At 35.9% G+C, this 144,179-nt stretch overlaps 3 protein-coding genes across 3 annotated transcripts in view; 2 read left to right on the top strand and 1 right to left on the bottom strand.

Annotated features, from left to right (window-relative positions):
- The window catches only part of rtn4rl2b (reticulon 4 receptor-like 2b), a 4,009-nt gene extending 3,288 nt beyond the window's left edge, over positions 1 to 721 (top strand). The window contains exon 3 of the mRNA XM_056472137.1: positions 1 to 721. This exon is cut by the window's left edge and continues 1,607 nt beyond it. The gene's annotated coding sequence lies outside the window, so the exon portion shown is untranslated.
- Positions 722 to 25,274: 24,553 nt separating this feature from the next.
- On the bottom strand, positions 25,275 to 99,413 carry jakmip1 (janus kinase and microtubule interacting protein 1). Its single transcript, XM_056472286.1, has 21 exons — positions 99,211 to 99,413; positions 77,691 to 77,941; positions 68,969 to 69,463; positions 64,230 to 64,409; positions 63,971 to 64,084; positions 63,068 to 63,214; positions 59,704 to 59,853; positions 56,842 to 56,901; positions 54,604 to 54,732; positions 48,787 to 48,912; positions 45,615 to 45,698; positions 37,166 to 37,228; positions 36,963 to 37,061; positions 32,842 to 32,937; positions 31,701 to 31,754; positions 31,554 to 31,619; positions 31,401 to 31,469; positions 31,166 to 31,243; positions 28,562 to 28,765; positions 26,909 to 26,974; positions 25,275 to 25,418 (listed from the first exon to the last, which is right to left on the bottom strand). The coding sequence occupies exons 2-21, from the start codon at positions 77,832 to 77,834 to the stop codon at positions 25,368 to 25,370; spliced, it is 2,475 nt and encodes an 824-aa protein (XP_056328261.1). The 5' UTR covers positions 77,835 to 77,941; positions 99,211 to 99,413; the 3' UTR covers positions 25,275 to 25,367.
- A 13,324-nt stretch (positions 99,414 to 112,737) lies between these two features.
- wfs1b (Wolfram syndrome 1b (wolframin)) lies at positions 112,738 to 128,440 on the top strand. The gene is made up of 8 exons (XM_056472406.1): positions 112,738 to 112,878; positions 114,914 to 115,156; positions 118,378 to 118,454; positions 118,534 to 118,678; positions 119,793 to 119,960; positions 121,441 to 121,518; positions 121,631 to 121,782; positions 125,037 to 128,440. Exons 2-8 carry the CDS (start codon positions 114,922 to 114,924, stop codon positions 126,867 to 126,869), a joined length of 2,688 nt encoding a protein of 895 aa, XP_056328381.1. The 5' UTR covers positions 112,738 to 112,878; positions 114,914 to 114,921; the 3' UTR covers positions 126,870 to 128,440.
- The last annotated feature ends 15,739 nt before the right edge of the window (positions 128,441 to 144,179 follow it).

Here is a 144,179-nt window from a genome sequence, read left to right as displayed (position 1 = left end):
TATACAGTGGCTCTAAAATATATTTAGACACTTAAGCTTCAACAAAATGTCTGAATTTCAAGAAGAAGGGGAACAAAGTTTATATGATAAAACAATAGAGACACTGCATTTTGACCTTCTGGTTGTTTTAGAGCAGGGGTGACCAACCCTGTTCCTGGAGATCGACCTTCCTGCAGATTTCAGTTGCAACCCATATCCAACACACCTGCCTGTAATTATCAAATGCTGTTCAGGTCTTAATTAATTGGTTCAGATGTATTTGAACAGGGTTGGAGCTGAACTTTGCAGGAAGGTCAATCTCCAGGAACAGGGTTGAGCACCACTGTTTTAGAGTAATGTGTATAATTATTTGCTGGAACTAATGGCAGATGCTTCTAGCTTTGATTTTGGCCTAGTGTCTAAAGACTTTTGGTGCCACTGATAAAGACGGTAGCTAATGTTTTCATTTGTTAAGTCTGTGTTAAGAGCTTTGGTTTGTGTTAGCTAATCTAAGTTGCGCCGGGTATCAGGTGACGAAAGTCAATGTTTAATTCAACCTGAAGAATTTAGGAAGTGCTTGAGGCGAGAAATCTGTGTTTTCTCTGTTTAAGATAACACCTAGTCTTTCTCTCAGAGCAGGTGTTCAGCTGTTAACAAAATGTCAAACACAGGCATGCCTTCTGTCTGAAAACATGTAAATAAAACCACAGTAAATAAAAAATAAACTATCTTTGACATATTATTGAATGATCTCTTATTGCGTATGCAATCTGCTGGTTTGTGTGTGTGTGTGTGGTCTTGTTTTTATATTACAGTGTGGACTTAAACCTGAATGGACAGGTATATAGGTACTATAGGGGACTTGTATCCTAAATTAAGGTCCCCATGGGTAAACATGCTAATAAATCATACAGTGTATTTTGAAAATGCAGAATCTTCCTTATGATGACTGGGATTAGGGATAGGGTTGGCAAACCAGACGTACTGTATCTGCTTGTTAAGTCGTGATGTACAGAATATTGTTTCTGGGTTTAAGCCGCTACTCATTTGAATTAAAAAAAATATTCATTTATGACCACTTTTTAGTCACATTAAATGAAGTTAATATAAAATCATGGTTTACACAACAGTATCTAGACTTGCTGCATCACAAACAGCAATATTTTAACAATATATTAAAAGATTATCAGATATTAGGCATGGATATATTATACAGTTGAAGTCAGAATTATTAGCCCCCTTGAATTATTAGCCTCCCATGTTTATTTTTTCCCCCAGTTTCTGTTTAACGGAGAGAAGATTTTTTTCAACACATTTCTAAACATAATAGTTTTAATAACTCATTTCTAATAATTTTTTAAAAATTATTTATTTTATATTTGCCATGATGACAGTAAATAATATTTTACTAGATATTTTTCAAGACACTTCTATACAGCTTAAAGTGACATTTAAAGGCTTAACAAGGTTAATTAGGTTAACTAGGCAGGATAGGGTAATTAGGCAAATTATTGTATAACGATGGTTTGTTCTGTGGACTATCGAAAAAAATATATAGCTTAAAGAGCTAATAATTTTGACCTTATAATGGATCTTAAAAATTAAAAACTGCTTTAATTCTAGTCAAAATAAAACAAATAAGACTTTCTCCAGAAGAAAAAATATTATCAGGCATACTGTGAAAATTACATTTTAACTCTTACCCCAGTCCTAAAATAATAGTTATTACTATTATTATATTATTATAGAATTATACAAATACAGTTTTTATATTCAGCCGATCTCTACATCATGACAGGAGCACTTTTAGCCTAGTTTAGCATAGATCATTGAATCAGATTAGACCAGGCATGTCCAAGCTCGGTCCTGGAGGGCTGGTGTCCTGCAAAGTTTAGTTCCAACCCCAATCAGACACACCTGGGCTAGCTAATCAAGCACTTACTAGGCTTTCTAGAAACATCCGTGCAGGTGTGTTGAGGCAAGTTGGAGCTAAAATCTGCAGGACACCGGCCCTCCAGGACCGAGTTTGGACACCCCTGGATTAGACCATTAGCATTTTGCTCAAAAATTACAAAAGAGTTTCCTGTTTCAATATTGAGTCTTTATCACATGAGACCAACATAAAATGAAAAGTTGCTTTCTAATAGGCTGACATGTCTAGGAATTATACTTTTATTCAACATAAGCTCATTCTAAAAACGTAGCCCTATATTTGTTTCCGGTGTTCGCGAATTATGTAGCCAGAAGTACATATGGCTTCATTTCGTATTTAAAACACACGCTATGTGGCGCTATGATGTCGTTCCTTTTCATGCCAACCAGCTGACTACTTAATGAATACAATATTTTTAAACACCTTTTAAACATAATAGTTTTAATAACTAATTTCTCATAACTTATCTCTTTTGTCTTTACCATGATGACAATACATAATATTTTTCTAGTTTTGTAAGATATTCTGCTTGAATTGCAATTTTAAGGCTTAACTAAGTTAATTAAGCTAACTAGGCAAGTTAGGTTAATTCATTTATAATTTTAAAATAAACATAATCACGTTAAATCCCTCACACAATGAGAGAATGCAGGAAATGAATTCAGCAGAGCCTCACATTTCTATCATAGAAATAATCTCTTTATTCTGAACAAAGGAAAGAAAAGGATATATCTAAATGGACAGTGATTATACATTTTAATAAGACAAAAAATACAATAGTACCAAACGCGTTGCGTTAAACTTCCATTAATCTGTAAATACAGCATGTATAGATATAGCTCTGGAGTCAGGAAGTTCTCAGAAGATAACATTATCCTACATTAATTTTTTTATGTATTTTTAAAAGGTAAATTTTACAGTGTGTCGTTAATTGCAGAGCTCCTCTATTAAAAAGAAAAAATTAAAAAAGAAAAAACTCCCCTGCAAGTTCTGAAAGAGATCAAGCCTCAGCCAGGTCAGAAAAAGTAACGCAAAAGTAAAGTAACGCATTACTTACCATAAAAAGTAACTAAGTAACACAAAAGTAACTTTTTTGGGGAGTAACTCAATACTGTAATGCATTGCTTTCTAAAGTAACTTTCCCCAACACTGCTTTTGAGTTGCATTATGGGAACCTGATCTTGGCTCCCACAACTTTTGATGTAGAAAAATTTGACATTTATTGACATTTTTAAAATAGTTTGAAGTGATATATTGTCTGTATCTGTGTAGTAAATTACAGTACAAAAAAACTGGTAATAAGCTGCTTTTTACTTTTTCTGTTAACTCTCCACTCATTCATTGTTTAGTAATATACCTGTACATACACTTGTCAATTTGTATATTTGTATTCACTACTTCTATTTCTTAAAAATATTTATTATTTGTTTTTGACTCTGTAATTCTGTTGCACTGTAGAAGCTCTGTCATGAAAACAATTACCTTGTATGTGTAAACATACGTGGCAATAAAGCTCTTTCTGACTCTGATTCTATTACAACCGAGATATGCAGAAGAGCATCTCTGAATGCACAACACATCAAACCTTGAGGCAGATGGGTTTCAGCAGCAGAAGACCACACCGGGTGCCACTCCTGTCAGTTAAGAACACGAAACAGTTTGCACAGGCTCAACAAAATTGGACAATAGATGATTGTAAAAACATTGCCTGATCTGATGAGTCTTAATTTCTGCTACGACATTCAGATGGTAGGGTCAGAATTTGGCATCAACAACATGAAAGCATGGATCCATCCCGCCTTGTATCAACAGTTCAGGTTGGTGGTGGTGTAATGGTGTGGGGGATATTTTCTTGGCACACTTTGAGCCCGTTAGTACCAATTAAGCATTGTGTCAATTAAGCATGACCACAGTGTCCCCATCTTCTGATCGCTACTTTCAGCAGGATGACTTGCCATGTCATAAATCGCGAAATATCACAGACTGGTTTGTTGAACATGACAATGAGTTCACTGTACTCAAATGGCCTCTACAGTCACCATATCTCAATCAAATTGAGCACCTTTTGGATGTGGTGGAATGGGAGATTCACATCATGGAGGTGTAGCCGACAAATCTGCAGCAACTGTGTAATGCTATCATGTCAATATGGACCAAAATCTCTGAGGAATATTTCCAGTACTTCGTTGAATCTATGCTATGAAGGATTAAGGCAGTTCTGAAGGCAAAAGTGGGTCCAACCTGGTACTAGTTATGTGTACCTAAAGTGGCGTGTGTGCACGTATGTATATATATATATATATATATATATATATATATATATATATATATATATATATATAGAGAGAGAGAGAGAGAGAGAGAGAGAGAGAGAGAGAGAGAGAGAGAAATAAGTCTCAAAGTTAAGTAAAAAAATACTACTAAAATGTTAAACTGCAGTGTTGAGCAGAGATCAGCATCCCATATTGCTATTCATAACCATAAATCAACAGAAATCACCCCTAATCTTACCATTTAATCTCACCACTGTGTTTGAATAACAACGGAGATACAAAACAAATCTTTTCTGTGACCATATCTGTGCATGCAAAACTTTCCAAATAACCCGACCGGAAGATTCTCCAGCAAAGACGCACTCGCTTCATTATCCCACACAGTGATGGGTGTTCTAGGCTTTCTGCTGGACATTGTTCTGCTGTCTTGTGTGTCAATCACTTGCATTCAGGCATTCATGAGCCATCTATTCATTCATCTCTCGTTTCCTAAATCTCATCATCTCCTCATACGCTCGCTCCAGATGGTTCTGTTTGCATGGACGTGTGTTGGCGTGGCTGTGACGTGCATCATCAGTCGTGTGTCATGCCTGAGAGAGTACAAGTGTGTGTGCCTGTGTGTCTCAGACAGCATGAGTGTAAATGTTCCATCTGCAAGATCATTAGCACTATTAATTTAGGGGTGAACAGAATGGGGAGAGGCTAAAAAAAGAATTGAGCCACAAATAACAGCCTGTTGCTATGGACAAATAAGGCCATGTTAAAGTAGCAAAGTACACTACAGTATCTGCACTATAGCTAATGAGTGCATTAGATGGAATGTGTAATAGTGCGTTCCAGGAGAGCTCAGTTCCAGCAACACCTGTAACGGGAACACCTGTTTGTAATTAATTACGAGCTCCTGGAGTTCTCAATTAGCTTTTTCAGGTGTTTAATTAGGGTAATTTAGAGTTTTACAGGAAGGTAGATCTCCAGGAAACTGGTCAGCCCTATCAGATGGGCTGCATCCGAAACCGCCTGCTACTCAGTAGGTACTGCATTTGAATTTAAACGTACTACTCGGCAGTTAGAAAAGTACGTTCTATACAGTATAAGGCCCAATCACAATTCTATTTTGTACCCCCTTCAAAATTTACCCCTGAGAGTTGGGACAGCACTACAGCACCTGCATACGTCATCATATGTCATCGCGATCTCATGCTTTATGTGAAATCAGACGATTGCAACTGCTGTAGTTGTTCCAGTTGTGTTATTTTTTTGATATTTATCTTCAGCAAATCACTGAAGGCATATATCACGTTATCATAACGATCTACTGTGGCAATAAGATCGTAAATGTACTGTGTATTTACACAGTGGCCATATTCATTAATGTAAACTCAACATTATAACATTAACATTATAGCAGACACTGTAAAAAGCCCATTCTCAGCCACTAGACATTATCTGCAGGGCATGCCAGTGTCATCAAGTGTCAGAATTTTGTGGGACTGCTGTACAGGAGTTATTATTAGGGATTATAGATTCCAAAATTTAGCTGTTTTTATTTAGCTTTTTTTTTTAAAACCCTACTGAAAAAAATAGCTTAAACCAGCCTTAGCTGGTTGGCTTGTTTTATCTGGTTCACCAGCCTGGTTTTAGAGGGGTTTTGGCCACTTCCAGGCTGGTTTCCAGACATTTTCAGCCTGGTCTTAGCTAGTCAGGGTGGAAAATGACCAGCTAAAACCAGATTGACCAGCCTGGTTTAAGCTGGACATAGCTGGTTTATGCTGGGCTCCCAGCCTGGTTAGGCTGGTCAAGCTGGTTTTAGCTGGTCATCTCCCAGCCTGACCAGCTAAGACCAGGCTGGTTTTGGCTGGGCTCCCAGCCTGGTTAGGCTGGTCAAGCTGGTTTTAGCTGGTCATCTCCCAGCCTGACCAGCTAAGACCAGGCTGGAAATGGCTGGAAACCAGCCTGGAAGTGGCCAAAATCCCTCTAAAACCAGCCTGGTTGACCAGCTAAAACCAGCCAACCAGCCTAGGCTGGTTTAAGATGTTTTTTTTCAGTAGGGAAGCATGACGGTAAACCATGAACGCGGTTATAAATATATTAAAACATATTTTATATTGTCATAAAAATTCGGAATAATGACAAAAATACTAATTTGTGGATTTCCTTTCTTTCAGGTTCAGCAATACTGCCGCTGTGGCTGGTGTATTCAGGTAAATTTTCTTACCCCTTGGTTTCAAGTGTGGTCCTGAAAAAACTTTGTTCGAAGGGGTATTCACCCCTTCCCCTTAGCCCTACGCCTTCAAGCTAAAGAGAATTCAGACATCCCTACCACTTGGCGTGCACTCACAAAACAAGGGGTAGGGGTAAGGGGAAGGGCTAAGGTGTAGAATTGGGATTGGGCCTAAATGTGAGAAGTATGAATGGAATTTGGACGTACTACATCTGCCATTTTGTCATGGTCACATGACCTACCTGCGTCAGTTGCATCGCTTGACTCCCATTCATGAATTCTCTTGCAGGGCATCATGGGATAGCGCAGAGTGCATGGCATGCGCACTTCAGAATCTCGCTGGAAGTAGTAAGTCATCCGGGTACTTCTCGCACACTGATTTTCAAATTCTATGAAATCGGACATACTGTACTACTCGGCTCGCATACTGACTTTAGCATTCTATATAGCGTGGAAGTATGCAGTTTCGGATGCAGCCATGGAGTGAAGAGGTCAAAATTATTAGCCCTGTTTTGAAATATTACCGTTTAAGTACTGTTTAATGAAGACAATTTTTTTGTCTTGTCATGATGACAGTATATGATATTTTTCTAGTTCTTTTGGAAGGTAGCCTACAAGTATTCAGCTTATAGTGCAATTTAATGCCTTAACTAGGTTAATTAATTTTTTGGGTGCGTTAGCTCAGCATATTAAGCCTACAGTCACAAATTTAAGCTGCGGTCACACTGCACTCTTCTCCCTATAGACTTTCATTCATACGCAAGCTCGTGCGACAAGTTTCACAGTTCACTGTTTTGCATAGTTAAAGCTTAGTAAACTCTGACCTTCGAAATTGCATCACTTGACTGTGTGAGACCAATCGAGGATCAAAACATGACCTCTTTGAACAGAAAAACATGACCTCTCTGAACAGAAGCTCGCTTTTTAAAATGTCTAGTAATCTTGTTAAATCCCGCCCCTTTTCGCAGCACCTTACTACAGAATTTCGCAAGCTCAAACTCTAGTGTGACCGCAGCTTAAGGGGTGATATTTGACTCAGATTTTAAATTTGACAATCAGATTAGAGTGGTAGTTAAATCTAGCTTTTTTCAATTAAGACAATTAGCAAAAATAAAGCAATATATACCAAAACAACAGCTTGAGACAGTTATCCATGCTCTTGTGACCACTCGGTTAGATTACTGTAAATCTATGTGGGGAGTAGCAGGTCTGCTATAGCTCGGTAAAATTGGTTATAGGTTTGATTTTCACTGAACATTCGCGTTTTAGGGATCGCGATTACAAATTACATTGACAGAACCAAACCAAAAAAAGTATTTCTAGAAGATTCCAGTAAATAGTTAGAAGCCAGACTTATTTACTACATGCAACAAGTCTACTACAGTGCATTTGGTAGGTATTCATAGCGCTTCACTTTTTCCAATTTTTTTATGTGACAGCCTTTTTCCAGATTGGATTAAACTAATTTATTTCCTCAAAATTCTACACACAATACCCTATAATGACAATGTGAAAAAAGATTTTTTGAAATTTTAGCAAATTTATAAAAAAAAATTAAAAACCTGAAAAATCACATGTAGATAAGTATTCACAGCCTTTGCCGTGTCACTCTGTCTAACTCCAGTGTTCTTCTGTGGAGAGAGGAGAACCTTACAGAAGGACAACCATCTGCGCAGCAATCCACCAATCAGGCCCGTATGATAGAGTGGCTAAATGGAAGCCACTCCCCACCTGGAATTTGCCAACAGGCATCTGAAGGGCTCTCAGACCATAAGAAACAAAATTCTCTAGTCTGATGAGACTAAAATTGAACTCTTTGGAGTGAATGCCAGGCATTACGTTTGGAGAAAACCAGGCACTGCTCATCACCAGGCTAATACCATCACTATAGTGAAGCATGGTGGTGGCAGCATCATGGGATATTGTGTGTAGAATTGTGAAGAAATAATTTTTTTAATCCATTTTGCAATGAGGCTGTAACACAAAAAATGTGGAAAAAGTGAAGCCCTATGAATACTTTCCGGATGCACTTATACGTCTAACAATATGGTACATACTAAGCAGAAATCAGAAATCAACAATATCTCTTGTCATAAGCATACAGTACACATCAGCTAAAACACTTAAATGTTATTTTCTCACATTTTCAACTTCATTCATGTATACATCATACAAATATATAGGAAAAGATATTTACAGTGTTTTACCTAGATGTAAACCTCTCATTCTAATGTGTGCTCACAAATCTAGGGACTAAACAGACTTACTACAGGGGAGATTTTCCCAATATTTCCATTAATATATGTACAGTTCACAAAATATTGAAGAAACAAACCTACAGTAATTCACCCTACTGTAATTTTACAATTTTAAAGGGTGTAGTACAATCTACAATCACAGAGACCAGACTGACTTACTACAGGTGAAATGCCTATATTTTCATTTAGAATTTTACTGTACACAAATTTTGAGAAAAAATATTTACAGTAAATCACTATACTGTAATTTTAGGATTTTAAAGGGTGTAGTACATTTACAGAGGTCAGGCTGAAATACTACAGGTGAGATTTTACCTATATTTTCATTCATAATTTTACAGGACACAAACTTTGAGAAAAAATATTTACAGTAAATCAACCTACTGCAATGTTATGATTTTAAAGTGTGTAGTACATTTACAGAGGGCAGAGGTGAGATTTTACCCATATTTTCATTTATTTGTTTACAATACAGTTTTTGAAAAATATTTGTTTTCTGTACCAAACCTAAAATTTACTTTACTGAGATGACAGAGCTATTGCCTGTTTGCAAATGGTGCAACATTCTAAAAAAAAAAGAGTTTAAGACTCTTTTATTTGTTTTAAATGTCTAATTAGTCTTGCCCCACCTTATATCTCTGAGCTAATATACTCCTATAAGCCCACTCGTTCTCTCAGGTCAGCTGTCAGCTTCTTCTGATTGTGCCAAAGCTTAAGCTTAGGGGGGATCGTGGCTTCGTTGTGGCGGGTCCTAGACTTCAGAATGAGTTGCCGCTGCCCATTAGACATGCCTCTGTGTTCTCATTTAAATCAGCCCTTAAAACTCTTTTTTTCTTGGCATTTGACACCTGATCTTAATAACTGGTTATTTTAATTCTAATGCCTTTTTAGGTAGCTTAGCTCTATTTTATCTTGTATTTTGTGTATTTTATAGACTATTACGCTTATTTTGTTGTATATTTTCTGTACAGCACTTTGGCTTACTTTTGTGTTTGTAAAGTGCTCTATAAATAAAGTTTGACTTAAATTAACCAGGCAAGTTCGGTTAATTAGCCAATCATTGTCCCAATTCACATACTTATACTACACCCTAAAATTATGTACTTTTTTAATAATGGAAAAGTATATACTTCTGAGTGTGTAACAGAAGAGTATGCAAGGGACATAATACTTCCTTATTAACAGATTGTTATGCTGCTTTGTTACTTTCCGTCAATCATCCCCACAAATCATCCACAGTCATTCAAACAACTTTACTGAAGCCTCTCTACTTGATGGTTGGTCTCGCGTGTCTGCCATATTTGTAGTTTGTTTATACTTTTTAATCAAGCTTGTAGTTCTAAACAAATTCACGTCCAATGTGCAATTGTATTGTGGGCAATATTAGCGGTTAGAGTATAGACGCTTCTACACTTCGCGTTTTTACCAGAAATAGTAAACCATCCGGGAAACTTTTGCTTACTCTTTTCAACATACTATGGTTTGGGACATACTATTTCAATGTTCGAATACTGTTTAGGATTGATAGTATTCAAATTGAGACGCAGCAATAGTGTTTTTGAAAACTGTAAGACAGGGGTGTCAAACTAGGTTTCTGAAGAGCCGTAGCCCTGCACAGTTTAGTTCCAGCCCTGCTTCAACACACTTACCTGTAGGTTTCAAACAAGCCCGAAGGACTTTATTGGTTTGATCTTAATTAGTTTGATCAGGTATGTTTAATTAGGGTTGGAATTAAACTGTGCAGAGTTGTAGCCCTCCAGGAACTGAGTTTGACACCTGGGGTCTGTTCTTCATACGTGGATTTGGTTATAGACAATTTGGCATGATCCAGGATTGTTTCATTCTTCAAAACTTATCTCAGAGTTGTTGTCATAGCAACAGTTCTGGTAGCTCAAACCTGCTCGGGAGCAGGCTCATTTCATATAAACAGGATTAGATCAGGTCTTTTCAAGAAAAAGTAATACTGAAAGTATGTACCGAATTCTGATATTTTCTTACAGTAGTAACCTATAGGTTATTTACTGTACACTTGGGAAAATAGTAAAATAGTAAAAAAAAAAAAATTGTTTGTACATTTAGAATTCATAATAATTAGTATGATTTATTATTAAATAATTAATATTTATGTTTATATACATATAAGTTTTACAATATATATAGATTAAACTTATGCAATCTGCACTCTGAAATAAAATGAGCTGGTTCTCCCCAGGGGGATCAAAGAGAACATTTATTAATATGGACTTTTTAGATACAAACGCGTACTGTTTTAAGATACCTACCCAGCTTTACAATTTGTGTATGATAATAGACATGCACAATATTCAACAGTTTGTTTGTTTGTTATATAGAGGAATAATAATTTATGCAGTCATGCACATGTTTAGACAGCTAATATGACGGTGATTTGATGCTTTGCAGAAGTTGCAGACACCTTTACGATATCAAAATGTTTTTTTGGTGCAAATGAATTTAAAGTTGCAGATTAAGAAACTTAAATAGGACTAAGCTACTATAATAAAGAATATCCACTCTAAAATGTAAAACTAAATAAAATCGCTAAATATTCTTGACACATGAAAGTGTAAAGCCTGCAGCTCAAAACAAGCGTGTAAAGTTATTGCATATCATATTTAACAAACCGTTTACTGTGAATTTTATGCAATTTTGCTCACATGGATAATTGAATATTAATCAGATGATGTCATTACGCTGCTGTGCGTCAGCCAATCGTTGCATTGCTGATCATGATTTCAAGAATCGATAGATCTGTCTTTCACAACACACGCAGCGATCTCAGATCAGTCCATCCTGTCATTTTAATCTGATTCGCGAACTTGTTTGAAGAACCAAATTAGCCAGATCAGTTATCAAGATTAAAAGATCCAGCATCTGCCGAAACATCTTACATCATTTAAGCGAGGTACGAAGAACGGACCCCTGGGCTGTAACGTCTGTCACATTTGTAACAAAGCTCTTTCTTCATAAATGCAAAAATATAAAATAAAAGAAATATTTGTTCTATAGAGAGCCAGCTATTGTCCTTTTAATTAGTATTTTATTTATTTATTTATTTATTATTTTTATTATTTTTTGGTAGTGGAGTTTAATTCACAGAATTTGTACAACGTATGTTACACTGTAAACTTGCATACTATTTTGGTAACATATATATACATTTACTTCACTCATTTAAAATATATAACTTGTTTACAGATATGCTGATAATGTCACATTTATAATACTGGAATTGCTAGTGAATATGTTTCAGGTCAACCCAATGTGTCGTCCCTTGGCACCAGGCATAATTTGAACTCTTTTTGGGCGACTGTTTTGAAGTTTTCTGAAATAATGTGTTAAGTACTTTCAGGGAACTTTTAGCACCTCCCAGATTCTGCTTTAGATTTAGGTTGTCAATTTTTTTCTTTATTGTGCTTGTGACCCCATACTGCCCTAATAATATTCAGGTATGGACTTTGTGGAGGCCATTTTATGACTGTCAGTGTTTTATCAGCATTTTTTCTTTCCAAATGATTTCACTGCGTTAACATTGTGTACTTGTCTAACATCTCAGGATGTGTCTGTTCTTGGGTGTACCCATTTATTAATGTCAAGTTGGTTTTATATTCGCACATTCGTTCAGTAACAGCTTGTGACATGCTCCATATATTGTTAACCATGGTGCTTTGAATATTCGGCCTGAAAGCACATGTAAGTATGACATCAAAACAGCTTTAGCACTATTTATTTGATTATGAACCATGTTGTACTTTGATAGCCACTGGCTGCGAATATGATTTCCCAATTTAGAATTCGCAAATAATACTTTTCTGAAATTATTTTATTAAGGAGAAAGTCTGAATGTGGGAGTATAAAACCAATGTTACCTCAGTAAGGGAGTGTGGCTTGATATCTTACACCTGTTTGAACACAGAGATAATTGTGTCTGGTGTGGTGGTGCATAGTGGAAGGCTCAGGTGATCTTCTTTGGCATGGAGCTCGACAGACAGGCTGTGTTATGTTGAGCGTCTCACCTGGCCCTGACACGTCACTTTTATTTACTTTCTATTTATGTAATTTTGGTTGTGTTAAAATAAATAGTTTGACAAGTACTGGTTAGTTTGAACGAGTGTTGAAATAAGTTACTTCCAAAAATTAATTAATATCTGATTACTAATTACATTATTCAAATTTTGTTTAAATGACCAATAATATGCCTGAAAGTAATTTATTTACTTAATAAGGATTTTAATTAATATTTAATTTAAGATAACTCTTCTAATTCTTTAAATTTGAGTCAAACATGGCCTTTTGCCTTTATTTACCAAATTTAATACTTAAGCAGTTTAATGACAAAACTCTACTTTAGATTTAGATTGTCAAATCTTTCTTTTATCGTGCTTGTGACCCCATACTCCCCTAATAGTATTCAGGTCTGGACTCGGTGGAGGCCATTTCATGACTCTCTGTGTTTTATCAGCAGTTTTCCCCACCAAATGATTTCACTGCATTAACATTGTGTGCTTGTGTAACTTCTCAGGCTGTGTGTGTGCTTGTGTGTATCAATTTTAGGTGCTGTTTGAACACGGAGATTAAAAAACTGCCAAAACAAGTATTTATTTATATTTTATAGCATATAAAAATATGGTGATGACTAATTTCAGATTCAGTACATTTTTTCTCAGCATGTGCAATCATCTTGATAAATGTATCATTCTATCAAGAATAGAATTATTAATAATAAGTTATAAATATAATATATAATAATACATAATATTAAATATAGGGTGACGCAGTACGTAGTGCTATCGCCTCACATCAAGAAGGTCACTGGTTCGAGCCTCGGCTGGGTCAGTTGGCGTTTCTGTCTGGAATTTGCAAGTTCTCCCTGTGCTCGTGTAAGTTTCCTCCGGGTACTCCGGTTTCCCCCACAGTCCAAAGACATGTGGTACAGGTGAATTGGGAAGGCTAAATTGTCCATAGTGTATGTGTGTGAATGAGTGTGTATGGATGTTTCCCAGAGATGGGTTGCAGCTGGAAGGGCATCCGCTGCATAAAACATGTGCTGAATAAGTTGGCGGTTCATTCCGCTGTGGCGACCCCGGATTAATAATGGGACTAAGCCGACAAAAAAATGAATGAATGAATATTAAATATATTATTTTAATATAAAATATATAAGACTATATTTGTAGAACAAAATACAATTACTCTGCTACTTTTAATTGATTTGAAGAAAGTATAGTAATTTAGATATAGCACTGTAACTGTAATTACATTAGCCCTGGCAGAACTGCAGCCCCAAACCAGCATAGAGCCTCCAGTATTCTTCACTGAACATTTCAAGCACTCATTTCGACCATGCCAACTCCAAATTACATCTCTAATCAGTATTATCTGGGTGTATTGTACACTACTTCTGTAAGCTGTGTACACTACTAAATGCAATGACGCATACAATATTGCATATTTAAAGAGAGTGTGTACTTTTGAACTCAGCAGATGGAGTGTACACTAATGAGTACATCAAGGAAACAGAGACTATTCTGTGCATCAAGTAGTGTATGCTACTGAGATCATCGAATAGACTGTACACTATACTGAGTGCATCACGAATCTGTGCATTAAACAGAGTGTATAGAGCTCGTCAGATCAAGTGTACACTACTAAGTTTATCAGATGAAACATACTGTAGACTTTTGTGTGCATCAAGCACAATGTATACTAGTGAGCTCCTCAGATAAAGTTTGCTCTAGTGAGTGCATCAAATGAAACAGACTGCTGTGTGCATCAAGCAGAGTGTATAGTAGTGAGCTCATTAAATGGAGTGTACACACTACTAAGTGCATCAGATGAAACAAACAATTTTGTGCACCATTCACTGTATGCTAGTGAGATCATCAGATGGAGTGTACACTACTGAGTGCATCAGATGAAAGATGTGTGCATCGCATCAAGGACAGTGTATACTATGAGCTCGTCAGACCAAGTGTACGCTACCAAGTTTATCAGATGAAACATACCGTAGACTATAGTGTGCATCAAGCAGAATGTATACTAGTGAGCTCCTCAGATGAAGTGTGCACTAGTGGGTGCATCAACTGAAACAGACTACTGTGTGCATCAAGCAGAGTGTATTAGTGAGCGCTTTAGATCAAGTGTACATTACTATTTGGATCACATGAAACTAAATATTGTGTGCATCAAGTCGAGTGTATACTAGTGAGTTCACAGATGAAGTGTACACAAGTGTGTAAATCAAATGAAAATACTACTGTGTTTCAAGCAGTGTATACTAGTAAGCTTATCAGATGGAGTGTACACTAGTTAGTACATCAGATAAAACACTATTGTGCATCAAACAAAGTGTATACTACTGAGCTCATCAAATGGAGAGTGCACTACATACAGAGTGCAGCATATAAAACAGACTACTGTGTGCATCAAGCAAAGTGTATTCTAGTGGACTTATCAGATCAAGTCTACACCACAAAGTGCATCACATGAAACAGAATATTGCATGCTACAAGCTGAATGTATACTAATGAGCTCAGCAGGTAAAGTGCACACTAGTGAGTGCATCAGATGAAACACTATTGTGCATCAAACAGAATGTATACTACTGAGCTCATCAGATGGAGTGTGCACTACTGAGTGCATCATATAAAACAGACAATTATGTGCATGAAGCAGTGTATACTAGTGAGCGCATCAGATAGAGTGTGCACTTGTTAGTGCATCAGATGAAACACTATTGTGTGCATCAAACAGAATGTATACTACTGAGATCGTCATATGGCATGTGCACTACTGAGTGCATCATATGAAACAGACTACTGTGTGTTTCAAGGAGAGCGTATACTAGTGAGCTTATCAGATGGAGTGTACACTAGTTAGTACATCAGATGAAACACTATTGTGCATTAAACAGAGTGTAATCTACTAAGTTCATCAAATGGCAAGTGCACTACTGAGTGCATCATAAAAAACAGGCTACTGTGTGCATCAAGCAGAGTGTATACTAGTGAGCTTATCAGATGGAGTGTACGCTAGTTAGTACATCAGATGAAACACTATTGTGCATCAAACAGAGTGTATAATACTGAGCTCATCAGATGTAGTGTGCACTACTAAGTGCATCATGTAAAACACTACTGTGTGCATCAAGCAGTGTATACGAGTGAGCGCATCAGATAGAGTGTACACTAGTTAGTGCATCAGATGAAACACTATTGTGCATCAAACAGAATGTATACTACTGAACTCATCAGATGGAGTGTACACTACTGAGTGCATCAAATAAAACCGACATTTATGTGCATGAAGCAGTGTATACTAGTGAGCGCATCAGATAGAGTGTGCACTGGTTAGTGCATCAGATGAAACACTATTGTGTGCATCAAACAGAATGTATACTACTGAGATCGTCATATGGCATGTGCACTACTGAGTGCATCATATGAAACAGACTACTGTGTGTTTCAAGGAGAGTGTATACTAGTGAGCTTATCAGATAGAGTGTACACTAGTTAGTACATCAGATGAAACACTATTGTGCATCAAACAGAGTGTATAATACTGAGCTCATCAGATGTAGTGTGCACTACTCAGTGCATCATGTAAAACGCTACTGTGTGCATCAAGCAGTGTATACGAGTGAGCGCATCAGATAGAGTGTACACTAGTTAGTGCTTCAGATTAGACACTATTGTGAGCATCAAATAGTGTATGATACTGAGCTCATCAGATGGAGTGTGCACTACTGAGTGCATTAAATAAAACAACTTACTGTGTGCATCAAGCAGTGTATACTAGTGAGCAGATCAGATAGAGTGCACACTGCTGAGTGCATCTGATGAAACACACTATTTTGTGCATCGAGTCGAGTTTATGCTAGTGAGCTCAGCAGATGAAGTGTACACTAGTTAGTGCATCAGATGAAACACTATTGTGTGCATCAAACAGAATGTAAACTACTAAGCTCATCAGATGAAGTGTGCACAACTGAGTGCATCATGTAAAACAGACTACTGTGTGCATTAAACAGTGTATACTAGTGAGCGCATCAGATGGAGTGTACACTACTGAGTGCATCAGATGAAACACTATACACAATAGTGCATCAAACAGAGTGTACACTACTGTGCATTACATGAAATAGAATAGTGTGTGAATCAAACTGAATGTATACTAGTGAGGTTATCAGGTGGAGTTTACACTAGTTAGTGCATGAAGCAGTGTATGCTAGTGAGCGCATCAGATAAAGTGTACGCTGCTGAGTGCATTAGATGAAACACATTATAGTGTGCATCAAAACAGTGTATATACTAGTGATCTCATTGGATGGATTGTGTGCATCAAAACAGTGTATACAAGTGATCTCAGATGGATTGTACACTACTGAGTGCATTAGATGAAACAGACTATGGTGTGGATCAAACAGAGTGTATACTAGCAATCTTATTGGATGGCGTGTGAACTACTTGGGGAGTGTGCACTACTTGAATGCATTGGATGAAACAGATTACTGTGTGCATCAAGCAGTGTACAATAGTGCGCTTATTAAATAGAGTGTACATCAGATGAAACAAAGTGTTGTGTGCATCCAGCAAAGTCTCTCCTAGTGAGCTCACTATACTGAGTGTACACTAATGATTGCATGATATGAAACACAGACTATTGTGTGCATCAAATAGAGTGTATAGCAGTATAGAGTTTATCCGGTGGGGTGTACACTAGTGAATGAATGAGATGGAGTGTATAGGAATATATGCATCAGATGGACATCGGTGTTCTACAGAATGAATGGAAGGATCATATATAGTGTGTGAAGTGAGGAGGGGGTTGGCGTGAACGACTGGAGCTGATTAAGAGTGTGCGTCAGAAGCGTGGGGGTCTGCACCCTTTCCCTCTCATCGTCCCCACTAAACTTCTGTTCCAAACTAAAAATACGACCTGCCAGAAGGCTCCCAGAGAGAACACAGAATGTGTGTGTGTTAGGGATAGTTTTAATGAAGGTATCTAAAAAAAAACAACAGATTAACAGTAACTATCAATCGAACATATGTGAATTTAATAGCTATTTTTGTTGTGTTAGCGTCAGGTGTCCATCATGCATCCTCACTTATTTATCAAACTCTCCGGATGAGAGCTAATCTGTGCTGGGTTTAATCATGAAGCTCACACTGATTAAGTCAAATCTCTTATTCTCTGGCCACTTCTATTTTTGACAAGCAAGTTTGTTCAGGCTTTGACTGAGATCATCTCTCCGGCTTTTGAATCTGTACACACACGCACTTGTTTGTATGTAATTTTTGATGCGTGTATGTATTTATGCTGCGAAAATGCTTATTACTAGGGCTGCACGACATTGGAAAAATCTAACACTGTGATATATTTTTTTTTTGGGATATACCTTACAATAGGAATATAATTTCACCAGATGAGTTAATATCTCTATTTGGAAAGAATTTATAATGTTAGGTCAATTGGGATGATCCTGCAGCGGGAGTGCATCTCCATAAAATCTAATAAACAATCTATACATTTCCCAGACACATTTTCGTTGTGCTCTGTGCTATTTGCAGTGCATTTCTGTATTTGCACATGAGTATTTTCATGTATAACAAACTATAAATACAATCAAGAAAATGAAACAACAAAAATAAAGGGTTTTATCATTTCCCGAGTCTAACAGTATTCAAGTACAGTAACTGAATGATAAAAATATAAATAATTCAATAAAATTAATCATAGTTAAGGTCACAAAAGGAACAATTTCTCATACCTGAATGCTTTTAAAATATTATACAATCACAGGCATCAAAAACACATGCAAATGAAAAATTATAATACAAATTAAACATTGCATTAATCCTATGATGTGTCTATTGTGAATTATCACATTGTGATATCGATGCTGAAACGTTTTATTGTGCAGGCCTAATTACAGTATATGCTGCTACCTTACCTTTACCCCTAAATTGAACCCTTATAGTAAACCTGTGGTTAATTTTGCATGTCAAAAGTCCCCATTACGTATTATTTTTAAGTGTTTCGAATTACAAGGACCTAGGTGTTACTTTGTCAACACGGTTTACAAGGACATGTGTCCTTATAAACCACATCAACAAAACAACACCTAGGTCTTACCCATGTCATTATACACATTATACAATGTGTCCTCGTAAACCACATAAACAAGCAAACACCCTCAAGCATTTTATGAGAACTTTCCATAGACATAATGGTTTCTATGCTGCGTTCACACCAGGTGCGGAAGAAGCATCAAGCGCGAGTGATTTACATGTTAAGTCAATGCAAAGACATGAATAGGCAACACAATCTCACGGCAATTCGTAACTTTTTGATTTGGTGGCTAATTCGTCCGAATTCGTACGATCTAATTCGTACAGTTTGGTACGATTTGCTCATCCGCAAATGACGGTTGGGTTTAAGGGTTGGGTTAGGTGCCACGCCTCCTTTTTAAAATCGTACAATTTCGAACGACTGAACTCATACGAATTCGTACGAATTAGCCACTAAACTTTCAAAACGTAAAATACTTACGTTTTCTCGTGAGATCAGGCTGGAATAGACATGCTGCAGTGCGATATACGCGCGAATGAAGCGCCGTGAGTTGAGCGTTTTGAGCAATTGACGCACGTAACGCATGTATCGCTTGTTGTTGAGCGTGTTGTTGGTGTCTTGGGGGAAAATCCTCTTGCTGACACCAACACTTTCTGGAGGAGTTTATGAACTCACAGAGCTGGGTGCACCTTTGAAAAGATCTAGTGGACTCTTAAACAAACAAATCAATGCTGTTTTTCAGCCTTCATAAAGCACATAAATACAGCTATTCTCTCAATAAAATCCATGCTAGCCATTTCGCCACGAAGCTAGAGGCACGAAGCTCACCGGGCAGACAGAAGCCCTGCCCATCACGCAAATCTGCGTAGGTTGTGAAGGGAATTTGAAGCGCGAGTGAACTATTAATGCGCGAATAGTGCAATTTATCCACGCGTTCTGCATCTGGTGTGAACACAGCATTATACTGAAAAAACTGTATATTATATCCCTCTACCCACTGCTTAATTTGAGCCGGATCTTGCCAGATCTTATTCCGGAAAATGTCAGATATTCGTGTTTTGCTTTCCGGTATTTATATTAATGGATCCGGCTTTAACTATTGACCCTCAACAATATTTTCAGCCAGTTGGCTTTCTTATTTTTACAGTCACTCTTATTGGTTGGTGATTGTTTAGCGTGCAGCGAGCAGCGAAAAAATAATTGCATACTGGCCTACATAAATAATATCTGTATTTTCAAAATGATAAAGAGGCAGCCACGCAGTTCATTTTTAAAAAAACTGAGTAAATCTGATTATGAGCCTGATCAAACAAGATCTCGAGAAGATGAAACTGCGTAAATGGATCAGGATAGCGGGAGACAGAAGCAAAGCGAGTCAAGTCAGCCAGCAAACATGACAGAAGAGGTAACTGTGGGCTCTTCTTGAACATTAGACTGAGTGAGTCTTTCCATTATTATTTTTCACTTGGCACATAATAGTGAAGTGAACTGAATAGTGATTGTTCATGCGATTTATATTTGTAGCTACATGTTTTTATTAATCCATGACTGACCTATAACGTTATGTGGCACAAAATAATTAAACAACATTCAGAAATTTCTTTTCTTTTCTTTTTTATCTTTTTTTCTCGTTATCACTGTTTAATGACATCATGTTCCGGGAAATCTAAAATTGTTTGGTGGTTTGTTTTATTCCCTGGTTTTGTTCCGGGAATTATTCATTTACAAATTAAGCACTGTCTCTACCACAATCCTACATCCAAACAATCAGCATTTTAACCATTTCAAAAACTTCTTTCTGTGTAATTTATGAGCCGTTTCCCTCAAGGGGTCAAAAAATGACCCCAGAAGGTCCAAATGCACTTGTATTGCTATACTTGTGGAGGCATTCGGTATCACAATGTAAGATATACAAGGTACACACACTACCTGACAAAAGTCTTGTCGTCGATCCCAATTTAAAAGCAATAAATAATAACTTGACTTCTAGTTGATTGTTTGGAAAAGTGGCAGAAGGTAGATTTCTCTGATGAATCATCTGTTGAACTGCATCCCAATTATCACAAATACTGCAAAAGATCTATTGGATGACCCAAGATTCTCACAGAAATCAGTCAAGTTTGGTAAAGGAAAAAACATGATTTGGGGTTCCATTCAGTATGAGGGTGTGCGAGAGATCTGCAGAGTGGATGGCAACATCAACAGCCTGAGGTATCAAGACATTTGTGCTGCCCGTTACATTACAAACCACAGGAGAGGGCAAATCCTTTAGCAGGATAGCACTCCTTCTCATACTTCAGCTTCCACATCAAAGTTCCTGGAAGCAAAGAAGGTCAAGGTGCTCCAGGATTGGCCAGTCCAGTCACCAGACATGAACATTATTGAGCATGTCTGGGGTAAGATGAAGAAGAAAACATTGAAGATGAAGTCAACGAATCTTGATGAACTCTGTGAGTCCTGCTGGAAGGCTTTCTTTACCATTCCAGATGACTTTATTAATAAGTTATTTGAGTCATTGCAGAGATGTATAGATGCAGTCGCCCAAGCTCATGGGAGTCATACACAATATTAATTCTTTTTCACTGCACCATGACTTTATATTCTAAGCAAAGTCAGACCTTGCTGTCCTAATTAAATAATTCTAAGCATGATCATTCATTTATTTTATTTTCGGCTTAGTCCCTTTATTAATCTGGAGTCACCACAGCGGAATGAACCGCCAACTTATCCAGCATATGTTTTACACAGCGGATGCCCTTCCAGCTGCAACCCATCATGGGGAAACACCCAGACACACTAATTTACACACATACACAAATTTGTTTTAGCATACTCAATTCACCTGTACCGCATGTCTTTGGACTGTGGGGGGAAACCAGAACACCTGGAGGAAACCCACGCAAACGTGGGGAGAACATGCAAACTTCACAAAGTAATGCCAACTGATCAAGCCGAGGCTCGAACCAGCGACCTTCTTGCTTTGATGCGAAAGCACTACCTCGCTGATCATATTTTATTTTGGTAAAATAGTCTAGAGGACTTTGCCTTTCATATAAGCCACTTCTGATACCAAATGATAAACTAGATGTCAAGTTATTATTAGTTGTTCCCAAAATTTGGATAGACGACAAGACTTTTGTCATGTAGTATACACGCGCACACACACACACACACACACACACACACACACACACACACACACACACACACACACACACACACACAGTGGTTTATTTCCTGTTTATCAGTGAGCAAGAGAACATTCTGAGGTGTTCAATCTCACTCCTGCTGATTTCTTTTTACACTCTGCCCCTCCTTCATTCATCACCTTCATCGAAACATGCCTTCATACTTCGTTTTTCTCACTTGTGACTATTTTTATCAATGGTCTGTCACCTTCTCTGACGGGACTGAGAAAGTTGTCATCTCCATGTGCTTGGTTTTGCACGGTTATATCAGTCTCAGGTTAATTGAGTTAGAGCCTGAGTGTTTTTTCCATCCCAAACCACATAAGGATGGGGGATTACTCTTTACTGCCACCTGTTGGCTGATTTTAGCATATTTTTTGTTTTATTAATCTATATAATGCACTTTTATTCTACTAGTTCTATGTTGAATAATAAAAATGTTTGCTATGTATGAATATCAAGTCATTGTAAGTATTTAATTTCTAGTATCCAATCATTAGTGCTAGTATATAAAAATATTGGTCACATTTTACAAAAAGCTTTCAATAGTTAATGCTAGTTAATGTATTTATGAACATGAAATAAGTATGAACAATACGTGTATAGGATTTATTAATCCTAGTTCAGCATGTAATAAGGAAGTTATGCATGCAGATGATACATTATATTTACCAGCGGCATCGATAGAAAAATTATCTGCTGGTTTAGACGAGGAGTTACAATTAGTGGTAAAGTGGGTACAGAATAATAAGATTGTTTTAAATCTGACAAAAACCAAAAGTATTGTGTATGGATCAAACTTTCAGTTTAAATGTAAACCACAGTTAAATTTGTCTGTAATGAGTGTGGCTATTGAACAGGTAGAGGAAATTAGACTTCTTGGAGTTCTTCTTGATAGTAGGCTAAAGTGGTCAAAACAGATTGATAAAATGGTAATAGTTATGGGAAGAGGTTTATCAATTATTAAGAGATGTGTAGAATTTTTACCAAAGTACTGTATCTCTCAAATTGTTCAGGCAATTGTTCTTTCTTATCTAGATTATTGTCCAGTGGTATGGTCGAGTGCATCAAGTAAAGACTTATATAAATTACAGTTAGTCCAGAATAGAGCTGCACGACTCATTTTACACCGCAATAGAAGAGTTAATATTATCAAAATGCATACAACTTTAGGATGGTTATTGGTGAAGGATATGGTAATTGTTTCTCTGCTGTATTTCATAAGAAATATGTCTGTGACAAGAGTTCCAATTGTATTGTACTGTCAACTTTTGTATAGTAATGCTAGTCATCATTTTAACACCAGGGATGCATTAAAATTTTTTGCTTCCCATTTCAAAAACTAATGAAAAGCAATGGACTGTAATGTATAGAGGAATGAAAACATGGAATGAATTGTCATGTTCTCTGTAAAAGGGAAAATATTTTAAAACATTAGATATTTAGAAATGAGCTCAGCATCAGTTAACCAAAAATATCATGCCTAACATGGTATTAAGTCTCAATCTGTGATCAGTAAAATCAGAGCTTTTATATAACTGCTATCACCAATCTTCCAAAAAAAAATCCCTTTAAATAAAGTTTAATCTTTACATGACAGATATTTAATGTAGCTTAATTAAACAATGGCTGTACACTACCTGACAAAAGTCTTGTTGTCGATTCCAGTTGTAAGAGCAACAAATAAAAACTTGACTTCTAGTTGATCATTTGAAAAAGTGGCAGAAGGTAGATTTCTCTGATGAATCATCTGTTGAACTGCATCACAATCATCACAAATACTGCAGAAGACCCATTGGAACCCACATGAACCCAAGATTCTCACAGAAATCAGTCAAGTTTGGTGAAGGAAAAATCTTGATTTGGGGTTCCATTCATTATGGGGGTGTGCGAGAGATCTGCAGAGTGGATGGCAACATCAACAGCCTGAGGTATCAAGACATTCGTGCTGCCCATTACATTACAAACTACAGGAGAGGTCAAATTCTTCAGTAAGATAGCACTTCTTCTCATACTTCAGCTTCCTCAAAGTTCCTGAAAACAAAGAAGGTCAAGGTGCTTCAGGATTGGCCAGCCCAGTCACCAGACATGGAAATTATTGAGCATGTTTGGGGTAAGATAGAGGAGGCATTGAAGATGAATCCAAAGAATCTTGATGAACTCTGGGAGTCCTGCAAGAACACTTTCTTTGCCATTCCAGATGACTTATTAATAAGCTATTTTACTGTCCTAATTAAATCATTAAAAATCAAGACATGATCATATTTTATTTAGGTAAAATAAGCATAATCTAGAGGCCTTTGCCTTTCATATAAGCCACTTCTGATACCAAATGATCAATTAGAAGTCAAGTTATTATTTGTTGTTCCTAAAATTTGGATAGGCGACAAGACTTTTGTCAGGTAGCAAATATACAACTTAAATAGTTATATTCATAGACCTAGATGTATATATTCATAGACTTAGTGATAAGGTATAGCTAACAGTGGTTCAGACCAACCTTATGAAAGTAAGTATAACTTAAAGAGGGTATACTTAACTAAAATAACTTCGGAAAACACATATCAACAATAAGATACACCTAAGGTACAACTTAAGAATGATGTAGCCTTAAGAAGGTTTTAGGAAATGCAATCCAGGCCTGTGCTGTGTCTGAAACTGCATATTTCCACTCTATATAGTATGCTAAAAACAGTATGCGAGCTGAGTAGTATGTCCAAATTCATAGTATTGAAAATCAGTATGCAAGAAGTACCTGGATGACCTCTGGCGACATTCTAAAGTGCACATCCGATGGACACTGCTATCTCAGTGAAGTGACACAACTGATTAGGGTAGGTCATATGATATTTCACGAGCTCCATTCATACTACCCACAGTCATACTATATAGAACGTGCATTTCTATTGGTTGTGAAGTAAATTCAAATTCAAACTACTTACTTACTCAAATAGTAGGCGATTTCAGATGCAGCACTGATGTCATAAAAGTAACCATTTCTCCATAATGAATCAAGTCTTCAAGAGCATGTGCAAAAAATACAACTTTATTTATTGAAACTAAAAGCAGTCTGACAAGTGTTGAAGTGTCTTTAAATACTCAATATAACAAATATTTAGGGTGCATTTATATTTTGTTCACACTATTTTCAAATGGACGGAACAAAATGAAGCAGCTTCAACTGGAACATTTGAAATACGAATGTTTCTCTTTGGAAACGTTTCATAAAATATTTAAAAACATGATGTTGTACAACAAACTGAGGAATGTTTGTGTCATCAAAGTTTCTAGTGGTAAGATGAGTTTGTATCTTTCACTCAGATACTGCACCGGTGTCTGTGCATGTATGTGTGTGTGTGTGTGTGTGTGAGAGAGAGAGACAGAAAGACATAGAGAAAGAGAGAATGTATTGTGTTGTGGGAGATCTTAAGGCCAGAGAATAAAAGCTAGGGAGAAAAACAAGAAAAGGAACAAAAACTATAAATTATAATAAACACAAATTTCAAACAAGAGAGAAGAGAGAAGAAGAGTCAGTCTTATAGCACAAATTTGCATATTTTGTATGAAGAGTTCATTTCAGAATCGTGTATTTATGTAAAATGATGGGTCAAAGACTAAAAGGGGATTGTATATATATATAAAATAATATACAAATATTTTAGCATAATTTGCAAGAGTTACCCATTATCCCAATGTCATTAAGTGTAACAATAGTTTATATGGTCACACTTTATTTTAATGGTCCGTTTGTTGAATTTAAGCTACATTGCATCTACATGCCAACTAGTTCTCATTAGATTATGAGTAGACTGTTAGGTTGGGGTTAGGGTTAGTGTAAGTTCACATGTACTTGCAAAGTTTCTTATAGTCAGTTAAATGTCTGTTGAAGGAGCAGGGTTACACTTTATATTAAATGGCGCTTACACCTGTGAACTTACATAGTAGCTAGATGTGTAAGTAGTATGTAACTACAGTGTATGTACACACTGGTACATAGTATTCTCTTGTGTAAAACTGATGTAACTACACACATGTAACAACTCACTGAATAGTATGTGTAAGTTCAAATGTGTGACAGGACATTGGTAACAACACTAAAAAAAGTACACATATGTACCAAGAATTACATAGTGCTTTGTGTAACAACAATATACTTGCAGGTGTTTTCCCACTTCCACACCTGTTTGCATACCATGTACTTCTGACCACTGTTTTAGAATAAGAATGGCAGCACTAATGCTGCATTAGAAGGTATCACCTTGTGATACCAGTGTAATTACAGAGTGAATCATCAGGAAGTGTTCACCCATTATAAAGTGTAAAATGGTCACAAATTATTGTGTAATATATAAAACCTAAGCCTTTGTGCAAGTGTTTAACAACAGCCAACTCTGGCAAAAAAGTATAAGTGCATGTAGGCTATATAGAAATATACAAATGCCTTATGCTTATATGTTGTTTTAAGGTAAACTGTAGAATCACATCACCAAAGATTGTGTTATTAATGTTACACATTTGAACTTACACATACTATTCAGTGGGTTGTTACGCGTGTAGTTTTACACAAGTAAATACTATGTACCAGTGTGTACATACACTGTAGTTACATACGACTTACATATCTAGTTACTGTGCAAGTTTACAGGTATAAGTGACACTTAATATAAAGTGGGACCAAATATTATTATACATATTTTAAAAATTACATGTGAAATATTTAAATATTTTCACATAAATCTATATCTATTGTGTTCATAAAAGTTATTTAACACATTAAAAGGGCCACTTTATTTGCATATAATATGTTTTCCGTGCATATAAAACCCCTTGTGTACATGTAATTTGATGCAGGCACCACCTCGTCCATCTCGTCTTTGACCCATAAATATTTAAGAGACAACATCTATTCAGAAAGTGATCAAACACTCTCATAAATACCAGAGAGAGAGGCACACATTCATACACACCTTCTCTTCAATCTCTTTGATTTGTCTTCTCTGCATGTCAATCTTATCTTCAAGCTCCCGGATCCTCTGTAAGCCAAATGATAAATTACTATATTTTACAAAAAGAGATCAAGATGTTTTCATTGATTTCATACAAGTGTTTTTTTTTTCGATTTTGACTTGCTTCAGATCAAATAGAATTCAAACCAACAATTCTACTACTGTATATGGGAGGAAGGGTTATCCTAGTTTGCCAACCTACATGCCATAGAGGTTGTTTAATTTCTTGAAATAAACTTCCCATAGGAGCAGTTATTAAATAGAGCCCATACTGTAAGTACAAAACATAATATAAACTCAAGATGTATGTAGCTTGATTGGCAGCGTATTGTGTTATAGTAGAATAACAGTCATGGGATTGAATGTATACCTTGGATACAGTGCAAATCCTGTTCCAAATGTGTAGACTTTATAAATTGGAAACAGGATAAATAGTTAAACAACAGACTGTCTATTGACCTTATTATCTTATTCACTTCCATTAATTTTTAGTCATAAACAAACAGCTTGTTATTCTGCTTGATGTTGAAAACTAGTATTTTCTTATTATTATTATTTTACCTTTTAAGTAGTGTCATTAACACAAGTGAATATAGAGCAAGAAGTTCGACTGGTTGTTGTTGTTTGTTATTCCCAGTGATTTCGTACATAGACAAATTAATCGAAAGTCCTAAATCACAGAAAAGAGCTTACTTCCACATTGCAGCTGATAATGTGATGGCTTTATTCTGCGATACAATCTCCTGCATGTACTTTATGTCTAACTTAACAAAGGGTTCTAAATATGATCATATTTACAGTACAATAGACTTTACTATTCAGGTTCCCTCACTGTAAAAAAAAAAGTTGTTATTTCAACTTAAAAAAGTGTCCGTGCTGCCTTAAAATTTTAAGTTTACTTCACTTAAATAGTTAGGTTGTCTTAACTCAGGTTAAAGCTGACAGGATTGACAATACAACCATAATGGACACACTGTAAAAAGTGATTACTTAAAGCGAGTAAACCAATTGCCTTAAAAACAACAAGTTGACTTTACAAAAATAAACCCATTGGAACTTGGAACTGTTAAGTTGACTTAATTTTTATAATTGCTAATTATAAATGCTAATTGTACTCACTTTTTTTAAAGTCAACTAATCCCTTTTTCCAGTGTCAGACTATTTTAGATCTTTCTTTTCAAATAATTACTGTAATTCTCACAATATTACATATATTGTGCTTCAATAACCTCCTACTTTAAACAATTCCTTTTTAAAAAGTATAATAAGGTCAGCCAAGTAAAACTTTGATATACAAGTTGTCAACACATTCAATCCAGATAAGTTAACATAACTCAAAATATAAAGTTGTTATAACTAATTGGCACATTTTTTTACAGTGCTTATGTCATTCATTTCTGCATTAATTTACTAACAAACTAAAATATGTAGATTGAAATGTGTGTTGATCACATGAACGTTTTACGCACAATGTTCTACCTCCCATGACAAAGATACTTGTTTGAATTCGACTGAGAGTGGAGCAAACAAAAGCCGAAACAAATCTACGACACTGAAAAGAGAGCAATCTGAACAAATGTGTTCTGGCTCTTTTTGCAGATGACAGATCCTGACCTGCTGTGCAGACTGGAGGAGCTCCATGCGCTGTTGTAGGACCAGTGTGTCGGCATGACGGCTCTGCCTCAGGATCTGTCTCCGCACAGCGTCCATCGACTCTGCCAGCTTTGCCCGCTGTCTGTCACTCAAACTCTCGCCCACACAGCTGTCTGGGTCCTGCTGAAGCGCTGCATATAATGTAGCCTCCAGCTCCTGCACCCTCTAAACACCACAAATGCACGTGCACAAAGAACACCATGAGAATAAACACAATAAAACTGCCAGTTGTCATTAACATGATACACATTTATGTACTGTCATGTTTTTTCTTAAGTCTATTAATATGATGTAACATAATTTTAGTTGATATTGACTAGATATTTGTTAAACCTGAATTATAGTTAAGTTAAAAATTATAGTTAAGCCATTTCTAACTAACTAAGTAACTTACTAACTTAATAAATATATATATATATATATATATATATATATATATATATATATATATATTTTGCGTATAATATAAATGCCACACTCGCCGCATTGAGATATGGCAGTACATGTACAGGCAGAGTGCCTTAGTGTCCCAGCAGTGCTGATATACAGCCATATCACACGGCTATGAGTGTGATATTGTTTATACAACAGTTCAATGGCATAATTATGTATATGTATATAGAAAAGCCCTTTTGTATGACCGTCAGAACAGCAGAGACCATTGCCAATAAAAAAAATTTCACTTTTTTTTTTTACAAGAGTCTTATAATGTTTAAGTGATGACAAAACATATGATCTTGCTAACATTTTACGATTATAAAGCTGAACTGCATGAAATGCCATCAGTCTACAAAGATCTAGTAACTAGTCATACAGTTAGGTCCATAAATCGACACACTTCTAACATTTTTGGCTCTATACACCAACACAATCGATTTGAAATGAAACAAACAAGATGTGCTTTACCTGCAGACTGTCAGCTTTAATTTGAAGGTATTTCCAAATCAGGTGAACGCTGTAGGAATTACAGCAGTTTACATATGTGCCTCCCACTTGTTAAGGGACCAAAAGTAATGGGACAGAATTACAATCATAAATCAAACTTTCACTTTTTAATACTGTTTGCAAATCCTTTGCAGTCAATTAAGTCTGAGGTCTGGAATGCATAGAAATCACCAGATGCTGGGTTCATCTCTGGTGCTTCTCTGCCAGACCTTTACTGCAACTGTCTTCAGTTTCTGCTTGTTCTTGGGAAATTTTCCCTTCAGTTTTGTCTTCAGCAAGTGAAATGCATGCTCAGTCAGATTCAGGTCAGGTGATTTACTTGGCCATTGCATAACATTCCACTTTTTTCCCTTCAAAAACTCTTTGGTTGCTTTTGCAGTATGCTTTGGGTCATTGTCCATCTGCACTGTGAAGCACCGTCCAATGAGTTCTGAAGTATTTGCCTGAATATGAGTAGAAAATATTGCCTGAGACACTTCAGAATTCATCCTGCTGATTTTGTCAGCAGTCACATCATCAATAAAAACAAGAGAACCAGTTCCATTGACTGCCATACTGTACATGCCCACGTCATGACACTACCACCACCATGCTTCACTCCTTAGGATCATGAGCAGTTCCTTTCCTTCTCCATAATTTTCCTACCACTCTGGTACAAGTTGATTTTGATCTCATCTGTCCATAGGATGATGTTCTAGCACTGTAAAGGCTTTTTTAGAACTCTAATCTGGCCTTCCTGTTTTTGAGGCTCACCAATGGTTTACATCTTGTAGTGAACCTTTTGTATTTACTCTGGTAAGTCTTCTCTTAACTGTTGACTTTGACACACATACACCTACCTCCTGGAGAGTGACTTTGATCTGGACAACTGTTGTGAAGGGTGTTTTCATCACCAGGGAAAGAATTCTTTGGTCATCCACCACAGTTGTTTCCGTGGTCTTCCAGTTCACTGGTGCTTTAATTCTTTTTAAGAATATTCCAAACAGTTATTCTGGCCACGTCTAGTGTTTTTGCTATCTCTCAGATAGATTTGTTTTGTTTTTTCAGCCTAATGATGACTTTCTTGACTGATAGTGACAGCTCTTTGGATCTGTTGAGTTGACAGGAACAGATTCCAAATGCAAATAGCACACTTAAAACTAACTCTGGACCTTATATCTGCTCATTGTAATTGGGATAATGAGGGAATAACACACACATGGCTGTGGAACAGCTTAGAAGACAATTGTCCAATTACTTTTGGTTCCTTAACAAGTGGGAGGCAAATATGCAAACTGTTGTAATTCCTACAGAGTTCACCTGATTTGGATGTAAATACCCTCAAATTAAAGCTGACAGTCTGCAGTTAAAGCACATCTTGTTCAACTTGATTGTGTTGATGTCTAAAGCCAAAAATGTTAGAATTGTGTCGATGTCCCAATATTTATGGACCTACAGTAACTATAGTTGTTTTTTACAAAATACATAAAAAGTTTTCTGCTGAGCTTGCCATTAAAAAATATTTTTAAGTGTTACATAGAAGTTAATTCATAATATTTCATAGTTTTATTGTCCCACCAATGCTTCTCCTCTAGCTATAAATATCCACCAGTTACACTGCTAAAGTACATATGGGCGTACCAGTTGGGCATGATCCAATGCTTGCTTTCTGTAGTCAAGTTCCTCTTCCAAGAAGCCTTTCTGTTTACTGAACAGCTCCTGTTGATAACATCAGTACACCGAGGTCAACCCCAGCAGAACACACTAATGATACATTTTTAATCGACTGTCATCAGGCCTCATCTTTCACTAGATGAGCTGTGAGAACAAACAGTTCAGCACATTGATCTCAGATGGCAGGAGCGGATGTTCTCACCTTCTCGTTCTCCAGATCAATCATCTTCTGTGTCAGCGCCGCTTCAGTGCTGTCGATCTGCTTCAGCCACTGCTCTCACAGACCAAAACAATAAAACAAAGCTACCGGCAACATAAAAGACATCTCATCTTTAGAGAATGAAGGAGAAGATACCTTTTCACATAAAGACAGCACAGTGCCCGCCTGAATCACCGTCACCTGCTCTTCGTTTCGCAGGTTCTGTCAGCAAGAAGGAGAAAAATGAATTGCTTTGTAGTGAAACACAAGGTAAACAAGTACACTGAAATGTTCAATCCTTACCCCATTATCTCCAAGAATGTCAAGCTTTTTCATGAGGTCAGGAATGATGACATCCTAAAGCAAACACATGTGAGGTCAACAAACAGTAAATTATTTATTATCATACAGCACATGTATGACTTGTTCCAGAATTGCGAGTATACATTTCAAGAATATTCCATTCATTTCCCTTGAACTGGATTGATATACTGTTCAACAAATGTATAATTTAACCAATTATTAATGTAAAATCATGCAAAATGCCTAAATATGATGTGAAACATTTGATTCAGTTTAATTACTGTTGACATTATTGTTAAACTTCTTAAACCACGGCATGTTCCACCGTTTTGTGCTTTAGCTCAAGACACTAACCTCAAGCCAGATACCACATGGCATGTATAAAACTGAATTGTATGCATTTTTCATAATGCTTTTAATAAAGTGAATCAAATATCATAATAACACACTGTGGTTGACAGGTAATTAAACTACTTTTTGTGTAATGTAAACATTTTATAAGAGAAGAATAGCCTAAATGCATAAAATCAGATTACACAACATCACTTGAAGCAGGTCACATTCTTTTTTTCTATAAGTGCTTTACAGGCTGTTATCCCTTTTTTAAATCTATGTAACAGAGTTGACCAGAATGTAGAGACAATGATATGAAGCATATTTTTTTATAATTGAAATGACAAATAATATAGAAAATGTGTTTCATGTGTAATTTTATTAAACATGAAGTAAACACGTAATACAGAGGCCAATTAGACTTATTTATTTCAACATAGCTGATGCTGAACGTGTGATTCTGGAGGCAGAGACAGTCAAAAATAGGCACAATGAGAGTCTTAATTTAATATTTTCATGAAAAATGTCCCTAAATACGGAGTCAAACATTATTTAAAAAAAGAATAACCATAACCTGATATAATTTCTGTTATTATTTAAAACTCTTTTGTTGGTAATAATAGAATTTAATAGACGGTTTATCTTGGAGATGTAAAATGTACCCGCAAATCTTGAAAGTTATTGTTTTTATTGCATTTCATTTTTTGAACCTTTGTTTTCTTGGCTTTAACATCAGTCACTGTTTTGCTTGATAGACTATACGTTATATGCTTGTGTGTGTGTGTGTGTGTGTGCACGGGTTTTTTACCTTAACACCCTCTTGTTGGCAGTGTAGCTGTAGACTACTGTTGTTTTCAGAGGCAGAGATTTGCAGGTTAAAGGCAGGAGAACGGCGTTCCCTCTCCTATTGGTTAAACAAAGAATTGGTGGTGAAATATACATTCATCCTTGCAGAGAAACTGATTTTAAAGTTAAAGCTCACCCTAAAATGAACATTTCTGAAATTCTTCATCCAAACGTAAACATTTCTTTCTTAAATTGAACACAAAAGAATAGGCAGCTCTTCACTCTTCATTAAGTATTACATTAACAGCCACATAAACATTTTCTAAATTCTTCTAAACCATACAGTGAATAACTTGAATTTCTGCTTTTAATTTCAATGCCGACTAACATACTGTACTAAAGCAAAATACTGTAATATTACTATGTTATTTGAAATATCCTTTCATAATGCTATTTTTTATTTTACATCTCCAGTTATTAATTGAATCAATTCACACATGTGCAGTTACATTTTTAATGGTATATACATTTGAGTAGAAAGACTATATCACAGGGGTGACCAACCCTGTTCCTGGAGATCGACCTTCCTGCAGATTTCAGTTGCAACCCATATAAAACACACCTGCTTGTAATTATCAAGTGCTGTTCAGGTCCTAATTAATTGGTTCAGGTGTGTTTGATCAGGGTTGGAGCGGAACTTTGCAGGAAGATCGATCTCCAGGAACAGGGTTGAGCAGCACTATATCATATATACATTATATGATTTAGCTCACCATAAATACAGAACAATAAGATGTACCTTTCAACCATTTTTCAAAGATAATATAATTATAAAATGAAATATTCAACACCTAGCGGGTCAAAATTTTCAAAGGTTCAACTAACTGCGTCAAATTTAAATGTAAACTATATTCAGTTCATATTTCTGTCACACGATGTTCCTAAAAAGCACATCTTATTGCTAAACCTTTAGATTTGTTCATATTACACTAAATGGAATGATACAACATTATGAAACAGAATATAGACAGATACTTTACTAAATATACGGTTTTCAGTCTCTGTCCTTAACCGCTTTGGCTTTTGTTAGTCCCTATTTGGATAAAAGTGTCTTTTAATTGTGTTAATAAGTGACACCACTCTCTCTCTGTGTGTCACATGATGAGTTAACGGTTTTCTACTTTGGGTTTGATATGGGTTGGACCTAAATTCTGCAGGAAGGTAGATCTCCAGGAAAATGATTGAGCACCCCTGAAAAAATGATCAGTAAAAAAAATGTGGCTACTTCAGTTTTAGTTTCGCTTTAAAGCCTTCTAACACTCTGTCTAGTTAATGTGTACATCACAATTTGAGTTAATATAAGTTACTGAGAAATATGTTTAGATCAACTCAGACGGATCAATGTATATACTCAATTAATGTTACATCAAACATTTCCACTAGATGTCGCTGTGTTGTGAAATAGTTTACCCTACAAAAAAAAAGGCAACAGGTTTATCACTTCATGTGAGCTCTGGGCTTACATTTTTTAAGTTTTAAAGTTTTATTTTCTAACATTATATAATGTTTTATTTACATAATTTTATATTCTGATGTCGTAAAATGTGTTTAGTTTTATTACAAAATTTAGAATTTTTTTTTTCTGTGTTTTACTGTAAAAAAAATCCTGGTTGCCTAAAATATTTAAGCTGAATCAAATTAATCTTATAAGTCCATTGAACTTATATTATGTTAAACTTAAACCTCTTGCATAACTTATAAAATTATGTTAAAACATGATTAACTTAGTTTAATGAGTTACAATGACCTAAAAATGTATGCTCTCATGACTAATTGATCATATAATTTTTTACAGTGTAAGCATTAAATGTGTTTGCATGATTTTAAAGGAATCATCTGTTAATCATCTGTTAATATTTTTAAAAAGTCACGTTTTATTTAAAGGTACAATTCTTGTTATTAATAAACTATTAGGTGTAACTTTTGCCTCAAACTATTTTGCCCCAATAAAATTTGTTGATTATTATTATTTATTAAGGTAGTAGCTAAATGTAGGTATTGGATAGGATTAAGGATGTATATAAATAAAGTCATGCAGTATATGCACTTTGTAAGTACTAATAAACTTTACTTGTGTAAATGTGTGTAAATTTCAGTAATATTATTGATTAATACAAAAATGTTCACATGATTTTGATACAATAAGGTTTGTAAAGTAATATTTTAGTAGATATAATATATGAGATATTTGCTTTGTTTACCAAATAAGTGGATCTACTGTAATTGAATTTGCATTGTAAACATTGAATAAAGTTAAAAATGCTGTTTTTTTTTCATTTAATATACAGTGCTCAGTATAATTGAGTAGACCCCATTTTTTGTATTTTTATCAATTTCTCAGTGAATATAGGCAACGTATTTTGGTGCATTAAAAAAAACAGATTTATTAAACAGACATATTTATTAAAATAATATTTTAGTCACCAAACATATTTAAAAATTGAAAGATACTATTATTTTATATTTAAAAAAATCATATTGTCTGCTTCTCTTTTTTAAAATTTGTATTTAATACTTTTCAATAACATAAATTTGGGTGGGCTAATTTTTGGGCCATTATCTTAAGTCATTTAGTTAGATAAGCTCCAGATTTGTCTCCAGTATACTGACTAATCTAATGTATATGCACAAATATATTATTGTATAGCTTCCTATTAAAAATTTGAATTTAAATGATCGATTTGTGAGGGGTGTACTCATATATGCTGAGCACTGTATTTAATTATGATACTGCAAATTGTGTCTGACCCTATTAATAAGCAACTAGTTAACAGTGAGAATTGGTCACTTTACTGAAGTGTTACCAAAATAATATGCATTTGATTGGATCTCTCTTTACAACTAATTAATTTGGCTTATACAAAATAAATAAATAAATAAATAGTCAGTCGGAGTTTTCATTACTGACCCAATGTAATATAATTACAAAGAAAAAAAGTCAAAGGATTAAGCGTAGTGCTATGATCTGATGTTTCAACTCTGTTGCTTCTAACAATTCACACTTTGTGTCAATAAAACAGGTCAACAAGATGCACAAAAATGTATGCTGAAATCTGAAATATTTTAACTGAATAATCTAAAATGATATGTGCAGAAATACAGTGATCTGAAATCTCATTCTCAAAAATACCCCCCCCCCACCCACCCCCCAAAAAATAATAAAATAAAATAATATTCTGCTCAAATCAACTGATGTTTAACAAAATCCTCTGCAGAAATAGCAAAAAATGTCTACAGATTCTGTCTGATCCTATTACTAAGCAACTAGTTAACAGTGAGAATTGGTCACTTTACTGAAGTGTTACCAAAATTATATCCATTTGATTGGATCTCTCTTTGCAACTAATTAATTTGGCTTATACAAAAATGAATAAATGAATTAATATTCACTCTAAGTTTTCATTATTGTCCCAATGTAATATAATCGCGAAGAAAAAAGTTAAAGGATTAAGCGTAGTGCTATAATCTGATGTTTCAACTCTATTGCTTCTAACAATTCACACTTTGTGTCATTTCTACAATAAAATAGCTCAACAGTATGCACTAAAATGTGTGCTGAAATCTGAAATAAGAAAGTGCTTTTCTAAAATGATATGTGCAGAAAAACGATGATCTGAACTCTCACTCTCAAAAATATTCCACAAAATGCTCACATTATGCAAGCAAACAAAACAGTATAAAGGCACAAACCTGTGTTGGGGGATGGATGATATGCATACTGTACAAGACAATTAAATAATACTGAAACTGTGCATGTAAACGAAAACTGGATAAACATCACACACAAATAAACCACAACATGCGGGAGGTGCAGTCAAAACCAAAAGATTGATGAGGAGTTTCATTCAAATACATTTTATTCCAGCGATATGTATATCTAACAAAACAACAGTGGTATAAATATACAGTTATTAAAATAGAAATACATTTAAAATGCGTACGAAAATATTCTTAACATAACATGAACACACACACAGTGCATGTAAAAGGGGTGAAATGGATTCATGTGTGTAACTTGTGCAGATGTGGACCGGGTTTTGCCGCCATTGTTTGCTGCTGTGGAACCAAAACAGATTCTCTTACTTCCAGTTCTAGAATGCGGAATTCAAGTAGTTCGTTCTGATCCAGAGTGTCTCGAACTTCAGAGCGCAATCGCATCTCACACTGCTCCAGTGATACTATCTACCACACACACAAACAGAAACACACAGTAGGAGAATTTTAAATGTGGAATATATTTGTGCACTTTCTGGATATTTTAGGATATTTAAGGATAAAGGCTGTACCTTTTCTCTGAGCTCCTGGTTCATCCTGATGAGATTTTGTTTTTCTTCCACCCACTTTGAGTCCTGTGTCACACAAACCCACACACACACGAACACAGACACCACTAAACATTACACTACTAGAACTTTCCTATTGATCACTACACACTAATCACATCCACACTCTCATTCAGTCGCGTCACAGACAATCAGTGCAAAATATTAACAAAATATATAAAGTTGTGGAAAAATGAAGAGACTTTTACATAATCCTCAGTTTCTCTCGATACTGGATCTATGATATATGCGTTTGAGTAAAATGTGAATATTTCTTTTATTCTGAAATGGAGTGATATCAAAATAATAGCAAAATAGCTTCAAATAATAGCAAAATAATTTCAAATAAAGAGTCAAAAGTTGTCAAAAGTTATTGACAATATATAGCTTATTGTCAAAAGTTCTTTCTTTTTTATTTGGATTAGGACCTCTCCATCATAAATACATTTTTAAAATATTTACAAATATTTTCCAAATACTTTATTTTAAATTATAATTTGTCTTTTTACTGTAAAGCACTTTAGATCAAAGCTGTGTTGAAATTGTGCTCTATGAATAATGTTTGTCTTACCATGCCATGTCTTTTTTAGAAAATGACAACAGGTTGAAATAACAAATGTTTTGCTGTGACATAATAAACAAATTTGTTATGATCAGAAATAAGGATCATTCCACCAAATATTGCTTTAAATCTTTGGTACTATGTCTAAAAATTAAAAACAACATGTCTGAAAATGGTACCATATCTGTTATTTCATGCAAATTTAGTTTTCAAAAAAATCTAAATGACAACATTTTTACTGTACATTTGAAGAGTTGTATATATTCTGTTTTACAAAATAAAACAAAAACATTCGTTTTACTTAAACACATAACTAAAAATCATATTTAAAGAGAAACTGATCATTTTATTCCACAGCAGCCCCGCAGCCAGCCTGGTAAAAGGGGTGGTTCTTTTTTTCTCAAAAAGTGGACCTTTTTGCAGTTATTCGCCTCATTTTCTTTTTAATTATGAGATTTAAATTCTCCATTTAGTGGCATTATAAGCACTGTTTTCAGCTGAATAGCTTGTCGGATGATCATCATGACCACACCTTTGACATACCAAAAATATTTCCTAAATATTTAGAGTAAAGAAATAAGACAAATATTAATTTTAAAACACAAATTTATTACATAAAATATCATTAGAAGAACAATTTTAAATTAAAAACTGTAGCCTATTGTAATTTATTAGGCAAATAACAAACTGGCCAGCACATTCAACTTTCCTCAGTCAGAATAATAATACAATAATTCCTCGGTCATTTGAATAATAATAATAATAATAATAATAATAATAATAATAATAATAATAATAATAATAATAATAATGATAATAATAATAATAATAATAATAATAATAATAATAATAATAATAACAATAATAATAATAATAATAATTATTATTATTATTATTATTATTATCATCATTATTATTATTATTATTATTGTTATTTAGGGCTTCACGGTTTTTCTAGCCTCTCTTGTAAAAGTGCTTTTTATTGGCCATGTTTTCTTTCAAGTTCAAGGTCCAAGATTTAAAATAAAAGTTACTTGTCGAATGTTTTCTCTATGTAAAAACAAAACAGTAGCGAAAGATGACTTTGATTGTGTCAGATGTTTTCTTGCACATGTTGGACTCATGAAAAGTAATTGTTTGCATCGGCCAAAACTGATTACCTGAACTCACACCAGGATTCGATAGGTTGTTTTTACTATTTATGATGGCATTATAGACAAAATAGGAGCTCTTGTATGGAACAAATTCTGGATCTTTGACAGTGAGGGGTGGGGTCTTCCGAACCACCCGAACCCACCCTGGCTACGGGACTGCACAGGCATATTGAATATTTATGAACATAATGCAACACATTCTTTTAAGGTGTCCTTGTTACATGTATTCCATGTACTTTCTATACTATACACCAGTGGTTCTCTTTCACACCTGTGGATCGATTCTCTTGTTCTGAAACAGGGATTAAAATTGTTACAATGTTGCCCGTTGTTCTTAGTGCGGTTCGCTTTCACATGGCAACGTTTCTAAATGGACCAAAAAAGCTAAAACAAGTCACGTACAAGTAAACTCTCCTCACATTGGTCAGAGTTTCCCGGTTTATTTTGCAGAGTCCCGCTCAGCTGTCATGCGGCCTTATTTTAATTTATGACGATGAGCAATAAGACATTATAAACGAAAAAGCTGTGCTTTCATTTTGAATGATGACAGCCACCGTCATCAGATATAAATCAGAGGTAAGACTTTCTCATACATAGCAGTTGGCTTATGCATTATAGGCTTTAGTTAAGACTGTAGTTCAGTCAATTTTCCTAACGGATAAACAGCTCTCGTTAATATTTCAGCATGCTTTCAATTTCGTATTTTACATGAAACGCACATTTACCGGTAGGAATGACATCCCACCCTACTCATATTTCTCATATCATATAGCCATATACATGCCTTTTACATATCCATAATACACTGTGATATAGCCGGGCTCGGATCGTATTGCTTTCTCACTGCAATCAATCCACTCCAGAGTTTGTTTCAGTCGAGGGCAATTCCTTCAGGTGATCTCAGACCGATTGTTTTGGCGCGGATCTGAGTGTGATTGCTGGTTTCACAAACTATGCCAAAGGAACCGCGCTAACTGGGGAAAAGAGACAGGTTTTGAAACAAAAGTCTAGGTGTGAAAGCACCCTACTCATAATTCTCTCTTCATATAGCCGTATATGCCTATTACATATCCATAATACACTGTGATATAGTCTGGCTCGGATCGTATTGCTTTCTCACTGCAATCGATCCACTCCAGAGGTCATTTAAATTGAGGGCAATTCATTCAGGCGATCTCAGACCGATTGTTTTGGCGATTGCTGGTTTCACATATGCCAAATGAACCGCGCTAACTGGGTAAACGAGACAGGGTCTTAAACAAATGTCTAGGTGTGAAAGCACCCTTGAACTCGGTCCTGGAGGTCCGGTGTCTTGCAGATTTTAGCTCCAACTTGCCTCAACACACCTGCAAGGATGTTTCTACAAAGCATACTAAGAACTTGATGGTGATTGGGGTTAAAGGTAAAATTAGCAGCACACTGGGCCTCAAGGACCGAGATTGAGAACTCCTCCTATTGGCTACACTGTCAAAATTGCTGGGTTTCACACAATTCCTTTATGTCGTCTCAATGCAAATCAATTAGGTTAACTTAATGTTTTTTTTTTGCTTTTTTTTTTTACAATTTTATGTTGATTGAACATAAAATAATTACATTGTGGCAAAAAACTAAAACTCAAAAACCTAAAAGCTCATTTTAAATAAGCAGTTTGAACAGGCAGCAAAAATGTGTTGAGTGTAGTAATTGCAATTAATTATGCAAAATTACTTGTAACTAACCACTAATCTGCATTCTAACCCTGACCATATTGTAAGTGCATGTAGTTCGTTAATACTTCTCAATAGTTAAACGAATGTAATGAGGACACCTTAAAATAAAATATAACCCAAAAAAGAAATAACTAAATAAAGAGTTAAAGATGGAGAGATGGCTGAAATTTATTAGGCTGCATCCAGATATGTCCATTTCTATATTTCACAGCACAAAAACCAAGCAACCAATCAGAGACGAGCAGACAACAGAAAGGAAACACATGCGAGAGCAGTTTGACCATTGATGAACATATTAAGAAACAACCAATCATTAACCCCAAAAATGGCTGTGCTCGGTATAGCATAGTAGTACTGTTACTATTTCAGAAGTATATTATACGTTTAATTACTACAGCATGGTATACAGACTTCCTTGTACAGCATAATAAAGAAAAATGTGGTGAAGTAGTTTAATTAATTTCCATTATTGCTGTGATGGATGAACTATCAGTGGAAGAACATGAAATAAGTGCTCAGTTGTAAGACCTTTTAAGGCCACAATTAGTATTTTAAAGTTTTTTTTTAAGAAAACTGGTTAATTTTGAGCTTTTGTGCCATTTTAATCTTCCAGATTTAACATTAAAATCTTGTCAAAAATGTTCCAGCAGTGCACATAGTACTGTATGTACACATGAAACTGGACTTAAATATAGTGGATATAAAGTTGTTGTTTATTTCTGTATCGGATATTATTACTTCCAGAATAAAAGTTAATAAGCATTTCATGACCCTTTAAGATACAGTAACAGCAAACTAGAACTCTATTCCGAGCAAATCACAGCAGCAAAGCAGCAGACAACAGTATATTTGTGCCCTGGTACAGTTAGGTATAGTTCACCCAAAAATGAAAATTTACTCATTATTTATTAACCCTTAAGTGGTTAAAAACCTTTATGAGTTTCGTTTTACTGTTCAACACAAAAGAAGATATGTTGAAGAAAACTGAAAACCTGTAACTGTTAGGGGTGTAACAGTACAGCCAACTTGATTTCACCAAGTTGGACATGCTCCTGGATTAACAGCTATGTTGATTCTGTAACAACATTCCAATAAGCCAATCAGAATTAAGGGATATGTTTACCATTTATGTTGAGTTTAGGCTTACAGTTAGGTTTATGCACTTTTACTTGAGTTTTATCCAACTATTATTTCCCTCTGATTTTGGAAATGGTTTACAGTTATGGTTGGGTGTAGGGGTAGGGAATAGGTATGGATGACATTTTCTAATAAAATGATGTTCCAGGATCAGCATAGATGTTAATTCAATTCAGTTTAATTCATCTTTATTTCTATAGCGCTTTTACAATTTAGAGTGTCAAAGTAGCTTAACATAGAAGTTGTAGTAAATTGAAACTGTGTCAGTCCAGTTTTCAGAGTTGAAGTTCAGTTTAGTTGAGTTGAGTGTGGGTTAATTTCAATGCTGAAAGTTTAAACACTGAAGAGCAAATCCACTGATGTGCAGCTCTACAAGTCCCAAACCAAGCAAGCCAGTGGCAACAGTGACAAACTTCAAAAGTGAAACCACTTCAAAACTTTAATCCAGGATCACGTTGTACTTGGCAAAATCATTATGTGCGTAACGGTACAGTGAAGTTACGGTTCGGTACGTCACACGTGAGCTATTGTAGAGAAATTCAAAAGCCTAAAATGTGTGAGCACGCATTTAAAATTAGTGCCTTCAATGTTTATGGTGCTCAAGAATGAGCAGTATAACTGTAGCATGTAACGGTTTCATTCAGGAGGGTTTGAATTTCTGCGTGTCGATTCCTGTTCTGTAGTCGATTCTGCCGCTAGGTCCATTGAGAGTTGAGAAATCGACTTATTTGGAGTCGACTCCCTATCTCTACTTCTGTGTACCAAGTTAACATGACAATGGTCGGCAACATTGCGGAAGCGCTGTATTTCGTGTTTTCAGATGCAAAGATGTGAATCTGCTAAGGCCCCATTTACACTGATACGTTTTTGTTTTAAAACGGCATTTTAGAATGAAAACGATCCGCGTCCACACCAGCATTTCACCCTGCGTTTCTGAACAACTCTCTGTCCACACTACACCGCTGAAAACGCACATCACATGACCATACAAACACACTCTGCATGCACTGATTATTAAAACTGACATTCAGCAAAAGAGAGGGTATGTTACGTATTTTCAATAAAAATGAAAGGAGGCAACTATGTCGTAGGCTCCATTTTGTTATTAATATGCATACAGTGAAGATGACGTTCATATAAATATATAGCTACACGACGCCTCAACATTTTTGGTGTCTGTTAAGTTGCTAATATCAAGATGAAAATAGGCAGTTCCTTATATCATGTTTTCATTTTATTGTTAAGATAAGTGATGTGAATGACGTTAGTACATTGTTCCCTTTGAAAGATTTACCTGACATGTCCTCAGGAGTTTGTTTTCCATATTAAACTTGCGGAATCTGAACTTACAAGGAGAGGATGCAAGACTGAACTTTGTTTAGGCTACTTAATATTGAGGAAAAAGCCCCAATCAGATAGGTGAATGTCTGCAGCCCTGCCTCCGTTTTCATGTCTCCGTTTCCCCCATCCACACTAACACGGAGCAACTTGTTTTAAAATGATAACGCCCTCTTCAGCATTTTCAAAAAGCTCAGTTTTTTGTCACTCGAAAACTCCGGCGAAATTGTGTGGATGGCGTAACCATAGCAAAACTAATGCATTTTAAAAACTAAAACGTATTAGTGTAAACGGGGCCTATGTTGTTGCACTGCTGTAGTTTTTTCTGTCTATCTCTAGTGATGCACATCTGGACTGTCTGTATTAGTCTTGGGAGCAGTATGTACTGTACCACATACTGACACGGTTCAAGATGAATAGATGTACCATTAAACCTCCAGTAATTTTTGACTTCATACCAGGAATAACAAATGCTATGGAAGTCTATGGTTGCAGTTTTTCAGCTTACTTCAAAATATCTTCCTTTTGTGTTAAACAGAAGAAACAAACCCATACAGGTTTGGAACAAGTGAAGGGAAAGTAAATGATGATAGAATTTTCGTTTTTGGATGAACTATACCGTTAAAGCATGCTGTGAAGAGAGAAAGCATGGCACAAATAAATAAAAAAAAAACATTGCAGTGTTTCTCAATTGCTTTGGCACATCAAATGTCAAAACAGTTTGGTGCAACTTCAGAACTTTATTGTATGTCTGCAAATGTAGTAAAATATATATATATATATATACACAGATGAAGTCAGAATTATTAGCCCCTCTTTGAATTTTTCCCTTTTTTAAATATTTCCTAAATGATGTTTAACAGAGCAAGGAAATTTTCACAGTATGCCTGATAATATTTTTTCTTCTGGAGAAAGTCTTATTTGTTTTATTTCGGCTAGAATAAAAGCAGTTTTACATTTTTAAAAAAACATTTTAAGGTTAAAATTATTAGCCCCTTTAAACTATATATTTCTTCGATAGTCTACAGAACAAACCATCCTAATACAATAACTTGCCTAATTACCCTAACCTGCCTAGTTAACCTAATTAACCTAGTTAAGCCTTTAAATGTCACTTTAAGCTGTATAGAAGTGTCTTGAAATATATCTAGTCAAATATTATTTACTGTCATCATGGCAAAGATAAAATAAATCAGTTATTAGAAATGAGTTATTAAAACTATTATGTTTAGAAATGTGTTGAAAAAAATCTCTCTGCTAAACAGGAATTGGGGAAAAAAAATCAACAGGGGGGCTAATAATTTAGGGGGGCTTACAATTCTTTAACTGTATATTGTATCGAATGTATTACATGTAAAGTTCAATCTTGCTTGTCCAGTTACAGTACTGCACATTTCCACAAATAAACCAAAAATACTTCAAAACAGCATCTATGAAAAAACTCATTCTTGGTGGACATCCTGTTGCTCTTGTTGGCCTTGCCAAAGATTCCACTTGCAATTTCCCTTTCACAAACATGTTGCTGCAGTTCAAGATTGTGGAAGTTCTCCATTCACCAAAAAAATGTGGTGATTATGCCGTGGACAATCTACTTATATACTGTATGTGTAGCAGAGACCAGCTAGTGAAGGTCAACAGTTCGATCCTAGCTCAGAGTAGGTTGGGTAGTGTAGGACCGGCAGGGTTACATTGGTTACATGAGAGTGAGGTTTAGGTGGGTGAGTGTAGCAGAGGCCTTACTGCTCTAGCGACAGATGCTAGAGGCCATGGTCTTTAGCCTCCTTGTTAGAGCAACCGACTCCCGTGAGGAAGGTCGAAGGGTTTATTAGACAATTAGAGGTCATTTACCAATTTAGCAGACATTACAAGGTCAATATCAGCTATTTTATGGTGTAAACATGTGCGTATACAAATGTTTAATGATTGAATAAATAGTTTTGAGTGTGATGGCTTACACAATGAAAAATGATTGAGAAGTTGTGAAGAGTTTGACAGTTTAAATGAGAATTGATTCAACAGTTTTGATCAATAAGCCATATGCAATAATTTTTTGTCCAGACAATTGTACTTACTGTTTGCACACTTGTGCCAAAGCATTTGCAATTTGCTTAAATCAATAAAAATGCCACTCTGATGTGAAGATAATTGTAAGCTAATTGTTCAGAGATCTGAACTTGTTGTTTTGAAAAATAAAAAATTAAATCGAGAATTGAGCTAAAGCAATTGAGAAAAACTGTAACACTGACCACATATAGTACCAAAGCTGTGCGACTGTTATGATCGATCAACCATCACACAACAAACATGCATCAGTCAAGCAAAGAAGAAGTAAAGAACCAACACTCTGAGAAAACAACACAGTATGACTGATCCTGAGGGTGAAGTCACATGATTTGGAGCCATATCCTCTCTGTGTAGCGCCAGCACACAAGCATGGCTGTCAGAAAGACAAGCAGCAAAGCCAATGTGACTGGAGTCAGGGGTTTCTTCTCCCCGCCCTCTTTCTCATTTACCTGCCCCTTCTCTGCCAAGCTCCGCTCCAGGTCGGCAATCCGTGCCTGACAGCCAATCAGCTCCGTCTGCAGCTGCTCCCGCGTCTGACGGACAGAGCACAGAGCCAATCAAAGAGCCAGCCTGGGGCATACCTACAGTACGCATGATGGGTACGTTTACATGGACATTGGACATGGTCATTTATTTATTTACCTTATTCTGAATAAGACAATATTATGGTTAAAGTGTTTATTTAAGTTGCTTTTAGGATATTCCTTTTATGTCTGACACGTTATAGTCAGAGATCATTTAATTTGCACGTGTCATTATTACTGTATATTCCTATCTGTAGCCATCCAAACTTCCCTCTAGAATTTCTCACACCGACACATGCTTTGTCTCTGTTATGGCGGCAAAACAGTTTTGGGTGTTTGTTTTTAATTTTATGAAAGCTTCATATGCAGTTAATTTTTATTTTTTTTTGTTTTAATTGTTCTTAACTTGCTTGATACAAAGCCCTTCTCAAAGTTGTGCTTTTTTGTTTGCTGTTAAACTGTTGACTGCTGTCATACAGGGTTGCCAGGTCCAAGAAATATGTAAAGCTTAATGACAGCTCAAAACCTACTAAAAAGGAAAGACAAGTAGTCATGATCGCAGTTTTTCCCCTTGTCCAGTCAGAGTCTGCATTCCCACAAATTAAAAGGTTTTACTGTATTTTCTCTGATATACACTCACCAGCCACTTTATTAGGTATACCTTACTAGTACCCCTTTTGCCTTCAGAACTGCTTTAATTCAGGTATAGGCTCAACAAGGTACTGGAAACATTGCACTGAGATTTTGGTCAATATTGACATGATAGCATCACGCAGTTGCTGCAGATTTGTCAGCTGCACATCCATGATGTGAATCTCCCATTCCACCAAATCTCAAAGGTGCTCTATTGGATTAAAATCTGGTGACTGTGGAGGCCATTTGAGTACAGTGAACTCATTGCATTGCTCAAGAAACCAGTCTGAGATGATTCACGCTTTATGACATAAGGATGGAAGTAGCCATCAGAGGATGGGTACACTGTGGTCATAAAGAGATGGACATGGTCAGCAACAATACTCAGGTAGGCTGTGGTGTTGACATGATGCTCAATTGGTACTAATGGGCTAAAAGCGTGCCAAGAAAATATGCCCCACACCATTCCACCACCACCACCACCAGCCTAGCCTGTTAAAACAAAGCTTTCAAGGCCTTCATGCTCCATGGATCAATGCTTTCATGTTGTTGATGTCAAATTCTGACCCTTCCATCCCAATGTTGCAGCAGAAATCGAGACTCATCAGACCAGGCAACGTTTTTCCAATCTTCTATTGTCCGATTTAAGTGAGCCTGTGCGAACTGTAGCCTCAGTTTTCTGTTCTTAGCTGATAGGAGTGGCACCCAGTGTGGTCTTCTGCTGCTGTAACCCATCAGCCTCAAGGTTTGACATGTGTGTTCAGAGATGCTCTTCTGCATAACTCGGTTGTAACGAGTGGTTGAGTTACTGTTGCCTTTTTATCAGCTCGAACTAGCCTGGCCATTCTCCTCTGACTTCTGGCATCAACAAGGCATTTGTGCCCACAGATATTTTCTCTTTTTCGCACCATTCTTTGTAAACCCTAGACATAGTTGTGTGTGAAAATCCCACTAAATCAGCAGTTTCTGAAATACTTTAATCAGTCTGTCTGGCACCAACAACCATGCCATTTGGTTTGAACTGCAGCAGATCGTCTTGACCATGCCTAAATGTGCTGAGTTGCTGCCATGTGATTGGCTGATTAGAAATTTACGTTAACGAGCAGCAGGACAGGTGTACCTAATAAAGTGACCAGTGAGTGTATACAGTCCAATCCAACAAATCCTATCTGACTTACTTTTTTCTCTTCTGTTCTGTCAACACAATTGAAATTTACCAACACTGGCAAACTAAATTAACTTGCAAATGCTGATATTATTAACTTTATTGATGTAGTTTGAACATTTGTAAAATAAAATTATCTTTTTTTCCCAACATTTACTGTATGTGGCCTAGCTGCACAGATTCCCTTTGAATCTAACTTTGAATAGAATCACTATATGTGTGTGTTCTTTCAAAGGTTTGCATTCTATTGACATTATTCTTCAATGCGGACGTGTACTCGTTTTTGTGATTGTTTAAGAACTTCTGATTCAGCTGCCTATGAGAGAAATGACTAGGTATAATAAACTGCAGAAAACGGTGAAACTATTTGCTCTACAAACCAAGTGAATGAGACCGAAAGTCTCAAGCCAAAAAGATTCAAATGGTTGCGCCCGCTTGTACGCGAAGAATAAGGTGAATACCACACCTCCGCAAGTGATAGTGAAGAGATTTCAGCAGTCAAGAGATGCTGCTTATTCCATGCTCTAGACAATAACACTCACTTACTTGGAGAGGTTTTTGGGTTGCCAGCTATGCTTTCCGGGATCAATGTCCTCAAAAAAATTATTCGAAACATTTTGAATTTGTAGCTGTGGAAATAGCGAAAATGCAACCAGCAATTTCATATTTATTCTCCTGCAAATGCATTTTCAAAATATCTCAATTGTACAGGAAAATGGAGTGTATCCTTTCACAAAATTATGTGAAAAATCCAACATGACGGAAATAGTGTTTCAAGTGTGTATATCTATACTGCAGTTTAAAAATATGACGAAAATAGGAACATTCCACGTCTTATTTCTGAAGCTGCTTTGACACAATCTACATTGTAAAAGCGCTATAGGAATAAAGGTGAATTGAAAAAAAAATATTTAGATTTTTGTTTACTTTGAGTATAAGAAACTTAGGTGATCAAAAATCTGTTTATATTATAGATGCTTAAACAGAGTATTGTCCTAACTGTGTTAATATCTGAATATTGATGTTGTCCATGTAAACGTACTGATGGTCTATTGGCTTCTTTTGAATTTCAGATTACAAATTTAGCATTTTTATTTATTTATTTTTATTTTTGAGGCAGGAATTTTTGGGCCATGCTTGCTACAATGCTGGCTGTAGTATTTCAGTGTGGGGACAGGAGATTCTGAGAAGGTCTCGAAATGCATTTAAATAATTCAGATTCAGAAAAGGATCTTTCAGAATGTCCAGTGTGGGAGAGGTTAAACATGCGTCTGTGGTTTTGCCGTCTCAGCCTCTCACCCTGCAGTGTCTCTCGGGGTCGAGAGGGCCCGTGGTCTCCTGCAGAAGGGCATACGCTCGCTGAAGGGCCTGGTACTCGCGGGTCAGCTGCCGAAAACGCAGCTCTGCCTCCTCTCGGGAGAAGCCCTGATGAAGAACATATGTTACATTTGTGCATGAAAACTCTGGCCAAGTCATTCCCAGCTGTTATTTTACATGTAGAATATGAAATCATTTAATAATTCACTAGCAGTTCCTAAACAAATTCAGTGGAGCTTCTATAGTACAGTACTGTAAGTTTGTCTGACACATCTTTTGAGTATTATTTTGCTTGCTTGGAGTCTAAAAATGTTTTGAAATAATGACAGTGGTGAGTTATGGATGACTAATGGTTCATTACTCATCAAATGAAAGAAAATGTATGCAAATCAGACATTATTTACTCACCCTTCTGTTGTTCAAATGCCATATGCCCTTTCTTTTTCAAACCACAAAAGGAGGATTTTGTTATTCTACTCCTCATTATTTTATGCTGTTTAGCACACCGAAGCCTCACACAGGCACACAATATTCATTTATTCATTTTCCTTCGGTTTAGTCCCTTTATTTAACAGAGGTCACCACAGTGGAATGAACCGCTAACTCTTCCAGCACATGTTTTACACTGCGGATACCCTTCCAGCTGAAACTCAGTACTTGAAAACATCCATACACACTCATTCACACACATACACTATGGCCAATTTAGTTTATTCAATTCACCTATAGCATATGTCTTGGGACTGTGGAACCGGAACACCTGGAGGAAATCCACATGAACACGGGAAGAACATGCAAACTCAACACAGAAATGACAGCTGGCCCAGCCGGGACTCAAATGAGCGTCTTCTTGCAGTGAGACGACAGTGCCAACCACTGAGCTACGGTGCCAACTATGCACGCAATATTTCAAATCTAAATTCACAATGAATTCATGGCAAATTTCAAGGATGAGTGTAAGCAAAACATTTTATTCTCCTTTTCTGGTATTAAAAACTAGACAAAACTAGCATGTGAACATTTTTCTATTTTAATTTTTGGTTGAAATACCCCTTCGACCCCTCCTTGTTATAGCCTCCCATGCCAGAATCGCCAGTTTGAACCCTGCTCAGAGTAAACTAGTTGGATGACATTGGTGCCGTGACCCGGATGGAAGTCAGGATTATAGGGTGAGAGTGAACCTCACCTTGATCTAAAGATGTTAGAACCCCAGCCTCCCATGCCGGAAACATAATTTTGAATCCTTGTTTAGAGCTGATGACTGGGTGTCAATCCAGTGTGGGTTTGATTTTGGCAAGTAGGATGCAATTCTGTAGTAACATCTATGTTAATCCTGGAACATCTTTCTTGTTCGAAAATGTAGTCCATACCTAATCCCTACCCCTAAACCTAACCCTAACTGTAAATTATTCCCAAAACTTGGGGGGTAGTGGGCAGTGGGTAGTGCTGTCATCTCACAGTAAGAAGGTCGCTGGTTCGAGCCCCGGCTGGGTCAGTTGGCATTTCTGTATGGCGTTTGCATGTTCTCCCCGTATTCGTGTGGGTTTCCTCTGGGTGCTCCGGTTTCCTCCACTGTCCAAAGACATGCGGTATAGGTGAATTGGGTAAGCTAATTGTCCATAGTGTATGTGTGTGAATGAGTATGTATGGGTGTTTCCCAGTGATGGGTTGCAACAGGAAGGGCATCCGCTGCGTAAAACATATGCTGGAAAAGTTGTTGGTTCATTCCACTGTGGCGACCCCGGATTAATAAAGGGATTAAGCTGAAAAGAAAATGAATGAATGACCAGAGGAGGTTTAATAGTTGGATAACGTTGACGTAAAAGCACATAACTCAAATATAAAATGTAAACTTATCCCTTAAATCTAATTGGCTGATTCAGTGATCAACACAGATTTTAATTCAGAAACGTGTCTTATTTTTTTTAAATTCACACTAACAGTTGATCCAGATGGATTATATTGGTGCCGTGACCTGGATTGAATGTAGCTTTATGAGGGTAAGTGTAATGGCGGCTAGCGGTTGAGTACTGTTTGTAAACCTCACTACACTGATCTCAAGAGGTTAAAGCACACACCTCCCATGCCAGAACTGGTTCGAGTCCTTCTCAGAAAAGGCAAGTGTGTGTTGGACAAGAGAGGTTCCAAATATACTTTAGTTTCACTTTATGTAAGTATACAGCAACTACATTAAGTGTAAAGTTCGACACAGCCAATATACTTTACAAAGATTTGGGTGATAGCGTAATTAATTACATTTTAAGTTATATTGTCACTCTAATAAAAAAAAAAACTGGCAGTTGTTACTTACATCTTTACTATGAAAATGTCAAATCTTGATTATAGTGACTTTAATTATCATGGTTATCAATATTATCACGGTTTTGTTCAAATTAGCTAAAAACCTTTAAAAATGTCTAACGAAACTAAAAACAAGTCAAATTTACAGATTTATGCATTTTTGTGACAAACAACAAACATGGATGCCTGCAATTTGAATTTCTTTACTTATGTTTGTATTACTTCATATACATAGTTTTTTTGTGTGTGTTTTTATAGGTAATTAAAGTATTGTTTGTTAAACCTACAGTTGAAAAACTGCTTCACAGCAATCCACATTTGCATTGCTTCAGTACTGCATAAAGCTGCTTTATAAAAGCCGAAAAGGTTGTGTGATTTGACAAACATATCTAACTGGAATTGTTCAGACTGATATTGGCTGTTTCTCAATTCCAAGAACGCAAAGAACAGACTTGCGTTCATTTGGAGACCGGTCTTGCCAGGTGTCCTCGGAAGAACGAACTCGGGAGACCACGAGAACAGAGAACGCGTCCTGTGAGAAATGAGATGCTGTGTTCTTCCTGATGGTCATGTGACCTTCACGCGTTTTAAATGGAAAATTATTTAAACAGTACAGCATTCATACAACGATTTATTGTTTTTTCCCATTTTCACAATATATACTATGCATAAAAACATTAAAAATATATGCTGCACAATATATATATATATATATATATATATATATATATATATATATATATATATATATATATATATATATATAAAACCAAATTTAATTCGAATTTCAGCAACAAAACACCCTTAATGTGTTTATTCCTTTATAAAGATGTCCATGGTAATGTTTATATCCACAACTCCTGAGGTAAATAAATTATATCTCTGAACTTCAATAATAAATCTAAATAAAATGCTGCGCTTCCCACCTCCAGTCGCAATGACTTCTGGGACTTCTATTGTGAGTCCAGTGATCAAGTCTGCATCGGTGCGTCCTCGATATCAAGAACACATCCGGGAAGTTTCACGCGTCCTCCGTTCTTGCGGTCTTGAGTATTGGAACTGAACTTTGGCAGCTGATGAAGACGTTACTCAAGAACACGAGGACGCAAGACCGCTGAAGAATGCATATTGAGAAACAGCCAATGTGATTTCATTTTGCCAAGTCAAGCTTCAGCTTCATATTATCAGTAGTGTGCAGAAATCACAGATGTCAAAATTAATTCCTGGAGAGCTGCAGCTCTGCACAGTTTAGTTCATACCCTAATTAAACATACCAGATCAAACTAATTGAGTCCTTCAGGCTTGTTTGAAAACGACAGGTAATGCCGCGGTCACATTAGAATTTGTGTGTGCGAAATTCTGTTGTGCAGTGCTGTGAAAAGGGGCGGGAATGAACAAGATGATTAGACATTTAAAAAAGCGAGTGATTGGTTCATATTTTAAATTCCTGTCCAGAGAGGTCATGTTTTGATCTTTGATTGTTCTCACGCAATCATGTGATGTGATTTCGCAAGTCAGATTTCACCAAGCTTGAACTTTCCAATGCAGTGAACTGCGAAACTTGTCGCACGAGCTTGCGTTTCCGGTCTGACGCATTCAATTGCGTATGAATGGAAGTCTATGGGGAGAAAAGTCCAGTGTGACCGCAGCTTAAGTGTGCAGGTGCAGGGTTGCAACTAAACTGTGCAGGGCTTGACACCCCTGCTTTAAACAAAAGGAATACAACATACTTTAACTGTACACGTAATATATATTTATTAACTGTCTATATAAAGATGGCTTTACATTGCAGCCTTTCACGATGTTACCAGATTTACTGTCATCAGCTATCAAGCTTGTGATTAATCATGGTTTTAATAATGAAAATTTACTGTGGTTTACCTTGAAACCGGCAGTTATGACAACCTTTAATCTGGATATATCCAAATTATATTGTATACAAAGCTGTGTGGCAACTACAATTTACGCTTTGCAATGTTACAGTCATCAAACAGATTTGCTGTAGTCAACAACCTAAATGAAATCAGATTTTTTTTTATGTGAAGAATTCTTTTTTAATCAAGAACAATGTATTCAAGAGTGCAAAGAACACACTGTTATGAGATCACCTTCAGTGTGCAGTTAATGGCTCGTTTATAATCCCGCTCCTCGTTAACCAGCTCTGGATATCAGTAAACAACCTGCAGACGGAGGCCACTTATGAACAGGAGAACTGCTGAGATGCCTCTTCATGTTCCCTGGAGCACAACACTTAACTACATCTGACCAAATAACACCGCTAATTCAAATGAATGCTTTGAATTAAACAAACACACTGGAGTTGACATGCAGACTACGGTTTTATACTTTCAGATAAAAATCTAAATGTTATAATGGGGTTAATTATTTTCAAGGCACCGCTATTGTGCTGAGTTGTTGCTAGGCTGTTTCTTGCTACTTCTTGCTATATTTAAAGTGTAACTTTTTTTCTACTACACTTTCAAAATCAATCCATATAAATCTGCAGCTTTATTTATTTTTTTACAAAATTCTGTGCAGAAATAGCAAAAAAAAGTCCAACAATTCTGTCGGACCCCATAATGATTACCAACTATGACTAAGCTTTTCCTCCATTTTGACATATTGCTATTCTCTGATGTTGCACGAACGTAATTGGATAGCGTCTACACTTGTATTTGCATAAACTGATTGGCTGACACTTGCACTGGCACTTGAAATTTGAACGTTTTTCAACTTCTGCCACATGCAACGAACTCAACGCATTCGACGGGCCCACAATTCAGTTCACCAATGCTTGACGTCACTCCATTCAAAGTAAATGAGGAGTATTAACACAGAGGGTCCTATCATACATGATCATACATACTATCATGGCATGATTTGTTGCTAATTTAGGACCAGAGCAACCTTAATTTTTATGTTTTGTGCCATGTTATTTAAATAGTAAATCCATTGGCACCACTTTTTGGAGGAGGCTCATTCTTTATCTTTGCGATTCTTTATCTGCATGGTCTGTTAAACGTTTTCTTGCTAGTGAAGTGTTCAGTTTTTCCATTCAGTTTTTCAACTTACAAAGTCTGCCATGTAAATAGCAAATGTGACATGGCATAACGCAACTAACTCTTAAAAGGAATGAGAGAATAGACTCTGATTGGTTTAATGCACGTTATGCTCAAAACACACCCATAACTCAGCAAACCCTGTTAGACCATGCGCCACAGCGCAAACCATATTTTTCCATCCTTAAAATAGCAAAAGTGGATTCGGACATGCCCTTAATGCTTTTGTGCCATGCGCTTTAGACTTTGCACCTAGATCATTAAAATAGAGCTCAGACACACTGTGTGAATGAGGGTGAGAGATTTCCTTCACAAACATCTTACCATCTTTAAACTTTTAAATGATTCTATAGTTTGTTTTGTTTTGTTTTTTAAGTAAAGGTGTTTTGTTGTTAGTGGAGGTATTAGGGATTTGAATATAAATCATTGCATTACATACATCCTCAAGATCCTCTTCTGGTGTAGCAGGGGTGTGATCTGTGCGGTCGGTGTTATATGATGTCAGAGACGACGTTTCCGAATCCACAGATTCTTCATCAAATCCAAAATATGTCTCCACAACATGCCTCTGAAACAGAAAAAAAAGTACTAAGACACTGCATTTCAGTACTTTAATATTATACAGGTCAAAAACAAGATGTCTGGTTTTGGTGTCTGGATTTTCAGCTGAATGAATTAAAATGAATTATGAATTAATGTTCCACTGTTATTCAGCATGCAGATTTAATTTACTGTAACACATTTAGCCACATAATTATTCTGATCAGCACTTACAAAAATGTATGGAAAAATATGTAATCATACATTTCTACATACTTTAAATGATTAAAACATATTGCTTACACATGGATAAAGCAACAGTGGTTTAAAAACAGTGTAAAGTATATTATATTGGGTCTGCATTGTCATCCTCACTGTGGTCTTTCAATTTGTCATCAAATTATTCTCCTTATATATTTGCCAGATAGGATGTTTTGATGTATATAAACTATTGTTACACCAAATGACATTACAGTGAATGTCTTTATCTGTAAGTATGATGGCAAAAATATATGGTGGCATTATTTTTGCTCTAAAAAATGCACATTTTAATGTGCAAAAAATAACAATAGTAGATATTACACTTTTATTGTGTGCTTAAAATCGATTTTTGTCATGTTTTTGTCATGTTCATTCAAAATGATAGTTCCCACATTTCTTCTGTTGAACACCAATGAAGATACTTTGAAGAACATTGGAAACTGGTAACCATTGACATCCATGGTAAGAAAAAAAACTATGGAAGTGATTAGCTGCAGCAACATTCCTTTAATTATCTTCTGTGTCAAACAAGAACATCTATCTAGCTATCTACCTACCTACCAAGCTATCTATCTATCTATCTATCTATCTATCTATCTGTCTGTCTGTCTGTCTGTCTGTCTGTCCGTCCGTCCGTCCGTCCGTCCGTCCGTCCGTCCGTCCGTCCGTCCGTCCGTCCGTCCGTCCGTCCGTCCGTCCGTCCGTCCGTCCGTCCATCCATCCATCCATCCATCCATCCATCCATCCATCCATCCATCTATCTATCTATCTATCTATCTATCTATCTATCTATCTATCCATCCATCTTGCTATCCATCCATCCATCCATCCATCTCACACACACAAACACAAAATCCAAATGATGCTGCTCTATTAAATAAAAAGGTCACTCAAAAAACACAAACCCAGATGCCCTTATAATACACCATGCTTCGCTCTTACCATCGTGTTTGTAGGTCATTTCCTGACAGCCAGAGAAATACAGACACACCAGAGCACACAGACACAGGAACAAGGAGAGATACAGCACCAGCAGGACGTACTCTGGCATACTGAAGCTTAAGATAGGCTCCTCAGTCCATGCGCTTTACCATTCAAAATATCCACTCCACCATCTTCCTCAGTGGTCATCGGAAAGGACAGGTACGAACATGTGTGCAATAACAATGCCTGATATTTTTCTTTTACTTGTGTTTATAGTCAAGTGCACTGACTCCTCCTCCTTAGCAACAGTTCAAGAGAACGAACAACTAAACCACACCTCACATCACCACAAACATGATTCAAGTCACAACAAACAATACCATATTATGTGAAGCTAGTCATATTTTAGTAACTATTTCAACACTTTTTTATTTTTTAGAATCAAATGAAACTTAATTTTATTTATTTTGAAATCATTTTGAATTCAGGACATCCTAAAACGCCCTCAATTAAGGGTTTGTCAGATTAAGTTTATAATATTAAATCTTAAAATGTCAAATCAAAATAGGTAGTCACTTTGTACCCAACAAAAATTTGTAAAACCCAAACACACAAAAATTATTATCACAAATCTGATTTATAAGCTTTATCTGTGTTTTCATAGAGTATTTTGAGTGAATAACTTCAAGAGTTGAAATCAGAAAGCATTTAAGTGATGTTAAGCGTGAGGAATAAAGAACTTGGCTTGATTTAAAAGTCTCCAGAGGCCAATTACTGTGCTGATGTTACCAGCAAACACACACACACGAATAAACACACACGCACACACAATCATTCACAGCCCTCAGAAGAGACGGTTGCTTAGTGACAGTGTTCATATGCTTTATAGAAAAGAGGAAATAAATTGGCACAATATGGTTTGGCATGTTTATCAATGAAAGGATCAGCTCACCTTAGGTAGCTTGATGTTTTTTCGACGGTTCTTTTTGTTGATTATCAGCCTGTCCCGTTCCTGAAAGCAAATCCACACATCAGCATGTACTGTTGGGTTTTTAACAATACAGCAATAAAACATGAACTGTGCTCAAAGGTACATTTAAAGGTTCTCATTTCACATTAGATACGTATAATGTCTAAGGGTATCACTTTCACTTTTAGAATCAGAATCAGAATCAGAAATCAGAATCAGGAATCAGAATTACACTGGATTTAAAGAGTTTGAGAAGGTTTTTAATGTTTGTAAAAAATGTTCACCACTAATGTTCACCAAGAATGCATTTATTTGATTATATGTGTATAACAAAATGTATTCCTGTGATGGCAAAGCTAATTATTCAGTTATTACAACAGTTATTACAATGGAATTATAGCCATTTCTTCAGTGTCGGTTGCGTGATCAATCATAAATCATTATAATATCATGATTTGCAAAAAAATAAAAATAAAATAAATAAATAAATATATTCTGCAATAACAGCACTTGTACAGCCTCCACACCCTTCTGTATTACTCCACCCACATGGAGTGACAGCAGATCAATAAATTCAATACAATTTGATAAATATTGCAGCAGTTGGACAGCATAATGTACATTTGAGGCTTTTTTTAGGCGAGAATGTAGTTGTTTTGGTTGCAACTATGCAGTTTCTTTAAAAGGATAGTGCCTATTTTAAATATTTATAATTTCTGAGATACAGCGCGTCAGCGGCCATTAACCTGGCGTAATGAAAAGAGCAAAAACGGTTGATGTTCTGCCACAAGATGGCGACAAAGACCGCATAATAAGTCCTTAGAGGAGAAAACTCAGGAAATTTCAAATTATAGCTGATCAAATCATTATAAGGCAGGTAAGTGACTTTCTAAGTCGATCTCTCTCTCTCTCTCTCTCTCTCTCTCTCTCTCTCTCTCTCTCTCTCTCTCTCTCTCTCTCTCTCTCTCTCTCTCTCTTTATGCTGTAGTGTTGTGTTTATACCATAGCAATCTGGTAGTGTTTGCTTTGTTTTGGCTTTTGTTCAGGGTTAATTATTGTTATCTCCCCATTGCAATAGAGAAATACTTGGAAATGTCTCTAGCCTTCTTGCAAAAATCATCTGTTTTGTCATCATTTTAGACATTACACTAGAGAATCATTTAAATACGTCAGCTGCAGATGTGAAGGAATGGCGGAAGAAAGTACTTCCTCATACAAAAGGATTTTTTAGACTCTCAGTGTTTGACTTTCTTTTTTATATACACGATTATGCCGTCAAACTGTTGTGGGACACTAAGGCTTAGGCATACCTCCCACCATATACAACCATATTGCAGTGCTACGAGTGTGATATATATATATATACAGGGGCGTAGCGGACATTTTAAAAATGGGGACGGCGGCTGTATGAGATCATACGTTCATATAATTATTAATCACCTGTTTTTTAAATGGTCTGTCTCTAAAAGTAAGGGGGATGCCCCCCCCCCCCCCAATATATATATATATATATATATTGCAGTGACATTTTATATATATATATATGGACTAAACTGATGATTTCTTGTCTCCAAACTTTTGCTATTATTTGCTTCAGTTCTTGTGTTGTAAAAATACACTGAGAAAATACTAAAAACTTCTTGTATAAAATTAACTCCATTAGACTCCAAAAAAATCCTGGAGGGACTGATTATTATTAATATTGAAAAGACTCACTTTTTCATATATAATGAAAACCACCATACATTTTTTTCAAACTCTTGAAGAATAAAATTTCCAAAATAGCTGCTTTTTTAAAAATAAATATTTTGTTATATTATAAATTACTGTTACTTTAAATACATTTTAGATTTAACAAGTAACACAAAATGCACAAATGCTACTTTTGATCAGGTTTTTGCAATTTAATGCAATCTTTGCAGAATAAATGAGTTCATTTAAAAAAAAAAAATGCTAATGATTTTGAAAGGTAGTCATGTACTGATCTATTGTTTGCAATACTGTAATATCAGCATGTGTGTGAACAGAAGTCATGAGGGAGAGAACAGAAAAAGAAAGTGAGGCTGTAATTCACTTCTAATTAGGCTTCGTCCTAATGAAGTAAACAAACCAATTAACAGACACAGCGCTGCTTACTGAACACAAATAATTACAGGGTGAGACCATTTAGAGAATAACAAGCACACAATGACACAAACACACATTTATAAAGCAGGCAAGGAGGCAGAATGAGCAACTGAGTAGATTTAGAGTCAACAAGAATTTAAAACTGAGAATCTTTTAAATGAATACAACAATTAAACATTGATTCATTTACACGAATCCCCTTTTCAGTGCTTTTCAGATTCTATGATTGTGTCAGATTTTAACACTAAATAAGTGGCAGACATATGTGAAGTACATCACTTATTATATGGAAAGTGAGTAAAAATATAATAAAAATATCTACAATGTATAAAATCATTTTAATAAGCATTACATTGGTAGCATACACTGAGTGAGCGAAAGGGGCGGGCTCAAGCCAGTTTGCAAGAGATTGCGCAATCTGACTTGAGGCACAGCTCGGGCTGCCTCATCTGGTTTTCTACGCTGTAACTGAACAGGAAATATGCAAAATACAGCAATTTTGATCGTAAAAATGATTAAAGTCATTTGAATCATACAGAAATTGCATTTAAAGCACAGATCAGTGGACAAATATTCATTTTATCATTAGTATACATCTCATGATGGCAGGTGAGAATGATGACAGGTGAGGCAGCCTCCCCAGACTGCACGTCTCTGGTATACACATAATTAACTCCCAAAAAAATGTGTAAATTCCAACGTATGTATGAAACAAACCTGTGTGAGCTCGTCTATAACGCCACGCTGCTCGCTGATTTGCAAGCGCAGGTACTCCACTTCCTGTTGCTCGTGGGCCTGACTAAGGTCCGTTAGTGATGTGTGTCTCTTCAGACTTCCAGACTGTGAGCTCTGCTGGGACTTCTCCTTCTGAATAAACATACACACACCGAAAGAGAGAAAGATTTAAAGACGTTTTCTATGTTCAAAAAAAGGAACTTACAATGTTTACATTTATTTTTTTAGTTTGTTTTACTTTCAAAAGGCACAATTACCAAGCATCTTCAACGTGTTTGTGTATGCAAGTTGCACAATTGCTAATCACAAAGTTGTCCTGACATAGTTCAGTGTACATTTAACATTTTATCTATGTTCTAGAATTCAGCTTAAAGGGTTAGTTCACCCAAAAAATGAAAGGTTTGTCATCATTTACTCACCCTTCACTTGTTTCAGTTTCTTTCATCAACACAAAACATGATATTTTAAAGAAAGCTGAAAACCTGTAACTATTGACTTCCATACTATTTGATTTCCTGCTTTGAAAGTCAACATTTACATGTTTCCAGCTTCCTTCAAAATAACTTCTTTTGTGTTCAGCAGAAGAAAGAAACTCATAAATGTTTGGAACCACTAGACTGAGAGTAAATAGTGAGTAAGATTTGAGAAATCTCTCAAATTGACTTTTTCCATCATGTTTGATATCATTTGAAATGTCTCAGTGTGACCGGTACAATGGTCTTGTTCTCATAGTACTAGATATAATCTAAATAAACACTTGAAACTTCAGGCATCTTTGACCCACTGCTAAAAGGGTGTCATTTGTCATGGCCCTCTACCCAAATTACCTCTTGATTCCAAAAACAGGTGAATGTTTTACTATGGGTTGACTATTTAAAGGAAAAGTGTCAAGGAGCTCAGCGCAATTCTGTAACCAGATTAGCCTGTAGCATACAGCTCTCTCGCTCTATACTACTGTATGTATATTATTGAAAGTCAGGTGTGCATCTTTTGATCTAAGATTTATCTTTGAGAATTTAATGTCTTGTATTGATTGTTTATGAATTGACTAAATCACTGGCATAAAACACATTTACTGTACATGACTATTAAATTACGTTTGAATGCTTTCTGCTTACTCTGTAATTATTCATTTTAGTAGATTACGCTGTATCCTTGTTTCCACACTTCCTGTGTCAGGTTAGTAGCAGATTAAAGTCTAGTTGCGATGGAGCATCGGGCACACTAACTGTATTTTAGGGATCTGACTGACACTTGATATTGATTTAAGTGTACTTAAGTAGAAAAGGAGTTATTTCCATCTAGGGCACAGATGCCCAAAGTATGGCCCACGTGCCAAAGTTTTCCCATGGTAACCTTTGATTTGGCCTGCCATCTCATCTGAAAAGAAAGGGGGAGAGATGATGGGGAGGTGGTTGGGGTGAATGCCTTTCGCAGTTATCATCATTTCGAATTTAACGTAACCTTTTGCTTCTTTGTTTTATTACCGAGCTACAAAAAAGCCAACTGAAATTAAATGATACTGTAAATAAATGTAAATACTGTCACTTGACAGATGCACAAGAAATCTGTGAGCAAATCAAAGTAAGCTTGACTCATGTATTTAGCATTAAACTTGTGTTATAAATGTGACTGTTAATGTTTTACTGTTATAAGTTCATCATAAAATGTTAAAAATGATACTGCATTGGTGAATATGTTTTAAAGCAACATTTTCTAGTTATTTTTAAATATTATTGAATACATTAGGAAAATACCCAAAGCAAATTTAATATATATGATTTAGTATATATTCGGCCCACAGCACTCAATCAAGTTTGCTTTTTGGACCTTTATACAGTAGGAAAAAGTTTGGCCACCCCTGGTCTAGGTCAATAAGGCCTGACCCCTGTTTCAAAGTAATGTTGTTCTACATTAGGTGTACATGGGAATGCATAAGCTTGGCTAAATTAAAATTATTATAGAGAACAGTAGTTGGTTATATTTATAATAATGGCCTTGATCTCTGATTAGAAATAATATTACCTTTAACTTAAGGGTGTACATCTAAGGGCACTAATCAAAAATACTGTAGAATGAGCAAGCATAGGAGCAGCCATCCAAAAGTAGTCAATTACCTCTGTTTAATAATCAAGACTATGACCGCTCACTGGCCGAGGTGATTCCTTTGAGCGGCATAAGCACCCCCCAAAAAAATGTGTTACGAGTAAAAACAAAAGGTTCAAACATTCATCTAAATTATATATTCATATAATCCTCTTAACGTTTCATTATTGAAGTCAGATAAAGCTAAAGATAAATGTATTAATATTCTAATCCATTTCAAATTAAAGTTGTCAGATATAAGCTTAATTTAAATAAAACAATATAGTGCACTGGAAAGGCCGAACACGCAATGAACCTTCATCCACCAGTGGACACCTTCATTAGACCAACTGGATGGACCTTCCAGTGAGTAAATTGAAATGTTTGGGTGAACTATCCCTTTAAATTGTTGTCCATCAAAATGCCTCGTCTGTTGTTGATACACACATTTTTATAAGTGATTGGTGCACGGTTGCCATCTTCATAAATGCCTAACCAAACAAAACACTGTGAGACAACGTGTCCAGGCTAGTTTAGAAATGCCTGTACTCACTAAACACCAAAATTGCCAGATTGAGTAGACAATTTCCATCCCAAAAACTCTCCAAATCCCATTCGCTGCTAGAAAAACTCATTCAAAACATTCTCTGCCAAAAGAATGTAGTAGAATTGTGTTTACAGTTTGATTCAGGTGCATGAGGACATATTTAGCTCCTTAAATCTAAATGTTGCCAACATAAAATGTATACAAATAAATTAAAACATTTCCCAGGTAATAGAACAATAAAGAGAAACTGATCAAAATATGGCAACATTTTTGTAAATTGAGCCCAATTGAGTTCAGCAAACCACCCAAACACACTTTTAGCCATGCAATAGAAAAATAAAATTAAATAAAATGGATAGAAATCCAATCTGGTAACAATGTCAGAAACTGCTTGTAAATTTGACAAGAGATTGCAAAGAAATGACAAGTTAAATACTAAATCAAATGTGAAAATTTGAAGTAGAAAACAAAAATTGTATTTTCTTGTAAAAATATTATCTAAAAACTGAGTGTTTTAGCTATGTAACAAAGTTGTGCTCATTTGATTATTATTATTCTCAAGAAAAAAATCTTAAAATGGACACATTTTCTCCTCATATAAAACAAATTTCTGATGATGTAATCAAGGTCAAGAAAATCAGATGCTAAGGCTTAACTCAAGTCCAGTCTGAATTATTTCCCATTTATTTTAATACACTTCTTTCAGCAGCACACCTGTTCTGCGTTCTCTCTGCTGAGCGTCTTCAGTTTGTCCTCCATGCGCTGTAAAGTTTGCTGCAGCTCTTCATTCTTCTTATTCAACCGTTTGTTCTTCTCAAAGAGAGGCTTCATTTCTCCTTCTGCTTCTCGCACCCGTTTCAGCTGTAAGGCAGAGTAAAGCCTGATTACAGTGCATACATCCTAGAATGCAAGACCTATTGATATTTCCATCAAAATTTGGAAATCTGACATTTGTCTTATGAATTTTAACACAAAATAAATGTTAAAATGGGCGGTGCAGTGGGTGGCGCTGTTGCCTCACAGCAAAAAGATTGCTGGTTTGAGCCTCGGCTGGGTCAGTTGCTGTTTCTGACATGCGCTTTAGGTGAATTGGGTAAGCTAAATTGTTCGTAGTCAGTGGTGTAGTCCTAAAAAAGGTGGTGTACTATTACCCACCCAACCTGCCCATGCTGTATTATAATTTTACCTGAACGTTTCAGCGAGACATCATTCAGTTGACTTCGAAAAACAAATTAAGATTAAGATGGTATACAGTTAAAGGGGATGCGAATACACGTGAATTAGTGGAGTCTAATCAGCAAAACAAGTGAGTATACCGAGGGTATACGCAATTATTGATCCTCAGAAGTCGTAATACCCAAACAGCTAGTGGAAAAAAGTAGGCATACTGAGTATACGTGCGTATAGCCCCGACTACACCACTGTCCGTAGTGTATGTGTGTGAATTAGTGTGTATGGATGTTTCCCAGCAATGGGTTGCAGCTGGAAGGGCATTCGCTGCGTAAAGCATATACTGGATAAGCTGGCGGTTCATTCCGCTGTGGCGACCCCAGATTAATAAAGGCACTAAGCCGAAATGAAAATGAATGAATGAATGAAATCAGTATGTATGTGTACCAGTTCATTTCTCTCATCTGACAGCAGTGTGTTTCTGTCCTCGAGTTTCCTGATGACTGACTGCAGCTCAGCGATTTTCAACTGAAACCTGCGTATATCCCTCTCATCCACTTCCTGTGAAGAAAAAATCATGTTTATTGATTCGATGGTGAAGTAAAGCTGGCTATATGCACTTCTATGTTGGACGTGCTCTAATGAATGCTAATGTTGGTGATGATATAAAAGCTTTTTTTGTCAGCAGTCACAGAACACAACAGACCTGATTAATGACAGAGTCTGAGTTTTCCCCGAGAGACGGCACCACCTCCCTCTTTGGACTGCCATAATTGCGCTCCGATTCCTCTTTCTGCAGCAGGAGGCGTTGTGTTTGACCCGCCTGTACACCCAGCTCTTTTTCCAGTGACTGAACCACACGATCTCTGCTCTTCAACTCATCCATCTGAAACACACACATACAGCTGAAGTCAGAACTGTTACATTTGAATTCTTTTATGTTCTTTCCCCAATTTCTGTTTAACGGAGAGATTTTTTCAACACATTTCTAAACACAATAGTTTTAATAACTTTTTTAATAACAATTTTTGTAAATAACTATTTATAATAAGTGATTTCTTTTATCTTTGCCATGATGACGATACATATTTATGTTACTAGTTATTTTTCAAGATACTGGTATTCAGATTAAAGTGCAATTTAAAGATTTAACTAAGTTAGGTTAAGTAGGTTAAGTTAATTAGGTTACCTAGGCAAGTTAGATCAATTAGTTAAGTGATTATATAACAATGGTTTGTTCTGTAGACAATCGGGAAAAAAATGCTTACGGGGGCTAATAATATTGACTTTAAAAAGGTTTTAAAAATGTTTAAACTGCTTTTTTTAGTCAAAATAAAGAAAAAAAATATAGGAAATACTTTGAAAATTTCCTTAATCCATTGAATATCACTTGAAAAATATTTGAAAAAGAATAAATATTGCGCAGGAGGGCTAATAATTTTGCCCTCCACTGTAAATGCTTATGGTTGTATACAGTATTTGACAGAATTGACTTTATGACTGACAACTAAATTGATCTGAATGACTGACAACTAAAATGGTTGTGCCCATGTTATGATACAGTATATTATGTTTTGTATATCAGTGTTACGGCGACGCAGTGGTGCAGTAGGTAGTGCTGTCGCCTCACAACAGGAAAGTCGCTGGTTCAAGCCTTGGGTGGGTCAGTTGGCCTTTCTGTGTGGAGTTTGCATGTTCTCCCTGCGTTCGCGTGGGTTTCCTCCGGATGCTCCGGTTTCCCCCACAGTCCAAAGACATGCGGTACAGGTGAATTGGGGAGGCTAAATTGTCCGTAGTGTATGAGTGTGTATGGATGTTTCCCAGAGATGGGTTGCAGCTGGAAGGTCATCCGCTGAATAAAACATAAGCTGGATAAGTTGGCGGTTCATTCCGCTGTGGTGACCCCAAATTAATAAAGGGACTAAGCCGAAAAAGAAAATGAATGAATATCAGTGTTACGATACACACTCACCGGGCACTTTATTAGGTACACATTACTATTACCGGGTTGGACACCCTTTTGCTTTCAGAATTGCCTTAATCCTTCATGGCATAGATTCAACAAGGTACTGGAAATATTCCTCAGAGATTTTGGTCCATATTGACATGATAGCATCACACAGTTGCTGCAGATTTGTCGGCTGCACACCCATGACGCGAATTTCCCGTTCCACCATATAGCAAAGGTGCTCTATTGGACTAAGATTTTGGTGACTGTGGAGGCCATTTGAGTACAGAGAACTCAATGTACAGTGTACTCAGGTAGGGTGTGGCATTGACACAGTGCTCAATTGGTACTACTGGGCCCAAAGTGTGCCAAAAAAATACCCACACCATTACACCACCACCACCAGCCTGAACTGTTGATACAAGGCAAGATGGATCCATGCTTTCATGTTGTTGACACCAAATTCTGACCCTATCATCTGAATGTCACAGCAGTAATCAAGACTCATCAGACCAGGCAACATTTTCCAATCTTCTATTGTCCAATTTTGGTGAGCATGTGTGAATTGTAGCCTCAGTTTGCTGTTCTTAGCTGATAGGACAGGCACCCGGTGTGGTCTTCTGCTGCTGTAGCCCATCCACCTCAAGGTTCAACGACATTTGCGCTAACAAGCAGTTTGACAGGTGTACCTAATAAAGTGGCTGGTGAGTGTATTTTATGTGTTACAGTATGTGTATTTGACAGAAAGAAAAATAAAGCATTGAGGCAGTTTCTACTTATGCACTGATACATCCACTTGTATCGTGCATAAGGAGAATATTTCATTATATTGTTTATGTATTACACACTATTTTTACTATTTTTCATACTATTTTTGTTACTTATTATTTTTACTATAACAAATGCTTAACCTTACTGTACTGTACGTATTAAGACATTTGTGTTTATTGGTAAACTTCAGCACTTTGTTGAAGACTTACTAGAACTACACCAGCAGTTTCTCCTGGCTGCCTGATTGCTGGAATGTTTTTCAATTTGAAATAGTATGGCTTTTCTTCTTTTTTTTTTCATCTATGATAAGCTGCATTTACATTGTAAAAAGAGCTTTAGAAATAAAGATGATTTGAATTGAATTGAAAAAGACTGAAATGTCTTGAAATGAAATGACTCGATCATAGCATATGGACATGGATTATTTTAATTATGGATTTATATTGAACTCAGCTCCCCCAGAACATCACCTTTATAGTGGTGATGTAATGTTTATGGTGTGTAGCACTGGCTAACATTGTAGTGGCTTTTGTTTCTCCACCACTGATATTTTTCTAAGACATTTGAGACACTTTACAACAAGATCTCATTAATGTATTTACCAGCATGAACTTAGCATTAACAATACTTGCACAGCATTTAACAGTCATCATTCAACATTTACTAATCAATTGAAAAGTAAAACAACTACACTGAAGAGTAAAGTAAAAAGTAAAGAATACACTGAAGTATTTATTTTCATTAACGTTAACAAATATTTATGGCAATAAATACATTGTTCATTGTTTGTTCATGTTAGCAAATACATTAACTAACGTTAATTAATGAAAGCTGTTAATGTAATTTATTACTGTAAATTATTGGCATAATTTGCATGGTGGTTATTAAAATAAACAATGATTAGGTAATTCTCATTCTTTTATGGTATGGAAGAGATATTGTATCTTAATGTGACTTTTAAAATGAACATACACATTTAATAACAATTTAACACCCTTTTTTCAACCATGGAGAACAAAACTTAAAGGGCACCTATTTTACCCCTTTTACAAGATGTAAGATAAGCATTTGGTGTCTCCAGAATGTGACTGTAAAGTTTCAGCTCAAAACACCATCACAATATTTATTATAGCCTCCAGAATCTGCCCATTTTGGTATCCGAGTACATTGTAGCTGTTTTTGTGGCCTGTGTCTTTAAATGCAAATGAGCTACTTCTCGCCACCCACCGTTCCCATGTGCGTGTCAGCTTCTCATGCCTTACATCAGATAAACAGCAGTCATTCATGGGTGAGAGACAGACATGGATGAAGCTAAAATACAGATCATTAGTCAAGAATACCAAGTAAGTTTATTTCATGTATTTGTGGTGGAGTTTATTCAAGCCTTTCTGAAATGATGAGCAATATTACCGGCTTTACTATAAACATGCTCTGTTTTAAAAACCTTTAAAAGTTGGAGTTGGAACAGATATTTTAATACCAGTTTCTTTGCAAAAAAATGTTCTGTGGACGTATTTACATGTTGTTATAGAAACATGGCTCCTGTCAATCAATTTGGTGGGTGGGGAAAACCACACTCCTACGTCACATTGCGGTGGGCCTCAAAATCATTGGGATTTGGATACTATTTTAACATCAGGAAAAAAAAAAAAAAGACTTGTTGGGTTTATATCACTCCAATATGACAGCGGACACATACCTACACAGTTCTGCCCAAACAGCTTAATAAAGTTGATTATTATCATAGGTGCCCTTTAAAAAATTATTTAATTTAATTATTGACATCAACGGATATTATAAATGAAATATTGTGAGAATATGTTTGGACATATTACCCAGTGAAACATTTGTAGGTTGATTTATTCAATTGCATAAACACTAGGAGTGTGACGAGACGAGACGAGACGAGACAGGAGATTGGGTTCATGAAAATGAGACGAAACGAGATTTTTACATTATTTTTAAGAAATTGTCTTTTTTTCAACTGAAAAAAAAATCACAAATTGCAAAACTATTTAGGTGTTTTTTTTTTTAAATCAACTTAATGAATGTTATTTTACTTCTATTTTAAAGAATTCTATGGACTAAAGGACATGCAAACACAGCAAAATATTTTGCTAACAGCCTATGTGAATGTAAAATATATATATATTTTTTTTCATTTTAAATATTAGCAAAATATTTGCTAATATATGAATGGAAAATAGATTTTTATTCAACTGAAAACACATTTAGGTGCTTTTTAAAAAAAATTTATGAATGGTATTTTATTTCTATATTAATTAATTCTATGCCATAAAGGGCATGCAAACACTATGTTTAGCTATAAACTCTACTGACTGGCTTCACGCCCAAGCAACACGTGCAACTTCGAGGCCAGCTTGGGTTGTCAGGTGTGTGCAAAGCACTTGATTTACAGTTGAAATCCAATCCTACCTCCAATCTTTAATGCTAATTTCACTCCCATGCTCCATCATAACATCACAACTCATGAGACAACTTTTCACATTGACGAGAAATCTTGTTGCGATTTAATCTTGCAAGATCTTGTCATACGAGATCTTGTCACACCCCTAATAAACACATAAACATCGTGTTTATTTGTTTAAAGCAGACACACTGACTGAGACAATCTTTCATGTTTCCATTTTTGTGATGCTTATCTGAATCTTTTATATATAATATTTTATATATATATATATATATATTTCATTAATCCATCTTACCAGCCTCCGTATTTCTCTCTCGCTCTCACGTTTGATTCTCTGGATCTCATCCTGATGAGCCTGATGGGCTACTCTAAGATCGGCCGCTTTGGCCCGGTCCGCCTGTACAGCATGGGCCAGTGCCTCCTCGGCCTGCCTCCGAGACGTCTTGGCCTCCTGAAGCTCCTGCGTAAGTCTGAGTTTCTCAGCCTCGTAGCTCCTGCGGGCCTCCTCTCGCGCCTCCTCTTTCAGGGCATTTCGTAGCTCGCTGCTGGCCCCGTCACGTAAAACGCACACCAGCGCCTGCAGCCGGGCCAGTTCTGTCTCACGGACACGTGCAGACCGGGCCAGTTCAGCCTCATGCTGTCGGGACAGGCTCTCTCGTGCGGCCGCCACCTCACGTTGCTTTTCCTCATGGAGTTTAACGCGGAGTTCGGTAAGAGCCACCGAGTGCTTGTGCTGCTCAGTCTCACGCTGGGCTCGTAACTCCTGGAAACGCTCCCGTAATTTGCTCATCTAAACAAATGACAGACAAGATGTGTGCATTTACTGGTTTCACTACAAAACAAGGTGAGATTACAATTTCACGTTAAAGGTGCCATAGAATGCATTGATCCAATATGTTAAATTGTTCTCATATATCTAAATAGAAGGTATGTGGCTTTTCAACCAGAAACTTGCCATAATATGATATGGTTGGTTTTGACCATATTTGGAAGGGTCATGAAATATTAATGAGCTGTACTCTGAAGCTCCAGCAGCTTATGTCAGTGCCTGATGCTCACATACACACATACTGTACACACACACTCAGAACTGTGCGTTTTGAAATCAAAATCACGATTAATTGAACATTTTAACTTGATTATGATTAATGAACGATTAATTTATTTATTTAACAAGTTTTGTACAGTGAAAATGCTCATATTACAAGTGAGAGATTTCTGAATGAAGGGTGCATTACTTGATTTTAAAATAATTGAAGGAAACACACACTGCCTACTATCTATGATTATTTATTAAACATCGATGTTGAACAACTGAAATTAACACACACAGCTCACCGCCCATCCTTGTCACCGCTACCAAACCCGCCAATCACAAAGGTTGTGCCGGACTGCATGTGTGCGCTTGTCAGAAGTATAATGTCAGAATAATATAATAAGTATAAATCAGCCTTAACAGAGTGGGGTCACGTGACTCCACACACGGTGGGGAAAGTAATTGAAAAAATTGACCTGGAAAAATTTGATCGATTATAGGTTCTGAATGTCGATTTTGATTACTTTTCGATTAATTGCCCAGCCCTACACACACAATAATAATACTTTAGTAGTAATATTTTAACAATCTCTTCAACTGAAGTGATAGAGATGTTTAATTTAGGTAGAATTAGTGAGTGAGCCATCTTTTGCCCCTAGAAAATGACTCATCGCAAACTTACATGTGTGTAGCCTCATTATACACATTATACACAATTAACTAATGAAAAAAATACATTGTAATAGACTTTACGCCTCTTTGGGGTGGCATTGAATAAATTCATAATCCGTATATCCTGCATTTTGCATTCTGATAAACATGTGATGCTTCACAAATCAGTTTTTTTTTAAAGCCTGTCCCATTTTCAGTAATAGAGACCGACATACACAAATATGTATCACATAAGCTTAGATCTACTTAAAAATTAGGCTTTTTTTGGCAATTTTAGGCATTAGGCAAAATCTATGGCATCTGTTCACATTATGCTTAACAGGGACAGTTCACATAAAAATGAAAATGAACTTAACATTTAATTAACCTCATGTTCTTGAGGCTTGCAAATCTTTAAGAATTTGACATGTCTGACATCCATAGTAGATAAAAAAGAAAATAGAAAAAGAACATAAAAAAGTTATAGAAGCCAACAGAAACGAACAACTGTTTGGCTACCTACCAGCATTAATCAAAACATCCTCTTTTGTGTTTAGCAAATACAAGAAATTTACATATGTATAGTAAGTAAATGTTGTTGTTTTTTTCCATGTGTGGTAAGTTCAAGGAACTAACCAACAGGACAGGTAGTAGTCCTCAAAGGTTTTTTTGGTTGCATTTACAGACTCTAGGTCTAGGAACTCTAGGAAGTGATGTATGCTGGCCAACAGCGACACCAAGTGCTGCATTTGAATAATACAACAACTGAAGGTTAAAGGATTATCAAAGCCATATTTTCACACATACTTTGTTTTGTGTCTCGTGATAACAAGAATGAAATGCAGAGATGTATACTTCAACAGCAAATTATATACAAAAATACTTTATATTAATGTTTCATTGATAATATTATTTGGTGGTTTCACTACTGTCTAATTAATATGTGTCATTAACTACTACAGTATGTACTTATATCAGAACAAATATGCATCAGTTGCTACTATATATTTATGGTGAATTTGTGTGAAGCACAAATTATAGTTTCTTTGTTTCTTCAGATCTTTTATTGACATATTACTCAATAAAACAACTTTTTTAAAATGATTTGAAAAAATAATGACAAATTATCTTTGCTCCAACAGAGTCCTCCTGCCCCAATGCACCATTTCTATACAATATATTATGCACATTTTAATGTGTTTTACAACATGTCATGATATATACATAAGCAAATACAAGTAGATAAAAATTCTCTTGTATGTTCACTCATGTATTGTACATACAGTGCAAATACATGTACACTCTTCACAAATCTATCTTTTAAATTCATATTTTTAATAGGAAGCTTTACAATATTATATTTGTGCATATACATAAGATAAGTCAGTAAAGCCAAATCTGGAGCTTTTCTAACAAATTAACATAAGATAATGGTCCAAAAACTAGTACAGCCAAATTTATGTTATAGAAAAATATGAAATACAAATTTAGATAAGAGGAAAAATCAAGAGAAGCAAAACAATTGAAAAATTTTGTTGAAATTTTGTAGGTTGTAATTTTTTTGCAATCTTTTGCTTGAATTTAATTGTATTTTCTTTCATTTTCTAAATATGTTTGGTGACTAAAATATTTTTTTAATAAAAATGTCTGTTTAATAAATCTGTTTTGTTTAAATGTACCAAAATACATTGCCTATATTCACTGAGAAATTGATAAAAATGTTTTAAAATGGGGTCTACTCAATTATGCTGATGACTATACACACACAATGAATCACAATAGGCTTAGCAAATGTAAAATAAAGAAATAAAATAAAAAGGAGGGAGGAAAAATGTAGGAAACAAATTAACAACAGTCAAACTGCAAATATTAAGTTTGGATTCATTTGCTCTATATATTCAGCACTGAGTGCCAAATAAGATTAAATATTTGACTGCAACCTTTGGTGGAGAACCGAATCTTCTCCATTGCAAGATGGTACATAAGACCCCTAATCAATTGATTCAAAGTTGGAGGAAATGTGTTCTTCCATTTAAGCAGTAAAAGATGTTTGGCAATTATTGTAAAAAAAGAAATCTACTTTTGGTATTATTATCTAGTATTGTATATATATATATATATATATATATATATATATATATATATATATATATATATATATATATATATATATATATATATATATATATATATATATATATATATATATATATATATATATATATATATATATATACGTATACATATATATATATATATATATATATATATATATATATATATATATATATATATATATATATATATATATATATATATATACATACATACATACATATATATATATATATATATATATATATATATATATATATATATATATATATATATATATATATATATATATATATATATACATATATACACATACATGCATACATGCATACATACATATATATATAATTGCCATAACTTGATATGTATAGAACATGATCAAATTATAGTTTTTTACTCACCATATTTATACCTGAAGACTTTCAGAGCTGCTAAAAAATGAATGAGTTCACAGCGACACTCTGTCTCCAAATATTTTAAACACTAACTAGCTAAAAGACACAAAAAAACCCTTAGCAACACAATAAGATTTGCATACAAGTAAAAATTCAAAACATAACCTTGATTGTTTAAATCTTTCTGGTCAGTCTACTTAAAGTCAGTATAAAATTCAGGACAAAAATTATTCTTAAACTGTAAAATTACATTATATTAACAACAATATTAACTTTATATTCAAATGTGCAACCTTTAAATTATGTGTAACTAAAAGTTTATGTGCACTCTTAAGGTTTTGTACCTCAGCAAAAGTTGTAACTTATATGAAAAGACCTCTTATGATACTGTTCTGTACCTTTTATGATACACTTCAAATGAAGGTACACAAATTTTCATTAAAATATCTATGACAATATATATTACTGGAAAGGCAAAGTGATTTTATGAATAATTTCCATATTAAAACATGAAAGAAACTCATAACTCATAAACAATACAAAACAACTGGTAAAACAAAACTATGGGTATTGTAAACTAAACATTTTAGGCATTTTTAATCAACATTTGTTAAGCATTTTCTGATAAATACAGTTTCATTATTGATATCTTTATCCCTTTGGCGTTTGCTTTCCACTACGCACGTGAGCTGGCAAAAGTCCTGCATATACAAAGTGTTCATGCAGACAAATTACTATAGTAAAACTAATCAAACATTGTGCATAACTTTTTACAATACTTCTGCATAATTCTATTTCTATTTTAGAATTAAGTAAATTAAATTAACTTTTAAGTGCTTACAAAGGTATTGCGAGAATTTTTTTTTAATATTGTACATGGGGAGAATCTGTTTCTGTAACATTTTTGTGAAAAGTGTTGTGAAATGTTTAGCAAAAAATAGATCTTTTGATTTATGTTAAAGTACTGTTATTCTTAATTATAAATGGAAAAGGTGCATTTACACAAAAAGAAACTTTAAAAAAAAAACTTGCTTAAATGTATTTGATGTTTTATATTAACTGAAAATAAATTGGCAAAATGCCTTTAAATAGTTCTTGAAGGAACACATTTGCAACTGTTAAGGTACAAAGTGTCTTGTCGCTGTAGTGGAACCTTCATGGATCAAATTTGTATCTTTGATGAAGGTACAATATTGTATCTGCAGGTTTTAAAAACCAAAGGTACATTTTGGTTTTCCATCTTACAAATCATGTCCTTAAAGGTACAAACTGCAATGGTACAAATTTGTTTCTTTGACTTAAAGTACAATTCTGTTCCATAAAAAGGTACTGCACCAGTGACAAGGGTTTGTAAATTCTTTGGTACAACATTGTACCATTTTTTTCTGAGAATGTAGCTAAGAACAAAACCGAGACAAGTTTATTTGCACTCCAAATCTTTTCATTCATTTAAAGACAAAAAAGAGTGAAGTAAAAATACTTTTAGATTTCCCTTCTCAATCAATCATCTCAGCCTACTATTAGCTTTATCATTTCAATATTCAAAGCTCTTAACCTGGACTTACAAGCCTTGTTTGTATTTATAATTGGTTTATTTCGATATTTGCTTCCAATATTAGCCAAATCTTATTTCGCCAGTATTTTATAATGCCTTAAAAATGAAAGCTAGTGAGAAAGCAAAGAGCTGGAAGGAATGAACTGTACCAAACTGCTCTTGCATTACGATAAGCTCAGAGTAAAAACATTCTTTCGGAGATTTATTTTACCAGGTCCAAAACCATGTTTGCACAATTTGATTATGTGAAATAATTCCCACTAACACCATAAACCGCCACATTTGTCCTGGCTTTCCAACAATGTTAAGCTTTTCCATTGTTTGACGCTTTCAGAGGGTGTTGCATGTTTTCTCTTCTTGTCCATGAAGAAATCACTGGCACACAGTTATTCTGCTGATGGATTTTGGGATAATATGATTAATGAGAGGATAAATCTTCCAACTGAACAGACAAGATTTGTGTTAAATAAAGCAAGAACTGAAGCTTTATTCGGAGAGCCAGAAAACTGGTTATTGTTTGTAATGTCTGAATAGATATATTTGTTTGTAGCCTGAAAACAAGACATCTGACAGATTAGGAGCAAAATTGTGAGTAATTTGGGACGCCACATATGCATGAAACAGCACGGGCTCAGATCATGTTGCCTGATTCACAGTGAAATGTCATAAAAGAACATGAGCAGAGGGCAAAATTTCTTTCCACGATGACTTGAGAATCAGCATAATGCCAGGAGAAACAAGTCATTACTATGGCAACTAGTGTTCTGGATACAAATTACCCAGTTACTCGGCTCCATTTAGATCCAAAAATCAGACTTCCTTTTAAAAATGGAGTACATGTCAGCATACTTTGCTATTTATTATGGAAATACGATATTTTGATATTAATATATATATATATGCATTTATACTACTGAAATTCAGAATATGTTTATATTATCAAGAATGTTCTCACTTACAGTTTAACTAATGGCTTATAATATAATATAATATAATATAATATAATATAATATAATATAATATAATATAATATAATATAATATAATATAATATAATATAATATAATATAATATAATATAATATAATATAATATTGTTCAGTTATAAGTAAAAGTACTTGTATAACCTGTATTATGTGTATAGTTTAGGTATTTTATTCATTCATTCATTTTCTTTTCGGCTTAGTCCCTTTATTAATCCGGGGTCGCCACAGCGGAATGAACCGCCAATTCATCCAGCATATGTTTTACGCAGCGGATGCCCTTCCAGCTACAACCCATCTCTGGGAAGCATCCATACACACTCATTCACACTCATCCACTATGGACAATTTAGCTTACCCAATTCACCTGTACCACATGTCTTTGGACTGTGGGGGAAACCGGAGCACCCGGAGGAAACCCACACGAACGCAGGGAGAATATGCAAACTACACACAGAAACGCCAACTGACCCAGCCGAGGCTCGAACCAGTGTTTAGATATTTTATTTTATTTTATTTTATAGTATATGTTAGTTATGCATAGGTTTTTTTATAATAGCTCTAATGTCCAGTTTTGTGTTTGTATTTATGATTAATCTATGTAGCACCGTTGTCCTGCAAGACACAACATTTCGTTCCTCTGTATGTCCACACATGTAGCGGAATGACAATAAAGCTTCATATAATATAATATAATATAATATAATATAATATAATATAATATAACATAATATAATATAATATAATATAATATAATAGAAATAATTGAAACAGGACTGCAAATTAAAAGCAGAATTCTAGTTCTCAGAACAGTTTGCATCGAACTATGGGGAAAATAAATGTTGAAATTAAGTGTTAAGTGTACATATTTAAGATTAACACAGAGAAACATTAATTAGTCTTTAATATTGGGCTCTGTTTGGATTTACAGAGGTTTCTGTTATGCTCAAATCGGTAGGAAATTGTGAATATTAGGGCCCGTGATTAGGTTGAAGATGAGCTGAAATTAGTTAGTTGCTAATTAACACATGATCATACAGATTCAATTTAGTTTGATGTCTATGCAAATAAATTGCAGTTCATTCAATACTTCAATTGACTAGGTGTGACCAAGAGCTGGGGCTAGTGTTGATCAGAGACTAGTTGCTGTAGTACAAAATAAAGTACAAAGTTCAAATTAGCGGGTTTACACAAATGATTTTATGTCATAAGTTTCTGCAAATGTTTTGAATATGAACTTATCAGGGACAGCACTGTGGCTCAGTGGCTAGCATTGTTGCCTCATAGTAAGAAGGTCGCTGATTTGAGTCCCAGCTGGGTCAGTTGGCATTTCTGTGTGGAGTCTGCATGTTAGACCCGTATTCATGTGGGTTACCTCCGGGTGCTCCAGTTTCCCCCACAGTTCAAACACATGCACTATGTAAACTGAATAAGCTAAATTGGCCATAGTGTTCGTGTGAATGAGTGTGTATGGATGTTTCCTAGTACTGGGTTGTGGCTGGAAAGGTTTCCGCTGTGTAAAACATATGCTGGATAAGTTGTTCAGGTGGTTCATTCCACTGTAGCGACTAAGCCGAAGGAAAATAAATGAACTTATCAGGTTTTACGGTGTATGGAAATATTAATTTATATAATCTAATTCCAAGTTAAGAATAATCTACATATAACTGAAAAGTTATATTCTTTTAATTATATCTATTCAGTCGAAACTGTAACAGTCCAGCTATGAGGGACATTAAACCTTTGTTTTCTGAGGATGGGCTGAGCCAAAGTGATGCTAAAGGCCCTCCTTTGTCTTTGGGCGATACTTTCAAGCTGGTCAAGTGGCAGGATGGGCTCTGACTCCAAAATTCATTTGCACACTTTGTTTTCATGCTACTAATATGCTGATGAGATCAGGGCTGAAGAAATGCAATGGTTGGTTCGCCCCTACAAAAAACAAAATTTACTTATTATTTACTCACCCTCATGTGGTTTTAAAAGTACATTTCTTTTGTCGAGCAAAAAAGACAATATTTTGAAGATATTTTGAGGAAAGCTGCTGTAACTATTGACTTCCATAGTACTTACTACGAATGTCAATGGTTACAGGTTTCCAGCTTTCCTCAAAATATTTTCTTTTGTGTTCAACAGAAGAAAGAAACCCAAACTAATTTGGAACAAGTCAAGGGACGTTAATTGTAAACAGACTAATCATTTTTGGGTGAACTATACCTTTAAGCCACACTTTGTGAAAGAGGTCAACAGATTAGATAGGAAAATCAATGAGTGAACATTGGTGTACCTTGCCTCTTTCCTGTTGCAGTTCATTCTGTACATCGCTCAATCTGCTCTTCAGCTCTTCATTGGCCGTCTGTAGAGTTTCCATTTCCTGTTTCCCTCGGCTCTTCTTAGGAGGCGGGGCTGAGGTGGGCGTGGTCGCAGCCATCCTCTCCAAAAGGTGCTTTTCCAGTCAAATCCACTATTCAGATCTCACTCCCAAACATCTGTAGCACTGGACATGGACCACACCACCACCATCTTCCTCTTCTTCTGCTGGACACACAGAGAGAGTAAGCATGAGGCTAACATTCACAATGACTGCAGGGAGCAAACACAGTTGTTCCACTAAGTAAGCAAGAGTGAGGGTGTTGCCTTTACACATGCTCACAGACTGCAGCTAACACAAACAATCTGACACACACACACTCACATGTGCCATTTGTTGGAATTCCGCTCAAATGTATTTGGCATGTTTGTGTCTCCATCTAGTGGTGTCTCGTGATACTAATTTTATACAGATATAACATTTACTGTATGGTCAAAGATGTTGGTCAAACGCGATGTGTGTTTTGTGTTGTTCTCTGTGAGAAAGAGAAAGCTGTCTGAGAGAGTAGGGTGGCTGATGATATACATAAAGATAAAGATATACATTATCTGGAAAGGACATGCTGTTCAGATTATCAAAGAAAGGTTTTACAGTGAATATATTTGTTAGAAAATAAATTATATTTCGAATTAATGCTTTTTTATGTTTTGAATTATTAAATTACATTGTTTTAGTTTTTATTTTGTTATACAAAAACTCTGAAAATGAAGACCCGCTCAAAAACCCTGTCAGCCTGCCATTTACACAAACATATTAAGCAGCAGAACTGTTAATAATGATAATGAAGGTTGCCTGAGTACTAAATGACAATATTAGCATTACTTTTACTACTATTACTTCTACTATTAATAATAATAATAATAATAATAATAATAATAATAATAATAATAACAACAGCTAAAAATTTCACTTTGATATCAAAGAAATAACAGTTGAAGTCAGAATTGTTAGCCCGCTTTGATTTTTATTTCTTTTTTAAATATTTCCCAAATTATGTTTAACAGAGCAAGGAAATTTTCACAGTATGTCTGATAATATTTTTTCTTCTGGAGAAAGTCTTATTTGTTTTATTTCGGCTAGAATAAAAGCAGTTTTTATTTTTTAAGAACCATTTTAAGGTCAAAATGATTAGCCCCTTTTAAGCAATTTTTTCGATAGTCTACAGAACAAACTTTTATACAATAACTTGCCTAATTACCCTAACCTGCCTAGTTAACCTAATTAACCTTGTATAAATGTCACTTTAAGTTTTATATAAGTGTCTTGAGAAATATCTAGTAAAATTTACTGTCATCATGGCAAAGATAAAATAAATCAGTTATTAGAAATGAGTTATTAAAACTATTATGCTTAGAAATGTGCTGAAAAAATATTCTCTCCCTTAAACAGAAATCGGGGAAAAAACAGGGGGGGGGGGCTTATAAATCTTACTTCAACTGTATATATATAAATATATATATATGTGTGTGTGTGTGTGTGTGTGTGTGTGTGTGTGTGTGTGTGTGTGTGTGTGTGTGTGTGTGTGTGTGTGTGTGTGTGTGTGTGTGTGTGTGTGTGTGTGTGGGCTGCACGGTGGATGTAGTGGGTAGCACGTTCGCCTCACAGCAAGAAGGTCACTGGTACGAGCCTCGTTTCTGTATGGAGTTTGCATGTTCTCCCCGTGTTTGTGTGGGTTTCCTCCAGGTGCTCCGTTTTTCCGCACAGTCCAAAGACATGTGGTATAGGTGAATTAGTAAGCTAAATTGTCCGTAGTGTATAAGTGTGAATAAGTGTGCATGAATGTTTCCCAGTGATGGGTTGCAGCTGGAAGGGCATCCGTAAAACATATGCTGTTTAAGTTGCCGGTTCATTCCGCTGTGGCAACCCCAGGTTAATAAAGGGACTACTTTTTTTATACTTATTTTATATATATATATATATATATATATATATATATATATATATATATATATATATGTGTGTATAATATTATTATACTGTATTTTGACCAAAACAATTGCATGAGGCTGTGCCACTTCAAATAATGCAAAATATATGTAAACAAGGTATTGCAAGACTAATTCTCTTTTCTCCTCTGTTTTGCAAAATAAATATTAAGTAAAAACTATCATATAAAGCATTACTGAGCTCCTGGTGACTGTTCTGTCAAGCACATTTGTAAAACTAATATCCGCTTTAATCTAATTCAATTAAAAATTGTTTGTCACATATTTGTCAAGTTTGTCATATTGCAATTACTCATTTTTTTATAACAAAGCTTCCCTAGCTGGATAACATTACAGATATCTTTTAAGACCATGGTACCTTAGTTTTAAACTAGATATTTTAATTCACACAGTATAAGACCTTATTTTATATGTAGCTGTACTCAAAATTCATTCATTTTCATTTGGCTCACACCCTTTATTCATCAGGGGTCGCCACAGTGAAATGAACCACCAACTTATCCAGCATATGTTTTATACAGCGGATGCCCTTCCAGCTGCTACCCAGTCGCGAGAATACGCAAAAAATTTTAATAAAGAAAATGTGATATGTAGTACATTTCGAAGCTTGTGCTATAAGAATCTATTACTCAATAATTGCAACTAAATAGGCACAATGATTTTTTACATGATTGATCATGATGAATAAATAATATTGAATTGTAACTTTATGATCTTTATCAACATGTACTCCAAAGCATGGTGCACAACTTTGTTCCTAGAGATACCTTCCAGCAGAGTTCAGCTCCAATCCTGATCAAACAGTAGGATCTGAAGGAGCACTTGGTAATTAAAGACAGGTGTGTTTAATCACGGTTGCAGCTGAACTTTGCAGGAAGGTAAAGGTGCGGTCACACTTGACTTTTCCTTCCATAGACTTCCATTCATACGCACGCGAATGCGTCAGACCGGTAACGCGGGGTCATGCGTCGAGTTTCGCAGGTTGCTGTGGTGCAAAGTTCAAGCTTGGTGAACTCTAACCTGCGAAATCGCATCACTTGACTGCGTGAGATGAATCGAGCATCAAAACAGGACCTCTCTAGACAGAAATTAAAAACATGGAGCAATCGCTCACTTTATTAATGTCTAATCATCTTGTTTAATCCCGCCCCTTTTCGCAGCGCCACACGACAGAATTTCGCACACACAAAGCCCAGTGTGACCGTAGCTTGAATCTGCAGGAACAAGGTTAAACGCCCTTGCTCATAGTTCTGCATGACATTGGAAAAAAAAATGTAATTACAATATTTAGTTTTTCAATATATATTGTGATATGAATACAATTTTACAAGATTATTTAAATAACTCTATTTAAACAAAAATCCTAATTTTAGATAGATTGGGGTGATTTTGTGGAGAATGCATTTGCATAAACTACACTTATCAGCAGTTTTGTGTATTCCACAGTTATTTATGCTTTTGAATCGCATTATGAGACTTTTCTCCAACTACTTTAAACCTTAAAAAGTTGTAAAACGTGATTTGTATTAACATTTTTAAAAGTTTATAGTGAAACGTTGTCTTGGTTGGTGTTGTACTATATATTACAGTACAAAAACCTTGTAATAAGCGAAGTTTCACAAACTAATTTCAAGAGGAGTATGTAATATGATTGATCACAGCTGGTCTCCCATCTGTAGTCATTAGTAAGCCAATCGGATTAATCTAAACTCACTACAAATAGCCCGTCTAGTATTATTCCCTTATCATCTTTTTGAAGAATCCACCCTAGCTTCCCCTTTACCTCCTTTACCATGGCAAGCTCTCGAGAACTACCTGATCTCATGCTCCCTTACATGCTTATTGACCAGACGGGAGCCCTGGGCTCAATTATCTCCAAGCTCAGGGTTCTCTCCCGGGACAGCATGCCAAACCTGCTTATATTATCAAGCAATATCTAAGTGCGAACTCTTGAAACTGCCAATACATTTTCTGTTATTTTACGGACTTATTCCTCTATATATTATTTATTATACATTATATTATTTAAAACTTCTAAATATATATAAAAGTCACTTTGTTAAACTGTTGAGATTTCTGGGAAGTAAAATAACATGTAAAATACATAAACGTAACAATGGAACATAAAATAACATTGTATAGTTTTAATTGTATGAAAAATATAATTAATCTTTGTTAAAACTACGAACTTTATCATTTCTGAGGACCAAATCATGATTTAAATTAGCTTGAAATACTCACACAGACACAGGCCTTAAAAACACATCCAAATGAACAACTTTCTCTCTATTATGATGAAACAAATCTCATATGTTCTGCACTGTGGTCCTTGGTTAATTATAATCGCATTTCAACATTGCAGATCCTGCACTGTAGCTATTGTGGATGCAGTCACACATTGCAATATTAATGATAAAATGATACATTGGGCAGCCCTATTAACACGTCATCTTTTTGAAGAGAAATCAAGTGAAAGTGAAACAAATGATCACTGGACTAAATGACAAATGACAATGCATTTGCCTAATGCTCCTAGGTCTATAAATTCATAGTATGCCGTCAAATACTAAAATAATATCCCAAAAACTTATGTTAAGCAGTTTACTGCTTGATTGGCAGCATTTGTCAAATGAAAAGTACTACAGTGCAAAGGCTTTTCTGCTCTCTAACACACACATTGAGGCTACGAAATCTCTCCAATGAACAGCACAAAGCACTTAAACTACTATAACACACTAAGGCACATTTGGATCAGGATTGTAGTTCAGCATCTTGGAGAAAATGAGTGTTCGGAAAACTCATATGAACTCCTAATGACATTTCATAGTTACGTCATCTGTTCCTAAGTGTTTTTTTAAACAAGATGACAGCAAACTAGGGGCTTGCATCAGTGAAACGTTTTCTAAATATATCCGCCAAACACACACACACACACACATTTGGCTCCCAGATGTCCAACCAGTCACAAGAGTTTACTGCCGGTCTGCAGATATTGCAAGTTTACGAGAAACATCAAAGTGGAGAGTAAAAAAATAAAGCAACTTTAGTGCAATTTGCGCTTTTAAGTAGTCGGGAATCTGCAGAAAGACTATAAACTCTTTCTCTTAAAAAAAAAACAGAGAGTCGGTCGTAAATATAGTATTTAAACCTAGTATTTGAGGTAGAACAGACACCATGCAAACCTCATGTATCAACGTATGCACAAATACTTTGCGTACGCCAGATTTCACGCTCACATTTGGATTTAGTAATGATGAAATTAACGTGAGAATGTGCGTTGGTCTACGCCAACTTCATGTCTGGCGTACGTGTATTTCTTGTGTGTGTTTGTTTTATTTAAATTGGCGACTCCTAGAGGCAATTATGCTAAATTGCACACTACAAAGTATCGCAACAACAAAGTATCCTGGCAACTGGTTCTTTCCAAAGGGAACTGACAGACCGCTCGGGGTTAAGCCAGTTGTCTTTGAGCTGTGCAATGCCAGATGTATGGGACGGGATCATCCGCATGTCTAGCAGGTAAATAAGGTTTCCATATCATGCAGTTGACCAGCCAAACATTAAAGTGCAATTTGCAGCGAACGCCAGTTTTCCTAACGTAATCGGAGTGATCGACTGCAGGCATATTGCTAAAAAGGTGCCATCGGAAACATTTCCATTCAATAAATGTGCAAATCATATGTGATGCTCAAATGCGCTTAACACATATTTTGGCAAGGTGGCCTTGGTCAACCCATGAATCATTTATCCTCACAAACAGCATGGTTGGGATGAGGCTCCAAGGTGGCCGGGTGCGCGATGGGTCGCTTCTTGGTGAGTGATGTATTTAAAGATATTATTCCAGCTAAGTTTTTTTATTGTATTTTATTTTATTGAGCGTAATTAATTAACTGCATATCAGGAGACAGCGGTTATCCTTTTAAAGACGTGGCTGTTAACCCCCCTCAACAACCCACAAACTGACCAAGAGCGCAGATACAATGATGCCCATTCTTGCACTTGGTCAGTTGTAGAGCGGGCGATTGGGCAGCTGAAATGCCGGTGGCGCTGCCTTGATAAGAGTGGAGGGGTGCTGCTATACCGTCCTAACAAAGTGTTCTTCTAATACATTTGTGTCTCCCACAGACACGGATACTACTCCAGACAGTAAAGTGTCGCCCACAATTGAAGCAACTCTCCCCTCAAAGGGTGTTAGTTCAGCATCCCCTGTTCCCATCCGCCTCTTCGGTCCACACTTTGACGGTGCGCCGTTGTTTTCCTCTTAACCTGCACCTTTATATCGGACCATTTTTTAAAAAATTTGTTCACAGTGCAATGATTAGACCCCAGTGCTTTAACCGCGTCAGCTAAACTCTCACACACAATTTTTTTTTCTTTTGTTATTAATTCTGGAGGACAAACTTGCAAATAACAGTTTTTCTCCAGTCTACCTCTGATAGGAGCACCTCCAATTCACATTCTGTTCCAATACACATTTCTCTTCTTGCTTGCTTTTGCCATTGCTTTTTTATTTGGTTTTGCCAAAGTGGAGTCATTACCATATTTATAAGGGGGAGGAGGCAGGGAGGGTTTTTGCGCTCGTGCACGTGCGCTCAGTTTCACGTTAATTTGGATGTACAAAGAGAATATGCATGGGATTCCGCGTACGCAGTGTTTCATACATCTGATTTTTACTGCGTACGCACATTTACATCTTTGTCCGCACGCAATGTTTTAGTATGAATTCAACGCAATTCTTTGTACATGAGGCCCCAGTGTAAGGTATAAATATTAGACATATTTTTGTTAATTAAGTTGAAGAATTGAATCAGAAATGACTAAAAGATTCATAAAAATGTCCATGTGGCATATTTAGAGAGGGAAAAAAATTGAAGTAAATTATTTTAGAAATAGATACAGTATACAGTATATATGATACTCATGCTCATTGAACATACTGTACATGCTTTAGCCTACATTTTTGTGAAACTGCAAAAATGTACTTCAGCATATACATTTGACTGTAAAATGAATGCCAATGCAGTCTGCCAACAACTTTCGTTCCTTTTCACGCTAATGATATTTTGTCACCTTAGATTTATAAGGTTTTATCTGACATTTTTGTCAAAATTGAGTTATTGACATATTCTTATTAAATGACATCTTATTTACCTTATGGGATGTTTTTTATAAGTTGTTTACATTTTAAGACTTTTTCTTTAAAAAACAAATGTTACACACACACTGTTTGCTATATGGATTGCAAAAACTTTGAAGCTCAACATCTTAAAATCATTCAGAACGCAGATAGAACCTTTAATTCCAAGGTGACAGTTTGCAGAGACATTTTATCAATATATAAATGGTTATTTTCAATCTTTTAGTTCTTATAGTTCTTTGTACAACACCAAATAAATACCATAAGTCAGCCCGTGGTCAGTATAGGTAACTTTGTACGGTTTTGTAGTGCAATGAAGCACAGTTCCACAAAAGAGATAAAAACAATGTAAATTTAATGTTACGCTATGTGGCTACAGCGTAAGTTCCTTTTACTTTACTTTTAAAACACTATTGGTTGGGTTTAGGAAAGGGGTATAGGTAAGCGGTTTGCTGCTCTAGCTGATCTGACAACCCACACCTTCTTGTGGAAGTGTACAAGAAAGATCTGAAATGTACAACAAAACGTACACTAAGTAACGTGTTTCTGATTCGCAAAAATGTTAGTGCATTTAGTGGATTTGTCATCTGAAACATGAAACAAACACACCTAGAACAATATATTTACATTTCACAGAAATGTGGATATCTATTTTCAATGAGCCTGGGTTGTAAATATGATTGATTATAGCATATCATGTTGGGGAATGATATTGAAAATTCTGTCGTCATATTCTCACCCTTTACTTCAGGGGTGTCCAAACTCGGTCCTGGAGGGCCGGTGTCCTGCAGATTTTAGCTCCAACTTGCCTCAACACACCTGCACGGATGTTTCTGGAAAGACTAGTAAGTGCTTGATTAGCTAGCCCAGGTGTGTCTAATTGGGGTTGGAACTAAACTTTGCAGGACACCGGCCCTCCAGGACCGAGCTTGGACATGCCCGCTTTACTTGTTTCAAACACTTTTTTTCTATTAAATACAAAAGAAAATATTTTGAAAAATGTTGAAATCCTGTAAAAATCTACTTCCATAGTATCTGGTTTTCTTATTATGAAAGTGAAGGTTACAGGTGTCCAGCTTTCTTTAAAATATCTTCTTTTGTGCTCAATAGAAGAAATCTAAAGGTTAACAGCCACTTGAGGGAGAGAAAATAATGAGCAATTATTCATTTTTTGGTGAACTATCCCTTTAATGCAAGCTATAGTGCAGTTCAGAAATCATTTGGCTGATCTGTTGCTGTTATTGCTTTATTGTGTTTGAAGATAACATCTACAATAAAAAGTAATGCAACATCTACAGATATTGTGCAAATTTAAGAACAAAACTGCATCATATAGTTTTTACTATGACCAACACAATGCATAAATCCAGGTGCTCCGGTTTCCCCTACAGTCCAAAGACATGCGCTATAGGTGAACTGAATAAGCTAAATTGGCCGTAGTGTATGTGTGGGTGTGAATGCAAGAGTATATGGTATCGGCCAGTGCTGGGTTGTGGGTGGAAGGCCATTCGCTGCGTAAAACACATGCTGGATAAGTTGGCGGTTCATTCTGCTGTGGCGACCCCTGATTAATAAAGCGACTAAGCCAAAAAGAAAATGAATGAATGAATGAACAATGCATAAATATGTGCAATTAAAATACAAACAAGCATATCCTGCTTATGGCATGGCTACTTCCAACAAATAATTGGACAAAATATATTGATTTGAGTCCAAATATTTTATTAGCTGACCAAAGCAAAGTCATATAATTCAATACCTTATTACACAGCTTTTCTCCATATAAATAATTATGGGTGCAAGACAAATTAATTGGTATTAAACTGTTTTAAATGTATTTAAATGTAAATGTACCCTTCCAGCTGCAACCCATCACTAGAAAACACCCATACACTCTCATTCACACACATACACTACAGACAATTTAGCTTACCCAATTCACCTGTACTGCATGTCTTTACACTTGTAAAGTGTACCGAAACCGGAGCACCCGGAGGAAACCCAAGCGAACATGGGGAAAAAAGTTGGCCAACTGACCCAACCAAAGTTCGAACCAAGGATTTTCTTGCTGTGAGGTGACAGTCCTACACATTGCACCACCATGACACCCAGTTTTAAAATTATATACCTGTTTATTATAATAATTGTAATAATAATTACTAATAATTACATTACCCATTACATTACAATGTACAAAACGGTAATCTAGGCAAGCAAATGACCACTTTAACAATATTGCAGTTCTATTAACATGTCCTGCAATTTCATTTTCAATATAATAACAACTATATCAAAGACTAAAAACACTAAACAAGAAAGAGGGAGTGAGTGAGTCTGTGGTTCTCAAATTATAATAGTATTTTAATAGTATTCAACAAAATGCTAATAACATTTGTTCAGCATTTTATAAACTCCCCAAATGTAAAACTTTAAATAACAAAGCTTTCTGGCAAGCAGACCTGGATAAGCCTGTGCTATTAGTTTTTATATGTGACCTAAGCATACCAAACCTCTATACCAATCAGAATCTAGTATTCCAGAGGCAGGTGTAATAATAGTGTGTAAAAAACTACTAAAGTAACACAGTGGCCCAGAACACTATAGACTCATGTGAGAATGTCATTGCATTAAATAAAACATAAAACCGTGTGGCAAACACACAAAAACAAGCACTGCTAGCACTTTTCTCAGAAACATTTACAATAACAAATACTCTACATTTTAACAGCCTAAAAACGTTATCCATACATAGAACTGTATTCATACAGGGCAATCTGTAAATACAAATTCAGTGTACCCTAAATTAAATGGAAAACTCACCCAAAAAATTAAAATTTTGTCATCAATAACTCACCAAACCTGAGGAAGATATACTAAAGCAATAATCACATCACAGGATCTGCAACGTCAAGTCAGGATTATAGTTGACCAGAAGCCAAAGTTGAAAACATACATGATTTGTGGAGTCCTTGCAAAGTATAACCATAAATTTCCCAATAAGCTTATCATTTGCATTAGTTTTTTAGGCCTGTGACTGTGACTATTTCAAGCCAGTGTAAAGCATTCAGGCACAAGAAATTATAATGTTTGTAACTTTAAGACAGTTTACTTCCCTAAAGATGAAAGCTATACTGGGTCATTTTACATTTGAGTACTCAATTTGTACTTGAATACTGCTAGACTTCCTGAAAATCGTAAAATACTGTTTATTTAATTTTTATGTTTACTCTACTGTATCAGTTTATGATATTTTATCCAGATGAACTCCACTACAAAGGCATCACAATCAATCTAAAATGAAATCTTTCCAAACTAAGCCATTCATTTTATCTGGTGAAACTATAATCATTATCACAATATGTTTCACAGAAAAACAAAATATTGTTTTTTCCAATATTGTGCAGCACGAAACTGAAGAATGTTGGAAAAAAAACAGCCGCTGATTTTTTTTTCGTTCCTATACTATGAATATCAGTGGCTGTTTTTTTTTCTTTTTTCACCATTTACTCACACTCATGGGGGTCTAAACTTTTATTAATTTCTTTCTTCTGTTGAACACAAAACAAGAAAGAACTTCATAAAAGATTAGAGCCACTTGAATGTGAGTAAATGGGGAAGAAATTTTCATTTATGTGTGAACTCTCTTTAATATTCCAAGCCAAACTCCCTGAAGTAAACTACTACCAGAGGAACCACTACCAGAGAACTTTTCTGCTGACCTTTGAAACGTTTCATGCTCTGATATCTTAAGAACTTACATAAAGTTGTAATCTAAATGGCTGGGGAATGAAATGGCAGTGTGTTATCTCAGAATATTCAAATTCAGGAAGCTGGTCATGGCTGAATGCATGTGACCATGCAAATTTAAGCTACAGAGATATGCGGACTCTTTCTTTAAACAGCTCTCGGTGAGTTAGAGTAAGTAGATTAAACTGTTTCAGTGTACGTGAAGAAAGATTTCTGTACTGATGCAGGACAGGTTCTTTTAGGGCGTAACAGTTGTGTTGACAATGTAAACGCTACTGTGTGTGTTTGGCAAGGAGGGTTGCAACAGTAATGTGTAACATCTGGGACCTTGTTGAAGCCAACCAATGAAATGTAATCAAATAAGGAACTGTACAGGAACCCAACAACTACAACAGTAAGTCCTAAACTGGCAACAGACCAGCATTTGACAGTAAGACATATTCAACCAAGTAAAAATATCCATGTAACTACCAAAACGTCAAATACCAAAGTTTTTTTCTGCTAAATGAAAAACATTTTAAAATCACAAACTGATGTTTTTTTTTATTGTATAAAATTTACTCAAAATGTAACAGAAATATTAACAAGTGCTCTGACTATCAAAAGTTGTAAATTGCATAATAAAAGTCCCCTATTTAACTACAGCTTGCACAAAATAAAAATATTGCAATATTATGGCAACTAAAACTAAAACGGCAACAATTTACACAGGCTCATTTGGGGACTTTAAAGCATCCTAAGCCTCAGTGAATGAATTCACATCCATATTTATGTTTGTCTGCTACGCCGCTGTTCTTGACTGTTTGGTGCCATCTTGTGACTGAATAATATGTAGGTTAGTGTATTCTCCATTCAGCCATTTTCATTTCTGTCAGCTTCACGTTTAAATAAAAATTAATAAACTATTTAGCGACTCAGAACAATGTTTTGTGCCTAATTTTAATGTTTTGGCAAGGTGGGAGTACATCCAGGTACATCCACAGACCGGTAGCTGGGGGAATTCGGATGGTTTGGAGCAGTGGTTCTCAACTGGTTTGGCCACGGGACCCATATTTTTACATGGTCATCAAGCCGCGACCCAAATTTTTAGGAACTATAATATAATTTTATGAATTATAATTAATTTGTATTTATTTGTTAGCATACACAAGTAGTGGCAGACAAATCATAAGGAAATCACCAAGACTTACAAATTAACAATATTTTATTGCTGTCATTTAACACAATGTATGCACTTGTGATGCCCTCAGCTCTTGGAGTCGTCTTTGAAAATAGTCCACAGGTTTGTCCTTGCAACCGGGATGTTTGGTTTCTAAATGTCGTTTTAATTTAGATGGTTTCATGCAATCTTGTGAGAGCATCTCACTTCATATGACACACTGAGGTTTTAAGCCTTTTTTGTCATCAATATATGTAAATACAAACTTTACATATTCGCGGTCGTACTTGCGCTTCGACATATTTGTTGCTATAGTTAAATGAAATTTCACAGGTCAAACGGTACGGTTGTTGCGGGCGCATTTCAAAATAAAAGCCCGGTATTCGAAAAATAAGGTAAAGATAAAACTTTTGTTGTTTTTTTGACAACACCCTCCGTGACCCACTGAAAATGTTCCCGCGACCCAAAAGAGGGAAACACTGGTTTAGAAGACCCACCCCTCACTGACATAGGTCCAGAATTTGTCCAATACATGAGCTCATTTGTCTTATTTTGATTGCTGAAAATAACCTGCTGAAAGAGTCTTTAAGACCATGCAGAATCCTTTGTTGGCTGTCGCTTCAGTGTGACTTCAGCTAATCAGTTTTGGCCAATGTAACTATTATTTTTCATAAGTCCAACATCCAGCTGTGCAAGAAACGTGCTCGAGCAACAAGTTTCGCAGTTTGCTGTGTTGGAAAGCTCAAGAACTCTGATCAAGAGAACTCAAGATCAAGATGGTGAACTCTAACCTGCAAAATCGCATCACGTGGCTGCGTGAGACCAATCGAAAATCAAAACGTTACCTACTACCTACTGAAGGATTCGAATTTCTGCCTTCCAATCTGTCTCATCATGGATCAACGTTTGTCCCTTTCGCATCATCCTGCTTCTCATTATCTTTATTAAATATGATTATTTAAATGAGTATTTAACTTTTAAATTATTTTAACTAATGAATAAGTTAACACACTGCTCTATGTAAGAATGGTCAGTGCATTTGCCTGTCTCTGTGTAACTTTTTCAGGAGCCACCAAACTAGGTCAGAGGTCACGGAGACCTTGAGTGGAACTGAGGGCTGAGGACTGGAAGCAACTGTTTCTATTGTTATTTCTAGTAGTTAATACTATCTAAAATATCTCAAGTGATTTTGCTATTTTTACGATTAATTATTTTAAAGTGATTCTACTTTTTATTCAAGATAGACTTTGTGTAGTAAGGATATACCTGCCTGAATGTAGATCATACCGCTTTTTACCCAGTTTAGATAAAGACGGCTGAAAATACACCCAGCCTTGGATAAGAAAGATATTGTACTTTAAGTGTGTGTTTTCTATTTGATTGTGGATCCGTTTCACAGGTCTGGAGTCAGCACTAAACAGTCTAGTGGATATCTGATGTTTATGCTTAAAATATTGTTCAGAATTGTACGCACGCACCCACGTGGAAATTTTCCTAGTCTATCTGTGTTTTAACCAATCATGTTAGAACACGTATATGTGTGACACAGTTAATAACGTTATGTGAGAGTATCATTGATGTTGATTTATGATTGTAAGCAGAGCGGCCTAGGTACTCATTGCTAGTGTTGAAGCTGGCTTCTGCTGATGAAACTGCAAACTATCTTCAGTAAACTTTATTTCTTTGAATCTCTGACTCCGGCTCTTCTTCATCTGACAGACTGGTCATTCTTTGGGCTAAACTGTATACCATCCCTACACTACTACATACTCTATACAGAAATTTTAAATATGGACCTATTGCTTACTTTTTAAATGTCTAATCATCTTGTTAAATCTCGGCCCTTTTCGCAGCGCCGTATGACAACATTTCACAAGCACAAACTGTAGTGTGACCACGGCATGAGTGTGTTGAAGCAGGGTTGGAACTAAACTGAATTTGACACCCCTGGTTTAAGGCATAGGTCTCAAATGTGATTCCTAGAAGACCACAGCTCTGTAAAGTTTTGCTCCAACCCTAATTAAACACACCTGGTGTAACTAATCAAGGTGTTCAAGACTACAAGGAACTATTAAGCAGGTGTGAGTTGGAGCTGCCTGTAGGTAAACTCTGCAGACCTGTGGCCCTCCATGAGTTTGAGATCACTGGTTTAAGGATCTGGTCTCGCCTTTCAGAGATTATGTTCTGGTCTGGTTTGACTGGTCTCCCTATGGATCATCAAGTTCAGTGGTGGGCCGGTGTCTTGCAGATTTTAGCTCCAACCCTGGTCAAACACACCCGAACAAGCTAATAGGGTATATGCCAAAGCATGCTAATAGGACTTTTAATTTGCCAGTAACCTGGGTTAAGCGCTTCCAGTGAACTGTTTGCAATTGCAAAATCGGCACGTTTAAGGTCTGTTTCCTTTAAAAATCAGAGATCTCTACTGGCTGAGTGATATCCAATATAAAGTGGTTCTCAGATTGTACAAAAAGCACTGCATTAAATTACATTTCCCCCGCCATGTCTTTATAATATGAGCATTTATTTTACCCCAGTATATTCAATGGAACTTCTGCGCTAGCCTGCCGATTCTGACAGGCACGTGCGAGTAAACGGCTTTTTGTCTCGTTTTACGCTCGAGCAACTGAATGAATGCCAAAGTCTATTTAACTGCTTGTATTTTAATTACATTACAACATCGATGCTGTAAAAGGAATCATATAAAATGGAAAAAACTCACAATAACCGGTCACCGGACGTTTATCGGTATGGGAACAACACTAGCTCGGCATATACCCTATTAAGGTCTTAAGCTGCGGTCACACTAGAGCTTGCGAAATTCTTTTGTATGGTGCTGCAAAAAGGGGCAGGAATAAACAAGATGGTTAGACATTTTAAAAAAGCAAGCAATTGCTCCATATTTAAAATTTCTGTTCAGAGAGGTCATGTTTTGATCCTCGATTGGTCTCACGCAATCAAGTGAAGCAATTTCGCAGGTCAGAGTTCACCAAGCTTGAATTTTTCAACATAGCGATCTGCGAGACTTGATGCACAAGCTTGCGTTTCCGGTCTGGGGAATTTGTGTGCGTATAAATAGAAGAAATCTATGGGGAGAAAAGTCCAGTGTAACCGCAGCTTTACTATGTTTATTTGTAACCTCCATTGGTGTGTTGAGGCAAGTTGGAGCTAAAATCTGCAAGACACTGGCCCTCCACAACCAATTTGGTGAGCCCTGCATGGCTTGTAGTGTGTGTCGGGAACAAACTGGCCTTTTCCACATCTGGAGTTCAGCTCCAGAAGCTTCCTCAGCACTACAGTGACTATGTTTACATGGACACCAATACCAATACTTAGATTTTGATGCGATTAAGACAATACTCTGATTAAGAGTAGACCATGTAAACAGCCATTTTTGATTAATTTAATCCGATTAAGGTCATAATCGAACTAAAGAGAAATTGAATTAAAACATGTGGAGTATGCTGATTTTAGTCGCATTATTGAAGTGCAGTACAGACATGTAAACACCTTAATTGAACTATTACCGTCATGTAGGGCTTTTCGCCGCATTTTGCGACAGGCTAGTCCACACACACACACCCACACCCACACACGGCTGTTTGACACTTTGCGCCTACCGAGTCAGTGCAGACCACAGACACCTGCATCGTGAAATGCGGAGGTTTTTCTTCTATTCAGCATGCGGTGTGAACTTCCATTAAAACAACTCTACCAGCAGTTTATAGTTGCATCCAATATCTCATTTGTCACAGGGGGCATGCCCGGATGAAAGTAAAAGTGCCAAACTGCAGTTAAAGTCAGCAAATTAATAATGTAACACCCGAAATTACATGAAACTCTGGAGGAAATGCGGATAGCGCGGTGACGCAATGATGTTAATCTAAGTATGTGCTATAACATGTAAAACAGGATCATGAAAGAAACATTCAAAAAGCAACTCATGTAAATGCCTTAATCTTATTATTGTCTAAAATAGATTAAGGCAATAAATTCGATTACTGTTGTCCGTGTAAACACAGTCAGTGATATGAACAATAACAATGTCAGTTTTACTATGAGTTTAAGATTTCATGCTTTGGGATTGCATGCATGCAAAGAGGATTTTACTTTCAAAGCACAGAAAACACTGTCTTCTCGATGTCAACAACATAAATCTAAATTGTCCAGCCCTCAGCTACAACTACAGTGTTTTGATGGCCAAATGTAGTTTATTGGCAATAAAAGAAATTATGAAATTATAACTTTTTTACAAACCTATCTATATTGTTAGAAAACTGGAGATACTGATATCCTCAATTTTCAGTTTTGCATCATATAATTTTGATATTGAATACAAGGAGTCAGACATAATGTATGAACTGAATGTTTCATGTAACCTGCTCAATGAAAACACACATTTCTTGACTGCATCAAACATGAAATTAAAATATTGACATGTTCAGAATTGTGTTCTGCTGCTTAGTAAGCGGGAGAGATTGAACTTTTTACAGTATGCAGGAGTACCTTGGGTTCTTCTCTCTTATGAACCAGGCACTTTGTTAGAAACAATTCTATGTTTCTGTTTGTACAGATAATTCTTTTATATTTTTATACTTTTTTCTACAACTACTTACTCTATCGACAGTCTTTAATAGTCTTTAATAAGTTTATATTTCGTCACCTTAGAATTATAAGGTTCTATCTGACATTTTTGTCAAAATTGAGTTATTCGCATTCTTATTAAATGACAATTTATTTACATGATGTGAAAACTTTTTATTTAAAAAAACAAAAAAGCTTTATCTATCTATCTACACTATAATGCTCTGGCTATGAGCCAATCAGCATTTTGAATGCACGCACGTGGACCAATCAGCCTCAGCTTTCTTTGTTTTTTCATCGGTTGACAACGGGAAAGACCATAAAGAAACACAAAATAAGGGTCAACGAAATAATGCCGCACCACACAAAATCGAAAAGAAACCTGAAGCTGAAAAGATGTGTCAATGTGATGATTTAGAAGCATTTTTTAACATTGAGATGAAATGTTCAATTTTACATTGTTGAAAGAGAAATTATTTAATAAAATCTAATATATCAAATGTGAAATTTTTATTTGTGTATATAAAGTTAGTGAAACATTTTTCAGTGTTTGTTAAACAACTCATTTGCTCATTCTCTGTTTTCTTTTAAAGTCTTTAAATTTGATATTAAGCCTTGAAGGGCACTTAATTTAATAAATGGGGCATATAGTTCAATAAACATAACTCAATAATAAAGCATGAAATTCAATATATATGACCCTATTAATTACAAAAAATGTACAGCTGCAAGAAACAAAATATTTAGCACAGCCTTGTATGCTTAATTTGAACAAGAAAAAAAAAATCATCCTAAAACATTAAATACATGTTATAGAAAGCAAAAATATAACTTTCTCATTCATCAACATATATATATAAGCAAACTGATTGTTTTTATTGAAAAGTATTGCTTCAATTGATGATCTGCCAGATAGAACCTTATAATTCCAAGCGAAAAGTGATTTACAATTAGAAGGTTCTATTAAAATGCAGGCCCTGTTTATTTTACCCCAATTTGCAAATTTAAGAGAATTTTGATAATTTACATGTACAGTACATTTATGGTCTCTGTCATGTTAATGTATGAAAGAGAACTGTTACACACATATTTTTTGCTATATGGAATGCAAAAACTTTAAAGCTCATCATCTCAAAATCATTTAGAACACAGATAACCTTATAATTCCAAGGTGCAACTTTGCTTTTATTTTCTATTGCAGAACTTCTATTTCTCCAAATTTAGATTGATATTGATGTTATTATAATTTCTGTTATTGTTATTATTTTGAAGGTCATGAGCGTTTGTGTAAGCATTTCACTGCATAGCACACTGTGTATATGACTCTGTATGTGACAAAATACATTTGAATTTGAATTTCCACAGTACCCTCAGTAAATGTCCCAACGAACTCACAAACAGCTAAATGTGTGCAGATGTGGGCCTTTCAAATAGTTAAAGCTTTTTAATTACTTCCACATGCATCTCACCTCCCTAGTCATAGTATGCTATCCTCACATGTCTCGTCTGTCACACCATAGTCTGCTACCATGATAAATGATAAAAACACCAGTATATCATAACCAGTTATGGTCTGTTTCTAACTAAACCTATCAAATTATCAGCATTGTGACACACAATAGAAACAATTAATTTTGTCACCCCAAAAAGATTCCGTTTGTTTTTTTAAAGGCAATTAATAATTAATAACTAATAATTGTGCAGTTTTGATAAAGGTTCAATCTCCTCTTTGTACAGATTATTCATATCTGGCTCTCATAAATCCTCAGAATCAAAACTAAGATTATGGAAAAGAAAATATAGATGATGAAATATATAGAGGATTGGAATGAGGCATGTCAGAAAGCTCAGAAACAAATGATCAATCGCCTGAAACGTGTACAGTACAAATGGCTAATGCAAACATACATAAATCCTGCTATATTGCACAAGTTTAATGATAATATCTGTATAAAGTGTAATGAGGTAAGAGGTACACTGTACCACTGTATATGGAAATGTGTGAAAATAAAACCCTTTCGGCGAGGTGTAATTGAAATAATTGACCAAATTTTATCAAAGAAATTAACATTAGATCCTAAGATTTTAATTCTGGATATATATCCTGTCAGCCCTCTTACAAAGCAAAGAGGTCAGATTCATGTGTATTTTACAAGCTAAAAGTATTTTTGCTCTTAATTGGAAAAATATAAATGATCCTAGAATGGTGTCACATATGTCAATGGAAAAGATAACATACATTGTCAAAAAGAAAACAAAAAGTGTTTGACGATATCTGGAGACTAGGCATATGGCGATAACCGGTTTCAAGGTTTACCACGGTTTGGAAAAGTCAAGGTATTAAAACCGCAAATATTTTTGTTATACCATTTCTAGGGTATATGTAAAGAGTTTTTTAAAGTGGTTTTTCAATGTGTTGTAAGGAAATCTGTGTTTTTGAAGCTAATGAAGATACTAGAAGTCAATGTTTATTTTTAATTATGTAGCCTGGCACGTTTACTGTTCCAAAATATCATAAATGGTTCCTAAAATGTAATATTTTGTGTTAAAGGGGGAAAAAAAGTAGCTGTTGTGTACTAAGGCGTTTAAAAAGAAATTATTTTACAGCAATAAACACAATACCATAAAACTGTGATATTTTTATCCAAGGATATCATACCATCAGAAACTTATACCTGCCCATGCCTACTGGAGGCCTTTTAATACTTTCTAAAGTACAATGTAAATGTTGGCAGTCTGCAACAACAAGAACAAGCTCTGAGGGAGTAGGGTAGTATGGTCTAAACATAGACTTGGGAAACACTCTTTACCTGATTTAAACATAGCCCCCACACACACACACTTTTTTGGTCTTGCTATATTTTTATTATTTTTAATATATATTTTTTTTAATGAATGGGTCGATGGGAGGGAGAATAGGGTGTAAAATGTTTGCTGTGTCTACATGATTATTATTCTGTAACTGTGTAATCTGTCGTGATATGCAAACTGAAAAAAGTAATAAATATATTGTACACAAAAAATTATTGTGCAGTTTGATCCTTGAAACTTTGCAAATCGTTTATGTTGATGTACATGTAATTTACACTATAAGAAATACTACACATATCATTTTAAAATCCTCCTCATATCACGTTGTTGCACTACAGGGCCTCAGGAAAGTTTAACCCTTCAAACAGGAGATGTCAACTGGTTCAGGCCAAAACTGGGCTGATATTATATATACACTTCTGAATATAAATGTTTCAAATTAGATTATTTGCATCAATGCCACTGAAGAACCATTTTGGGTTCCACAAAAAAAAATCCTTTGACCAGCTCTTTCCTCAGTGTGCACTGTAAAAAATGCAGGGTGAAAAGGCGGTGAAAGCTTTATGTGACTATTTTCAATTACATAAGTTTCCTTTTACAGTATTGATGTTGTAATATAATTCAAATGCAATCATTTAAATAAACTTAAGCATCAATTTTCACAGAAAAATATAATTCAATGCAGTGCTTTGTTTGGTCTGACACCCACCACGCTGTTTTTTAAAGATATCAGATCTTAAACGCAGCGCTTTTTTAAAGTCCGTGTGCATATAACTACAACTACATTAACTTAAATGTTTTTACAAATTGAGTTGATTGAACATAAAACAATTAAGTTATGCCAGAAAAAAAAATATTCAAATTGAGCCCATTAGATTGAACAAGCAGAAAAAATATTGTTTTGAGTGTGTGTGAGGAACATTTGTAAATCTAAAGAGATGTTTTAAAGAGCCAGCCTTTTGTGGATTGAAAAGTGGATGTTAAAAGTTCTTTGTGGAACTGTCAATGCCAATAAAGAACTTTATTTTTTAAGACTGTAAACCTATAGGCCTGTGTGAAACCTATAAGAGCATAAAGCTTTGTTAAAGAGAGAGAAAAAAGTCATGAAAACATAATTCACAAAAATCTAGTTTAGTATGGGTTTTATCTGACCATCTCAACTTAACATAAAAACACAGACATTTGTTAGTTGAGGTTCAATGACAATGGGAAACTGATGCAGTTCACCCAGGAACTGTCAATCTCACAAACAATAACAGCAAATAATGCTGAAAACGTATTATATTAATCTTTTATTTTACGACTTTGAAAATTCAGCGTCCACCTTGTGAGAAGTCCATATCTGTTAGTGTGACAACTATCTCCAACACGATTCTCATCTATCCTGAACCGCTGATCATAACTACACAACATATAGGTTTATTTATAGTCTGAAGAAATTCTTTTCAAGTTTTTCTTCATGTTTTGAAGGCTTGTAAATCACAATTCCCCTTTATTCTCAGGTCTTTCATCACCTCGGGAAGCTTGTGCGGTGCATCCAGACAGACAGAGGCAGAATTGATCAGCACAGGGCGGCCAGAACCACACCCACAGCACCGGCCATCACAGACCCACTGCAGCTGAACATCTGTGCTCATCAAAGCACCGCGCATCACAGATCAAACCCACTGACCGACTGCATGCTTGCCTGACTGACATCATCATGACTGACAGCCGCGAGAGATGACAGAGGATCGCCGCTAATCATGTGTGTTCTTCCAGCCCGGATCTACACCGTTTACAAAGCATCAAGAGGACAGATGTCAGTGTTACATTACCGGGCCAAATGCAATGAATTAAACATGGGTGTGATGTTGCAAGCGAAGAGCGCACGAGCAGGGTGATTAAACTCTCTGGGTGAAAGTGATGAGACAACCAAATTCATTCATAACGCTCATTCAACCATTTATATCCCATATAATTATGCTTCTCAATACAGCGGAGCGTGTGTTGGAGTATCAAACGGAACCATGCACCGATATCGGTTATAATGAACATTTGTCCGTACAATACCCAGTAACTTGCCGTGAGCGTCTCAGGTGTCCGCGGTCGCTCCTGCGGGCCGATAATGTGTCCTTAATTCGGCTCTGACCGGAGAAACACACCGGGCGACGGCATCTCACAGCAGTTGCGGAAGTGTAGAGGAGGGTGGCGTGTGTGTGTGTGTGTTGATGCTGTTGTAGTGCTGATAGCGTTACATTAGTCTCCACTACACACGCAAGAGAAATCCGACGGCAAATTTTTAAATCCTACTACCGTGAAGGTTTAGTGTTAAATATTCATGAGCAGCGCCTTCGCGATTGGAGGAGAGCGACGCAGCGTCGTTATTACTATGTATTTAATTTACATGAGCTAAGCAATTTCTCATGCAATGTATTATTGAATATTCATTAGCAGAGCCTCCTTCATAGTACGGTGTGTAATTTCACCGAACACACGCCCACTGTTAGGCACAACTCTTATGAAATAGAGCATCATCTAAAACTAAAATGAAAAAGTACCTAATATTTTGAATTTGTTTAAAAATAAGCAATAAAAGACAGACAGACTGACTGACTGACAGTCAGACGAACTAAACTGAGTTTCATAGTTTAAACGTCTTCGGCAGAGCAGTTTTTTTGATGGCAATTAATTAATAAAACTTGTATTCATTTTGTATTAAATAATACTATATATATAAATGGCGACTGATTTCTGTATGACACTTTAAAACATGAATATACATATTATTCATACATAATAAATCAATCTGTAATAAATAGTATTGAATTATTTATAAACAGTTAAAGTCAGAATTATTAGCCCCCCTGTTAATTTTTTCCCCAATTTTTGTTTTTAACGGAGAGAAGACTTTTTCAACGCATTTCGAAACCTAATAGTTTTAATAACTCATTACTAATAACTGATTAATTTTATCTTTGCCATGATGACAGTACATAATATTTTACTAGATATTTTTTCAAGACACTTCTATACAGCTTAAAGTGACATTTAAAGGTGTAACTAGGATAATTAGGTTAACTAGGCAGGTTAGGGTAGGCAAGTTATTGCATAACGATGGTTTGTTCTGTAGACTATCGAAAAAAATATAGCTTAAAGGGACTAATAATAATGTAATAAATAAAAATGTTTTTTAATAAATTTAAAACTGCTTTTATTCTAGCTGAAATAAAATAAATAAGACTTTCTTCAGAGGAAAAAAATATTATCAGACATACTGTGAAAATGTCCTTGCTCTGTTAAACATCATTTGGGAAATATTTGAAAAAGAATAAAAAATTCAAAGGGGGGCTAATAATTCTGACTTCAACTATATATATATATATATATATATATATATATATATATATATATATATATATATATATATATATATATATATATATATATATATATATATATATATATATAGTCACTGGTAGGACACCATGGCAGGCCTCCCACCAGTTCTGTGTGTGATATTGCATTTATTCAACAGTTCGAGTAACCATGTTTAATTATCGAGTAACCATGTGAAATACATATATTTATGCAATAGTTCTGTCTGTTTCTCGAATCTAATTGGCTGATAGCAGTGTGATATTGTGCAATATCAGAACTCCTACAGCCTCCTCACCCTTCTTTATTACTTCGCCCACATAGATCAAGTGACAGCAGATCAATAAACTCATTACTACAGTTTGACAAATATTGCAGCTGTTGGACTACATAATGTACTTTTGAGGCTTTTTAGGCGAGAATGTAGTTGTGTAGATTGTAACTATGCAGCGCCATCCACAAGAGACCGCATAATAAGCCCTTAGAGGAGGAAAAATCCAGCGTAATTTTAAACTACAGCTGATCAAATCATTATAAAACTTGTAAGTGACTTTCTAAGTCGATCTTTCTCTTTTGTGTCTTGTAGTGCTGTATTTATACCATAGTAATTGTAGTGTGTTGAGTGTGAGATGGGACTTACATTTACATTTACATTTACATTTAGCAGACGCTTTTATCCAAAGCGACTTACAAATGAGGACAAGGAAGCAATTTACACAACTATAAGAGGAGCAGTGAATAAGTGCTGTAGGCAAGTTTCAGGTGTGTAAAGTTTACAGACTTACTGCAGACTAGTTCAGTAAACAGAAATAAAAAAAGAATACAAGCATGGGTTTAGCGTTACACTACAGCAATCTGGTAGTGTTTGTGCTGCTTTAGCTTTTTCAGGTTTAATTATTGTGATACACTCATTGCAACAGAGAAATACTGGGAGATATCTCTGTAGACTGATGGCATTTCATGCCGTTCAGCCTTACAATCTTAAAATGTGAGCAAAAGCACCTGTTTTGACATCACTTTAGACATAATGCTGAAGAATCATTCAAATAGTAGCTCTAAAATGACGTTTGTGAAGTAGCAATGCTTTCTGCTGCTCTGATGTCAGCTGCATATGTGAATGAATGGCGGAAGAAAGTAGTTCCTCATACAAAAGGGTTTTTAAACTCTCAGTGTTTGAATTTCTTCTTATATACATGATTATGCTGTTGAACTGTTGTAAAAACACAATATCACATTAGTAGCAGTGCAATGTAGCTGTATATCGTTACTGGTGGGACACCAAGCACGCCTCCCACCAGTGTCGATATAAAGCCACATCGCATCGTATGCTACTCATGTGATGTTGCTGTTGCTCATATATATATATATATATATATATATATATATATATATATATATATATATATATATGCTTATATTATAATTTTATTTGTCTTGTAACTTAAGAACAATGCAACATATTAGTACTACTGTTATTTCTTGTTTATTACAGTAAAGATGCTTTGAATCGTTAAGTAAATTTCATAAAACTTGAATTGATTTCACTAGCAACGTACAACTTACAGTTCTTCAGAGTTTCTTCCCAGCAGTTTAGCTCAGGTAATGAGTGAATGTGAAAGTAGTGAGAGAGGCTAATGTGGTTACAGCCTGAATGAATGAAACAGTCACAGCTCAGGAAAGCACCACCGTCCACTGCTGTGTAAGAAGGAGGGAGGGGTCAAGAGTGGCTCTTTGCTGAGTGGAGTGGAAAATCAGCCTCAGAAACATCACTAAAGTGCCATCATTCTGACCTAGATTTCCGCGTCTGCTTGTTTCTCTCTCTGACTCTCCACTTGTACATGCATGTCAGAGTGCAGCTAAACACAGACGTTACTGCATGCATGATTAACACCACATGTGGACCACTACTTCAGGCCAAACACACACACACACACACACACACAAACACACACACACACACACACAAATACTACTTCTTATTTTAGCTCATGAATAATATAATATATATATATATAGGAAAAGGAAAATATATATATATAGGAGACAGGAAAATGGTAAACACTTACTATGGGGTGCACAAATAGAAATGTATTACTGTTTAACCAGTGCTTCTTCTTAAGTTAATTTGACTTATGAAAAATTAAACCATTCGTTAATGGCTGACACATCAGCAACTAAATATATGTCACCATGAATGAATTCCCTATGAACACCTATGTTTAATTAATAGTGCAATTAATGTGTTAATTGCCACAATGCGCCAAAGCAATGTGTTTCATCCTCTAGCTGTTTTAATTAATCATTAGCTAATCATTTGCAAAGATATCAATACGGTATGACTTATAGGTGCAATATGTAATATAAATGTGCAGATTTAAGATACACTGTAAAACAAAATACTGGGTTTCACACAATTCCTTCATGCTGTCCCAACAAAAATCAGATAACTTAAATGTTTTAACAAATTAAAGTGAATTGAACATAAAACAATCAAGTTGCCCCCCCCCTCCCCCCAAAAAATTCAAGAATTGTGTTGATTCAACTCATTATATAAAAGTAGTTTGAACAAGCAGCAAAAAATAATAAGGAAAAATGTGTTCTTCATTCACATACTCCACAGAGAGTAGCTTACCTCAGACACTTCTTTGGGAAACTGCTATATGCTGAAATATAGTTGTTGAAATGTGATTTGAAGCTATAGGGGAAGGAAACAATTCCTCACACAAAATGGATTTTAAGACACCATGATTTTCTGTGGTTGTTTCTTTTTATTTACATTCTTGCGCCGTCAAATCAGTGTTAATTTCATCAAAAATGGCTTGAAACTTCTGCTGTGCCAGTAATGTGACTGAATGCACATGACCTGATCCGCTCATCAAATGATTGAACAGCGCAAAGCAATGCATTATAACAAAAATTATGTTGGTTATTTTTGACCCTTTTGACTATATATTAGCCTATAATGCGCTGTTCGTTCATTAGTTGAGTGGATCAGAGCCCACACATTCAAAGTTCGCATTCTGTTACGTCTGTGATGGGAAAAGATGAAATGGAGATCCAAATGCAGTCCAGTGGGTTTATTGTGAAGTGCAGAAAATCAGGAATGATAAAATAGTGAAAAAACATGACAAATAAAAACAAGCTAAAGAATAACAAAAGCAAACCTAGGCAAACACAAGGACATCACGGGGTATTTAAGAAAACTACTGACAATGAAGGGCTAACAGAGCAGGGTATAAATACACAAAGAAACAATTAACTAAAAAAGCTGACGAGGGGGTGGACACAAATAATAACCAAGACAACCAATAAAGACCACTGGAGAACTAATGTAAAGGGGTGTGACATGAATAAACCGAACTAAAACAAAACACAGACAGGGTTACACAAAATCACGTTACACCAAAGGACCTGTCAGATTTCCGTTTGTGTCAAGTTGTAGACAATGAACATGTTTGCGCTTATTTTCATTGACGACATTAAAACTACATTTAATTGTTGTATAAATCACTCTCGTCACACTGTGGTTTGGGTGTATATCAGCACCCATTATCCAGCAGTTTTTTCTCATGACAAATCAAATTTTTAGTGGCAATTTATGAAAATTTTAAATAATTATTAAAAATTACAATTCCACAGCTAAGGTTAATGCCGCAGTCACACTAGAGTTTGAGCTTGCGAAATTCTGTCGTACGGTGCTGCGAAAAGGGGTGGGATTAAACAAGATGATTAGACATTTGAAAAAGCGAGCGATTGCTCCATATTTTAAATTTCTGTCCAGAGAGGTCATGTTTTGATCATCCATTGGTCTCACACAGTCAAGTGATGCAATTTCGCAACTCAGAGTTCACCAATCTTGAACTTTGCAAACTTGTCACATGAGCTTCTGTTTCCAGTCTGATGCATCTTTGGCTTTAGCTTTAGACTGTGAACTGTTCTCCTGTAACATGTTCATTATGCATTATTTTCCATGATATATATATATATATATATATATATATATATATATATATATATATATATATATATATATATATATATATATATATATATATATATATATATATATATATATATATATATACAGTTGAAGTCATAATTATTAGCCCCTCTTTATTTATTTATTTTTTTCCTTTTTTAAAGATTTGCCAAATGATGTTTAACAGAGAAAGGAAATTTTCACAGTATGTCAGATAAAATTTTCTCATCTGCAGAATGTCTTATTTGTTTTATTTCGGCTAGAATAAAAGCAGTTTTTAATTTTTTTAAAGCCATTTTAAGGTCAAAATTATTAGCCCCTTTAGCCTATATTTTTCTTCGATAGTCTACAGAACAAACCATCATTATACAATAACTTGCCTAATTACCCTAACCTGCCTAGTTAACCTAATTAACCTAGTTAAGCCTTTAAATGTCACTTTAAGCTGTATAGAAGTGTCTTGAAAAATATCTAGTCAAATATTGTATAGTCATCATGGCAAAGATAATATAAATCAGTTATTAGAAATGAGTTATTAAAACTATTGTTTAGAAATGTGCTGAAAAAATCTTCTCTTTGTTAGATTCAGGGGGCTAATAATTCTGACTTCAACTGTATATATTGATGTCATGTGTTTCTTTTTTTATATTTTCCCGCCGTTTGATAATGTTCATTAGTTCCACCTGTGTCTCTCCCTTTTTAAATTCAGTTTAATTTTGTCTTGTGTCTTGTATTTATACCCCCGTGTTCAGTTCAGTCTTGGTCCGGTATTGTATTGTCAACATCTCCATGTCCTACCTGAGTTGAATGTTCCTGTTTCTGAAGTAAGTGCGTTTTTGTAAATATATGTTTTTTGATAACCTCCGAGTCTCGAACATCTGTGGTGCGATACCTTGTGACATATATACAATGTAAAATTATTTCCCACATATATATGGTGGCTCAGTGGTCAGCACTGTTGCCTCATATCAGGAAGGTTGCTGGTTCAAGCCCCGGCTGGGTCAGTTGGCATTTCTGTGTGGAGGTTACATGTTCGCCCCATGTCCGAGTAAGTTTCTTCTGGGTGCTCTGGTTTCCCCCGCAGTTCAAAGACATGCGGAATTTGAATAAACTAAAATTGTTTGTAGTGTATGTGTGTGAATTAGTGTGTATGGGTGTTTCCCAGTACTGGGTTGCAGCTGGAAGGGCATTCCGCTGTGGCAACCCCTGATGAATAAAGGGACTTAGCCGAAGGAAAATGAATATATTTATTTATATTTCATATATATAGAGAGAGAAGCTATGGATTGAACATACATAAAGCTCTAGCTCTCAGTGCGTGAAACTCATAACAAGCTCATTATCTTAAACCTGCTGTAAGCTGTATTACTTAAGAACTGCATGTAAACCTTCTGTTCAGTTAAACCCTGTTACAAAGTCCAACTCAAAAAAGGTCAAGACAACATATGTTTTATTTCTCCTTTTCTGTGAACCTAAACACAGTAATCCTTCATCAGGAATGTTAGTATGAAAATGACCCAAGTGAAAAACAAACTCAACCATAAAACTCAAGATTCATGTAGTGTGAGTGAAAGACAGGTACATATTTTAAAACCTGACTGGGCTAACTCCGTGGTATGGTGTGGTTTAATATGCTTTTTTAACAAGGCCAGTAGAAGTGAGACCAGTTGTATGTATAATTCTTGTTTTGGATATGTAAGGTTCTGTGTTTCTATCCCGGACAAGCCCCCGTTCGCTACATCAACATCAACATCAACAAAAAGAGTCAACTGAGCATTTATTTTAATTCAGAAAGATTAGCAGAAATAAAATAAAAACTCTGAAATATTTCAAGGCTAGACAGGGAGATTGTCACATTGAATACAAAAAAGATAAACAAATCAAGTGACGCTTTGCTACACTTGACTATTTCTATGATAAACTAGTTTTTTCGGCCAGCCATTGAAATCACACTGTCCAATTGGGCATTCCCTGGAGAAATAATACATAACTTCTGCATAAATCATTTCATATAGAAAGGTCTGTGATGGAATAATTAATTGGAATAACAAATTCAGGATAGAGCCAAAACCTACTTAAATCTAAAATCTTAACAGTATGAACTCCTAACTTAAAATGTCATTATGTAACACTGCTACAACTATACAAAATAATCAAGTTAAAATAATGTCAAAATATGGTCAAGAATTGAATATTGGCCAACTTAATTGTTGGTTAAAAATGTACAATTATTTTAAAATACTTTTATTATTATTATTATTATTATTATTATTATTATTATTATTATTATTATTATTATTATTATTATTATTATTATTATTATTATTAATAATAAGAATGGCAACGCAGTGGCACAGTAGGTAGTGCTGTCGCCTCACAGCAAGAAGGTCGCTGGTTCGAGCCTCGGCTGGGTCAGTTGGTGTTTCTGTGTGGAGTTTGCATGTTCTCCCTGCGTTTGCGTGGGTTTCCTCCGGGTGTTCCGGTTTCCCCCACAGTCCAAAGACATGTGATACAGGTGAATTGGGTAGGCTAAATTTCCCTAGTGTATGAGTGTTAGTGAGTGTGTATGGATGTTTCCCAGAGATGGGTTGCGGCTGGAAGGGCATCCTCTGCGTAAAGCATGTGCTGGATACGTTGGCGGTTCATTCTGCTGTGGCGACCCCAGAATAATAAAGGGACTAAGCCAAAAAGAAAATGAATGAATGAATAATAATAACAATAATAATAAAATATATTACAATTTCTCTTGTTTCCCAATAGCTGAGATGTCCACATTTGAAACCCAGTACTAAATCATCCCAGCATATTTTAGATAATTGCTGGAAGTCTTAAATATTCTATGCAAAATGTATAACATAAAAATTCAAAGAGTTTGCATGCAAAAGCCTCTATGGTGCCATCTGAAATTTTCTTTTAAAATAAGCATTTTTTCTCTGCCTCTTTTTATTTTCAGTCATTTCAATTTAAAGGCAATACAAATATTCTATTAATTTCCATAAAAGTGAGGAAAATTTCAGTTGGCACTTATAGAAGTCTTTGTATCAGATCTCTTCATATTCCTCTTAATTATTTCAATAAACCAATTTCATTTCACAGTATGTTTTATTTTCCAAACAGCAGATGGCAATGCAAACACACCATATCAGAGCTATGATTGGTCAGATGTGTCCATCAAACTCTGAGAAGGATCAAACCAGTCACATTTATCTCTGAATCCAACAAACGGCAAATGCATTGGCCACATCCCTAAAAACACCCAAACACACACTAGGTGCACAAACCAAAAGCTGGAACATCATAACATTGAAAAAAAGCTTTAGGAAAAAAAGAAGAAGAAGAAATACGATCTGATCATCTTGCTCTTGCCATTGTGTGCGCTTCCTCGTTTTATTAAAGACTGGTGTCAGTTTGTTGTAAACTTATCTTCATTGTTTACTGGCTGACAAGAAACTAAACTTGAAACAGAGTAAATAAAGATTGCTGGGAAATGTGTGACACTGGAAGAATGTCTTGTAAGGGAAAGCATTCATATTCTGGCTTTAGACGAGGGCTGCACTGGCTGATCTGTTCAGCAATGCAGCAAGCTCTGTCACCATGGTTACAGCACACATCCTTCATCAGCAGATCATGCACTACAGTCTCACATAGCTACTTAAACACCATATATATGTATATACACTCAAAAACAGCCCTCAGTATATGGCTATGCCTGAATCTGTTTGTGATAAAAGCATAAATGGTAAAATACAGCCTCTGACATGTCCTGCTTACTGTGGATAAACACACATATGCCCTTCTGAGCACTTTTATATTTATACAAGGCAATACTTCAGCATTTTTGTAATCGCTTGAAAATAATGTGATAAACAAATGTAAAATTTGCTTTGTTGTGAAAAAAGAAAACTTGTGTTATTCTTATAGATTTTATTTTATTGTTGTACTTTTATCTATTTAAATATTTAGCATATAATTGTGTCACAGAAGGAGGATGGAGACCAGAGCTGTGAGTACTATGACAGTTTATTAAAATATTGAAAAATTATCTGGCGATGCAGTGGCGCAGTAGGTAGTGCTGTCGCCTCACAGCAAGAAGGTTGCTGGGTCAGTTGGCATTTCTGTGTGGAGTTTGCATGTTCTCCCCACATTCGTGTGGGTTTCCTCCGGGTGCTCCGGTTTCTCCCACAAGTCCAAAGACATGTGGTACAGGTGAATTGGGTAAGCTAACCTGTCCGTAGTGTATGAGTGTGAATGGATGTTTCCCAGTGATGGGTTGCGCCTGGAAGGGCATCTGCTGCGTTAAAACGTGCTGGATAAATTGGCGGTTCATTCATGTGGGGCTAATCAGAATTCAGGTGATTGTGATCGGAGACTGTGAGTTGGGAAAACCTTGCCTGGCTGTTATATTTCCTTTCACGGCCTCTGGGAGCAGGACATTCGGGATGGAAACTGTGGAACTCCTCAAGCAAGACTGGATCTAGAATGTCCTCCCTTGGAACCCAAGACCCTTCTTCTGGACTAAGAACTCCAGTCTACCCTCACGCCCTCTAGAATTGATAATCTCCTTTACCGTGTACATGGAGCCCTCTTCGACAAGGAGTGGAGGAGGGGGATCTTCTACAGGATTAGGTTCTGTGGAGAGAGGAGGACAGAAGGGTTTCAATAATGACACATGGAAAGTGGAGTGAATTCTTAAATATATGGTGAGTGTTGCACAACCTAATTTTGTTGTCACTGTGAAATGTCAATCACATACTCTAGAAAAACTGGTATTATAAATAAAAAGCTTTACAAACAGAATTCCTTTTTTATTAATAAGTAATCAAACAAGTTACTTTTTCACCCGGTTACAACTGCATTCTGACTTTACAACGCATCTATCATCATCTTTATTTTTGTTACATTTCTTAAGAAGAAAAATATATTTTAGACTTATTGGCAGACCAGTTGTGGTCTGTGTAATCAATATTAAAAAATCTAAACCATGTATTATGTTTTATTGTTCCACTATATATAGAAATAATAATCTTTATAAGAAAATATTACATTTTATAGGCGTCTCTCACATTATCAGCCTAGTTAAATTTAACTGCTGCCTTTGTTTGACAAACTTCACATTTTCAAGACAACAAAACTCATCATAAATCTGACTTAAATATGACTGTCACAGGGTCTTTATAATGTTCCATCACTTTTCATTGAAACCAGTGTTCATTTTATTACAGTAGAAAAACAAACAAACAAGCTTTGAGATTTCAGTAGAAATATTGTTGTATGTAATATATTTAATGATGCATCAATCAAGTTTTACCATGGCTGTTTCTGATTTTTTCACTTGCAAATTATGGCCTGTTTCCACTGATTACGGTACAGATCGGTACGGTTCACCTTTATCAGGCTTGCGTTTCCACTGTTAAAAGGGTACCAAAGGTACTCTTTTGGTGGGCGTGGTGCACGAAAGATTCAGTCAACGTCATTCTCACTTGAGGAAATGTCACAGTAAAGCTGTACTGGTCTTCACATATCATATGAGAAGCACTTCTAACAAAACAGATGCTTTATACACATAAATACTTGAGTAATGTTCATTACAAACCTTACTGTGAACATAATTTGATTATAACTGCAGATCAATGATGTGTAATGTCTGCAATTATATAAAATAAACAAATAAATAAATAAATGCAACATTTATGAACACCGATTAAAGAAAAACTACCCACAGCATACATTTAGTCCTTATCTGGGTTCAAAAACAACACGCAACATAGCCCACAGTCAGTGCAAACTTCTCATCTGTATCTTTAATCTTCACCAGCACGTGTAGCCTCTTCTTAGAAAGTAATTTTGTCATTCCATAATAGTCCAAAAAATCCTTAGGGATTCTGTCCTTTGTTTTTTCCGGCTTCTCCTTTGTTTTATTTTTTTTTGTGTGTGTGTTTGTCCGTTTCTGAAAGCATCGGATGTCAGAGGCACTTCAATAATCATGCGCACGTTATTATCATCAGCTCAAGAAGTTTGTTATTTCAAATATAGACGCGCGGCAAGCGCAAGTAAGAAAGCAAAACAGCTTTCGCTTTAGATGGCCTTGTAAAAACTACGGGGCACAGGGTAGATTCTGCTCTTCTTCTTGGCTTTGAGGCTGTTCATCAAGACAAAAAAACAAGGTTTGTTTGAGCTCGTGTCGACAATGCCTCATTATTATATGTATGTATTATGGTGTAATGTCTCAGCTGTGTATTTAAATATGGTTCCTTTGTATTCATTCTAGCTTGTTCCATGAGCAAGTGATGTATCTCTGAAAACCAATAGCATTCAGTTGTGCATCTTGCTCGGCCTTTAGGTACCGTTTTGTTGTGCTATTGCTTTGCAAAGGGTACCCAAAAAGTGGTATGGTACGGTTCACTTTTAGGTACCTTTTGACAGTGGAAACGGCCATAAAAGCATACCGAACCATACTGTAAAAACTGGTTATGTGAACAAAATGTTATGGGACAGTTTGTATGAGAAATAGATGGGATAAACTGAAATTACAAACCGTACTGGTGCATTTTTAAACTTTTATATACATACTAGTATTATTAACTTATTTTATAGTAGTTGTTGAAGTAGTAAAGCAGCTGATGTTGTGGCATGACAGTAAATAACTCAATCTGTGATCTTTACAGGTCACTCACTGCTTTAAGGAGCCCTGTGATGAAAATAAATGTTACTTGAGAGACATGCATGATTCGGTGGAGCCTTACTCAAGAGTCAATCTGCATGACCAACAGCACTGGCTCCTGCAGATGGACCGATGCATACTAATGCTGAAGAGCAACAGTGAAAATGATGCCAGAGGAGACCGTGTATGAAGCGTTCAGCGGTGGAAATAGTGGCTGTTTGGTTTTTGAGAATGCTTAAAATGCTTTATTTGTGTCAGCTTTGTCACGCATTTTAAAATAAATTCATGAGTTTTATTAAACTTTGCAATGCAGTAAAAAAAACATACAAAGTCTGTTTGTTTGCAGATTTACCTATTAAAAAGTTTCATGAAAAAAGTGTATGTTTGTTTTAAAGAGAAATCCATGTAAATGCATGTTAATAAACACATACATTTGGTGTGTTATGAGTGTGTGTTTACTCAAGGGTCACTTGAGAACAATCAGGGATGGTGAGGGTCAACAGAAGACACTGAGGTTTGGTGAGGGTCACGAAAAGACACTAAGTGTTGGCAAGGGTCACTAGAGAACAATCAGGGATGGTGAGGGTCAACAGAAGACAATGAGGTTTGGAGAGGGTCACCAAAAGACATTGAGGTACGGTGAGGGTTTCCATAAAATACAGAGAGTTGGTGAGGGTCTCCAGAAAACACTGAGGGCTGGTGAGGGTCATCAGAAGACAGCGAGGGTCACCAAAAGACACTAAGGGTTGGCAAGGCTCACTAGAGAACAATCAGGGATGGTGAGGGTCAACAGAAGACACTGAGGTTTGGTGAGGGTCACCAAAAGACTTTGAGGGTATGGTGAATGAATCATTTTGTTTAGTGATGGGCATCTGCTGCATAAAACATATGCCAAAGAAATAAAGAAATTGGCAGTTCATTCTGCTGTGGCAGTCCCAGATTAACAGGGACTAAGCTGAAGTGATCAAGTCAGTGCAGTTGTTAATGTTAAATACAAGAAGTGGAAAAATACACAAATTATGAAATAAATTTCAAAATAATTATTTCCTTAAATTTTTTATTCATTCATATTTGTGTTTTTGCATATGAAGACATTTTCCTAGTTTATTCTTTAAAAATGTTTTAGAGTTACTGTAAATGTAAACTTATATGTTACATTAGACTTGTCTAGGCAGAAATTCTTCAGTACCATTTCATCTTTGTTTTCTTACAATGTAGTCCAAACTGATCCAAAATTATAGGCAGGCTATAAACAATGCTACTTAAAGTTACCAAAAACAGTTTGCATTTTATTGCACATCCAACACTTATATACACAGATCTTATAACAAAGGTTACATTAATTTTATTACTTGATGGAGCCTATAACAACTTTTTAGTGCAGGTAACATTAGATGAAGATACATTTTCCAACATTTATAAAAGCCCCATGTAGTAAAATTGATATATGCTTTTTGACAATTAAAAATGATTATTATTTTAAAAATTATTTTATTTTATTTTTAGGTCTTTTATTTTGAAAAGCGACAGAGGCAGCAACAGGAACTTGAATAGGACAATGTCAACATTCTGGTCCAGCCAGTCAGCAAAGGAGGGTTTATTTAGTCAGCTGCATCTGGACAGGCCTCTTCTCATCACTTACTTAACTTAGACCGTGTCTGGCTAAAATAACAAAAGCTGTGCGGACAGCACTGCCAAATGATGGACTGATCGAGGAGCTCAGGTAGGAGAAATAAAGCGGCAGAAATTACATTGCAGTCAGTGAATGAAGACTCGCTGAATAGTTTTATTTATGTATGTCTGCAAAACAAAACAAAGAAGAAAGAAAGAGAAGAAAAGGCGTTTACAAACAGACTGTGAGTGCTCGGGTGTTTGTTTGCTCCCTGTTGCGTTGTTGGTCAGTTTGACGCAGTTTTGTTCATTTATGTGTGTTTGTTTACTAATGAGTGTAAGTTTACTTTCTGTTCCGCCGGTCAGCTGTGAAGGTGACACGAGTGAGCAATGACAGAGTTCAGCTTCATATTGATTGATTTTATATTCGCACATTTAGACCTTCACCTTAATAATATCATTTCAGAAAAGTATTCTTTCCAAATTCTAAATAGGAAAATCATATTAGCAACCAATGACTATCAAAGTACAACATTGTTCACAGTCAATGAAATAGTGCTAATGTTGTTTTGTAGTCAAACTTGCATGCTAATTCCGATCGAATATCCAAAGTAACGTTAGCGTGTCACAAATTGTCACTGTTTAAAAAGGAATGAATGTGTGAATATAAAACCAACTTTACCTCAAGCTTCCATTAAAGAGTTTCCATGAAAAGCAGTCAGTAATTTAACTATAAAAAATCATTTAATGCATTAACGTGAGCCAAAAAGAGATCACCCGAAACGTTTGACTTATTTGGTATGGGTTTGAGTGAAATGTTAATATTTGTTTCATTTTAAAGCTCTAATTACTTTATTATAGAGATCTGTAATCGTAAAATAACAATTTGTCAGAATAAAAAATGTTTTCATTTATTGTTACCTGTAAATTTCATTTACAGAGTTATTCCACCACATGACAGCATTTTATTCATACATTTTATTTAAACTATTAAAAAAATGTCTTAATTTTTCCTAAAATTTCTAAAAAACAAAATAGTATAATATAATTATTAGTAGGTAACAGAATAAAAAAAAGACATTTTACTCAATCTACAAGTCATAAAACAAAAAAACTGCAAGAAATTAGTCTGCCTTGACCCAACTTCATAGAGGTAAAGTTGGTTTTATATTCGCACATTCGGACTTTCCTCTTAATAATATAATTTCATAAAAGTATTATTTGCAAACTCTAAATAGCGAAATCATATTAGCAGCCAATGACTATCAAAGTACAACATTGTTCACGGTCAAATAAACAGTGTTAATGTTGTTTTCAAGTCACACTTGCAGGTTATTTCAGACCGAATATTGAAAGTGCCGTGGTAAACAGTATAGGGAGTGTGTCACAAGTTGTCACTGAACGAATGTGTGAATTTAAAACCAACTTTACCTCTATCCCAACTTCTACTTCATTTTGTAAGTGTGTGCTCCTTTCTTAACAAAGTGCTTAATTATCAAAAAGAGGAGAGTTTTTCAAGTGAAATATTCAAATATTTAAATAGTGCTTACTGTCGCATGGGAAGTCATCAAGAACCATCTGTTGATCAAAGGGGATTCTTTTAACCTCATCTATTTTAAACAGTGAGTGCTCTCACTCGTAAGTCAATCAAAGATCTGGGAATGGAGGGGTAACACCCTATTGTTATGCCTAATTTACATTTAAGGAGAAACCATGTTGAGTGAGTCTACCAAAAGGTCTGGGATTGTTCTTAATCAACATTCAAAGAGAATCCTTATTAACATGATCAAATGGGAAGAAACTGTATAAAATGTCTGAACGGAGAATTATCAGGGTTCATTCCAACTCAGCTGAATTCGAAGTGCTGTCTTCACTTTGTTACAACTATTCTGGAGTTTTCTTTTAAATGTCCTCATCTTTTTTTTTATTTATTTTAGTTTTTTTATTAATAATTTAAAGTTTTAGTTTTTTTAAGTCATTTAAAATATGTTTTAAACAAAAAAAAAATAAAATGAAAGAATGATATTTCCTCTTATCAAAAAAAGGAGAACAGTGTTTCATACATTTGCTTTTTTGAAAAAGAAAAATTAACTCTGTAATTTTCAACATCACTTGTCATTTTCTTTGTCTTTTTTTCTTTCTTCAAGGCTTAAAAATGGACACATCTCTGCTTGAATCTCAGCTGTCGGCCCCAGCATCACCTGTTCCTCCAGCGTTCTCTGTGTCTGGACACAACATTCATCCAGTGTCTTCTTCTTCAACACCCAGCCCTGTTTCTTCAGCCATGACACCGCCTTCACATCTCGCCTCACAGACAGGTCGATCCCAGCTGAACGCAGCCAGCAATTCCAGCACTGCCTTTTCAGGACAATCAGCGTTTCCTGCTCAGGGTACAGATTCACCCCACATTTACCAGCTCACAGTTTGCTAAACCACCACGTTTAAATTAGCGCCATACATTGTTTCATCCGGTCAAGAGTAGTCAGATGACTTCCACATTGGTATTCCCCAAGAATATCTTGTGTCATGAGTCATTGTGTTCGTTTAGTTCAGCTATTCTAACACACAGGCACAAGTGTTCTTGTCAGAGGAGCTATTTCTAGATATCGGAAATCCTTTGTTATTAGCAAGTTAGCTACACCGATGTCTGTTAAAGGAATAGTACATCCACAAATTCTGTCATCATTAACTAAATTTACTTGTTCCAAGCTTAAATGAATTTCTTCTGATGGAAAATGTTTTGAAGAATGCTGGTAGCCAAACTATTCTTGGATCTCTTTTTTCACTCTTATAGAAGTTAGTGAGGACCATAAACTTTTACGTTATGTGCAAAAGAAGTTATTTTGTGGGTATTTTACTTCTGAGTTTTTTCTGTTGGGGACAAAAAAAGAAGAAATAGAAGGGGAGAAAAGGGTGAGTAAATTTAGATGTCATTTATGGGTGAACTGTTATTCATAGTTACATTATTTGAAAGAATTTTCCAGGCCTGTCTTTCTCTATAGTATGTCGAATCAGTTGATCACTTTCACGATCACCTTTTGTGGTATTGGTGCCCTTGTCATCTTTAAAGTTGTACGTAAACCTTCCTTTGTCTCTGTGATAATGTAGAGGTCTGAGGGGCACTGTTTTGTTGATTAGATCAGGGTGGGTGAGACTCTGGAGAAGATCTTTCAACTATTCATTTCATACACTAACTGTTCTTTAGTCAGACTTTTACAGTGCATCTGGCAAGATCTCAAAGCAGAATCCAGCTTGAAATCACCTGGGGCCTCATGTATCAATGCTGCGTACGCACAAACACTTAGCGTACGCCAGATTTCACGCTATGTTGGATTTATTAACGATGAGATTTATTAATGTGAGAATGTGCGTTGGTCCACGCCAACTTCGTGTCTGGTGTGCGTGCATTTCTTGTGTGTGTTTGTTTTATTTCCATTGGCGACTCCTAAAGGCAATTATGTTAATTTGCACACTACAAAGTATGGCACCAACAAAGTATTCTGGCAACTGGTTCTTTCCAAAGGGAAATGGCAGACCGCTCTGGGTTAAGCCAGTCATCTTTGAGTGTGCAATGGCAGCTGCATGGGACGGGATCATTCGCATGTTTAGCAGGTATATAAGGTTTCCATACCATGCAGTTGACCAGCCAAACATTAAAGCGCAATTTGCAGAAATCGCAGCGATCGACTGCACGCACATTGCAATAAAGGCGCCATCTGAAGATGAATTTGCATATGTGAATCGGAAACATTTCCATTCAAGAAATGTGCAAATAATATGTGACGCTCAAATGCGCTTAACACATATTGTGGCCTTGGTCAACCTATGATTCATTTATCCCCATAAACAACATAGATAGGATGAGGCTCCAAGGAGGCCCATTCTCGCACTCGGTCAGTTGTAGAGCGGGCGATTGGGCAGCTGAAATGCCGGTGGCGCTGCCTTGATAAGAGTGGAGGGGTGCTGCTATACCGCCCTAACAAAGTGTTCCTCTAATACATTTGTGTCTCCCACAGACACGGATACTACTCCAGACAGTAAAGTGTCGCCCACAATTGAGGCAACTCTCTCCTCAAAGGGTGTTAGTTCAGCATACCCTGTTCCCCCGCCTCTTTGGTCCACACTTTGACGGTGCACCACTGTTTTCCTCTTAACCTGCACCTTTACATCGGACCATTTCACACTCTAGTTTTGTTTTCCTTTGTAACTAATTCCGGAGGACAAACTTGCAAATAACACAGTTTTTCTCCAGTCTACCTCCGATAGGAGCACCTCCAATTCACATTCTGTGAAGTTTCTCTTCTTGCTTGCTTTTGCCATTGCTTTTTCGTTTGGTTTTGCCAAAGTGGAGTCATTACCATATTAATAAGCGGGAAGAGGCAGGGAGGGGTTATGCGCTCGTGCACGTGCGCTCAGTTTCATGTTAATTCGGATGTACAAAGAGAATATGCGTGGGATTCCGCGTACGCAGGGTTTCATACATCTGATTTTTTTACTGCGTACGCACATTTACAGCTTTGTCCGTACGCAATGTTTTAGTATGAATTCAACGCAAGTCTTTGTACATGAGGCCCCTGGTCTTTGCTGCTGAGTAGGGCTGCATAATATATTGTTTTAGTATATCGTATTGCAGTGTGCACATCCGCAGTAGTCACATTGCAAGCTATGCAATGTCTGGATTATAGTGTACCAGGAGCTACAGAATTGTATTTAATTACTGTATTTATAGAGAATTTATACAATTTAGAAAAAATTGTTAAGATATTTTGTCTTATTTCTAATCCAAATATTCAACTTTTAAACTCAAAGCGAAAATACGATTATTTTACTTACCCCACTGAAATATAATTTAGCTTGTTTTATGGGAAAACATCTTAATTTTGCCTTATTTCTTCTGAAAACTTTTTTTAGTACCTTGCACTTACGATTTCATTGTGTATCTTTATGAATCCCTTATCCAAAGAGCACCGACACATTAACTACTCCTGAAACACTTTTGGTTTGGTTTTGGATCAAAACAATATTTTTTTATTTGATCTAAGATTTTTTAGATACTAGAAATGAGACAAAGACAAGCATTTTTGCATTGTAACTATTACATTTCTGTACCAGAATACTGTTAGACTCCCCAGAAAACCATCAAAAGCTCTTATTCAATCTTGCAAAACTGTATTCATGTCGCAATATTTATTGCAGAATAATTAAATATCACAATATCAGATATTTTCAGTATCATGCAGTCCAACTTCTGAGATTACAACATACACAGCTACTGTATCAAATATCAATCCACTGTCTATGCGACAATGATATATTGACAGCTGTCTTTATTTATATATATATATATATATATATATATATATATATATATATATATATATATATATATATATATATATATATATATATTTTTTTTTTTTTTTTTTTTTTTTTTTTTTTTTTTTTTCCAAAAGAAAAGATTTCTTTTTCAAGAAATCAAGAACGTGCACTCAGCTTAGACACAAATTATAAAATGCCTGAACACACGGCCTGAACAGTCAAATAAGGTGGTGTGTGCATTCACTGCTGAACATCTGATTTGAAAAGCAAATGCATGTTTTTTTTTTTTAAGGGGAAATCACAGAGGAGCTGAGCATTGATGATCTTAAACAGAGGGCAAAGAATGGAGACGCCAAAGCACAGACAGAGGTCAGAATGCTGCAAATAAACAAAAGCATGTTGTATCTCTAAAGTAATTAAAATAATTTACACTTGTGTTGTTGGACAGATTGGTAGATATTACCTGAGACTAGCCGAGCAAGAAGATGAAGAGGTGAATGCTGTTACTGCTGTAACATGGCTACTCCAGGCAGGCAAAAATGGAAGAAAAGATGCAGTGAAATTGCTACAGCGCTGCCTGCATGACAGGAGGGGTAAACATCAGACTTCTTATTGTATCTAGATTAAAACATGGATCTCTTTCTCTGTAATTGCAAACAGTCTTTGGAGTAATTAGTTACAAAGTTTTCTAGTTACTGTAATTAAGTGACTTTTCTCCTGAAATATAAAGTAAGGGATTATGTTTTTATTATTAGATCATTTAATTACAGCTACTTGTCTTAATTATGGCACATAAATTCAACAGTTGTATATAAATCAATTCAGAGAAGCAGAGTAATGTATAATTTGCAGAATAATTATATTTTTCAATCTTACAAATATTTAAAAATAATTTTTGTCTTACAAATTATTTGAGAAAATAGTTCATGAAATTTTTTTTTTTTTGTTATTTAGGTTTTTTTTTTCTTAGGTTTTTTAACTGACTAATTTCTCAACTAATGAAGATTTTATTTGTCTAAAATTATTCTTATTATGTTAAGAAACAATGAACTGTTTTAGAAGTTTATGCAAATATCTGGCATGTATTTTTTTTATACATATATTGTTTAAAATTACGTTTTTTTTTTTAAAGAAAGCTTAAAGGTCCTGATATATTCAAATTTTAAAATCAAAATTTTATTTTTTTTTATTGTCCACGCATTGAAATTTGTGTGGATATTTAGTATTTAGTCAAGTAAGTTGACTAAGTTACTTTTCAAAGTAATTAGAAAAGTAATTTAAAGACAATTGCAATTATGAAATGAGTAGTGCTAGGCAAAACTTAATCATGATTAATAGCATTAAAAGTAAAAGTTTGTTTTGACAAAATATATGTGTGTTATAATGTATATGTGATACACACACATACACCGAAACAAAACTATAGAAGACAACTTTGTTACATAGATATTTAAATGTGTATATACAATTTGTATCATATATTTTATATCTAAATATAAATAGTTTCTCAAACATATACATGCAAGTGTGTATTTGTATATACATAATAAATATAAACACCAATATTATGTCAAAACAAACTTTTATTTTGCATTTTTGCCCACCACTAGTCATTAATAATTAGCAATCAATGACTTTTTGATGTAACTTAACCAAACCTGCTTGCAATTAGACTGACTTTGTAATAAATGAGATGTTGTGTGTCAGGCATCACAGCGGAGAACAGAGAGGAGGTGTGTTCCCTGGCATGTGAATCTCGTTTTCAGCGCAGCGTAAGGAAAGCAGCTCTGCTCATGTATTGGAAACTCAATCCAGAACGCAAGAAAAACATCACGGCCTCTGAACTTCTGGAAAATGTGAGCCAGCTCAACACAGGTAAAACATCAGGAGTGTGCTGTTGTGATGAACCATCTTTAGAGATGCAAACTTGTTACCTTCCAGAACAGATATGTCATTGTAGATCCAAAACAAGTCTGACTTGTTCAAAATAAGGATAGGGTGCTCTGTGTGGATCCTGCCGAAAGATGACACTGAAAGAAATCATGAATGTAAGATTTGATGTCTGTGTGAAATTGAAATTTACAATGTTTATTTCTCTACCTCACATTGTTCTTCTTTAGGTGAACCATTAATCTGTGCAAGTTAATCTACTGAAAGCCTTTTATCTTTTGTAAACTTTAATCAAAGTCTAACCATTTGCTTTCATGTTTGATGTAGCGGTTCTTAACCACACCCCTCTTACCGTTAGTTTGTTATGAGGAAATAGTGCACAAAAAAGAAACCCCCTTACTCATTATTCTATTTCAGTTGGAAGTAGGTCAACATTCTGAAATACAAGTTTCCGCAACTTCTGGTTCATGTGGACTTTAATTGGCATAATTAACAATATCTGATAGGAGCAAGGTTGATAAATCAGGAAGGAAGCGGAGATCTAATGAACTTTAAATAATTTAGTTAGATAAATTAACATAAAACAAAGTGCGGATGCAGTCTCTCACGGCGACTACCGCTAAACTAAAAGCAAAACAACACAAAGTGTCCAGGGTGGTCCACTCTCATCATCCTCTGTTGTCCCTGTCATTTATATTTCCACTCCTCCATGAGACTTGAGACCGGTGCGCTAACAGGTGACGTTCATTAACACTCGCACGACCGCTCTCTGACATTGATAATTAGCCTAACATGGAACACTTTGTTGCCACTATTTCCACAGAAACTAAGAGTAGCTAGTGTAAATTTTATTCCAAATACAACTTGACGCTACTAACCTTATAATTTTGCTAACAAATACAGGTTTAGGTTGACTACACTATACTGGCATGTACCCAGCATACTTTACAAACTTTTTACCAGATGTTTTGATCAATTTAATTTAGACAGTGCTTCAGATTTTTCAGTATTCAACATTCATGAATATTTTTTCAATATCAATTGAAATAAATTGAGCCATTTTATTTAAGAGAAACATCTAGAAATGCACAAACTAACAGTAATGATTGGACGTGATGACGTTAGTAATATATGCAAATTGACGAATGATGTAATCTAGCGAGATTTAGCGACTTTTCGGGCAGAGCTTGGCGCCTTTTCATTGAAAATAGTTGACAACACTGGTCTAATGGTCCAAAAATGGGCTAGCCGTCAGACAGACAAAAATTTGCATGCATAGTGGTGTTCATGAGGGTTTTTGGGTGAATGAAGGAACAGAAACTGCTACAATTTAATAAAAAAATCTTAATTTGTATTCTTTATTTAAACAAAGGGGTTTATGTATTTGAAATGACATAAAGGTTATTAAAGGATGCATAATTTTGAGGCTTACTAAACCTTTGACATGTGATGTGTCCTCCTGTAGATGGCGCTTCCAGCAGCCCTCTCTCCAGCCCAATACAGAAACAAAGAAAAGTTTTGGAGAGTTTAGTGGCAAGAGATGGTGAATGCATTATTATATTTCCTTTAGAGTCTATTTTTGTTTTATACTGACATTATGTATGTGATAAAAAACAAATATAATAACCTGAATTTGTGTATTTGTGCTTTGGCAGAGACTGATTGTATTGGTGTAGAAGAGTTTATTGAAAATACCAAACAATACGCTGAGGGTATTTCACCAACCATGGAAGGGGTAGCAGGGGATGATGATGACGATGATGAAGAGCCAGTAAAACATCCAGATGAACTGCCTTTGCACCAGAAGGTGATCTTGTGTTTTTGCTTGGATGTTAAAACTTGCTGTACCGATTCATTGTGGGCTACCTATGTAGTCAGCTGTCCACACAAATGGCAACCAAACGGTAACCAAAGTGAAACTGATTATAATTGTGAAATGTTCTTTACAATCATTAAGATTGAATGCGAACAAACTGTATAAAGCACATTTTTATTACATGAAATTCTAAATTAAATGTTATATAAATTTTGCAAGTAAATTTGAGCTTGTGGTGAATGTCATGTGTGTAATACAAATGTACATCAAAATAACATCCTCAGTGTTACAGCCTTTCTATATAAGTAGTTACCTTGTTAAATACAAATACAGGGATTGTATTTTAAAGTTCAAATCTGTATTTTAAAGAGTCAACATCTTTAAAATCTGAATATGTCATAATAACAGAATTTATGCTTTTTATAATCTTAATAATTTGCATTTAATTGAAAGTGCAAGCAACTAATTTAAGTACATCAAGAATTTTCTCAACCTGCCCTTGTTTCAAACCAGTTTTAGTTGTTTTTTGTTTTGTTGAGCTAAAAAAAAAGATATTTTAAGGATGTTAGAAACTTGTAACCGTTGGCATCTATAGTGCGTAAAAACGAGTAATACAGAAGTCAATGGTTACAGGGTTCCAACTTTTTAAAAATACTTTTTTATTTTTAACAGACAAACAATCTTAAGCTGGTTTGGAATAAGTCATGAGTGAGTATCGTTTCTATCCAACTATTTTTAGTTGCAGTTTTGATATGCGCATATACTTTTTATTTGATGAGAAAAGATGTGCTGGAAACACTTTTACTGAACAAATTCTTCTGTGCACATAAAAAAAGGCAATGTGATTTTGTTATAAAAGTTCATATGATGGTAAAAATGTGTGTGAATGGATAAACCAGCAGGCTGAGCACACTGTAAGACATCTAAAATGGTCATTGTTTTGGTCATTCTTAAACACCTTTATTAGTGTTATTATATCGCTAAATACCTCCAGAATTGTCAAGAGTGTCTGTGCTCCGCATCTCATGTCTTCGCGTCTCAAGTAATTTATTAATTAAAGAAAAGATTGATGCAGCTTCTCCTACAGCAGCAGATCTATCTTTACTTTTAATATTTGGTGCCAGTTAATCAGGAAGTGACTATTTTGTTCTCTTTGACTTGTTAGATAAAAACACTGCTTTATTTGCATGTTTTATATATGATATTCCAGTTATTCCATACATTTAATTTGCATCTTTGGATGGAAGCATAGCTAATGATGGCATTATTTGATGGGGGGGGGGGGTAAACTCTTTAAATCGGAGTGAGTTTAATCTTAACAAATTTAATTTAGGGTTTTGTTAAAAAAGGTATTAATCAACATGTATATGGGCACAATAAATATGATAAATATGCTTAACAGGCTTGCTTGACACAAAGAACATATTTTGATTGTTAGGATTTTCTCAATTGTGGTCAAAAATGTATAAAGGAATGTTTTTATTTAAATCCCTAACAAGTATTATGGGTTTAAAATTACAACATACATATTCAGCTTTGGTTTAGCTATCTCCAGGGTTGGGCAAGCTACTTGAAAAGTGTAGTGAGCTAAGCTAATAGCTAAACTAGTTAAAATGTAGCTTACCTACACTAAAAGCTACACCCTGGAACATGTAGCAAGCTAAGCTAAAAGCTACTTTGCAAAAGTAGTTTAGCTACATCTAAGGTATTTTTGCAATTTTCATTTTTAAATCGAAGCAACTTAAATTATCATTCATATCTTAGTGATCACTAAAACTGTCAATGAATCATATGAGGCTGAATTGTTCAGTTCAACAATATTTTACCAAACAGAAACAAATTATAGTATATAACAGCAAAAACAAAAAATCGAATAAAACCAGGTGTTACGCATTTAAAATACTACAGTAATGTATAGTAAAGGGAAATATTTACGAATACGCATTAAATTACACTAACTTACATATTGTACTATCATTAATAACTATCATGAAATAATAGTAATTAAAGCAAGCAAGTTTCTTGTGTCAGCCCAATGATTCATTTGCGACGTCACCGACCAGAGCGAGAGGTGGCAGTAACGCACCAAAAAGTTTGTTGTCAACCATCGTAAAACCGGAAGAAGAAGAAATCGTCATTTTCGCCATCATATGGATTTACCTTCATCGGCTAGACACCGGCCTCACAGCTCCATGAATGTTGGTGCTGTCACTTATTGATCTGCAATCGGTTAATGTAGCTTGTGTGGACGCTACTGCGCTACTTGACAAAAAAAAAATAGCTTCGCTACTGAAAAGCTATTGGATTTTTAAAGTAGCGATGCTACCACCACGCTACTGAGAAATGTAGTTAAGCTAGTATGCTACTGCCCAACACTGGTGATCTCTTTAATGAAATACAAAGTGTAAGGCCCAATTATACCCCTTAGCCCCCCTCCTTAACCGTTTTGCGCGTACACATGAAAGGGTAGGGGTGTCTAAATTCTCTTTAGCTTGAAGGTGTAGAGCTAAGGGGAAGGGCTAGATAGCCCTTGAAACTGAGAGTTTTCAGGACCACACCCGAAACCAAGGGGTACAAAATGTCCCGCAATACACCAGCTACAACAGCAGCATGGAAGTCAGGAAATGCAAATTAGTATTTTTTCGTCATTATTATGAATAATTATGACAAGCAAGCATATGTTTTCATACATTCATAACACCGTTCTTGTATTACCATCATGCTTTAAAAAAAACATGCTAAAATAAAAACCACTAAATTTCGCTATCTATAATGCCTAATAATAACTCCTTTATAGCAGTCCCACTACATACTTTCACATCTGACAATCGAATACCCTCTCAGAAAAGTCTAGTGGCTGGGAATGGGCTTTTTACAGTGCGTTTACATAGATGAATATGGCCGTACAGTTACAAGCTTATTGCCACATTATATCATTAAGATAACATTATATCATTGCCTTTGGTGATTTCCTGAAGATAATTACCAAAAAAATAATACAACTGGAATAATTACAGCAGTCATGATCATCTGTCTCATATAAAGTAAGAGATTGCGATGACATACCTTAACACTCTGTTTCAAGGGGAATAGGCAGGAGTAAAAAAATAGAATTGGGATATTGCCTAAATGTGCTATTGACTGCTAATATTTAGATATATAGCTCACCATGTTTTGAGGCACAGCCAGCAATTCAGTGTAACAAATATTGTTTTTAGTTAACAATATTATCTTTATACCTACAGGTGTTAAAGTTTCCTCTTCATGCAGTGTTGGAGGTGAAAGAGGTGTTGATTGACTGGGCATCGCGTGCAGGCATGCAGTGGATTAGCGCCCTTATACCTACTCATCACGTCAATACCCTCATCTTCTTCTTCATCATCTCCAACCTCACCCTGGAGTTCTTTGTCCTCGTCATTCCCCTAATTATATTCTACCTCTCCTTTGTGTCAATGGTCATCTGCACCTTACGAGTCTTCCAGAACAGCAAGGCATGGGAGAACTTTAGAGCGTTGACCGCCATGTTGTCACATTTTGAGCCGGGGATTGACCTGGAGCAGGCTGAGTCCAACTTCACATGGAATCACCTTGAGCCATACCTCTATTTCCTCCTTTCTACACTTTTCCTTATCTTTTCGTTTCCTGTGGCTGACAAGTCCTGGTTGCCATGTTCAGAACTGGCTATGGTTGCAGTCTTCTTTACTGTAAGCAGCTACTTGAGCCTGCGACCAACTGCACAACAGCATGCCAAATTTGCTTTGCTTTCCCAGGTTGCCGCCGCCATTTTTACATTCATTAATCAGCTGCTGGGAGGCTGGGTGGGTCGTATAATTGGCGGCGCTTGGTTCAGCATTCGCCTTGGTGACTGGTTGGTAATGCATGTAGGTGTGCCTTGTGTTCTCTATCTCTACCTCTTGTTCTTGTGTACCCGTATGGCCACTGCAGGTGGTGCACGTGGCACCTACTGTGTGCTTCTTCCCAACCTGGTGTGCTTCATCTGGTGTGAAGTGTCTGTTACGCTGCTGCAAGAGTCCACTGTATTGGGGCTAATGCGCTCAGTTGTGGGCTACCTACTTTTTTTCTTTGCTCTGCCCGTGCTGTCGCTGGCTCTAGCTGCTGTAATGCTGGCTCAGCTGGTGCAGTGGTTCCTTGCCCTGGAACTGACTAAAATGATCGTAACAGTGTGCATCTGTGTCCTGCCTGTCCTGCTTCGCTGGTGGACTCGTTTTAGTGTATCGCCTTTGGCAGTGCTGCGCTCTTTGCGTCGTAGCAGTGTGGTGAAGTTGATCCTTGTGTGGATTTCAGCACTGGTGCTCTTCAGCTGGTTCTACGTGTACCGTTCAGAGGGCATGAAAGTATACAACTCCACCCTGACCTGGCAGGAGTACAGTGACCTGTGCGGTCCTCGTGCCTGGAAGGAGCGTAACATGGCACATACTCAGATACTCTGCAGTCACTTGGAGGGACACCGAGTGACATGGGAGGGCCGGTTTAAGTATGTTCGTGTCACTGAGATTGAGAATGGGGCACAAGCTGTCGTCAACCTTCTTCCAGTCTTAATAGCGGACTGGGTCCGATGTCTGTATGGAGAGGAGTACCCTGCCTGTGACGAGACTCAGACGGGACCTGCTGAACCTCTGTGTCAGCTCAAGACACTTGCAAAGCACAAGTGTCATGTCAAACGTTTTGACCACTACAAGTTTGAAGTGACCATGGGGATGCCCCAGAAGGGGCGCAATGGGGCACAAGATTTTGATGATGCCACAAAAGACATTGTATTGCGGGCAAGCAATGAATTCCGGCGAGTCCTGCTGGCGCTCAGCTCAGGCAGCGTGGTGGAGTTCAGTACAGTACTCGAGGGCAGACTGGGCAGTAAATGGCCAGTGTTTGAGCTTAAAGCCTTGCACTGCAAGACTTGTGCCTCACCTCTTCTACCAATACGACGACAGGTCAAGATCGAGCAGGATTGGAGGGTTAATGCCAGAAATGCCTTAGCATTTGCCTTCAATTTTGTTTTCCATCCTCTACTTTCAGCCGAGATGGATGCTACTGCAGCTACTACAGAAGTATCTGTCTAAAACTGTTAAAGGACATTTGGCATACACTGCAGTATTAGACTGAATTTTTATGTGCAAGAGACTGTTGAAATTTGATGAAGTGCTTTTGATGAAAGCATGATCAAAACGCCAAAGGGGTTGTCATCTTGTTTTGTCCATTTCCAATATGAAAGTGAACAATGATGCGATCAGAGATTCAATTTATCCAAGGGATCCACTACTCTACACATTTGATAGTTCTTTTTTTTTTCCAACACACTCAGTTAATGGAGCTCTCTCCTAATGTGCTGTTGATCTAAATCAGTCTAGTTAAATAGGCTGCTATATATACTGTCCAGAGTGGTGGCTCCTTAGAAATGAAATTTAAAACCACTGCTGTAGAAAGCAGTGTCCAATACTTTTAGAGCAGTGATGTCTAATCCTACTCTTAGAAGGACAATGTCTTGCATATTTTGGCTCCTAACCTAAATAAGCACACATGAAATAGCAAATCAATTTCTAGAAATACTAGAAACGTTCTTACAGGTGTGTTGAGGCAAGCTGGAGCTGAACTCTGCTAGACAGGAGATCACCCTCCTCGAGATCATTTGGGTCATGTTCCTGCATAGTTTAACTGCAGTCTTCTAGAGTACACCTACATGGGATTTACTTTTTTACATTCGCTGGTACAGGTGTGTTTATTTAGGATTAAAGCAGGTGTGTCTAATCCATACCTGCCAACATCCCCCTTTTTTTCTGGGAGTCTTCTGTATTTCAGACCCATCTCCCGCCACCCTCCCGTTTTGTTATTTCCCCTGGAAAACTCCTGTAATTTCACCTTACTTTTAATACCAAAAAGCTACGTTTTGGTACCTTAACTTTAGTATAGTATACGATCATAGTGGCAAACAGTTACAAACACCACAGTACAGTTACTAACCCAGACCTCAACTGTAATTCAGACAAACACACACCGCCGCTACACCCCTTACCGGTCGCCCAGAATTTCAGAGACAAATGTTGGCAGGTATGGTCTAATCTTGCTTCTGGAGAACAACGGTCCTGCACACTTTAGCTCCAACACACTTTCCTGGAACATTCCAATCAGTACGAATTTTGATCAGCTGATTAGTGTGTGTAATTTGGAGCTAAACGCTATAGGACAGTGGTCCTCAAGAATCAAGCATGGATGCCAATGAGTTAAAGATAAACGTTTTGGGCAGGGGTCTACCAGGACCAGATATGGACATCTTGGTGAGACAAGTGCCAAATAAAATACCACTACAATTCCTGAACTACTTTACAAAACTGATTCAAAACGTATGTTAACATCCTGAATATCGTGAGGAAATGTGAACCGATGCCAAAATTTCTAAAAAAGCTTCTACAGTGAGCATTATATGCACTTATTTCCCCTTTTTCACTGATGTTGAATAGATGATGCTATGTCTAATTTAGTTTGTGTTTGGAAAACAATGTTTGGGTGTGCCTTGGAATTAAGTAACTTGCATTTTAGGACAAATAGAACACAGTTGAAGATTTCTGTGAAAATGCTGGACAATACAATCAGTCGAAGACAGTCTTAAGTTTAGGATTGTTTTTTATATATATATATATATATATATATATATATATATATATATATATATATATATATATATATATATATATATATATATATATATATATATATATATATATATATATATATATATATATATCTTTTTGGGATTTAAGAAGACCTTTCAAACCCTGAGTATTTCTGAACATAGCTTTAAAGGTACAATCTGACTACTACATTGCACATTATTAAAACATTGCCTAGAGTTTGAATATGTCCTGTGTGAACATAAGCACTTTTATAAATAACATTTGCAGTACGATAAATATGTGAATGTGCTTTCATTTGATTATATAACAGTCAACACTGAAGTGCCACTTATTATTTAACATCCCTATACAGCCAGAGAGAAAACACCCACACACATGCCTGCATATCAACTCTGTTCTCTCCATTTACTCGCAGTAAGCCTATTTTGGCTTTATGTCTTGCTACGATTTCAATCTGTATTTCATCACGTCTTAAAGAGATTATGAGTGGACACATTTGACTTGTGCCAATGAATTGCCACAAAAAACTCTAGCAACTGTTTAACAACGTTTTAAAACACTCTGAATATCAAAACAGTCACATAACACCCCATAATAACGGCAGCAAGTTTTAGATGAACAAACACCATACATATTGTTTTAAGAGGATGTATAAATCTAGTTTGTGCAATGAGGCGGCAGTGATTTCAGATGTTATGAACCGTACAACCATTAGATGGCAGTATAAATGTATCTCCTGAAACCTGAATGCACTGCTCAGAAAAAAATAAAAACATTTAACCTCTGCTTAAAATGATAATTATTAAAGTCTCAATCCAACATCCTTTTCAGGCTTTGTATCAAGGAGTGTAAAAATGTAATCTGACTCGAATGTCGGGTATCAGATTTAGCAAATAGGGCAGAGTCAGGATATTGCCATTGTTTTAAATCTATGCAAGATGTCTAATATTTAATTGATTTTTTTTTAATAAATACTGTATGACATGGTGGTGTTTAAAATGGTGCTTTTCTATAATTAGTAGTAGCAGTAGTAGTAGTGATGCTGACTTTAGCAAGCAAAAAATATATATTTTTAATGTTTTCTGTTATGTAGGACACGGAATGTGTTTTTATTATTACATTTAGAGTATGCATAAACCTTAGGATCTGTTGAAACCGTTCTGGAAGCTTAGGTTTGTCAGCCACAGACATCCTTAAAACCATACTTTTTCCAGACATCCTTTTCCCGAGTAACTAGAAGAGTTAGAGTGGCTGGCAGACAAGTGGCTTACTTCATCTGAAAGCCAGTGATACAGGATCAGTTTCTGAGTTTAGAAAGGAAAAAAATCCTACAAAAATACACAAACCGATGGCACCAGCTCAAGCGCAGGATTACCTGCTCAAACCACAAATAACATCCAAATGGACTGATTTCCCCTTCTACAATATCACACTGAGCTGCTAATGTTTTTATAATCATCATATATGATGATACCGAATCCATTAATGGTATGAAATAATATATATAAAATTAAACATAATCAGAATAGTCTAAATGGAAAATATTGGATTTGATCAGTTATATTTGGAGAGAAAATGAATATGCCCTCAGCACAAAAAGTGGTCTAATTTCATTACATTGGAGAACTTTCAGGCTGTTAACTGTTTCAAACACATTTGAGGTGCATTTGAAACTTTGCATTTGAAGCATTGCTTAGAATAGTTTTGTATTTACAAATAAAATATATAGTGCAGGAAGCCCTTTCAATATAAGAAAGAAAATAAGCTCTGCTGTTATAGAACTAATCTAAATTTGAAACCTATGGTTATTGAGGCCTAAATCGGAAAAAAAGAAAAAGTGAAACTATAAAACTATAAGAACCTCACCGCCAAGCTTCTCATTTTAGGGCATGATGCTTGAAATGAATCCATTCGGGTCATGCTTCACCCTATGTAAGTGAAGGGGAGTTTAGGGATGTACATCAATACACAGTGCTCATGAACGCTCACTCTATACTGACACTGACTACGCTTACATGGACATCAGTAATCAAATTATTTGCCTTAATCTAATTTAGACAATAATAAGATAATAAGAAGAATAATAAGGCATTTACATGAGTTGCTTTATTAATGTTCCTTTCATGATCCCGTTTTACATGTTATAGCACACAATTCGATTAATGTCATCACGTCACCACGCTATCAGCATTTCCTCTGGAGTTTCATGTAATTTCAGGTGTTTCATTTTTTATTTGTCGACTTTAACTGCGGTTTGGCACTTTCGCTTTCATCCGGGATCATTTCATGCATGCCCCTTGTGACAAACGAGATATTTTATATTACGTTATCGATGCTGTAAAAGCTCCCTTATGAAACTGAAAATAGTCGCATCAATCTTTCACTGGAAGATTTTAGTGGCTGAACAGCACTTCTGTGTATTTAGCCTATTTGTAAAACAACAAAATCTACATATGTTTCTTTACTTACCCAGATAAAAAACAAAAAAAAAACAAGATCTCATTTACAAGGGTGACCTGGCCAGGAGGTCTGAAACACACAACTCATAAAAAATAATAATAAATAAATAAATAAATACATTTAAATAAAAAGTAAAGATAATATAGAAATACAGTTTAGTTGTTCAGCTATACCACAATACAATATGTTAACACATACATTGAGAAATGGACTGTTGTTTGTTATAAAGAATAGAGCAAAATTATTTGATTGGGATGAGCTCAGACATTTTTAGTTCAGACTGGAGAGTATTCCAGGATGAGGGGGCAGCATGACAAAATGCCTGCCTCCCCATTTCAGTTAGAACCTGGGGAACATTTAACATTCACTTGAACGTAGGGCATACTGGCTTTTTGACCTATGAAGAAGGGAACATACAGTAAGTATAAAGGCACCAGTCCCAGAAGAGCCTTGTAGACCAGAGTCATCCAGTGGGTATACCTTCTTACATTCAGAGAAGGCCACTCAGCTTTGGCATACAGTTCACGATGGTGAATTAGTCTACGACAGCCTGTAACAAAACTCAGAGCGCTGTGATAAACAGAGTTTAAAGGCTGAAGGCATTTGGTTGAAGCATTCATATATAAAACATCACCAAAGTCAATGAATGGTAAAAATGTTGCAGACACCAAATGTTTACGAGCTTTACGCGATTACAATACTTTTAAAACATAACTTTACCTGTCTAAGAAATACTTCAGCCATAGTGTCATCCTTTCTCCAGTGTGCAAAAGTAGTCCAATGTTGATTCAGCATTCGTTTTTACCGCTGTCACTCGTGTCCATGTGACCATGCGCAAATGGTGGATCTACGTGAACAGGGGTGCGCAGTTGTACAAATCTACATTTGTTGACAACAAGTTTGGGCTACTTATCAGAATTATGGGTATTATCGGTCCGTTAATTTTTAATTGGATGAACATTTTTTAGTCTTATGCCTTACGCAGAATTTTAAAAAATCAATATAAAGACATTTAGATCATTCACTTTAATCATTACTATTAAACTCTGAAGAGACTTTCAACCAGCACAATAAAAAATGTTTCTGAAGACAATCACCTACAGTAATGCGTCTTTAATATTCTGATTGCTGCATCACAGACACCAATATTTTAACAACTTTTTTAAATGAATAAATAATCACTTTCTGGCCATCGGATATTAGACAATTTTATATATATATATATATATATATATATATATATATATATATATATATATATATATATATATATATATATTTGTAAACATTTATTATTACCATTTGTTGATTGAGTGCTTGGACCCAGAAGCCACTTTGCATGACGTCACATTTAACAAGTAGATAAACCACTTAAGTGGTTGAGTGCAGTGTGAAACATTTATTCATTTTCTCAGTAAGTTTGAGTTAGAATAATAAGCAAAATTTGTAACTATAAATGCAAAAGACTTTCAAAGCAAATTAATAGTGTGCATTGATGCCAGAAGAAATGTAGCCTTGATTTGATAGTTTATCGGTTAAACTATTTAACCGAAATATACACATTCTACATCACATCTAAATTGCAGAGAAGTCTATCCTAAAAAATATAAATAACTCTAAAAAACAACAAAGGAATTAAAGGTCTCGTAAAAGACTGACAGATTATGTAGAGAAGCCTCGTTATTGCAAACACTTGTGTAATTATGTTGTCCATCATTGCTTCCCAAAATGGCTCTTGCTTGACCTACATTTCCAAAGTTTTTGTTTTCCATATGTGGATAAAGTAGAGTTTGGCACCTAATTTGTTCTTAGACCATTAAAAAACGCTTTACAATCCAAGTAGACCATTTAAAACTGTTATGTAAATATTTCAAAAGAGTCTTGAGGACAGTCTGGAGGGTTTGGCGGTGTTTCAGTCAGTGCCACTCTAAAGCTGTCTTGAGTGATTTAGTTTACATTTGTAAATTGAATCCACACCGCCTCACTCGCATGCTTGTAACATCGCACGTGAGACACAACTGACCTCTTTCTCAAATGTTTTCTGCTGGTCTTTCTTGAACTAGTGGGCCACACGTGGGTATCTCTGGAAAACGCACGTGAGATGTTATGATCACGAAAGAGCAGACTGATTTTCCACCAGTTATGCCAAAACTGTGTAGGTATATTTTTTATGAGCTGGCTTTACAATCTGGTAAAACCAAATTCCATCCTCGGGTAGTACCAGTATGATTATATGAGTTTGTTGAACTCCTCTTGACATCTTGTCTAGCCCAAAGATGTGGGTTATATTTTTTCGCCTGAAGTCTGGGTCTTCTAAGGAAGGCAAAGCTTAAAGCGTTGTTTATGTTTCGTTGTTTAATAGACTTCAATAGATTTAGCTTTAGCTCCATCCAGACAAAGTTGCAGCTAGGTTTGTAAGTTGTTATTCAGATAAATTATGCTCTACAGCTTGCCATAAGCAAATAAGAACTTGAAACCTTTTATCAGACTCACAATGACCAGTTCTTCTAGCTCAGCAATCAGGACTGCTTACAATGATGCATCTACACAAGAACTGTTGTGGTGATCTTGAGCGTGCCTCCAGTGACTTTGTAGCTGCCTGTCGCTCTGGGTGGCAACCTGCTGCAAACACAGGTCTGTTTAGGTCTACAGGACGGAGAATACAACCAGCTTCTGAGCAAGCTGAGAGAGGATCACATGAGCTCTACTGGTGGTCCTATTGGCTGTCGTTCAAGAAAGTCACTCTTTCATTTGCATAAAGTTGAAGGATTCTCAACTCAAAGCAGAATGTGTAAATAATATTGAGTAATCTGACAGTGGGCAGCATCTCAGAGACAAAAACGAAAACAGACCATCTGACACAGAATACACATAGCTGGAATTGAACTCGGTAGTTGATGATGTCATTGAACAAGAACACAAAGACGCAAGATCACTTAAGAATGCATTTTTAGAAACAGCCAAGGTGTTGCAGTCACTTCCATGGCCAAAGGTGTATAAAATCAACCACCTACACATGCAGAGTACTTCTGCAAAAATTTGTTAAAGAAGGGGTCTTCTCAGGAGCTCAGCGAATTTAAGCATGGTATACCTGATAGGTTGCAACTTGCCGTAATGCTTAATTCTACCCCATAGCTCTTTCACTCAAGTAGTTATCGCTGCAGCCTGGAGACCTCCAAGTGGGAGGGATTAGGGTTTAGGTGGTGTAGTTGGAGTAGACATTAATAAAACACATCAGGTTACTGTGAGGTTGGGCTTAGGGTTGGGGCAGGTGTAGGCATTCATAATGCACAACATTGGACTCTGTTTGTACAGCCCACTTGGAGCTTAAGTCCTTGAAGTTGGCTCCGTTTACACTCTTCCACTTACCAATTGTCAATTCTCTTTTGCTTGGAGGCATAGTGGTAAAGGTCCATATACAGTAGCGCTTCAAATTTCTTCAGGACCACACTACAAACGAAGGGTTATGAGAGATTTCATGAATACACCAGCTACTGCAACAACATGGCTGCTAATCTGAACAAGGAGACCCACACATTTTAAAAAAAAGTCATTAATAAATGATTTTTACTTAAATAAGCATCTGATTTATTACAATCATAAAGACGTTAATTTCGTAAATTTAGTTCTGTGGACACAAATGCTTCGTTGATGCCAGAGGTCAGAGAAGAATGGCCAGACTGGTTCAAGATGATAGAAAGGCAACAATAACTCAAATAACCACTTGTTACAACTGAGGTATGCAGAAGAGCATCTCTGAATGCACAACATATTGAACCTTGAGACAGATGAGCTACAGCAGTAGAAGACCACACTGGGTGGCACTCCTGTAAGCTAAGAATAGGAAAATGAGGGTACAATTTGCACGGGCTCACCAAAATTAGAAAATAGAAGATTGGAAAAACATTGCCTGGTCTGATGAGTCTCAATTTTAGCTGCGACGTTCAGATGGTAGGGTCAGAATTTGGTATCAACAACATGAAAGCATGGATCCATCCTGCCTTGTATCAATGGTTCATGTTGGTGGTGGTGTTATGGTGTGTGTTTTTTTTTTTTTTGGCACACTTTGGGCCCATTAATACCAATTGAGCATCGTGTCAATGCCACAGCCCATCTGAGTATTATTGCTGACCATGTACATCCCATTATGACCACAGTGTACTCATCTTCTGATGGCTACTTCTAGCAGGATAACGCACCATGTCATAAAGCACGAATCATCTCAGACTGGTTTCTTGAACATGACATTGAGTTCACTGCGCTCAAATAGCCTCCACAGTCACCAGAACTCAATCCAATAGAGCACATTTGGGATGTAGTGGAACGGGAGATTCGCATCATGGATGTGCAGCCGACAAATCTGCAGCAACTGCATGATGCTATCATGTCAATATGGACCAAAATCTCTGAGGAATATTTCCAGTACCTTGTTGAATCTATGCCATGAAGGATTAAGGCAGTTCTGAAGACAAAAGGGGGTGCAACCCAGTACTAATATGGTGTACCTAATAAAGTGACCAGTGGGCGTATATAATATCAAGACCAACTGTAGATCATTTAAAAGATCAACAGAATGACAAATGCATGATATTTTAACCTCTTCAAAATGCAGAATATTTTAACGGAAGAAAACCAAAATGCCTGGGGTAAGTCTGGTCAGTGGTTGCTAATTCCAGAATGTCAATTTACAATACTTATTGGAAAAATTTTATCCACTTTATAGGTGTAATCTGTTTATCTGTGATTCATTGACTTGCTTCACCAAAATCCTTGCAAAAACAAAAAAACCTACTTAATGTGACAATGTGAAAACATCAGCCCTTTATCTTAAACTGACCTATGATTTCAAGAATTACACCATCATCTGGAATGCATTGCTTATAATCATAAATCCCTTGAGGAATAACACAAATACATTCACATCTTATGATTCTTGCAAACAACAGACAATGTCTAATGTTTTCCCCAAGTTCATTTCCAAAACTTTTTGGCATAAACATGTGCACATGACTTTCCAAGGTTTCAAAAAGCATACAGAGTTAACGTTCCACCAGTTCAGCTGCCTTTAAATGATTTTGGCACAATAAGTTTACATGTACAAAAACACTTAACTTTTTTTCCAAACTGACACAACTTGTGACATAGGCATGTAAAACCACATGCATTGTTGGGTTTAATTCTTTATGACACTTCTATGAAGTCATATTTGGCTAAAATCAACTGGACTAGGTTCACATTTATATCAGCCTCTTTAAATTCTACTTACCCGACTAATGCCAAGTAACTGTTTCTATCATTGATGGAGGAGGTGAATGTAATGCAAAAGAATTCCTTCTCTTAATCAATATATTGACAATTGTTCTGACAGAAATCAAGTGGGATGAAGCAAAAAATGCTGTGTTGGCCTTTAGGTTCAGCTTTGGACATTTCAGACATGAGTCCAAGTCAGAGTTTTAATCCAAGTCTCGGGTTATAACCTCTGAGTAAATCAAGCCTCAAGTAATGAGATGTGAAGTAATAAGATTTCACAAACAATTGGTTACAAAAGTATGCCTAGATTATGAGTTAACAAGGATGAAAACAACAATATGCTTTCATAGCCAGAATTTAAGACCCAACTTCAGATCAGTGGCTAGAAATTCATATTGAATTGCCAAGGTTTTAATGCTGTCCCATGGGAGAGTTTACAGACAGGGCATGATCGGCTATCGAGGATGAAGAAAATAAAAATGTGTGATTACTCCTCCACATGTAACTTTTAGCAGTCCAAAACAAAGAACCAAGAAGAAATTGCTTTTGAGTACAACTCAAAAACATTCTGAAATCACGATGTTCCAGCAACGGGAACATTATTGTGTTGACGTTTTTTTTAAGAGCAAGGAATATTAATACTGCACACCAAACATGATATATCTGTCTCTGGATGGTCATTCTAAACTCAAGTGCTCCAAACTGCCAATTCAGTGGGCCCTTCAGAATGAAAGATTTCATAGGTGATCAACACTTTAGTTCCATAGTTATTACATATTTAAACTGTGGAACTGATGACACAAAGCAATGCAAAAGTGTGTTCCAAGAAAGCTCTTTTCTGGTCTCCAACACTTGAAGGTAAACCCTTCAAAAAGATAGGGGAGAGACATTCAGAATGGAAGTCAGATATACAGTACGCAAACAATATCAGGGTAAGTTTACATGACAACAACACTGGAAAGTTTTCCAGTGTGTCTCCTTTTTTAAAGGAGTTGTGTGCAGGAAATCTGCTAAAATGACCAAAAATGTATCATCCTGGTACCATTGTTGTTGTACTGTAAATATTATATCTCAACCTTAGAGATTTGGTGCAGAAACGTTTAATTTGGACGTATTTAAACATTTAAAATGTAACACTCTCAGCTAAAATAAAAATATTTACAGATTTTTTGTAGATACTTGAATAGACACGCTTTTTTTCAATTTATGGATAAATTATTTATATTTTTAGATATCAATAACATTATAAACCACTATTTTACATTGAAAATGTAATGAAAATTTTTGTAACTATGTTATTTTAAATATAATCCTAGTGATACCTTTAAATATTACTATAGGCATTTATTAACATGATAATTAAAATTATAATAAAAAAAATCATCAAAGATAGCACTGAAGTAGTCCAAATGACAATGTGTTGTTGTCACAGTCCTCTCTGGCAGAATAGTTTTGTGTGAGAAACAGCAGAATGTACATCGTTAAACACAAGCACACGTTTGATGTTTACTTTGTAGTTACTTATGAAGGCTTAAAGGGACAATTCACCCAAAAATGAAAATTCTGTTATTACTATTATTTAAATTTTTATTACATTATCATGTCGTTCTAGCCCCCATAGACCTTCATTCATCTACTGAACACAAATTAAAATATTTTGGATATTATCCTCCACAGATAACAAAGTTCCCTCGACATTCAAAGTCCAGAAAGCTACCAAAATCATCATACTATGTGTTCACCAATATCAGATTTGCAGTGTGAACAGATCCTGCTCCTAAAGTGACCCGTATGTGAAAAGCACAGAAACGGACAGCATAAAATGTCTAATTATGCACACAATGTGTATACTGTATGAAGTAAGCACGTTGTCAGATCATGCTTATGATTATTACTCTTTTCACAGACAACTGTGGTGTATTTTATGAACTATAAAGGGTTGTTCTGCTACTACTAATCTGTATTTCGCCATTTGAGACCTAAAATAAGTCTCTTGTGATTGATGTGAAGTCTCTTTGTGATTTATGACAACCGCGGTGCGTGGCGCTCTGACCAGCGGTGTGGTGAACTCATCGGGTTAATGAGCAGCCCCAGACTGAACTGTGAAGGCGGAGTTGCTTTATCTCCGTTTGCAGAGTTATTTAATTTTACTTCGTTATAAACAGCAGACACGTGCAGAAGGGGGGTTTGGGCTCAAGCACCTGCCTTTTTTTCTCTCAGAGTTCCCCCTCCTTTTCTCACGGATCCCCTATCCGCAACACCCACGATGCTCTTCAGCTTCGCGATCAACCCGTGTCCCAATCATTAACCAGATTACTTAAGCACTAGTTTTGCCTTCAAAATCTTTTTCAACATGAACAACCAACTTTCTGTGGTAGAGTAATTGCCATGTGTGCCATTCTACTATGCTGCCAAGGAGCGGATGATGTTTGCAGCACAGAATGATGACGCATGTCGCTCGAAGATTATGTAAAAGTCACATGAAATCCGACATAACCGTTCACACTGCGGTCGCATTGCAAAACATCAGATCTGTGTCTGATTTAAGACTACATATGAAAGTGGCACAGATCTGACCTGAAAAGATCAGATTCCATGCGGTTTGGGCTGTTCACACTGTTATCATCTGAGTCACATGAGGGGGAAAAATTTGGCTGCAGTGTGAACGTAGCCTTTGTGTGCACATTAAATGAAAATAACTTTTGCAGCAGTTTGTTCTGCTCAGTGTCAGTATAGGGTGCACGTTCATGAGCACTGTGCAATGATGTATACCGTATGCTAATTTAAACGTGATGTTTCCATTAGCTATGCTAAATGGATTAGTCCAAATGCATACTGCACCAGTAATTAATAACACATTGTGTTTCAAATACATTCCATGATGTTGTTTCTTTTTCTTTTTTTGATCAGATCGATATAAATGTTAGTATTTTGTTTATGTTCATACTGTGTTTGCAATCTGGAATTTGGAATGATATAATCAGGGTTCTCATTTATACTTACTCAGGTGGTTGCTGTGTTTATTTGTTTCTATTACCCTGCAATGTGATTTTTGTTTCATAACAAGGACACATAGTATGCAGTATTAGTGCTTAGCCAATTGGCAAGGTAGCCCAGGTACACATAGTCATAAGAGTTAAGCTATTCGCTAGTGTTAAGCCAGTCGACAAAATAGCCTATGCACACGTTAAACATTCAGTCCTGTGGCCCAATCCTGCTTTGTTTGGTGGTTACAGTACATCTATTTAATGTTTGCTGCAGCAGTGCTACAGTATATTCTCAGACAGCATGTCTGTGATCATAGTATTATTCATGCCAGGCTGAGTTTCAGAAAAGAAAAACACTATGCATCTACGCACATATGCCACTGATGATTTGCTTGTCAAGAACTTGACAAGGTCTATAATGGAAATGAGTGTAATGTATGCACATAACAAATGAACATTACTGAAGTTTATTTAAATATAAAAAATGTAGTGTTTTTAAAAACTTGCCCTTTGAAGGACCCCAAATGGTTTTGTCATGTAAGTGAACATCCAACATTCATGAAGTTTGCCATTTTAGTATAAACAGTGTTGTCTAAACATGGTGTTGTATAAACAGTTTCCACCAGAGAAGTCAAACTGTTGCATGTAACCAAGAACACAAACACAACACAAATGTAACACAGTGACAGTCTCATTTACTTAACTGTATTACACATTTATGATATTATATTCATTGCCCCTATAATAATTTAGGATAGCAACAAAACAAAACAAACAAACAATCAAAAACTTCTCTTTGAAGATGCAAAGCTTGAGTTCAAAACATTCTATTTTAAATGAGGGCCTCTTTTACCACAGGCACAGTTCAGGCTTTCAAGTTCTAATAAAATAGCAGGTGCTCTTTAAGATTCCATAACAGAAAACCTGGAGCAGATACAGAGAGCAAGGAGGTGTGCAAATGGGTTTGTTTGGCATCAGAGTTTGGTTTGTTTACATAATGTGAACAATGAACTTTTTTTGCAAACCTGTGACCATTGCAACATTTTGCATGAGTCTGCATAAAATAAAGTTGGGCCCAAATCTCTGATAAGCTGTAAGACAAGTGCCACACTAGAAACTAGATTTGATCTCATTCTCAATTCATCACAGAGATTGGTCAGGACCCCTTGACCCAGTACTACAACCCCAAATCGAAAAGTTGGGGCAGTATGGAAAACGCAAATAAAAAAAGCAAGTAGTGATTTACAAATTAACTATGACTTATACTTCATTGCAGACAATATAAACAAGATATTTCATGTTTTGTCTGATCGACCTAATTTCTTTTGTAACTATACATCCTTTCCTGTCATTCAGACCTGCAACACATTCCAAAAAAAGTTGGGACAGGAGCAGTTTTGGGCTAGTAATCAGGTAAACTAGTTAAATAATTATGTGATTTGAAACAGGTGATGTCAACAGGTGATTGTAATTATGATTTGGTACAAAAGCAGCATCCAAGAAAGGTCTAGTCCTTTAGGAGCAAATATGGGCAGAGGATCGCCAGTTTGCCAACAAATACGTGAGAAAACTATTGAAATGTTTCAAAACAATGTTGGCAGTTCATTCCGCCGTCGTGACCCCTGATAAACAAAGGGACTAAGCTGAAGAAAAATGAATAAATGAAAAACAATGTCCCTCAAAGAAAGATAGGAAGACATTTGGATATTTCACCTTCTACAGTAACATAATTAAAAGATTCAGGTAATCTACAGGACTTTCAGTACATAAAGGACAAGGGCACAAGCCTAAGCTGAACAACCGTGATCGCCGATCTCTCAGGTGGCACTGCATCAAGAATCGTCATTCATCTTTAAACTTTATAACCACGTGTTCTCAGGACTGCTTTGGCAAACCTTTGTCAAGTAGAAGAAGATCCAAAGAAAATCAGCACACTGCCACTTTTGCTCTCAAAGAAATTTTTAATGTCACAACATTTCGACCAACATGGTCTTCATCAGGTTCAAATGTTGGTTTTTGATCGAGCACCTGTCTTTGATATTTTCTGATGTGTGCACACTTCTGTTTTTTGCTTGAAACCTTTGTCAAGTACCACAATACATAGTTACACCCACAAATGCTAGTTAAATGTGCACTGTACAAAAAGAAAGCCCTTTGTTAACAATGTCCAAAACCGCCATCAACTTCACTGGGTTCTCTGATGCGCTGGATTAAAGAAGAAAAGGATCATCCATGCTCCCTTGTTTTCCAGGAACGTCCATGCTGGGTTGCTCCGGTTTCCCCACAGTCCAAAGACATGCAGTACAGGTGAATTGGATAGGCTAAACTGTCCGTAGTGTATGTGTGTGTGAATGTGTGTATGTGTTTCCCAGTGATGGGTTGCGGCTGGAAGGGCATTGTTGGTTTGCTGGTTTGATTTTTTTGTAAACCAACAATGCTGTGTATGTAAAGCATTATTTAAAACAGTCATAATGTGGTCAACCCTTTGGTAGAGCAAGCAGTTTAATGCAATGCATAATGCAAGTGACCAAAAACATTGGAGGACCCCAATTGCTATAAAATTACACAGAAAGGGTACCCAGAGCCCTTCAAAAGCAACAATGAGTCCTGACCAATTATCATGTATAAGTTGGGAGTGAGGATTTGATGTGCATTTGTGTTGAATTTGAGGCCTATGCAGGGCTTTAGTTCAGATTGAACCACAGAAGTGAACTGTTATTAATTATGTAATAATTTGTGCTTTTTTAGACATTTGTTTTCCTACTTATTTTCATAAACACAACATAAATATGATGTAACCAAAGTTAATTTATATCTTTTTTTCTGCTCGCCTCTGCAAAAAAAATGGACAGATTTTTTTGAACATTTTCACTACATTATTGACAAATGCTGTTTTGCATTGGCGCTTTGGAAACAAACCAAATTTCATAATCCAAAGTACAAAACTGTAGCGTGCAAGAAAAAGCCTCCTTTCATTTTCTTTTGCATCTAGAAACCTGCAAACTGTAGTAAACAGTTGCCATACTCATAATGCAAATGTACCATGGTTAAGAAAAACAAACAAGCAAAAAAAGAAAGTACAGAATGTGAATAAAATCCAGCAGGGGGGATGAATCAAACTGTGATTCAGGCCAGATTAGTGTATGTTTCATATTAACTTTTATGTGCTGTTGATATTTGGCATATGATCGTAAGGTTCTTGTTAGCATCTTACTGTCACCTTCAAACAGCTTGCACTCTGGGTGTAGACCGCCACGAAGAACACCGCCAATAATTTATTTTCCAAATACTGTTACATAATGCTCACTAGCCTGTTTTAACGTTGCTAAGAAATTCTCTGTCAGCACAAACACTGGATAGGTTAGCACTCCCAATGTGAGGGTCACTGCAATGACCCTTAACTTCACATCCTCTATTGCTCAAGGGAACTGGCTGCACAAAATGAAGACGAAATTGACTGGAAACTAGCATGGAGCTCCATTATGTTTTACTGACTTACAGTACATACATTTATATATGAAGAGTTTCGTTGCAAAACGAGATATATCCATTTTGAGAAATGTTGGTTGTTTGACATTATTATTTAAGACATCAACAGTCCAGTTCATTCACAATTTTTATACATTAAACTATTACTTGAGCTCAGTGAAGGCCAGCAACACAATATTTTCAAATCCAGGATATTTTTTATTTAACTTTGTGAAGTTTTCAAACTAATTTCGAGAGAAGCACGTGATATGATTGACTGCAGCTGGCCACTCATCTACATTCACTAGTTAGCCAATCAGATTAACCCCAACTCACTATAAGTAGCCTAGCTAGAACTACTCTTTTATCTTCGTTTCCCGAAGAAACCCCCCATCCACCCCATCTCCTCCTCCTTTCTTCCTCTTACCACGGGGAGCTCTCGAGAACCACCTGATCTCGTACTCCCCGCATATGCTCTATGGACCAGGCGGGAGCCCTGGGCTCACCTATCTCCGAGCTCAGGGTTCTCTCCCGGGACAGCATGCCAAACTTGCTAACAGTTGTCAAACAATATCTAAGTGTGAACTCTTGAAATGTCCATAAATAGTTTATAAATAAGTCAAAAACCATGGCAAAATGCAACATATTTATCTTAACATTGTCTAAAATTATCTTAAATTGTAAAAAACAATACATCATAAATATATGGAATAGTTTATACAAAGATTGATTAATAACAACAAGATTCTGAGTTAGTTTTGGCCAGAACGCGCACAATACAACATAACATAATTTTTTATTTATATATCCACCTTAGGCTATATTCCACTACTGTAATACTATTAAGAAAAGCTAGTGAATCAATGTTTTGTTTAATAAGTAAGATTAAGTTAGTTAGATAAACGACTTGTAGCTTGTTACAGAAAGAGTGAAGGCTCCTTCCACATCTGAAAACCAAACCTGTATGATCAGAGTGGGCGGAGCCGCGGTGTCACAATTCTTGCCTCTGTTGCACAGAGTCCGCGACACAAGATCGCCTCGCCCCGTCATATTTAATGAATTATTTCACTGTAATAATAATAATAATCATCATCAGGACCTGACCAGCCACTGTGGCTATAGTTGCGTTTCCAGTCACAATTTCACGCGCTTTAAACAGTCGCGTGCATCGCAACAGCTTTTGGCGCAAGTGATCATCCTCTCATTCGGTATTCACAGAAATTATTTAAAGAATAAACCTACAAAGGACATGTAGCCTTGCAGACAGGTATCTTGTGATGGGGAGGAGCGCAGGAAAAAAGGCAGTATTTCACTGTATAATCCTGCCCAGATAGCAAGAACATTTGGGCCAAATGTGGGTGATAGCTGGCACATGTGGCTGAGGTATGGTATGGCTGAACAGATATGGGCCAGATTATTACCATATATGTTTTGCCATACATTCAGAAAAGGCAGGAATGTTCTTCTGGTTCACAGCTCCTTTTGCAGTATGTGGGCCAGATAACAAAAAACACATAAGAGCCTAGTAAGGCTTAGCTATGGCTGACATCGGTAAACATCGACTTCTGGCCGACTT

This window comes from Danio aesculapii, chromosome 14 (assembly GCF_903798145.1).
Source record: "Danio aesculapii chromosome 14, fDanAes4.1, whole genome shotgun sequence".
In the NCBI taxonomy this organism is placed as follows: domain Eukaryota; kingdom Metazoa; phylum Chordata; class Actinopteri; order Cypriniformes; family Danionidae; genus Danio; species Danio aesculapii.
This window is presented reverse-complemented; position numbering and strand designations above follow the sequence as displayed.

Bases quoted from the DNA above. Each gene is read 5' to 3' on its own strand.
- wfs1b (XM_056472406.1), top strand. From the start codon at position 114,922: ATGGACACATCTCTGCTTGAATCTCAGCTGTCGGCCCCAGCATCACCT. The intron at 115,157-118,377 runs GTACAGATTCAC...TTTTTTTTTAAG, and splicing joins ATCAGCGTTTCCTGCTCAGG to GGGAAATCACAGAGGAGCTG. The intron at 118,679-119,792 runs GTAAACATCAGA...GTTGTGTGTCAG, and splicing joins CTGCCTGCATGACAGGAGGG to GCATCACAGCGGAGAACAGA.
- jakmip1 (XM_056472286.1), bottom strand. From the start codon at position 77,834: ATGGCTGCGACCACGCCCACCTCAGCCCCGCCTCCTAAGAAGAGCCGA. The intron at 32,938-36,962 runs GTAAGAGAATCT...TTTAACCAATAG, and splicing joins TCCGCATTCTAGAACTGGAA to GAGAGGGAACGCCGTTCTCC. The intron at 31,244-31,400 runs GTGAGAACATCC...TGTTATCAACAG, and splicing joins TTGATCTGGAGAACGAGAAG to GAGCTGTTCAGTAAACAGAA.